The 121,589-nt window shown below is 37.4% G+C and overlaps 5 protein-coding genes across 12 annotated transcripts in view; all 5 read right to left on the bottom strand.

Moving 5' to 3' along the window:
• Nucleotides 1-455: 455 nt before the first annotated feature.
• cadm3 (cell adhesion molecule 3) lies at nt 456-63,233 on the bottom strand. Of its 3 annotated transcripts, XM_084412631.1 has the most exons (12): nt 63,017-63,220; nt 61,593-61,783; nt 20,697-20,846; nt 17,382-17,534; nt 16,148-16,285; nt 15,837-16,007; nt 15,133-15,223; nt 12,624-12,796; nt 11,974-12,357; nt 10,224-10,244; nt 4,566-4,691; nt 456-1,103 (listed from the first exon to the last, which is right to left on the bottom strand). In XM_084412631.1, exons 2-12 carry the CDS (start codon nt 61,711-61,713, stop codon nt 985-987), a joined length of 1,647 nt encoding a protein of 548 aa, XP_084268757.1. In that variant the 5' UTR covers nt 61,714-61,783; nt 63,017-63,220; the 3' UTR covers nt 456-984. The 3 variants fall into 3 exon arrangements, with proteins under 3 accessions (XP_084268757.1, XP_084268758.1, XP_084268759.1); XM_084412632.1 differs by lacking the exon at nt 11,974-12,357 and having other exon boundaries at nt 63,017-63,221; XM_084412633.1 differs by lacking the exons at nt 10,224-10,244; nt 11,974-12,357 and having other exon boundaries at nt 63,017-63,233.
• Nucleotides 63,234-68,374: 5,141 nt separating this feature from the next.
• Nucleotides 68,375-71,854, bottom strand: sdhc (succinate dehydrogenase complex, subunit C, integral membrane protein). Its single transcript, XM_084410421.1, has 6 exons — nt 71,777-71,854; nt 70,592-70,651; nt 70,405-70,506; nt 70,202-70,263; nt 69,302-69,465; nt 68,375-68,501 (listed from the first exon to the last, which is right to left on the bottom strand). The coding sequence occupies exons 1-6, from the start codon at nt 71,791-71,793 to the stop codon at nt 68,397-68,399; spliced, it is 510 nt and encodes a 169-aa protein (XP_084266547.1). The 5' UTR covers nt 71,794-71,854; the 3' UTR covers nt 68,375-68,396.
• Nucleotides 71,855-72,034: 180 nt separating this feature from the next.
• On the bottom strand, nt 72,035-87,384 carry atp1a2a (ATPase Na+/K+ transporting subunit alpha 2a). Its single transcript, XM_084410959.1, has 24 exons — nt 87,215-87,384; nt 85,231-85,326; nt 84,964-85,023; nt 84,060-84,263; nt 82,937-83,050; nt 82,150-82,284; nt 81,897-82,014; nt 81,348-81,616; nt 80,476-80,674; nt 79,673-79,782; nt 79,393-79,527; nt 79,156-79,235; nt 78,098-78,207; nt 77,212-77,387; nt 76,993-77,129; nt 76,688-76,838; nt 75,699-75,867; nt 75,381-75,535; nt 75,072-75,195; nt 74,321-74,466; nt 73,442-73,572; nt 73,244-73,345; nt 73,049-73,140; nt 72,035-72,690 (listed from the first exon to the last, which is right to left on the bottom strand). The coding sequence occupies exons 1-24, from the start codon at nt 87,224-87,226 to the stop codon at nt 72,662-72,664; spliced, it is 3,054 nt and encodes a 1,017-aa protein (XP_084267085.1). The 5' UTR covers nt 87,227-87,384; the 3' UTR covers nt 72,035-72,661.
• A 6,661-nt stretch (nt 87,385-94,045) lies between these two features.
• On the bottom strand, nt 94,046-107,543 carry mpz (myelin protein zero). Of its 5 annotated transcripts, none has more exons than XM_084410152.1 (9): nt 107,455-107,543; nt 107,010-107,081; nt 105,978-106,053; nt 105,446-105,853; nt 104,502-104,665; nt 103,080-103,293; nt 102,269-102,398; nt 101,776-101,824; nt 94,046-97,601 (listed from the first exon to the last, which is right to left on the bottom strand). In XM_084410152.1, exons 4-9 carry the CDS (start codon nt 105,489-105,491, stop codon nt 97,566-97,568), a joined length of 639 nt encoding a protein of 212 aa, XP_084266278.1. In that variant the 5' UTR covers nt 105,492-105,853; nt 105,978-106,053; nt 107,010-107,081; nt 107,455-107,543; the 3' UTR covers nt 94,046-97,565. The 5 variants fall into 5 exon arrangements, with proteins under 5 accessions (XP_084266278.1, XP_084266277.1, XP_084266280.1 ...); XM_084410151.1 differs by having other exon boundaries at nt 94,046-97,311; nt 107,463-107,518; XM_084410154.1 differs by having other exon boundaries at nt 94,046-95,740; nt 107,455-107,490.
• A 4,387-nt stretch (nt 107,544-111,930) lies between these two features.
• lig1 (ligase I, DNA, ATP-dependent) overlaps nt 111,931-121,589 on the bottom strand; it is a 23,914-nt gene continuing 14,255 nt past the window's right edge. For both annotated transcript variants that reach the window (XM_084412482.1, XM_084412483.1), the window contains exons 19-27: nt 120,763-120,873; nt 120,407-120,478; nt 118,338-118,482; nt 116,920-117,002; nt 114,338-114,490; nt 113,507-113,560; nt 113,281-113,424; nt 113,030-113,122; nt 111,931-112,195 (exon numbers count right to left, since the gene is read on the bottom strand). In XM_084412482.1, the coding sequence (XP_084268608.1) occupies nt 112,121-112,195; nt 113,030-113,122; nt 113,281-113,424; nt 113,507-113,560; nt 114,338-114,490; nt 116,920-117,002; nt 118,338-118,482; nt 120,407-120,478; nt 120,763-120,873 (930 nt within the window). In that variant the 3' untranslated portion in view covers nt 111,931-112,120. The remainder of the gene's footprint in view (nt 112,196-113,029; nt 113,123-113,280; nt 113,425-113,506; nt 113,561-114,337; nt 114,491-116,919; nt 117,003-118,337; nt 118,483-120,406; nt 120,479-120,762; nt 120,874-121,589) is intronic.

Below are 121,589 nucleotides of genomic sequence, written 5' to 3'. Positions count from 1 at the left end.
AATTCATACAAATATTACTGAAGTTTCATAACACCATGTTTTTTTTTTCTATAGTCCAGATATTTTTTTATCAACTCTGCATTTCCACGCATGTAAGAAAACCAGGCAGGCTCAGAGAGTATATACTGCAATATCAGACAGTGGGGTTAGAGAGAGAGAGAGAGAGAGAGAGAGAGAGAGAGAGAGAGAGAGAGAGAGAGAGAGGATATATTTACAGCACACTGAGTAAAAATGATGCTATATAATCATATATATATATGTATTTATAAATTTATATCAGGGGTCCCATACAATGATTGCATGGGCTGCTGTTTTTGCCTGGTTATTCTGCCTGTGTGTGTGTGTGTGTGTGTGTGTGTGCATGATGTAATGTGATATTGGGGTGATGAATATGATTCTGTGTGTGTCTGTCAGTGATATTGCAGTGTTTCTTGGTTTGATTCAATCTTGTCTTTAGTTTATAACCTTTTTGTTTGATGTGTGTTTGCATGCGTGCCTGTTACCAGTCTGTGTCTTTCAATGGTTTTGGGAGCAGACAGTGTGTCCTGAAAGTTCATGCATGCACATGTCACTGTGCAACATATCTGGACCGTTTGAAAGGAATCATGGGAGACGAGGGAAGTGTGGTCACTGTCATATTGCCTTTGATCATCTCTTTTTATTGTTTACGTCTCACTGTGTGTGTTTGCTCATGTGTCATTATGGTAATGAAGAAAGAGTGTGAGCGTGTGTGTGTGTGTGTGCGTGTGTGTGTGTGTGCGTGCGTGCGTGTGTGAAAATGAGCCCACGCGCCAGTGCACAACTCTCACTTTCCTGTCCTGTGTGTCGAAGCTTATTTGAGGTCCTTCAGTTCCAACAGGTCAACACTTTTTGTTTTGTTTTTTTTTCTTCACATATTTCCTCTCTCTTCTGCCATCGCCGTTTTCCCCATCAGGCTGAGTGAACTGAAGCGTGTGAAGGAAGAGGGTACGGAGGGATGGATCTCTAGATGAAGTACTCTTTCTTGTCATCCACCCCAGAGTGGCCCCCCTCAGCGTTAATGATGGCCGTGTCTGCATCGGGAGCATCATCAGAGCCTTTCGCCTCATGAGTCAGGTACGTTCCTGAGACACACAGAGAGAGAGAGACAGAAATCACAACTGTACTGTTTTCTTTGTTTTTGCTATCTGTATATCAACATTAATTGTATATCTTCAATAATTAGTTCATTTTATTTTACTGTTTTTTATTTTTAATTTCATTGTTTCATTATATAAAATTATATATTAAAAAAAATGTGTGTAAATTGATGGTTGAATATGAACATACACTACTGTTGAAAGAAATAAAATACATTTATTCAGCAAGGATGTATTAAATTGCTCAAAAATGACAGTAAAACATGTTTCTGCCTGTTCTCATCTGCATATATGCTCCCAAAATGTAACCATGTAGGCGGTCAAGGCAGAGATGGTGGGTCTCTCAAGCAAGAGAGGACAAATTGTTCTTGTTCCAGCATGCATCTGTTTTTTATGTATGTGTGTGTGTGTGTGTGTGTGTGTGTGTGTGTGTGTGTGTGTGTGTGGTTCTTGGAAACCAGTCCAGATAAGAGATCTGGATTTGTCTGAATCTGCTTCCAAGACATATTCTCATTAGAAGGTTGTTACACCACCTCTTGACAATGTATAAAAGCTGATGTGCAGAAAGTAAAACTGAAGAAGTTTTTGTGAACGGAGACTCTGTCTGTGTTCCTGACTCTTTCCGTGGACCCATGCATTCTTGAGTAAAAGGAGGGACTGAGAATATTTGTGTGGTGGCACAAAGAAATAGAGATTATCTAACAGTAATGTTACAAAAAATTACTTTATTAAACTATTTCAATAAATTCAGCTCTTTTGAACTTTCTATTCATCAGAGTTGATTGTTTTCACACAAATATTTAGCAGCACAACTGTTTAATAGGAAATCAACATATTATAATGATTTCTAAAGGAGCATGTGACAGTGATGCTGAAAATTCATCTTTGCATCATAGGAATAAGACAGTTATTTTATATTGTAATAATATTTCATTATATTGTAGTTTATACTGTATTTTTGTTTAAACAAATGCATCTTTGGTGAGCAGAAGAGAGCTTTTTTCAAAAACATAAAAAAAATCATACCGACCGAACATTTGAATGATAAATTAAATATAACAATGAAACAAAGTAGTATTTCCCAATTGAATAAAGATAATTTTTAACTAAAATTAATATTTTATTTAAAATACTTTAATTTAATTTAATTATTTTATTGTATTATATTAATTATTTTAGTAAACACTTAGAAAGGAAGAAATTTTGAAGATTGAGATTTACATGCTGCATTTACATGTCAAGATCCAATATTTTGATATTTTAGAAGCGGACAAAAGTGATGTCTGGCCTAAGAAAAAAATGACATCTATATGATGCTTTATTCGAATATTATTAGAAAATTATTAAAGATTTTGTAAGCATATTGTGTAGCTGTGCTTTGAGTCAGTTGTTTTATTTGTAACGCAATGAAAATTAGCAAATTGTGCATTGACATAATAGGCCAGGCTGTCATACAAAGAAATTATAAACGCATGCAAAAACAAGAAAGAACCAACAAAATATGAATAACTGATTATGTTGTAGTTAATCTATGCTTATCCTGTGAGCTTTTACTTTTTTCTATGCATGTTTTGTGCATAGTTAAATAAAACCTGTGGCAGCAGTTTGCCTTTTTTGACAAATAATTTAGTCAGATAAAATTATTAAACCAAGTTTAGTGTTTTGTTCTCCCCTAATATTTAATATATTTAAAAAATATAAAATATTTTCCTCATATTTTGATGGTTTAATCGAACTTGTAGGGTCATTAAAAACAAACATCACTTTCAGCCACTATTGTACATACGTGATTTTTTTAGTCTCATCTGTTTACATTCACTTAAGACACAACCAAATGTTCTTACATTAATACCTCACCCAAGTGTACGTATGATCCTTCAATGCGCAGCTGCATTTAATCCTTGTTCAGCATTTTTTTTCCTGGCTCAGAAACCAGGCTGTTTTCCCTAAATGTATAGTTTCTGACAGCTTTTCTAGATATATACTCTGTAAGTCATAGATAGATACAGAGGGAAAGTAGCAGCACAGCTCAAACACTGATCTGTTTACAGTGTCCCTCTGCGTACACACACTCACACAGTCTGTCAGCCTCTGTCAGTTGCTTCTTGCACTCTGCAAAATAGCTGTTTCTAAGAAGACATAAGATAGAACAGAATTTTTCTTGCTATTTTGAAATAAAAGAAACCAAAGTACTATGCAGACATCACTCTTTTAGAACTCCTTCCCCAGTCCACCTTAACCAATAGACTATAAAAATATTGAGTCACAGTTTTGATGTCAGAGCTACCAGAACTAGAGTTAAGCTGCGTTCACACTACCAGTAACACGCAGCGACAAAGCCGCACAATCCCATTCATTTCAAAGCAGAGCTGGCGATTTCCGGAGACAGGATGTAGGCATGTCTGACGCCGTAAAAAAGTTGAGATATGTTTGACTTTACGCAAATGAAGAGCGGCTTTCGTGAGCGACAACCAATAGGAGTAAAGTCAGTGGAGCGCACATGATCCGTTGCTATATATTTAAAATTAAATGAATGCATTCAACTTTGTTGTTACAATGAAAATCAACACCTGTCTTGTTTTTTTTTTGTAGGCTGGGAACAAGAATAAACATAAAAGGTGACATTTTGTCAACAATGTAATATTTTAACATGCAATACTTTTTATTCCTGTGAATGTAATTCCTGCATTGAAAAGTAAGAGTACTCACACAATTTCCAATGCAAAGTACCTACAGTAATGTGTTACCTTTTAAAAGTAACATTCTTCAACACTTTATCAGCACATTAACATACTTCCACCTACACAGACATAATAAAGGTCATTAAAATAAAGCTAAAATACAATTCTAAAGGTCAGAGAGAGGAAAATGTTTAAGTATTTGCTGCAAGAAACCTCAAACCTTGACTATAATAAATAATACTTTAAATGTACACTATGTATTTTTTTTTTGTTCAAAATGTAAATTTAAATAACAAGTCAATACATCATCGAACTTTCTTCCAAAATGTGTTTTTTTCTTACCCTGATTCATTATGGTAAGTCCATTATAATCGTTTATATTTTAGACCTTTGACGAATTTGCGGCATACGTCAAGCTGTTCATTCATTTTCATTTTTCTTTTTTTTTCTAGGTTCACCATTGCGGTGAGACATGTGGTTCATTTACAAGTATAATGTCCCAGTCAACAATGAGATCTTGGGTCAAGTGTCTAGATGCTTAAATTCAAGACAAAATCTATTAAAAAAAAAGAAAAAAAAGCTGCTGATGGGGCAGGATGCTGCAAAGCCCTCCGTCAGGAATTCGACCACAGTTCCTGAAGGTTATAATCCCTTCAGATGTGTGTGTGTGTGCGATCTCTTTGTGTCTGATTAGATCTGTGCATGTGTGTGAAAGGGAGCGAGGGATTTCTTTGTCTGATTAGGGTGGTGTGTGAGTGTGCAGTACCTTTGTGTCTGATGAGGTATCTGCCGAGGACGATGAGGAGACAAAGCATGATGAAGACAATGACAGCAACCACTCCACCAATCACAGCATGGTCTACTCCTGAGGAGGTGGACATCGCTGTGGGGTCTGAGAAACGAACAGAGACAGGTAGATCGTCAAAGCCGTGCAGAGAGGACAATCAGAATGACAACAGATGTCTTAACAATACAGACCAGGCGAAATCAGAGAAGAGTTTGTGAGAGACTCAAAAGACTGAAAAACATACAACACTTATTTGACCCCACCTCATCTTTACATTCACAGCGGAGGTCATGCATGTACAGTAATGCTGGGAATCTTCACTGATTTTGATTCAGGAAGTCACAATGCGATTACAAAATGGTCCCCTAAGCAATGGCATTAAAGCTGCACATATTTTGAAATATAACAAAAAGCCTAGTGATTCACTTAGTCCTTTTTTGAAGTACAGAGGCTGTACAATGGATGGAAATGTGCAATATGAAATTGGAAGGTTATGTTCTTAGAATACTTAAATTTAAATGCAACAAAACGACTTGAATTACTGGTGGAAATTTGTGCTAAAACTATTCAGGTTGATGTCAATTTTCATCTGGTTTTGAGAAAAGTTTGCACACTTGAATGAAAGTGAAGCCAGATTATTCACGACAACCCCACTTACAAAAATACAACCCCTCTGATAATACTGCACATACTTTTTGAAACTATATTACTATATATTTAAAATATTATTTTTTTTCAACTACAGATTCTATCTGAGAAAGAGTCACAATGTGTCTTTAATTTTTTTCAACCAGCTCTAATAACACTTATCTTAGGAAACAATTTCAAGCAATTTTTCCTCTTTAATAGAGCCCTTGACATTTTCAAGCAGTCTGAACTAAAATAGGGTCTGAAATGAAAAGTACAATTTAATAAGCTGTTTTCTATTTTTATTTACTTTAAAACGTAAAATGTATTCCTGTGATGACAAAGTTGCTGATTTGCTGCTCAGTCAATTATTATAATCAATGTTGAAACACTTGAGCTGCTTCATATTTTAGTGGAAACACTGATAATTTTTTTCAGGATTCATTCATGAATAGAAAGTTCAAAAGACCAGAATTTATTTGAAATGTTTTTTTTTTTTAACAATATAAATGTCTTTGATGTTACTTTTGATCAATGTAATGTCCTTGTTGAATAGCATTTCTTTAAAAAAAATTACTGACCCCAAACTTTTAAATGGTAATTTATGAAAAAATGTGCGATAAAATCTGTAGAGTATTTGTAATGGGCTGTCAAGTTACTACAGTGTTATTTTCCATCTACCGTGAAGCCCCACGAGCCACTGACCTCTGTTTGAAAGGAAACACATGAATAATCAAAAGCAAGATTTCAGCAAAGAGTCTATCGTAAGCTTCAGTGACTTTGCCTGGACTCAGAGAGCGCGAACGACATCCATCACTCCCACCCACGGCACGATCTCTGTCTCCTTCTCAAACAATACTCCATCAAAACAAGACAAGTTAACAGTCACCCTGACGCTTCCACGCTTTAGGTAAAGAAAAAAAGGAGGGCGATAGATGAGAGCAGAGAGGATGAAGGAGGACGAACAGAGTGAGTGCTGAGTGACACAACAAGAAGCCCTGAGAGCGACAGAGAGAGAGAGAGAGAGAGAGAGAGAGAGAGAGAGAGAGAGAGAGAGAGAGAAACAGATAGAAACCAAAGAGGTAGAGAGAAAGAAATAATAGGGAAAAAAAACACAGAAAAAGTACAGGAAAAGACAGAAAACACTGAAGATATATTGGGCCCTATCTTGCACCCAGCGCAATTGACTTTGTACACCGACGCATGTATCATCCATATTTTGCACCCGCGCACAGCGGACTTTTCCCTCCACAGACGCACGTCGGTTAACTAAGAAATACACTTGCGCTCCCGGGGCGGTTCAGCGCAAAGAGGAGGCGTGTTCCAGCGCAAACGTTCCCTCATGCTATTTTACAGGTTTAGAAAACAATTCCGCCACTGACCGAAAAAAACTAGTTTAAAGTCAGTGGCGCGTTGCGCATGTTATTATATGCTATTTTAAGGGCGCATGCTTGGCCATAATCAATGTAGCGTGTGCACAACGCGCATACACTTCGATTCTCTCATCTACACAGAAGCAGCAGTTTTAATTTTTGCAAATCATATATTATTACGATAGATAGATAGATAGATAGATAGATAGATAGATAGATAGATAGATAGATAGATAGATAGATTGATAGATAGATAGATATGGATAGACAGACAGTTTATTATAAAAGCATACATCTAGCTTACACATTTACCCAAATTATCATACGCCTGTTTAACCGAAGTTAATTTGGGTGTTTCTCCATCCCCAACGTCACTTCTCTGTGTTTTACGGCCCTGACGAGAACGTCGGTCTCCTCGGCCGTGAACGCTCCTGGCGTGTGCCTGGCAAATCCGCCGTTATAATAGGAATCCACTATAGAACAAGCGCGCCTGTTCTTAAAGGGAATGTGAGATGACGCTCTGATTGGTTTATTTCACGTTACGCCCAAACCACACCTATGAATAATGAAGCTACTTCAGACCAACCCATTTTAGATTTGCATCGGGCGCAAGAGTCATTTTTCCCGCCGGTATAATAGCAACAGCGCCCCAACGAGACCCGCCCACAAAGTTACTTGCGTTTCGCGCTTGATACTTGCGTTTCAGATCGTTAAAATAGGGCCCAATGTCTTTTAAAGGGGTCATCACTGGAGTTAAATAGCTGTGCTTAATATTATAAATTAGGGATGCACTGATAATATGAAAATACCATTAAGATAATTATTGGCTGATATTAATACGTAAAAAGTATCACATTCAAAACTAAAATCAATAATTTTACAATAATTCTGCTACAAGTGAATTTAGGCATCACAACATTATAATGTTCAGTATAAAAAAAGTGGATATTCATTTGGAGATTTGGTCAAGATTACATTTAACAGTGATATTAAATGATTAGCGTTTTTAAAGATGATCTTTAAGTGAGTATTAGATGATTGCAAAGGTAATCTAAATGTAAATATACAGGACACTGATGCAAAGTGATAAAATCATTACAAGGTGGCTTATATTTGTGCATCCAAACACACTGACAAACATAGCAAGTCACGTCTTTTTAAAAGTTTTTCAGGTCTTTATAGCTATTTAAAGGCATTTTCATACTAGAGCTTTTGGTGAGGATCACCATCAAGCTATTTGACATCAGACTTCAGTTCATTTCATTAGTGTTTTTCTGAACTCGAGTCTACGCCAAAGAATCATATTTAAGGCTCTTTGAAAATGGCGGTCCAGATACTGTTCACTGATCTGCTGTTGATGATGATTTGCTTCTAATTTATTACTTATCGCTGTTTTTCTCAGTAAAAAAAAAAAAAACTGACTTCAACGAGCATCTAGCATTCTTTGCATCTTTTGCGAAATACACATTCATTAATTTAGACAGTAAATGTTTATTAAAAATTGGGTAACACTATTTAAAATTGGGTTAACTACATGTCAGCTAACTCTAACCCTAACACCTTACCGTAACCTAGTACCTTACCCTAACCTAAGGGTCTACTACGGTCTACAAATACTCTAATGGGAGTAGTAGTTGCAAAGTTACTTATAGTTAGTAGAGTATCTAAAGTGGACCATCGAAATTAAGTGTAACCAAAAACTGAAAAAACAATGTTTTCAATATGTGGTGCCTCCTCGTCCCAAGTCGTTATCTAGCTATAATGCTGTTGCTGTTATTGCTGTTAACCTCTTATGGCGCTTTTCCACTGCATGGTGCTTGACTCGTTTTTCCACTGCAGTTTAGTACCGCTTCAAAGTGGGTGGGATTATAGACTGATCGTTACAGTTGCGCCGCCTCTACTACCGTGGTATCGTAAACGCGACACAAACAAACGCACAACACAGGAACAATGGAGCATATCGATGGAATGATGTTCTTGATTCTCGGCATCGGCAAGTGGATGTTTTTCACTGCAAGACGAAGAAGTTTTTGTACTTGTATTGTCACATTTTTTGTATTGGTACGGCTCGCTTGGAACCTCAACCGAGGTGGTACTAAACAAAAGTCCCAGGTACTAGGTACCGTACACAGTGGAAAACCCCCAAAAGTGAGCTGTACCGAGCCGTACCATGCAGTGGAAAAGCGTCATTAGTCTGGGGTAAAAAAAAGCCAATTTGGATAATATCCATCTTGCAAGTTAATCATGATGGGGGTCTTTTATGTCGGCAAAATTAAAGGTGCATTGCGCAACATTTCATGTTAAAAATACCCGTTTTTCTAACCCATACATGCTTAAACAATTGCCTGATGGGCTGAATGAGCCCTTCTATGATCACTGCGATTGCCTCTATAATCCTGTACAGTAAAATAAATAAGAGGGATTCGGGTCGGAATCGACTGGGCGTGATGTCATGCGCGTTCACGCTCACCTGGCTATGTCTGGCAGGTTTGTGTATTCGCCGCCATTATCCGCATCAGCAAAGACAACTTAAGCGACTTTTGCAAAAGTAGAAGATGGATTCAACGAGACCGGCTTCTAGTTCATCCCAAACCCCAACGTAACCGCGTGCACAACTCTGGTTGCAGTTTCGCGTGTCGCCAGAAGGGGGCATAGTTCTGCAAAAACTCAGAGACTTGCGCAATGCACCTTTAATATATAATGCTGAAAATGAAACCTCTTATAAAATGCTCATTTTTCATGGCAAACTCCAAATATAGCTTTTTCTAAACTGTTATGGCAAACATGTTGAAGATTAGCAGCAAGGCAATCAATTTATTATGTGATAAACAGTTTGATTCGACACAAAAATAGCTTATTCAGGGCATTAAGGCATCTCCTTTGATATCCATACAAATAGATCAGTCTCTGGCCCCCCCGTTGGGTTCCCACGGTGTTGCACATTTTTGAATAGAGATTGTAGTCCCCCCTGGAGTAGGGTCTCTGCGTGATGCAATGATGTGGATGATGCAAATGTACTACGGTTTAAATTAGCACAAAGTGGGGCAGAATTAAACTTGCGGCATGCAAATTGACATAAATCTGCATTCCTTATCAGTCAGGGTCTGAAAATGTCCAGATTGATGACATGGGAAGATGCACGCAGGTTCAACTGAATCACTGCTTATGCTTTGACTCAAGTTTGGCTTCTTCCACCAGGCTACAGATGGCTGGACCTCCCTGTAGCAAAAACTGAGTTGCATCAGTAATAAATCTCATTCATTTTTCTAAGCGAGATTGTTTTCAAATTGGCTGAAAATGCAATTTTTGGCATCAACCTAATTCAGTATTAAGCTTTCAATGAACCAACAAATTTGCACTGATATTAATAGTTTTCCATGTAATATCAAATGTTTTGCTTTCGTGAACAACGTTCCTGCTCCATTACCTATGTTCATAATGACAGAGCAATTCACCAGAGAGTTGTAGCTAAAAAAAAACACCCAGATCCATCATAAATTGAGACAAACAGGCTGATGAAAGAGAGACAGAGGAGAAAAAAAGGGACAGAGATTCATTCAAAGATCCCCCAAAAAAAAAAGAAAAAAGGAGGAAAAGAAAGAAAAAGACAGAAAGTTAGAGAGAGAGGTGACAATACCTGCAGCGTTTACTCCGGCTTCTTCTCAAGAGGATGAAGGGATGAATGGATGGGTGGATGGATGAGTGGATGGATGGATGGATGGATGGATGAGGACCACATGAGTGGAGGCACGAGATGTGATGCAAGAGAAGGAACAAAGAGAAACGATCAAGAAAAAGTGTGCAAGCGTGCGTGCGTGTGCGTCTGTGTGAACTCACTGAACACTATCAAAAAAATAAGTATCTCGGAAGAGTATTAAAGAGGATTTCACATAGCGAAATAATAAAATAATTGAAGCGAGCGTTTGCTGGAGGGAAGGTATTGTGTCAGATTGTGTTTCTAGATAATCAGAGGCTTTGCCGTGAGATGTGCCTGGTTAAATCCTGCATTACAGTCAAAGCTGACAGCAGATGCTGCTCAACATGCTTCTGTGATACTGCACTGGAGATCTCAATATACATCTCTCTTTTTCACACGCACAAACACAACCTGCTCGATTATATTGTGACACATTCAAGCTGTTCCACCCAGGGAGGGCACTTTGGTCATTTTGTCTACACAGGTACGTGAAAGATGCATGATGGGGTCTACATATCTGTGCTTTATTTTTTTTAGAAAATTGTTAGTCCATAAACATGTACATTACTTTACATGTATTTTTGTAATATACATTGCATTTTTGATGATTAATCAATTTATGACACACTTTTATGCTACTTTCATGGTGTTTTTTTTGTCATTAATGAAGCTTGACAGCCAGAGTTCTCATTCACATGAATTATATTCACTTAAACATTCACCTTTTCTGTTCCATGCATGAAAGAAATACGTCATATGGGTTTGGATCAACATGAGGATGAGTAAATGAAAAGAAAAAAAAAGTTACATTTTTGGTGGACTATCCCTTTCATTAGACACACTCAATCATGTTCCTTAAGTTTCCTTAAGTGATAACCATTTTTTAATACAATGTTGGCAAAAAAAAAAAAAAATTAGTAAGATTATTTAATGTTTTTTTTAAAGAAGTCTCTTATGCTTACAAAGGCTGCATTTATTTGATAAAAAAATCCAGTAAATATAGTAATATTGTGAAATATCAATACAATTTAAAATAACTTTTTTATTTGAATATATTTTAAAATATAATTTAATCCTGTGATGTCAAAGCTGAATTTTCAGCATGATTACTCCAGTCTTCAGTGTCACACGATCCTTCAGAAATCATACTAATACGCTGATTTGCTGCTCAAGAAAAATTTCTTACAGTTGTGCTGCTTAATATTTTTGTGGAAACCGTGATCCATTTTTTTCAGGATTGTTTTGGTGAATAGACAATGAAAAGGTAAAAGTCTTTACTGTCACTTTTGATCAATTTATTGTAGACTTGCTGATTAAAAGTATTTGTTTATTATTTACAGACCCCAAACATTTGACCAGTAAAGTATGCAAAATTTATTTTAATTACATTAAATATTATTATTAATATTATTATATTAGATATATAGGAAAAAAATAATAATAAATCAGCCCCTTTTATCTCACCTGTGTATAGATTTTGACTGGTGTAAAATGTTTTGAAGTTTAAATGTCAAGGCAATTATTGTGTTGTCATGATCGATCATTGCTGTCTCTTCTCAGTGCACTCAGGTAATCATGCCCGCCCCAAACCCCTCCCACACGCACACAGAGAAACCAGTAACTGTGATCAGTGGCACTGCAGTGGAATGTTAAAATGTGGTTAGGTTTGAGTGTGTGTACAATGGATTACCTGTAAAGGTGTGCACTCCATTCAGCCGAGAAACAGATGATGGAGTGGCAGGAGGTGAGGAGGAGGGGGAGGAGGGGGAGGAGGGGGAGGAGGGAGGGGCACGAGCAGACTGAAGAGTGAGATCTGGGAAGAGAGCGTTGGAAAGAGAGGTGGTGGGAACTTCAGGAGACGGAGGGAGAGTGGGAGGAGCAGAAGGAGGGCGAGTCGAGGAGATTGGAAGAGTGGATGTGGGGACGGTAGTGGAAGACGACGAAGAGGAGGGAGGAGGAAGAGTTTCGCCTTCAGTAGAGGGTGAAAGGGAAGTTTGAGGAGGAGGAGATGTGGGAGAAACAGAGGATGAAGGGAGAGTAAAGGTGGGAATAAGGAAGTCTGAATCTCCCTGGTCTTGGAAGATGAAGGAAAAGAAGAAAAATATGACAACAGAAAACAATGGATGGAGAAAGGGATGGTGGATGAGAGGGAAAATGAAAGAGGAAATAAAGAGTGAGTCATGCAAAAAGAGAAACAAAAGAAAGGAAAGTAAATTCAGAAAAAAGAGACGAGAACGTAAACGTAAAACAGCATAATAAATGACGTCAACATAAATGATGACGAAAACACCTCTTCTTTCCATTCCTCCCTTCTCGTCGTTCGTCTCTCTCATTAATTACCTTGTACCAGGAGAGTGTGCGATACATCCCCCATGCCGATCCCGTTATCAGCCTGGCACTCATAAATGCCATTATCCGTTTTGTTGAGTGATTCGAAGCGCAGGAACGCACCATCCACCTTCGCCAGCGGGGGGAGCTCTCCGTCTTTCCTCCGCCACACAAATGCAGTCGGTCTGAGAGAGAGAGAGAGGGAGAGAGAGAGAGATTACATTACAAAACAGACCACATAAACAGCGTTTTGAAATTTCACATCAAAAGAAAAGCAGAAAGAGTCGTTTAATTGAGCAGATTGAAGGGTTTTGCAATTTGGCACACTATCAAACGAGCTGAGGAGCAAAGAGGGATGCACTGGAGAGAGTCCCGAACACAGCGAAGCTGAGTCACATGTCAAGTGAAATGAACCAGTTAATCAGAGGGGAAAGAACACCATGGGTGCTTCTTATTTCTTAAATGTGCATCCTCGTTTCCTTGCCTCACGTCTCAGCTCCACCCCTTTAGGATGCAAGGGAAGGATACTCCTTTGTATCCTCGCTCATCATGACATGCATGGGCTGGAGGACGGAGGAGCGAGGAAATGAGGAAGCACCCCATGTAGCCAAACCACCTGACCTGAAGGGTCATATGACACAAACAGAAAAGTTAACTCCTAGAAACAGCTGCTATCGTTTAACTCAGTCAGGATTAGAATTTAATTTATGGGTGGGCTACTACAAGCGTGGCGGGATTTGGGACAGGGCCAATGTTTGTGTTCAAATAAGTTTCCTGAATACTCTCCCTGTTTTCAATTGGTTTACCAAACAGATAGCCCCGCCCCAAAGTCCCGCCATTGGTTGAGCCAATGTTGCTGTGTTGTGCTGGTCTGGTTGATACTCAAACAAACAGAGAAAAGTTTTGACTGCGACACACAGCCACAGTGTTCACACTTCCTGGGGAAGTCAACCTACTGCTGGGATAAAAGAAAGTATTTTAGCATCAAAAAATTACACGCTTCACCTCTAAAATCCCCTCATATGCTAAACTAACTGTGGCTTTTTTTCTGCGAGTCCAAATCAGCGTGACTGTGTGTGTTACAGGGATTTAGAGAATTATGATGAGGACATAGGCAAATCATTATTTGAGCGCATGAATAAACCAAATAATATCATTTTGATTGATGTTGATAGAATTGTGCTGTAATGACTAAACGAATACATTAGTCTACTCTTTTTCTAGCTCTGGCATGAGATATGTTACTTGCAATACAGTAAGACAACAAAACTAGCAAGGATATGATGTATTAGAGGTAGCGTTTCACACAGAAACTGGATAATATATGATAGTGACACACACAGCTGTTCAAAAGTTTGGGGTCAGTTCTGCTCACCAAGGATTGATTAAAAATGCATTAAAAACAGTAATATTGTGAAATTTCATTACTATTTAAAAGTGAACTGAAGTAAAGGCCAAGTATGGCAACCCATACTCGAAATGTCTTTACTGTATCTTTTGATCAATTTAATAGATCCTTGCTAAACAAAAGCATTCATTTATTTTTAAAACTTCTCACTGGCCCCAAATGTCTGTGTAGCGTCAGTGTGTATACAGTATATATGTATCTGTGTGTGTTTTCCTGGTAAACCCTACATTGTGGGGATGTTTTCTAAAAGTTTTCTGTGATGGGTAGGTTTAGGGTATGGGATAGAATATACAAAACAGTTTGTATAGTATAAAAATAATTTTGTCTATAGAGAGTCCCCATAAAACATGGAAATCCAACGTGTGTGTGTGTGTGTGTGTGTGTGTGTGTGTGTGTGTGTGTGTGTGTGTGTGTGTGTGTGTCTGTGCAGCAAAAAGATCAAAAGATCATTAGGGACCCTGTAAGTGCCACCTCTGATACTACGGTATCTTCTTCAGATACAACCCCCCTATTTGTGCTCCCATTCCAGTAAGGAAGAGATAGAGAGTAAAAGCAAATGGGAAAATGCGACAGAAAAACACTATGGGATGTCTAAATGGGGTTGAATAGCTCTCAGTGTGGGACTAATGGATGTCAGAAGCCATAATGAGTTGTAATGCGATCCTGCACCAGTAGAGGGTGATATTCAATTACATTAACTTCAATTTCCAGGGAGAAATATTTATGTGATATATAACCAAGGCTTAAGTAGCTAAAATGTAATAAATATATCTGAAATAATAATGTTTCATCCGTTAGCTCCCGAAAGGGAGTTGTTGAACTGACTGAGATCATAGAGGATCTGCTTTTAAAACAACCCTATGTAAGGATGTCTCTGATCCCTCTTTCTGTCTTCTATCTGTATCTCATGTAACATCAAGGAAAATATCTCTATAATACTGTCAAACAGAACTCTGTGTTTTTGTGTGTGTAAAAGAGAGAAAGGAGATCAATAGGCTGACCATTTTTAGCTTCATACATAAAACATGAATGTCAAGGATGGAAATGAGAGAGTGCGTGTGTGTGTGTGTGTGTGTGTGTGTGTGTGTGTGTGTGTGTGTGTGTGTGTCTTACTCTGGATTTCCATTCGCCACACACTGCAGGTAAAACTTCTCTCCTTCTCTGGGCAGGTCACTCTCAGGCTGAATTGACACGCTAGGAGAAACTGAGAAAAAGCACAAATGCATTTCTAAATAATAAGCCAGACATCAACACCAAAACAGCTGTTTCAGATTTTCAGTTTTGTGTTATAAATATAATAAAAACAGTGATATATTATAACACGTTTTTCTGAGGCTCAAACAAGTAGATGATGCCAGCAATGTCAAGGTCATGCGGGTTTGATTCACAGGGAATGCATGAACTGATCAAATGTATTACTTTGAATGCAATGTACAAAGAGCCATTAAGGATAGCCAGGAAAAGCTTCTATATAGAAATAAGTAATGGTGAAAAACAGTTGTGATGTGTGAACCCACATCGGTTTAATTTTATTTCAAAGCGGCACATTGTGACATTGTAATTGTGGGTTGTTTACAGCTGGCATGCACAGTATTTACAATGTATGCATCAAATCCTAAATGCTCCCATTAAAATCAAACAGTCTATGCTGAAAGCACCTGTCTGTTATGTTATATCATCTTGTGATATAAACTTTATTGGCAGAACTTCTGCTGATTGACATTTCTAAAATCACACAGTAGAATAGCGTCATACCGTTCAGCTCTACACAACAGCTATGTGAAATAAGCCTTCTGGCTTTTGTATGTGTGTCTTACACAAGACGCTGAGGGGCTGTTCTGTCTTCTTGTCTCCATTGGCAATGGACGGGTGATCCACCGCACAGGCGATCAGAGCATTGTTATCATTCCTTGTAACAGTGAAGATGAGCTCGCTGGTTACTGTGTAGGTTGGTTCTTCAGGGTTGGACTCCACAACATCAGGACGCCCTACACATACACAAACACAAATTAAACACTGTAATTACTGAACAACAACCTTTTGAGTTCAAAGTGGATTTTTGACCTGACTGTGTGTGTGTGTGTGTGTGTGTGTGTGTGTGTGTGTGTGTGTGTGTGTGTGTGTTTACCCGGTTTCTCCTCTTGATTAAGGTACCAGTGTAGTTTAGCAGGAGGTTTGCTGCCTGAACTCGTGCAGGTAAGAGTAACCGTGCTGCCCTCCTGAACAGCATCTTCAAAACCTGTTATCACCGGCTTACCTGGAACACCTGTGAGAGAAAAACAGAGATGTGAAGTAAATACATAACATTTCCAGGTGCAATTTGGCAAAGGGGCTAGATTCTGGCTAGATAAGGATCTAAATTCTGGCTTAAAATGTAAATAAAATGAAAAGAGTTCTGCTCCCTAAGTAGCAGCTCACTATAACAACAACTAGCTACTTGTTATTAGGCCTTCATGGAATTTGCACCAAATTAATTCTGCTCTGTAGATTTCTGCAGAATTCAAATGTCCATCATTCACAAACCCCGCCAATTGCATGTTTTTTGTAAAAACTTTTATAATGTTTTTAGCTGCCAAAAAGAGTACAATACTCTCAACTCCATTTAACACATTTGACCATATTTAAATAAATTATGCAGATTTTCTCCCCAAAACCAGTGCAGAAAATGTGGAGCAGTGTGCAGGTTCCGCGTGGACCTGGTCACATCAAACATGCTTACCATGAGCGCCTGGTGCTTTTCAAAAGAGGTGAAGCACAGATGTCAGTTATCAATGACAACACGTGTATCTGGATATTTAATGATTTTGGTGTGCAACATGGCAGTTGCTAGCAAATATCAAACTTCTACTACTTCGCAGTGTGACCTGTCAATCTGAATTGAATGTGAATTTAAAAAAATGATCAAGCCTGCAACATTATGGCTACAAAACGTTGAGTTGTCTCAAGGGTATACATGGAAAAACAAACATACATCATGACCAGGGCAGACTGACTGGGTTAGATGGATGAAGTTGTCTGTGTTGGATTGAATCACAACGATGTTTTAATTTTCGAATGGTTTCAGTTGCATCACCATTTCAATGATTGGCCATTTGTGGCTAAGATCACTTTGAGAGCTCTTTTAATCATCTAATAGAAAAGCCATGCTTTCAGATGGGACAAAAATACATTAATTGAAAGGCCATTGTCCTTTAAACAAACCAATATTTTCCTCATGCTAAAGTTACCCATGATAGTCTCAGACTTTTAGTGAAATACATGAAGAGCGATGAGGAATATGCTACATATATCAATAATTCTACTGATTCATACCACCCTGACTGAAAATGAACATACACACACACACACACACACACACATACCTAGTACAGTAACTGTGGCTCGTGCGGTCCGTACAGGCATGGTGAAAATGGAACAGGTGTACTCTCCATCATCTGACAGCTGAACCTCTGCGATGGTGATTATCAGCTCTGTAGCCGTGGACTTTACCAACTGGATACGGTTATCTCTCAATGCTGAGAAAGACAGAGCAGATAAGAGAAACACATACACTACATAGGTGCCATATTCTGGAATTTGTAGCATTTTATTTTCCCCCCTGAAGTCCGCTGATAACGTTAGTCAAAACCATTGTGATTTAGCTTTCTACCATCTCTCTAACTCTTCCATGTTCACCTTTATCAAACTCAAACTTGTTACATTTTTTGTAGTTCAAAAAAAAAAACCACAATGTGTACAATCCTGATCTACACTACATTCATATGACTTTGAAATCCATTTACAATAAGATTTTTTTTTTTTAGTATATGTGTTAGAATGTCTTAGAATGAGATGTGTATGTAACATCATACTGAGTGCGCAATATTGTCTGATCTGAATATGCTTACTCTTTCCTCATCTAGCGAACCATGTGACGTTCACTATGTAGTGAACAGTGAACGAGTCAGCAGTTTTGGATACAGTGTACTGTATGCATGAATGCATAAAATGCCTCTGTTCTCTTACAGATCTTGTGAGTTCAGCACCACAGCGAGATGACAGACAAGAGTACAGGCAAAGTTTCCAGTTTTCTGTTCTCTCTTTCCACTGACAGCTACTCTCTGTTGTTGTATGAGAAAGTCTCTTGGCATCATGCTGATGCTGACATTACTACTACAGCAAACCATGAAGATACACTGGATATTGACTACACAGATTTCACCATGCAAAATGACAGTGCAGACTTACAGTCCTCAGATTAGATTTGTGAGCAAGCAAGCTTAGGAAATAAAACAAGCTGTACATTTAGGAATTCTATATGTAAATGACCTGTGTTTTAATTGGCTAGTACTGTTCATCAGAGTAAGCAGAGTGGCTGAATACTGAATATATATATTTATATGTGGACAGGTTGGGCTGTCATAATCATGATTTTGACATTGATCTACACTTGTCTTTCTCTTTTATGCAATGATAAAAAAAAAAATTGAATTAGCTTTTATTTTTATATAGTCAGTTTTTTATTTTAACTTTAGTTTAAGTTTTACTTATTTATGAAATTATTATTAAGCAAAAATACTGATGACTCATCCTGCACTACACAGATTTTTGCCCAATCAAGTGTTCTGTAGAATGAAAAAGTCCCCCCCACTCCCACCACTGGTTGGTCTGATCAAACAGGCTGGCAATGATTGAGAAAACCTGTTTGAGAAGTTATTATTTTTGCTAATGGTGCAGAAATTACACACTTCACCTTTGAACAAAAGGACAACTTGTGTCTAACGTGGATTTACAGTAAATGTGTGTGCGCTTCATGGTTTATCAGTAAGTGAAGGGCACTTAATTTGTCTTCATCAGCTGACGGTCCTCTGTCCTCCATCCTGCTCTTTCATGCACACACTCCTCCTTTGTCATTCCTCCCCTTTATCTCACTTGGCTCATCCACCCATCCATCGTTCCTCCACACTAATCTGTTCATCTCTTCACACTTGTGCGCATGTGTGCATCTCCTGTTCTCCTTTTACAGTGCTCTCTCTCTCTTTTCTACACTGCAAAATGCAAAAAAAATCTGTATTTTTGTCTTGCTTTCCAAATATCTAAACATCCTTTAATTTAGATAAATTCACTGGGGAGCAAAATTGAGATAATGATAATGGTGTTGGGTAACACTTAAGTTTCAATCACTAGGCATATTATAGTGAGAATTCGACCCTAAACTAAAGTGTGACCGAGATTAGTTTTCAGAGAATATCTTGCTTTCGAGTTTATTTCTAACCCTAAATAGTTTTTCTTGTTTAAAGCGTAAACCACACTTAATTTAGTTGGATTTATACTTAATTCAATAGAAAAATAAAGTTAATTGGAATTTGGAAACTCTTATTATCTTGCAGAATTGTGCTAAAATGTATTTATCCTAATTTAAAAAAATCATTTTAAAAGTAAATTTGGTAACACTTTAGGGTCCAATTCTCACTATTAACTCGTTTCTTATTAGCATGCATATTACTAGGATACTGGCTGTTTATTAGTACTTATAAAGCACATATTATTGCTTTATTCTGCAAGACCATATATTCTATACATCCCTTAACCCTACCAATACCTAAACTTAACAACTAACTTACTAACTAACTAATTGATATACAGTAATTAGGAGTTTCCTGAGGCAAAAGTCGTAGTTAATAGTTAGTTAATAGAGAGAATTGGACCCTAATGTAAAGTGTGACCGTAAATGTATATAGTTTTAAATATTTTTTGTGAAAACAAGATGAAATATAACAAGATGTATTCCTCTTCTCCCTTCTTTCAACGCTCCCTCCTTCCTTCTCGTTCAATAGACTGTTTTCTATTTCTGCTTTTTCATGGTGCTCTCTTGTCGCCTTCTTTTGTTTTCCTCTTTAATCAGGTCACTCCTCTATTCTCTCTCAGTCTTTCTCTCTCTATCACCTCGCTTTTCGTTATCACAGAGCCACCTGTTTGTTTTTAGGGTGATATTAATGTTTCAGGAAGGTGTCTCACGCATTCTTTTTGTGTTCGATGTTGGGGGACTAAGAGCTCTGTGGAAATCTCTAAGGAAGGGTAAAAAAAAAAATCAATTTCCTGTTCAGACCAAAATGGCAAGTAATTGCAATCACAGACCACAGTCTTAAAAGCGATCGAGTAAAAGAGAGGTCATGAAATGTCCGTGGTCGGTGTGAATTGCCATTTACAACCAGTTTTATCTGTAATTTGACACCTTTTGTGGGAAATAGGATATTACTTATTAAAAAAATAAATGTAAAAATACTCAACGATTCAAAATTGACAAATTTCATTCATCAGGAATTGATTGAATTATGAAAAAGAGAGTTAATAATGTAGTCAGACAAAACATAATGCAGCCAGACTAAATGAAAGTTTGCTAAAACAATAAAGGGTTTGCTTAAATAAATTAATGTGAATGAGATCTGAACGCTGTGGCAGACGGGAAGATATTCAACAAATAATTTTTAATGAGCCCCTTTTTCACACATCTGCTTCTTAAGACTTGAAATATATTTTTGGCAACTTCAGTCCCCATTCACTTTAATTTGATGTAAAACAGCAGTCAGGACATCGTGCAAAACATCTGCTTTTGTACTCCACAGAAAAAAGAAAGTCATACAGATTTGGAAGACCATGAGCATCACCATTTTGCTTTTAAAATAGGTGGCACTCACCTCTCTTCTCTCCAAAGTACAAGGTCTGCTGGGCCGTGTTAGACCACTGGAGGGAGGAGTTGTCGTTTTCCTTCACACTGCAGGTCAGGGTCACCACCCCGCCGACTGCCACCGTCTCATCTTGGGTAACTGGCTGGAAGGGGTCTTCATCTAGGCAACAGGACAGAGATAAATGAGAAGTTATTAGAGCCAAAAAAGAGAGAAAACCAAGATGGCATCATGAAATAAGATATAGTTAGAGACAGAGAGAGGACAAGACAGTGAGAAAATGAGAGTGAGACTTAGGTGAAAATTAGATGCTTCATCCCCATCATCATGATCTTTGAGTGCAGTGCTGTGTATTTCTTGCTAAAAAAAAAAAGAAAGAAAAGAAATTGGCAGAGAGGAGGTTGCCTGCATCTCACGCTGTGCGGGTCGCCCGAGAAGGAAACTGAAGACTACGATTAGCATGAAAAGAGATAGGAAGGAATTGAAAAGGTATGGTAATAATTAAAATGCTGACTGAGGTCTCCAAGATTCTGAAGAAAAACAACATATCTTAAGAGAAGATATGTGCAATTACTAATTAGCCATGTTTTCTATGGCTCATATATGCATTTAGGTATTTAAAAACAAAACTAAATATTAAATTTCAACATGTAACTTAGCCTGCATCATTTATGATACAGGCATGTGTAACCGGTCCTACTCGACCCGCTCTGAGTGGGCTTCGAACCGGGGTCTCCAGCATGGGAGGCAGGCGTACTAACAAAGACACTAAAGACCACAGCCTCTATAGTATCAGTCGCTAGCGTGCCTCTTGAGGCCAGGGGAGTGAGGTTTACAAGCACAGCTCTTACTTCATCAACCATAACTCCATTCAGGACAGCCAGGAACCTTAGAGTTGTGATTGATGATCAATTGAACTTCACAGACTACATTGCTAGAACTTACCGGTTCTGGAGATCAGGCCCTTCCTATAAGTGCATGCTACTCAACTTCTTGTTCAAGCGCTTGTTCTATCCAGACTGGACTATTGTAATGCTCTCTTGGCAGGCCTTCCAGTATGCACTGTCAAACCTCTGCAACTGATCCAGAATGATGCTGCAAGAGTGATCTTTAACGAGCCGAAGAGAGCGCACGTCACACCTCTTGTACTGATTGCCAATTCCCGCTCGCATCAAATTCAAGGCACTGATGCTTGCCTACAGAACAACCACTGGCTCTGCTCCCTTTTACCTAAACTCATTACTCCAGACTTACGAGCCATCCAGAAGCTTGCGTTCTGCAAGTGAATGGTGTCTTGTGGTTCCATCTCAAAGAGGCACAAAATCACTTTCACGGACCTTCACCAGGACTGGTCCCTGCTGGTGGAATGATCTGCCTAACTCAACCTGAGCTGATGAGTCCGTAGCCATTTTCAAGGAACGGCTGAAGGTGCATCTTTTTTGGCAACACTTGATCCATTAATACTAATACTTTCTTTTCTTTTCTTTTCTCTTCTATTCTATATCTATTTAATAAAAAATAAAAAAATAAATATGTATACTGCATTAGACTAAACTGGGAAGGGTCACAGCACTTGCATATTGTTGTCCTATTGGTAGCTTAATGCTTCTATTGCTCTCCTCATTTGTAGGTTGCTTTGGATAAAAGCGTCTGCTAAATGATTAAATGTAAATGTCCTGAAAAATTGCTTAGTTTTGTGATTTTATATTGGTTGCTTAGTGTTTGTAGGGATTGGGGTTTGAGGCTAACACATGTAAAGCCCTTCAGGCATCTAACAGATGATAACTTTACTCAAATGTGTCTGTGTGAGTGCGAGTATAAAGGCCAGATGTAATGCCAATGTGAGTCTAGCTGTATGATAATTCCGCCCAGGGAGGCCCATGCTCCACTTTACCCAATAATTACCACTTAGGTTATAATCGATGACCTTTTTAATGCTGACCACTGCAGGATCAACTCTGGGCGAAGCGCTGTCTGAATGTTAGGCTAATGGCAGCTTGAATGGAGCAACGCGTTAATGTTTAGTGAATACTGGGCAAATGCTAGCTTGATGCTGGCCAAGCTCTGGACTCAAAGAGATTAAACAAGGGGCAAAACTTGGCTGAATGTTGGGCGTATGCTGGCTAAATGACGGGGCAAATATTGCTAATTGCAAAGCTAATATTGTTTGAATGCTGGCTTAATCTTGGTCCGATTCTGATTTCAAACTGGCCTTATGATACTGCTTTTGTCAGACTCAATCTTGGATTGATTCAGGCTAAACGCTGGCTTAATTCTAGCCTGATGTTTCGCTAGAGCTGGGATTAACCTACTGAATCGCAGGCCAAATGCCGGATTTCCAAGGGCAAATATGTGGGACAAACGCAGGTGCGCTATAGGCGAGTGTGAAGCTGGAACAAACTCAGCCTGATTAGCCTAAAAGGCTTTAACAAGATGCTTTTATAAATAGAGTTAGAACAGAAGGGATGAGAAAAGACAAAGTCTCAGCATCTACATCACAGAACATCTGGCTATGCATTCACGTGCATGTGAAAACCTAATGTGCGCTCGAAACTGACAGTGGTAGAATTAGAGTTTGCTCTCTAAACCCAATGAACCTATGCCAACAGATAATAGGCTAAAATTAGCCTTTAGCTTTAGCGCACACAGTGCGGGCTACTTATCGGCAACCAATTAGAGCAGTGTTAGCAGTTAATAAGCGATTAGTGGGTCACATACACGCTCTCTGTGCAGTGGACAACTGCTGCAGGGGGCACTTACTGAGACTCTCAAAATGGCATCTGATCCATTTAACTGGTTATGTCAGGACACTGACTCGACTCTAATCACTGAGTGGATGGAGTGAAGTGGAAATGGGGAGAGAGAAAATTTGGGTGAATTCACTATGTCCTACTCACTCCAAAGGGTAGAACACTAAAGGGTGCAGGGATTCACTGTCTCATATCTGCATGATTGGAACACACTACACAAATATATGTCACTGACACTTTTTTTAAATCGTAACATTGGCTTGATAACATACGCAGTAAAATTCATGGGAAATTTGTAATTCTGACATTATTTACTCATCCTCATGTCATTTCAAACCTGCCTGGAACACAAAAGAAGACATTTTGAAGAACTGCTTTTGTCCAAACATCAAAGTCATTGGTGTCCAACCAAAACAACACTGGAACCCCACTGACTTTCATAATAAATGGTAAAAAAAAAACACAGATATTTATTGTTCCACAAATACAAGTTTGGAATAACGGATGGACAACAAGAATTTCTTTACAATGTTTATAACAACAACATTTATATTTATGGATTTAGCAGATGCTTTTATCCAAAGCAACTTACAAAAGAGGAACAAAATCAATTAGTCAAAGAGACAAATATTCACAATATACAAAGCCAGGTTTATTAGAAAAGTGCATTAGGAAGCAAGCTAGAGAAGAGGAGAGTAGAGTGCTGAGTAGAGTGTTTTGTGTGTGTTAAAAAAGCTTATAAATCGGCCAAAATATGTCTTTATTTAAATCTAGTGTTTTGCACATGTTTCTGTGATGGGGTAGGTGATAGAAAATATCATTAAAGTCCGCGTGAACCGGAAGTTGCAAACGACTTTTCTCCAGTGCTGTGACGTATTTCCCAGTGAAAAGGAATATTAAACAGAGGGCAGGGTTTTACTCTAGTGCTCCTCCTCTCCATCTCTCGCTCATTACAGACTAACGATTTGAGGGGAGTGGTTAAGCATTTCTCAACCCAAGCCGTCAAGCATACGTCATCAGGGAAGGTCCTCCAAGGCAGAGAGGAGGGGCATTTTCAGATTTTGATTAAAGATTACGAAGCCAAAACATTTTTTTCCGTGTTTTAACTTGCACGGATTAATTGTTCACCACAAGACTAGTAATATGCGCTAACAAAGTAAATAGGTTCCATTTTGATTTCAGTTGGACTTTAACCTGATATAAAATCAATGGAATTCTATGCAATGTTCTCACTATAGTGAAACAAATGTGTGTGTCCTAAATGACATGGTACCTTAAATTTGATTCCGGCCGCAACTGGGAGCCAGCGGAGTTAAATCAGGACGGGTGTGACGTTGGGTGTGAAAACAAAATTATTAAGATTTTTTAAAGAATATTATTTTCACCAAGAAATAAAAATAGACAATTTTTATGATATGTTTATTGTAAATGATTTATGCTTGCACATCACTTTTTTTTTTATTCATGTGCCCTCTATCTTTAATCAAAAACATTAACATGATTTACAGGTTTTACAATTTTGAATTGAATTGATTTGCAAATTGAGAATGATTCATTTTGAGTTTAAATTGATTATATTTCATTAAAGATTAATTTCTCAATTTTAAAATGCATTTTTGCATTTTGGCTCAAACCATGTTTATCCTCAATGCAGATGAACCCACGTTTAATGTAGTCTGGGTCGTGTTTACTTTTACCTCGTTTAATCGTCTACAAAGAGATAGATGAATTTGTGCCAAAATAAAGCAGAGTTTGCTGGACAAACTGCTTTTGATGTCAACAACAAAAGACATGGAAAGTACTTTTTCCTTCCTCTGAGGAGCAGATAAGCCTATTTATTTTTCTATGCATGATCATATATGGTTAGTTAGAATTTATTATTCACATTTCGCATCGTTCCTCCGGCAGTCTTTAGCCCTGCAACCCATTTTTGGGTCACGAGTCACGACCCATCAGATGAAAAGCACTGCCTGAGTATTCACACACAGACACACACACGGTTTATTTAAAAACAAAACCAGACAGTGTCATTTTCCATCCCATCTTGCTCTCTCTCTGCCTTTTTCTAGGTGTCTCTCGCTCACACATGCACAAAAGTGTGAGGGTGTAGAAAGCACACAGCCTATATTTAAAGCAACATCGTTTACACCCTCCTCACATAGACGAGAGAGAGCAGAGAGGACGGCTGCTGAAAGAGACAAAAGCGAAAGATTACAGATAAACAGATGAATACAGCGAAAGACTGACGAAGAAAGCCAAAAGGAGAGACAGAGAGAAATAAACGAGAGAGAGGGACGGAGAAGATGAGTGTTTGTATGTGAGCGATAACACAGGTTGAAGTGTAATAAATACAGTCCAAAAACAGACAGTGAAAAATAACCCCTTCATCTCTCCATTTCCCTCTTCCTTCTTTCTCATCTCTCTCCATCTGTGCTTCACTTCTTCTTTCCTTTTCCTCCTCCTTCCATCTGTCTCTTTCTGTCTCTCCTCCATATTTTCCCTCTGGTATTCTCTCACCTCTACACCCTCTCCTCTATCCCTCTGCCTCTGTTACGGTCTCTGTGTTTCCTCCACTGCATATGTAGATGTCTATTTTTCAGCCTGATTAACGTTTGATGGACATTAAACATCCTTTTGGTTCCTCTCTGATGTCCAACTGTTTGTGTGCGTGTATGTGTGTGCAGTTGGACTAGTCCTTGTTGCCTTATTAATTGGTCAGACTAAGCATATTTATAAGATTTGATTTGATTGATCTAACTGCTGGGACATATTTGCTTAATCATAATCTGGCAATGTGTGTGTGTGTGTATTAGTTTATGAAGCTTAATGGAGATTGCAAGAACCCATTTGGCTCTGACGAAGATCTATGGATATAACATGCCAGCTGATGCCACAACCTCCCCCTACCCGTCCGACAAGAGATCCGTAAGAGGTAATGGGTCAACATGCAGTCACAGGGCCCAGAGTTCTTAGTGACGGCCCTGTTGATAAACAGAATGGACAATAACATTTATTTGTATTTTTTTATAGATCACATTCAATATAAATACATGCCGAAAAATGTATATTTTAGATGCCTTTTACACTACAAAATCATTTTCTTAATCAGCATTTTTTTGCGAAAAGTAATTTGGTTTATTATCTTACAAAGATTTTCTCTCAAGTATATGTATCTATTATGGAGGTAAATTTTTACTGAAAAAAAAATACAAATAAATAAAAAAACCTGAATATTTGCAGCATAAATCACATTTCTGCTTAAATAGTATATATAGCGCTTCACTTTAGATTAATTGCATAGTAGGACATTATTGTTTAAAGGTTTTTGATTCTGCTGAGAATTCAGCTTTGCCATCACAGGAATAAAATTACATTTTCAAATATATTTCATTGTAGTTCTCATACTCAAGTAAACACTTGTGTAAAGCTGTATACAGTGCATTAGTAGGTCATTCGGAAGGTTTTTTTCAACATGACCCTTTCCAACCCCCCACTCAATGCCAGCTGTTGCCCTATAACTGCCCCACCCCAAGCACTCACACACACACACGCTTTTCTGCCCAATAACTGCCCCCCTGGGTGTGTACGCCCTTATCCTTATGTCATTCGCCCTATTTTTCATCCTTCTCTCTTATTTTTCCATTTTCACACAATTTGTGATTCACAAGTTCCATATAAATATGAAATGTAATTTTCATGTCAAAACAAACAGTCCTGACGACCACATTTCAAACAAATAGATTTAACACGAATGATATTGGAACAATATCAGCGTCATCATTTTTTCTATTGAGCACACAAAGATGGTTCCTTGCTTGCTTGAGGATCAAACTGTAATTAAAAGTGCTCATTAAGATACTAGAAATCATCCTAGAAAATAAGATTCAATATAAAATATGTACAAAAACGCACTGTTAAAGAACATACAAAACATTCAAACACCCTGCAGCAGACAAGGTCTTCATTAAATGACTGCAAAACATAATTTTTTAGAAAGATTTATTCTCTTTTCTTTCTCTTTCCCGCTCTTTTTCACAGTTGTTGTTGGTTATGCCTCCCTCCCTCTGCCTGTCAAACATTGTTAGTGCACTGTCTCACCCCCCAGAGAGAGAGACTGAGCAGGGGGCAAGAAGGGACAAAATGACCCAGAGAAAGAGAGAAAGAGAGAGAACGGCTAAGTCTCAAAACCTAGTGAGCTGATTCTATCCTTTCGAATGGTCTATGATGCCCAAAGGTAACACGCTCACTATGTTTTATTCAGTCGTTTGAACTTGCCTATGATGGCCAGAAGTGCTGTCTAGGAAGGCAGCTCAATAGATTTGTTTCAAGCGTTTGAACATGACAATGATATCCAAAAGTGCAAACATGCATGTGATGCCCAAAAATGCTGCCTACACTTAAAAAAATAAAATAATAATCATAAATAGCTAGTAAATTTCACAAATAAACGACAAGTCACATTAATATAGAATTAAACGTGAAATTTTGAAGTAGAAATACTGAAATAGTATGTACTCCATTTACCTGTTTTATAGAAATCTTTGAAAAAAATATTTTTTACTGTTTAGATAGGCAGCTCAATAAGTTTGTTTTGAACATTCAGTTATGCATTCAATGCCCGAAAATGCTGTCTTTGTAGACAGCTCACTAGTAGGTTCCATTAAGTAAAAGGATGTCAGGATTATGCAACAGATGTCTTATCGAGTAGATGTTTTATGTGTTTTTTAGTTGTCACTCAAACCAAAGCATCACTTACATCAGTGAGGGTAAGGCTACTTTTTTTTTTTTACTCACATTTGCCACTTGAGAGTGTTTATTTTGAAGCCCACCTACCCTTAATGAAAGGTTTTTGCATTTTAAAGTAAAACAAACATGATTTATTATTTATTCTCACCTTTGAGGAAATCCCCATAGGGAGGTTCTGTCAGGTTTAGCTAGCTTCTGTGCATAATTTTGTCCCTGAAGTATAGCTAAGTAAACACGCATTCACACACACAGCATACTGTATACTGTATATATATATTGCAATCTCCAACTGATTTTAATTTTGTTGTGCTGTTTTACACTCTTTCTTCAGTTCTTTTTTTTCTTTAAAACCAAGGAAAGCAAAGCAAATAAACGGAAAACGGGTTGTTTTGCGTGCATGTGGGTTGAGGTCGCTTCGTCTTGAGGGTCAAGCTTCAGGTCATAGCGGTTGCCCCTGGTAACCTCCCTGTCTGGTTGCGTAGCAACCTTCCTCCTTTGTTCTAAAATGATTTAATTTATGGTTTATCTTCTTCACCCCCCTTCTTTCTTCTTTCACCTCTCACTGTCACTCTCTCTATCTGTCTCTATATCTCTCTTTCTCCCTCAGGACCCTGTTCTCTCCTCTCTTTGCTTCTATCCATCACAAGACTCTCCGAGGCTCCTGGCGTCTGTCAGTGTATGTGTGTGTATGAGAGATGGACCGATAGTGAGCGAGAAAGTGCTCGAAGTTGAGTCTATACTGCCGTGGTTGTTAGATGTTTATGGTGGCGTTGTGGTGGCTGAGGTCACTGTGTGTCTGTTTGCTTGATAAAGAGATCTCATATCTCCACCTCCTTGTAATTGACCTCTTATTTCTCAAAGTGCTTTATTGGCTGCATTTTGCTCAATACCTGCCAAAGCACTAAGTGCTCTTTTTCATTGGCTGCATCTCAAAATCTAGTGAGCTGCCTAGGCAGCGTTTTTGGGAATCATAGGTTTGTTCAAATTTAGAGCATGTCTGAATGTTTGACATTAACCTAGTGAGCTGCCTACCTAGAACACTTTTGAGCATCATGGTGTGTTTTAAACCGAACCTATATAATATGAAAGCATAGTGAGCTGCCAACCTGGATTCTATTTTTGGGCATTGTACTAGTGTGTAGACAGACAGCTTTTTTTGGCCTTTTTGAATAATTCAAATGGACATTTTAATGGAACCTAGAGGGCATTGTACGTATAATAAAAAATAAAAAAATAAGAAAAGAATTGAGCTGCCTATCTAGGCAGCATTTTTGGGAATCATAATGCATGTTTGAATGCAGACAGCACTTTTGGGCTCATAGGTTGGTTTGAACGTGAGCATTGAACCAACAGTAGTGAGAATTCTGAGCATTATTTGGGCATTATATGCATGTTTGAATATATGCATGTTTTTGGACCTTAATTTTTGGACATTTAAAAAAGTGAATATATTATATTTATATATATAATAATTATTTTATTATTATATATTTGTATTTCTAATTGAAACAATACATTTATATATACTATAGTTTCTATGACAAAGTGGCTCATTCAAACTGTGAGTCTTGAGTCTTTTGTTGTTACATAATACAAAGCAGTTTATGTACTGATGCCAGACTTGAATAATCTGATCTTTTGGGTTGAGCCCATTAAATTACACAAAAAAAGCCCAATATAATAAAATGAGATGAAGTCCCTTTCGTTTTTAAAGCATTTAAGTCACTAGCTTATTAAAAACAGACATTACATTGTTATGTAATATATAAAACTTTTGTAATTGAATTTCCAGCAAAAACAACGAGATTGTGATATATATACTATTACTGTTAAATCACTCATGTGATATTAGATTGCATGCCGCCGACACCAATCAGCATTAAATAAAACAACAGACGTCTATAGTATGTCCTCATTTATCTTGATAATAGTGTTGTGTATATGTGTGTGTGTGTGTGTGTTCCAAAGTTTGCTGATGATAGAAAAGTTGGAAGATGAGAAATAACATCAATACACTCTCTCTCTCTCTCTCTCTCTCTCTCTCTCTCTCTCTTTCTCTCTTTTTTCAGTTAGAATCAGTTATTTTGTTCTCCGAGAACTGAAGTATGATGGGAATTATTTCGGACGGCAGCACAAAGACTCCCTCTGCTCTCAACCGAACACACACATACATACACACACACACACACACACACACACACACACACACACACACACACACACACACACACACACAATAGACCAAAGCAGCATTCACTGCAAGCAGTCCCTCTCATAATTACCACACACACACTCCACAAAAAAGACTCAAATGTAGGATGCACAACAACACACACACGGTCCCATGCCACATAACAGCACACTTGCACAGGCACACACTGCATTTTTGGACAGTATTGTTCCTCGTATTCATTCATAAATCATAGCATTTACACACATACACACACACACACACACACACACACACACACACACACACACACACACACACACAAACACACATACAGAACAGAAACATACACTCAAGCTAGAATGAAATATTAAGTACGCTGCACTGTAAAGTCCACACTTCACTGTGATCAGACTTTAAATGGAGGGATACACTGCTCTCCTCAGCAACACCCTCTCCCTCTCTCTCTCTCTCTCTCTCTCTCTCACCCCCTTCTTTTAAACAGCTCTCCACTGTTTCTCCCCTTCAGTTCTTCACTTTAGTCTTTCATGCACTGTGCATGCAACTCAGCCACTCTTGCTCTCTTTCCCTCAGTTCTGTCACTATACATCCTTTCTTCTCCACGATCTCCCTCCCATTTCTCTACTTCGTTCTTTTGCTCTTTCATTCCCCAGAGTCTGACAGCAGGAGACTATTACACTCACAGACGGAATCTCTCTCCTCCAATTTCTCTCTGTCTGTCTGCCGTCTTCCCTCTTTTTCACTCGTTCTCCCTCCTGTGCATTCGCTGTCCTATTCCCTCCCACTCATTCTGCCCCATCCCTCCTTCTCTTTCGCTCTGTCTTTTCCTGAGTGGATGTAATTGGTATCTATAGGACACTCCCTGAGAGAGAAAGAGAGAGAAAACTGACATACACTGCATAATGAAAAACAGACAGCACAATAGACCAGAGCAAACACACCACGCTACACCGGGGCAGTCAAGACCAACACAACAGATCAGAGCAGAGCCATCAACAACACAAGTTACACAACACAACGGAGTAAACAAACACAGCACAAATGACATCACACTGGAGCAAACAAGTACAAAACAATACATGCAAGCAAACAAACAACACATCAGAGCAAACAAACATAAAAAACTAAAACAAAACAGAGCGAACAAGAACGTCACAACAGATTAGATGTCTCAGCAATATAACAGTGCAAACAAACACCCTGGCCTGTAGTGCGATGTGGTTACTCTTTTTGAAAAAAATATTAATGGGATAAACCTCTTCAAGGGGGTCCCAACATATCACAATCATTACATCACAACAAAAATATACACTGGCAGTCAAAAGTTTTTTTTTTTATGTTTCTGAAAGAAGTCTCTTGTGCACCAAGGCAGTTAATAACAGTTTAATATTTTAAAATGTAATGGCAAAGCTGAATTTTCAGCATCATTACTCCAGTCTTCAGTGTCACGTCAGAAATCATTCTAATATGCTGATTTGTTGCTCAGGAAACATTAAAAACAGTTGTGCTGCTTAATAGTTTAATGAAAGCTGTGATACACTACCATTTAAGTAAGTAAGATCTTTTTAAAAAATAGAAATGAATGTTTTTATCCAACAAGGATCAAATGACAGTAAAGATATTTATAATGTTACAAAAGATTTCTATTCAAAATAAATGCTGTTATTTTGAACTTTCTGTTAACCAAAGAATCATGAAAAAAAAAAATCATAGTTTATTCAAAATATCAAGCAGCAAAAATAGTTTTTAACATTGATAGTAATAATAACCATTATTAATAATTGAGCAGTATTTTAGAATGATTTCTGAAAGATCATGAAGGATTCTGAAGGATCAACATCCATCCGAATTATTATTATATTATTTATTATTATTAACATTTCACAATGTTACTGTTTTTACTGTATTTTTGATCAAATAAATGCAGCCTTGGTGAGCAGAAGAGACAGAAAAAAACCGTAATTATTCCAAACTTTTGACCACCAGTGTATAATTGTCAATACATTAACATACAAACCCCTATTCGCACTGGATTAGTATTATCTGGGGACCTCGTGTGACATTTGAATTTCGTGTGGCGCATTCGCACGGGATAAGCGAAGCCTGTGATTTTACTCGAATGTCCCGGATATGAGGTCAATAGGCTATTGCTTGGAAATGTCTTGTCGTTATAGGTCTAGATGTATGATATATCATAAACAGAATAATGTTCCTTACCACATGCTGCTATACATGTCATTCATCTCCATCTAATCATTCTTTTTGTTTTTGCTCTTCTGATGATTTTCAGCCTTCTCTTTCTGCAAATTGTATAATTGTATGGTGTAGGTATAGCGATATGACCCAGCACCCAAAATACTATCAAAACACTCCAACGCAGCCTCCATTCTTCGCGAAAGATGGATAAAAAGGCGCACAGGAAACAAAAACCTTGAAAAAATGATATACGACCCCGCCAAATTACAGAGATGCCGATACGCACGGGACTAATATTATCACAGGACCTCGGTGTTCGGCGAAATATGGCAGGTCATTTGCAGGGGAATTTTTACTTTACAAATTATAGACAAGGCTGATTCGCACGGGATTGAGATCACAGACAACCTCCGCAATTATTACAAATTAGTAGAGGTCACCAGCCAGGTAATACTAATCTAGTGCGAATAGGGCTAAAGACAACAAAATACCACACAGACATTTATTTAAAAAAATGTACACTAAAAATGCCAATGTGTCAAGAAATAAATAAACTGTTAAATGTTTAATTAATTTAATTTATGTTAAATATAACCTTTCATAGCTCAGCTGAGTTTCCATCCCATGTGTTCAAGAAAACAAAGGCAATGCCATATCCCAAAATACGCATTGAAATTGGTGGATGTCTTGTCAAATTGATATATTAAAGAGGTCTGATGGCGGCAAATAAACATGATGACACAAAGGCAAACAAGCATAAAACAGCATAAAACACAACAAAAGGCAGCACAGCAGTTCAAACCTGCAGCTCAAACCACAGGACATGAGTAACATCTCAGCACAATATGAGATCACTGAGCAACACAACAAAAAGAGAATAACTTGTAAGGCATCGGGAACTTTTCAAACAGAACGGGCCTTGCAAAAACGAGATAAAACGCCAGAAGAAACCTTTTTGAATTAGTCTGCCCAGTGCCCAATACTGCAGTAAAAGCCAAAAGAAATCGATTCATGCAAACCTGGGAGACGTTATTCAATGTCCAAAACAGAACACAGCAATCTAGAGCAGAATACCACTAAAACAGACCTGAACCATCTACTGTGGAGCGCCACAAATTAGACCTGGGAAAAGGGCTGTGGAATAAAGTGAGCAATCTGCTGCAGAGTCAGGCCACGCCAATCTACTGAAGCACACCACAAATTGGGACTTAAGAATATTGGACAGCTATATTATGAAAGAGAGAGAGAGAGAGAGAGAGAGAGAGAGAGAGAGAGAGAACAGTTTAATGGTTTAATGTCAAGAGCTCTGAATAACATACTATTCATATTATTTCTATAGTAAATGCGTTAATGCTGTCACAATACCAAAATTTCAGTACACCAGTCAAATTTCACAGTTCTCAGATACCAATTTCAGTACATACTAAAAACTATTGTAACTGTTTTGATAGTTTTTTAACCATTTCAAAATAAAAACATTAAATAAATTAAATTAGTTCATTATTAATGCTAATAATAGTTAAAACATTAGCATACAGGCTTTAAATACTGTTTAATTAAAGGGGTTATGAATTGAAAAATCACATTTTCTTTGCCTCTACAGAAGAAGAGCAACGCCTACTTCTGCGTCATTAGGGACTTTAAGCAACGGCCTCTGGAATGGCAACGGCATTCTGGCGTTGTATTGCGCACGCGTGACTATAACTGCTACTTCGTGACGTTCTACTGTGACCGTCTACTACGGGAGAACATCTGATTTGCCGTAGTCGCTACAACGTGAGAGATTAGGTAAATAAATGTTATGGTTTATGGCATATGACATTGTAATTTGCATCAGGTTATGATTTTACCAGTCTTTTATATAATCTGTGTTGAAATGTTTTAAACTTAAGATAATTTTAACGATTTTTTCCATTTTTACAAAGATGTGTCTGCTGTAGCAATAACACCTCAGATAGCATTGAGATTAGAGATGATGTGAAGCGAACAATGTAAGTATTGCATAAAAAAATCCTTCTCAAAATCCATGTTAAATGTATTACTATGCTATTAAAATATTTTTCATATTGGGTAAAGTAGATTAACAAATTAGAAATAGATTAATGGATTAGTTATTATTATTAGTTATCTATCAAGACCGTTAATTATACTTACTTTTCAAAAATTAGCTTCTTGTTGATTAGAGCCCCTATGGAGTGGGCAGAGCAACATGATGTACTTCTCTGTAGAGAAATCCTGCTCACAGAACCATACTGGTACAAGAAGGGCAGTGTTGACAACACTGTAAAAAATGTTGCTGCAATTAGTTATAACAACTTAAAATAAGTTGAGATCAATTAAATATCCAACCTAACTAAACTAAACTAAAGTTAACTAAACTTAATATTTTAAGTCAAGCACGAATACGTACTTTTTTAAGTCGAAACCACACATTATTTCTTATTCTAATGTTGAAATTTATTTAAATCATTTTTTGCAGTGAAGGGCAAGGTCTACAATAGCAGACACACTGAATTGCTCTCGAGAATTCGAGAAGAAAGAGCGAGCAGCTGAGGAAAACAAAGGGAGTGATGAGAGTATGAGGAAGTTAGAGGCGGACAGGGCCAAAGCAGAAGAGGCAGGAAGAGGGCCATGGAGAGGCTTAGCGAAGAGGGAGAGGACTGGACAAACAACAAACGTAGGAGAAGGAGTGGGAATGACAACATTGAATTGTTGAGGGAGAGAAGCCAGACTGAGAGGGTTCTGAGGGAAAAGGAATTGGAATTGAAAAAAATACAGGTTGAAGAGCAGCACAACAAACACAAAAGCAGATGAGTGACATGATGCAACTAATGCAACAACAGCAACAGCAAATGCAGGCAATGCAGACTGTGCTACTTCAGCAACAGCAAGGGCAAGCATTAGCCTCATTGAAAGTTTGTCAAAGAAATTATTTTTTTATTCTTTTTAAAATTTAAAAACATTTCTTTGTGATTTAATTCATAAAACATTTCAATGTATAAATCCTTCTATTAATAATAAAATATTAAATCTGCTAACATAAAATAGCATATTTTTAATAACATTTTGTTAGTAGCCTATACTTTATGTACACTCACCTAAAGGATTATTTGGAACACCTGTTCAATTTCTCATTAATGCAATTATCTAATCAACCAATCACATGGCAGTTGCTTCAATGCATTTAGGGGTGTGGTCCTGGTCAAGACAATCTCCTGAACTCCAAACTGAATGTCAGAATGGGAAAGAAAGGTGATTTAACCCTCAGAGAGTCTTCGTTTAGCAGTCACACTCAGTGCCTTCCCGGTCAGAAGTGACCGGACACCTAAAAATGAAACTTCCTCCATCCCAGTAAAAACCAATGCAATTTATTTTTGTTCTATAATATTTATTCTTTTTAATTTAGTATTTTGAGACAATTTGATTGAACTTATTAATATTTATGCAATATTTATAGTCCATTTTTTGCCATTGAAAATAATGTTTTTTTTTTTATTATTATTATTTTTTATTTTATTTTTCTATGCGGTATTTTCGGTTAAAATAGAGACTAGGCTTTCAGAAAAAATAAAAAAAAAAATCAATTTATTAAACATAAAATTAAATAAATCATGTTATTGCATGGGTTTACCACTAGATGCCTGTAATAGCTCTAAATGGAGATGCTTGTGAATTCTAGTTGTTTTTGGACCAAATTACTTACTTTTAAGATGTGGATTGATTGTATTTTTTTAGAAATTGTCAAATAATACTTTTTGCCAAGGTTTATAACATTTTATTAATTATTATTTTAATAATTTTAATAATTATTATATTAATTATATATTTATAAATATTAATTATAATTATTAATTATGTTATGTTTTTCACTCTTGATGTTTTAGAGTTTCACCCCTTCATTGCTGAACACTTTTTTTCTGCATCGTGGCCGATTTGTAGCGAATTTTTGTGTTTTTGTCAATTTTTTTTACGACCACTTAGCATTCTCGGATCATGACTTAAATTTTTTTCTGTGTTCACATACCTAATGCCAGAAAAGTCACCAAGTTTCGTAACATTCCAATGAAGCTGTGATTTTTAAAAATTCAAAACAGATTTTTTGTAATCTGAATTTATTGGTGTGTATGTGTATAAAAGTGTGTTTCTATGTGTGTGTGTGTGTGGGTGGGTGTGAATTTTTTGCACTCTTGATGTTGTAGAGTGTCACCCCTTTACTGCGGTGTACTTTTTTTTAGAATCGTGGCCGATTTGTAGATTGTACAGACAAAAATCAGAGAATTTTTGTGTTTTTGTAAATTTCCCATTCATTTCCTATGGGTCGGTCATTTTTGACCGAAGGCACTGAGTGTGACTATTTTTTTTACGACCACTTAGCATGCTCGGATCATGACCTCAATTTTTTTTTGCATACACATACCTAATGCCATAAAAGTCACCAAGTATCATAACCTTCCGATGAAGCTGTGATTTTTTTAAATTCAAAACAGAAATTTTTTCGGTCAGAAGTGACCGAAGACTCTCTGAGGGTTAAGCAATTTTGAGCGTGGCATGGTTGTTGGTGCCAGACGGGCTGGTCTGAGTATTTTACAATCTGCTCAGTTACTGGGATTTTCACGCACAACCATTTCTAGGGTTTACAAAGAATGGTGTGAAAAGGGAAAAACATCCAGTATGCAGCAGTCCTGTGGGCGAAAATGCCTTGTTGATGCTAGAGGTCAGAGGAGAATGGGCCGACTGATTCAAGCTGATAGAAGAGCAACTTTGACTGAAATAACCACTCGTTACAACCGAGGTATGCAGCAAAGCATTTGTGAAGACACAACACGCACAACCTTGAGGCGGATGGGCTACAACAGCAGAAGACCCCACCGGGTACCACTCATCTCCACTACAAATAGGAAAAAGAGGCTACAATTTGCACGAGCTCATCAAAATTGGACAGTTGAAGACTGGAAAAATGTTGCCTGGTCTGATGAGTCTCGATTTCTGTTGAGACATTCAGATGGTAGAGTCAGAATTTGGCGTAAACAGAATGAGAACATGGATACATCATGCCTTGTTACCACTGTGCAGGCTGGTGGTGGTGGTGTAATGGTGTGGGGGATGTTTTCTTGGCACACTTAAGGCCCCTTAGTGCCAATTGGGCATCGTTTAAATGCCACGGCCTACCTGAGCATTGTTTCTGACCATGTCCATCCCTTTATGACCACCATGTACCCATCCTCTGATGGCTACTTCCAGCAGGATAATGCACCATGTCACAAAGCTCAAATCATTTCAAATTGGTTTCTTGAACATGACAATGAGTTCACTGTACTAAAATGGCCCCCACAGTCACCAGATCTCAACCCAATAGAGCATCTTTGGGATGTGGTGGAACGGGAGCTTCGTGCCCTGGATGTGCATCCCACAAATCTCCATCAACTGCAAGATGCTATCCTATCAATATGGGCCAACATTTCTAAAGAATGCTTTCAGCACCTTGTTGAATCAATGCCACGTAGAATTAAGGCAGTTCTGAAGGCGAAAGGGGGTCAAACACAGTATTAGTATGGTGTTCCTAATAATCCTTTAGGTGAGTGTATATTGTGTGTTTGTGTAAACTAACTAACTAACTATATACAGTATATATATATATATATATATATATATATATATATATATATATATATAGTCTATATTTTTGTTAATAATAACATAAAAATCTGTTATTATAAAATGTCTCATTCTTTTTAAATAGAAATTCTGTTTTTATATTGTGTGTTTGTATACTATGTTATATTTATTTATTTTTATTTATTATTTATTTATTTATAGGCCTACATAGCACAGTGTAGTTGTGCAAACAGTATGTGTTACCTCATGAAAAATAATCACAAATGTGTGGAGGATCCAAGTTAAAAAACGTTGATGTCTGATTACCGTACAGACAAGTTAGTGCATTTCCTAACAAAGCAGACACAACATACAATTTTCCAACACTACTCAAACCAATTTTTCAACTCTTTTTGAAGTCCATGAACTTGAAGTAGTTTGCTATGTCCCCAAACAACCACTCCACAGACACTCTGACTTCACTCATTCTTTTGTTGAATTCCATCATTTGAGGGGTGAGATGAACATGTCGAAATGGGGCTTGCAGATGCACACGCATTGGGTATGCTGGGTCCCCATACACACACATTGGATGACCATCTATAGACACGGCATGATGTTGCAGCAATGCCAACAGCCCAGATTCTGCCAGCATTCCAGAGTCATGCTTCTTTCCCTCTGTTAAAAGATATTTTTAAATTAAAAAAAGTTTATTTTTATTTTTATACATTTTAAAGGGAATGACAATGTTTCCATAGATGGTAAATTATTCAGACTTTGCCTCAGATCATTGCCTCTTTAGCCCCGCCCACGAATGAGCAGATTTCAACATCATGTAGTAGTAAATACGAGAGAGAGGCAAACACAGGATTACTCCAGCAACAAAACCATAGATGCCTTTGAGGATTACAAGACGTTTTGCAGTGCCACGTTGTGAAAAAATTGCCTTTCAATTGCCTTCATTGTGATACTAACATTAAGAAAGTGTGGATAAACTTTTTTACAAAGTTCCAGATCGCATAAGTAAGTAGTCAGTTCAAAGAGACTAAAAATAAAAGATGATGCAGTGCCGATACTGAAGTGTGTTACAATATAATATATACTCACTTGTGAATATCATTTGTGATGAACGATGTATATAAGAATGACAGTGCGACAAACGATGGTACATTTAATTAGTTTACATGAAACACCATAAGTTATCCTAGTTATCATAGCTTGTGATTGCCCACAACGCTCAACGCTGCAAAAACATGTTGTAAATAGATAAATCAGCAGCTATCGAATTAACTTGGTACTCAGTACTACTCAGTACTCAATACTACGTATTATTACGTTTTTAAAAATGTAGGTATCGACTTAATTTGACAACACTAGAATGTACACTGTTCACAGTATTTCAATTTCAGTGTGCATGGAATACATGTGTAAGGCCAAGGAAATTGACATCTTCACCCTTTACTTAAACATTATTTAAAACATTGTTAAATATTTTTGTAATCATGTCACATAGCTGTGTTGGAGTCAATTGTTTTATTTGTGATAACACAATGAAACATGCCAAATTGTGCAGACATACTTTTTGGCCAGGCAACTGTTACATGCATTTTTTGCATAGTAAAATAAAACCTGTAGTTGTCAGATAAATACCTTAACCAAGTTTAGTGTTTCGCTTTAACTTAAAATATTGTAAAAAAATATTAAACATTTTCCTCATATTTTGATCATTTAATCATTAAACATTAAAGAAATACCCCCTCCAGACATCAGGATATCATAATACATTTTCAAGATATCGCCACTCACAGAATTAAACGTGCATAAAGATGGCATGTATTAAAATGCAATGAAGTACTGCGGCAGAAGTAGAAGCAATATTGCACATATTCTTTTAAAAAATATAATAGGCAATACTCAGTGTACACTGCAAAGGCATCTATGATATTCTTAGTAATAGTGTCAGTGTGCTTGGCCATCATGAATATGCATGTGTGCATTTCTGAGGGCATGTGTTACGAGTTCTGGATATGAAATAATCACAATAGCATAAGATGATCAGTGTCTTTACTGCTATTGTTCAATAAACCTCAAGAACAAATGCGGACTGAACTGAAGTGTGGGTGGAGGTCTCTTCAAAACATCTTCCTTAGAGAGTATTGAGTCCAAAAGTATTAAATTAAACCTTGAAACTGTAAAACTTTCCATCTAAATTATACATTGACCATGAAGACAATACACCAAGCTTTTCCTCCATTTCAAGATACACCATTAAAATAAAAATAATGTTATTATCAGGTTTCACATAACAAAAGAAAAGAACACTTCAATCATGACTAGGTTTACATTAATCCAGCAATTCTGTTTAGAATCATTGTTATAATTAATCCCCTGATCGGGTTTAATATAATAAAAATATGAATCCCACGATGATGTTAAGCAGAATATTATAAATTAATCCCCTGATCTGGTTTAGAGTAATGAGAGGTGCACTTGACTGAGCAAAATGAAAAGCAGCAGAGACAAAATGTGTGTGTCATAGTTACTGAGATGGAAACATGCAGAGACCTGAAGAGGAGAGATGTAAGGAATTACATTTACATTGAAATGAGAGACAGAATGAAGACATGTCATGTTCAGTGATCAATTCTACATTTTAATGATTAGTTTTTAAACCATTTCCGTGCAGACAAAGAGAAAAGAAAAAACACAAATCGGAGAGAAGGGCAGGGAGGAGATGGAGATATTCTTTAAACAGCTACAGTTGGAAAACGTTTAGCTTATGCTCTATAGGTAGGAAGGAGCAGTCAGACATCTATTTGTGCATTTGACTCATTTCTCCATCCAACAGCGCTGCTGCGTCTTATCCAACACGGCTTGACTGCTAGCATTGTTCAAGGTGAAGTTTGAAATTAATCCCAGGAAAAGAGTTTACAATTAGACCCTGGTAAAGAGCTTAGCATGTCATGTTATCTTGACGACGCTAATGAGCACAAGTCCCTCCCCATGACAGATTCAAAAAAATGCAGCTAGTTTTACTTCCTGGTTTATTTGGCACACTATACTGCTTATAACATGCATTTAAAAATGCAACATGACATGCTCCAACCACCTTCTAATGAAAATCATTTATTAATCTGTTTTTTTTCACCATAAAAGCTCCATGGTTTAATGACTGAAAGCAAATATATTAAGACGGCCATGAATATTAGTCTTGTAATTTTACTTTTGTAAAATACAATTTATAATTATTATAAGTATTATTATTAAATACCATTTTAATTTGACAGTACAACAGTATTAGGCCTACTACTTAAGTAGTGTATTTCTTACTTTTAATAATTGAATAAAATATTATTTATAGTAATGATAACAAAATAAATTAAATTAAAGGCACAGCAACATTTTTAGAATAAAATATCCAAAAACCACTGTATAATGCTATATATTTTGTTGGCTTGTTACATGATCCCAAATGTTTCCAATAATGTTTAAATCCAGAGATATCCGTTATTTTAACCAGTGTAACAGCCTGTGTCATTGCATCACCTGTCAAATCCGCCTTACCCGCCTTCACTTCCGTAGAAACCATGGAAAAACCAAAAACGCTTTCATATATTATGTGCTTTATTAGACAGGTGAGCAACTGTTTGGTTGGTTCCCTTTATCGACAGAAAACTAATCATTATCAACAACATGGTTAATCTTAATTCTGTAATCTTAAATCTGTAACAAAATTCAAGTTCAGGGAAGAAGGTGGATGTTTAATATAATTTTAATTGTAAAATAAACATAAACAACAAAACGTGAGGGGCCACAGCGTCCGGCATATACGCATAATTAAAACAGCAGCATAAATGTCCCATGCCTCTCTGCCCACCCAGCTTCATAACACAGTAACATTAATTAAACTTGAATACATTAGCTCATCTATGAACACGAATTTTGCCCCATCGGATTGCTTTCCATCGGCTGTGGAGGTGAAGATGACAACTCCCTTGATACCACGCTCATTCACGGCATCATCAAGCTACTCCTTTGTTATTGTTTTGAATATCCAACCTCTAGCGGTGAAACTTAATGTGCCTTTAAAATAATACATTTGGTTTATTGGAAGGTAAGCTATATTGTCACGACTCTGCTTTAATTCTGTCAAAAGCTCTGGGGTTTTTTCATGTCTACTTGTAACATTAATGTGCCACAAAATAACAAAAAAAATTTACTAAAATTTTTGACTGTGCTCCTCCTTAATTATTCAAATTAGGAACACAAATGCTTGAGAAAATTCTAAGTGTAGAGCCCTGTACAGTATTCTGTACTCTGTTGTATATTGGCAAATGTAGTATGTCAGATATTCCATGCAATTTGCATACCGTGCACACATACTGTGCATACATATATATTTTTTGATGTTATTATGATATCCGGAAAATAAGACTGAATGTGACACACTGATCCTATAGTCTGCATGAGATTTGCAACATTCACTGAGCCATGACTTCTAGCGCATCAATCACAAGCAAACAAGCATTTACCATGGTCAATTCACAGATTTCATGCACAAATATACATGTGAAGCATGTGACATGTTAATTGTGTGAGGACAGAGCACCTACTCTGATGTGTTAAAGTTCAAAAAAGACGTGCAGCACGCTATGAAAGACTACAGAAGCATGTGTTAGGTATGTGAAGTAGGGATGCACCGATCCGATACTCAGTATCGGTATCGGCTCCGATACTGCCATTTTTGGCGGATCGGGTATCGGTCAGACAAGGCCGATCCAAATCCGATATTGTGCGTATACTATTCTGTGTTATTGTTAAGCCCCACAAAAGGCACACAAACATTATAAAGCACCATAAGTTTTCGTGCACAATATTATAAGTGTTCTGAAGCCATTATATAGCATAATGTGAGGTATAAATTAATATTTAAGTCGTTAAATTCAAGATCACGTAAACGTTTCCCTCAGCTGCGCTGTCAGTCATTCAGCATTCAAACAGCGCGTCGCGTTCGGTTACAACAGTTAACACAATGAAACTCTCTCCAAGATGATTCAGTGTTACTATTATTATACTTGATCTGTAGATAAAGGTCTATGGTTTCGCATAAAACAACTTTATCTTGCTGAACTTTATTGCTGTACCTTAATCATGTTACTTTCTACGGGCGTCTGTTAGATCACAACACTGGAGTAAAGTCAGAGCACTATTTGTTCTTCACGCGCACAGTAACTGAAATTTAAAACTGTTAAAAGAAAATGCTGAATAGACTATTGCATAGATAGATAGCCTACTGTACAATACACTACGCATCAATATGTATTTTCTTTGTGCTATAAACTTTTCAATGCGGACTCGACGCGCTGCGCGCTGTGACTCATGTTGCTTCAAGCGCATCATTCTGCGCTCGGGATGCGCATAAGCGCTTTGTGCCGCTCTGTATTGGAGCCTTTCATATCATAATACAGTGACGCAATGAAACAATATCAATAGCCGTTCTTGTTCTGTCCTATCTATTATGTTGCTACCTCATTAAACAGCTGTGCTATACATTTAAAAAATGTCTCAATTTTATTGTAGGCTATAAAATAATTTATATTTTTGATTTTTGTTGTTGTTTTTCATGAATGTATTTTACAACAATACAAAGAGCAATGTGCAAAGTTTTACCAGATTTAGTGTTACACTTATTGTCTCTAATTTGTTCCCCACTAAACATTTTTTTTCACAAAATGTTCAAATTTTATACAATTATTGTGCACTCGTAATTTTTCTAGACTAAATTTTACTGCTGAATTATCCACTAATCTAGTTTATAATAGCATTTATGTCAGATTATGATCATATATTTTTTGTTGTTGTTTTTCTTTTTTCAGTTCTTATTATCAGTTCAACATTTATAGAAATTCTACTTGATTAAAAAAAAAAACTGCGCTGGTATCGGTACGGATCGGTATCGGCCGATACTCAGAATTTTTGGTATCGGATCGGATCGGTTCTGAAAAAATGGTATCGTTGCATCCCTAATGTGAAGTACTTCATGACAAGAAACTTACTGGCGGGTTGTACTTCATTCAGAGCTTGCAAATTAATTCTAACGAGTATATAAATAGATCTCTCACCTGCTTGGGCAAGAGAGAGTGAGAAAGAGTTTGTGTGTGTGTGTGTGTGTGTGCGCCTGTGTGTGTATACGCTTCCAGTAATCGCTGGTATGGTGCCCAAATGTTAAAGGAATGTAATGTGAACCATGCAAGCTTATGTCATGTGATTGGTTTAAAGCGATAGAGAGAAGTTTGTGAATGTGTGTGTGTGTGTGTGTGTGTGATTATGCTGCATGATACGATATGACACAGCGTGAAAGCCCTTCATCGCTCTTCTCTATCCTCTCCTTGTCTCTCATTTCCACTTTCTTGGTTTCCATTCATCTTTCTCTCTTTCATCCATCCCTTGTTCGCTCTAGTGCCACCTCTGCTTGCCTTATTTCCTCTCTCTTTCTCTCCAGCCTGTTTATTCTGTACATCTGTGGTCCCTTTTTGTGTATCATTCATTTAGTACTCAGATTAGAAACGCTTATTAACACTCTTTTGTCTCAGCCCACAGAGACGCGGCTGAATCAGATTCACACGCACACGTATATACACAAACACAGACAAACACACATGCAGATTCATTGACAGGTTCTAGTGTTATTTTCTAGCTCGTATCATGCAACAAGTGCAGATTTTATCTCAAGGGGGAAAAAAAGCCACAGTCTGTGTTAATGACTCTACGGTGAATTAAACAACACAGCGCACTTCTCACCGCTGACAAACCTGGTGAATAAAACCACTCTGTAGAGCAGCTGAGACGAGCCACACAGCGAAGCTTTCAGAGGGAAATTGCTGAATAAAACAACACGGGTCTTTCATCCTCAGCCAAACTGATGGGTGACTCCACAATGTGCTGCTTTCATCACAAGCACGTTGAGTGTGGACATCTGAGGAGCACACATATACACACAAACACGTATATGCACACACACAGCTGTTTCTCCACAACACTGATAATTTTAACCTGCAGCCAGACACCTCTCTCTATTTATAAAAACTTTCTCTCTTTCTTTCACGTACACACTTGAAAGAACTCAACATGTTCCATAATTGGATCTGAACAATCTAGCAGAAGTGAGACTGAGAATGAACCAAACTGGGCTAAAGGTTAACAACATTCATCATTATAAAAACGCACGCACGCGTAGCTCTCCCTGGCCGATAGCTGCTGTTCAACAGACTCGCGCTGATCCCGCATGATCTCCCTTCTCCCCACTTATAGACAGTTTAATCAAACACACAGCGCTTCGTAAGAGCTCTGCCGTCCTGTTAGATCACAGGAAGGGCTGTGGAATGTGACTGGCTACAGCTAGGAGATCAGTGGAATCAGAAGCGAGAGTTTCTGGATGTGGTTAATTTGCTGTTGGAATTGTCTGAGAGAGTTTCTGAGAGCAGCTGGTTGGGTATGTTGGAACCGAAAGTTGTTTTTTAATAGAAAACAGAAACAGTTCAGTTCAGTTCTTCATACTATGAAATATTAAACATCATTTTATTTCCTTCTAACCACTTACAATTTGGAAAGAAGGCAGTAAAAAGCTGGAATGCAAAAATGCTGCTTCTGCTCTGAACGAAGCAAAATTAAATGTTTGGATAGGTCTGTGACTGGTGCAATAAATCCTTGATGCCAACATTTGAGTAATTCCCTGCTACAGACCCAGCAAGCAATAGCCGTCATTTCACCGTCTAGGTTAACTATAGACCCAATATAGTCCGGCTATGGGTAACCCATTTGTAGCCAAAATAACCTTGAATTTGGTTATATGTCATTTTTGGCCCCCCAAAAAACTTGGGAGATGTATGATATTCCATCATGTCAGCAAAGTCAACAGTGATTACAATGTGTTTGGTTTAATTTCTTTGACATGTTCTATGCGTTAATAGTATATTCTTGGGCTATGGTTAGACGTCTATTAAATTTTCACTGACAGCCCAAATTTTGCCTTGTTTTAGCCTAGATGTCAGGGCTGTGTTTGGACGGCTATTAGATGTCTTTTAAATGCAAAATTGCTTGCTGGGCGAACATGCAAAAAGCAATATATCAGTTAAGAAAGGGGGGCGGGGGTGTGCGTGTAAATATATATATATATATATATATATATATATATATATATATATGAAGAGTTCAGATGCAAAAGCCTCTAAGTGCCATCTGAAATTTTCTTCTGAGATGATCATTTTTATCAAGCTCATATATTTAAGTTCAGTAATTTCACTTAAATGACAATTAATAGGTAATTTTTATTGCCATTTAAGTGAAATTACTGAACTTAAATATATGAGCTTGATAAAAATGATCATTTTAGAAGAAAATTTCAGATGGCACTTAGAGGCTTTTGCATCTGAACTCTTCATATATATATATATATATATATATATATATATATATATATATACACAGACACACACACACAAGGCTATGTTGAAAATTGTTGTTTTTACAGAGTCTGAAGGTTGGCAGTTATTTGGGGCTTTTTGCTGTGTCCTTGGTCTTAGGTGAAACGTTTCATTGATTTAGACTTGGGATGGCTTGAGAGAAGCTGACGCAATCAGTTAAAGACTGAGCAAAGCTGATACTATCAGAGAGACAGACATACAGAATCTTCAAAACCGATCTCACACTGGCTGCCAATTCTGAGTTCTTCCAGAAGAACTCAGAAGACAGAAAGTACACCTCGAGCAAGAGGTGAAACTGCTTGTGACAGTTTAATCAAGATGATGTTCTGTGCGCTTTTTATTTAACTCCAACTTGCAACTCATTTATATGACATGATGAAAAGATATGTACTTTTTGTTCCATTCAGTATAAATATGTAACAAAAAGTATAAATTAAAGTTCCCAATCATCATTGCATCTAATTTTCTGATTTATTAAGATATTGTACAAAGTAACAATAATAAAACAATATAAAAGTACACATTAAAATGTACTAATATAACATATAATATATACTACTTCTACACATTCAAACGTTTGGGCTTGGTAAAATATACTGTACTTTTAATCAGCAAGGATGCATTAAATTGATCAAAAGTGACAGTAAAGACATTTATAATGTTACAAAGATTTCTATTTAAAATAAATGCTATTCTTCAAACTTTCTGTTCATCAAAGAATCCTGAAAAAACACTTCCACACTTTCCACACTTCATGAATCAAACAGGACGACCATTTTAAACTGATAACAAGTAGAAATGTTTCTTGAGCACCAAATCAGCATATTAGAATGATTTCTGAAGGATCATGTGACACTGAAGACTGGAGTAATGATGCTGAAAATTCAGCTTTGCATCACAGGAATAAATTACACTATGTAAGTTTTTTTGGTTCAAAATGAACCAAACAACGAGTCAATACATCATAAATCCTTCTTCCAAAACGTGTTTTTGTTTTACCCTGATTCACTTTGGTAAGCCTATTACAAGTGTTAATATTTTAGACCTGACAGGATGGTTTTCGCCGGACATTGCATACATATGTCACTCGCCAATGTGTGTCTCATCATTGTTGTAAATAGTTTGTATGTTGTCACAACGAGCAAGAAATGTTGACATGGAGAGCGCTAAATCTCGAACCTCCAGGGAATCACCGTTTTAAAAAGAACAGAACAGGAGAGTGCTGGCGAAAAGAGAACGCGATAGAGCTCGTAATAAAACGAGAGTCAACATCGTCTTGGCTTTTTGGAGGTGGCGAGAACTGAGTGATTTGAAATGTTGTAAAAGCAATACGGAGATGGCATTTTTATTACTTAAAAGGTGAGTGAGGTATTTTATTGAACAGATAAATTGCCATATGTAGCTCTCTAACAGAGTTCATTGTAAAGCATTATCTGTTGTGAAGGGCCATTTCATTGTTGTAGTGCTGGGATTTATTTTCAAGGAAGTATCGTGTCAATGGGTAGCTACTGTAATGTCTTCAGCTAGTCAGCTTGAGATCCTTTCCATCTAAACTGGTTAAATCTTTTAAGTCTATTAGTGAATGTTTTACGAGCAGTAGGATAACCATAATCGTCACTCAGAGCCGAAACACAGCCAAAACAATGTTCTTCCACAAAATGCATGCAGTTTTGTTACATAGTGTACCTTTAAAGGGGTCATATAATGCAATTTTTGTACAAGCTAATATGATTCTTTAGGGTCTAAATTAAAAGTTTGTAATATACTTTAATTAAAAATTCTCATTAGTATTGTAAGAAAACACTCATTTTACCTGGTCAAAAACAGCTCTGTTTTCAGCACGCCGTTTCTTTAAATGATAATGAGCTTTGCTCACCCCGCCCCTCTGTTCTGTGCGTACACCATTTGAAATAATAACACAATAACCATAACGCATTGTTCATTATAAACGTGGGATTATGAATTATATTGAGAACGTCGTACATAGAAAACATGCCGTAATGTACCGAGTGTAAAAATAGCCGCATTCATCGTGAAGCGTGCTAGCGATTTGCAAAGATTAATATAAATATTAATATAAAGGTTAATAAAACGTTACACTCACTTCTTCTTCTGGAGGTGCAGCAGGAACGCGAATAGTTGGTACCGATCCTTTTTTCAGGAGCAGCTTCTTAGCAAAACCAGCTTTATACTGACCCTCGTTTGTAAAGCAGTCTGGTGTGTGAAATGATTCGCGCAAACATGAAAGCATTGACGTTGATCGTGGGGAATATTCCCTTCGAAAACAAACTCAGCCACTGCGTCTTCAGCGGTTCGGATTTAGGAACATCAAAATGACTGCTGTGTTCATTATTACACCCAAGAACAGAACACCACAATCGCTTAGACGCCATTCTGCTCATAGACAGTGCTCCAGCGTATCAACAATGACCGCGCCGGTCCGCGCAGACTATGAGTGACAGTTTGCTCACGAGCGAGGGCGGGTCTGTGTTGAAACGCTGCTGTCAATCAACAATCGTGGGAGGGGCGTCCGACTGTGTGACGTCACTAGGTCGAACGGCTTGATTTGAGAGATTGGAAAACATATAAGGAGATTAAAAAAACAAACACTGGATGGATTTTTATCATTTTATGATGGTTGTGTACAGGCACTGCCAACACACATTTCAGTACAATCAACTTGTAAAAGTGCATGTACCATTATATGACCCCTTTAAAATATAATATAAAATAAATCAGGTATTTGTAATTGTAATAATTAATAACATTTCACAATATTACTGTTTATGGCTGCATTGACTGTAACTGAATGAATTTGTATTATTACATAAATAATAGTAAATAATATATTTCATACTGATATTACCATGCAGCTGAACTTTTAGTAGTAGTTGTAGTAACCTAATGTTAGATAAAATATAAAGCACTGCACTCAAAAAGTACTGGTTGAAACAAAATAACGTTGTTTTTAAGATGTTGTTGTAACACATATCATAAGCAAAGGTTAATCCACTAAGTATATGCTCGGAAATCATCCAAGGAACTTTGAATAGCTTTTCTAATGGGAGATAATTGGAGAGAAACAGAAGTATGGCTTGGTAATGGAGGAGAGGGCCAAACCTCTGTTGTCTAAAGATATTCCTTCCCACACGCACACTGAGGATATACAGCGGAGCCAAGATCCTTACCTATTCTTTGACAAATTTAATTTCACTTTAAAAAGGAGCAGAACGTGAGGTGCTTGTTAAAGTGATGAAAAGTTCATTAAAATAAAATTGAAGCGGCAGAGAATAGGCTGATTGTTACAGCAAACACTCAGTAGATTCCTTTAATGATAACTTCACTAATCATAGTCATCGCAGCAGAACAGTGGGCCGCAGGATCATAGACGGCATAAACAAATTTACCAGCTCATCTGTGGTTTGTCGACAGATCATATTATCAATGATTGTGGATCATTTCCTAGGGGAGAATGACCTCTGCTTAAGAGCCTGTGATGCATCTTACTGTCAGAGAAGCTGGAAAGCACTTCCTGAAAACATGATTCATAAGATAACAGTCTATGGAACTGACAGGGTTCCCTGCTTCTCTCTCTCTCTCTCTCTCTCTCTTCCCAGGCCTTCTACTCCACAGACTTACATTTCAACAGAAAGATGCTGGCAACAAAAAGAGAGAGAGAGAGGAAATGTACTACAAATACCCAGAGGGTGTGTGAGAGAGCGAGAGAAAGAGAGCGCAAGAGCGCGAGAAAGAATCAGCGGCATTAGAAAAGATGCCAGCAACAAATCTGTCCTCTGAGTTAAGTGAGCCACTGGCACTTACACACAGCTCTCCCGCCTCTAAATCTCATCCACATTAATGATTGGCCAGCATTACCGCCCATTGCTTAATCTCTCATCATTATTGGCCACATCTGGAGGAGCCAAGCTGCTCAATCAAGCCACAGCCGCATGTTACGCTGAGGTAAGGAAGCAAACACACCAGCACTTTCAAACAGATCGCATTTCCCAGGGAGCTTTGCAGTGGTAAACACAGCCCCAGGGCACTCCTGAAAGCAGGAAGTGTGATCCAACTGCCAACCGGCTAATTGGAAATGCTTTCCTCCGTTCGAATGGACACAGCTCTCATTCCTGCGGACCCGTGCACGGTCCCGCAGAACCTTTGAAGCCCGCTACGGGGCCCCTTTAGCTTGCTGCACAATTTTGATATGGTGCAGACTGGAGAGAACCAAGTCCATGTTTTTATTCATGAAAAATATATCACGGGCGATGTCGGCTGGATAAAAATACCCACATAAAGTGGGCCAAACTGCTTTGAGTAGAGCATTGTGATGTTTATCTGGGAATGTGTGGCACTGGGCTCTCTTTGATCGGATTGCTCTCTGCCTCTTGATTTGCTTTTAGATATTTTTAGATTATATAAATAATGAAGCTCAGAAAAAAATCTGGAAAAAAGTTATTGTGAATCTCTGTTTCAGTAAATCCATAACAATCATTCCATTCTGTAACAGCAGTACGAACGGAAATGTGATGCAAGTTTATAGAATCCTTGGAATGCTTTTAATTTTTTTCCTCTCCCAGATGTGTGTTTTCTCAAGCAATGAACTGGTGGTTGAGGACAGGCTATTGCATTTTGCAAAACAAGTACGCCACAGGGTGATTCATGGTTTGGCATTACTTTATTCCCAAGAAATCAGCTCTCATCCTACAGCCCTGTAATGCAGATAGCATCTGTTTTAAGAGCTTTTGGGGCTCAGCCTCATGACAGAGTAAACATATTGTATGCTGATGAATCTAGGGCTTCACAGCATCAGCCTACAGTTATTAGAGTTTAGATGGAAGATAACAAATTAGCAATAAGGAATTATCCACCGACTGTGCATGCATATAATGTACTGAGACAATTCAAACCCCTCTGCAGAACACATGTTTACGACTTATACATTGAACTTCAAATCCAGGGCTTCAAATCCAAGGACAATCTTTTCTTACTGAATCAAATGACTTCTTTGATTTTGGCTGCATCCCATATTGCATACTTCCCTACAAAATTGAAGAGGTTGCCTAGCCTTTCAATCCATGGGTTGGAACATGAATTAAACTGGCTACACTCCACAGGAAGGTGAATTGTAAATCTGAATTAGAACGACAGGAAGATGAATTTACTGAGTTGCAATTCAAAGAAATTCCACACAGGTAATGCATTCTGTGAAATGAAGTGTTCTTCTACCCTAGTCCACAAAAGTTAATTTATTAAATATAATGAAATATATAAACTTCATACACAATTATATCTATCAATCAAATCTATCTAAAATATCTATCAAATCATATCAATCCATCCATCCCTTAAAACATTCAGACTTCCAGAGTATTTAAACATTTTTAAGATTAAGATTTGTCATTTCAAATTATAAATGTTGCTTTTCCAGATAAAAATGAGTTAGGTTTTTTTTTTTTATTCACTTTGGTACTATTTTCACAAGCAAGGTATACAAATTTTAAAACTTTTAGTACAAAAATCCAAACTGATCACACTTGTAACACAGCTATTCATTCTTTCAAAACCTGATCTCATGCGTTCATTCAGTTATACACATTTTCAGTCCACATAATCATTGCTTCAAACACAAGATTATTGTAAGATGTAATGAGAACATTTGGTTTAATCACCAAAACACAACAGTATGATCTTTTAACAATCAATTCATTTCATAGCAAACAATGCATGTTTCAAATCACCCTTGTTGCTGAAACAATTACAGTAACACAGGCAACAGATGCCACATTAGAAAATACACTTACCTAACTTACCTAAAATAAAATCCATAATGTTTGTAATAGTATCTATTCAGTGTGTTATCGAAAGGTGTGATGAAGTAATGACACAGCCATGAGGTTCTGTGTTAAATACAATAAATGTTCTCACTGAGCCATATGACTGAATCTATACTGTAGTTGACCTTGATAAGAATGAGTTACAGTAATGTGGCACTCTCTACCATGGTAATCTGTTTACAGTATCACATGGCATACATCCTGTAATGCAAAATGCTGCATTTGATGCCATCTGTCTCCCTTCTTCTGATGCATCTCAACATTGTGGTTATAATCTGAGGTAAATTGCTTATAATGTAAAAAGAATTCATTACATTTGGATATCCGTATCGGAAATTGCAAACAAAGTAGAAACTTCATCTATTGAATCTAATTCTATAGAAAACTATAGATACATCAAAAGATGTATTGACTAACCATTAAGATCAGCTGGATTAAATAATAGACAAATGTATTAAACTGAACGAAAAGAGATGAAAATCAAGATTCAATTCAAAAAGAAAACATTCTTAATACAGTTTTGAACACAACCCTGGCTTTTAGGAGCTAAAATTGCATTGTTTTACGATTCAAAGCAAGGCTATATTTCTAAGCTTGTTGCATCATCTCATGAATATGTATGTCTGAATATTCCTGAAAAACGCTCATGTCCTGATTAATGACGGGAGATCTTTATCGATCCCAGCTTACACAGGAAACATAGAAGACAGAGCGCATTTAATCCAATCAGATAGCCACTCTTCCATCTCTAGATACAACCATTTGGAACTCACAGAAGTCTCAACACTTAACCTTAATCTAATAGGTCAAGTTTCTCTTGCTTGTACACAATCTCTGCTCAAACCCCTTGACACGAGATGACTTTCTAGAGTGCACAAAAAGGTTCATGTATAGCCAGCAAAAAAGAGAGAAAACACACCCTCAGCACCCACTTCAGTCTTCTGGAGTAGACTCTCAATTGTATCACTTTCTAACTTAGATAAAATCTCGTACCAGTGAGGATTTTTTTTTTCAAGCTTTGGGAAACTACATTTCCCAGGAGTCAGTGGAGTGTTTTAGAGATCGTAGACAGGAAATAATGTCCTTTCCCTGACTTTGTGCGTCTCACTCAGGGGTTCCGGCATGCAAACGACGCCAAGACAAGGGTGACTTTCATTTCCCTCTCTCTCCTTCTGTTTCTGTTTGCAGGTGTATTTCACATCCAGAGCCACACACAATCTCGACACACCTACAGATCTCACGCATGTCTATAAAAACCCTGAACAGCCGTATACTGATTACACTGATCTTTATCCAAGACTACATTGAAACAGGACAGCCACTCTGGTGCTGGGCCAGGAGAGCCAATTCACATTCATTACGTACCTCAGAGCAGAGCTGCCGTCTCTAGATTCGTTTTTTTAGGTTTTCGCATGCAACGGCTTTGATTGGGAAGGACTAAAGGGACTCAGTGGTTCTGTTCTGAGAATCTTTGCAAATATTGGACTAGAACAACATTATATCATCTTACTCTCAATTAATTTGACATTACGGTCGTGAAGTCAGCCGCCACATCCGAACATATGAATTTGTTTTCTTCTCCTCATTATCTGTTCATCTTTAACACCAGCCTACTAAACGATCAGCAGGGGGAATGTGGCAAAAACTGCTAATGGCCACATGATTGAAAAACAAGAAAATACTTTTTGTGCATTAGTCTGTTAAAAAACACACTCAAATCAAACACATTTGTATCCCTAATACCACTATATTACATGTGAGTTATTTTCTCCCATAAACATTTACATTTGCATATTTGGTAGACATTTTTATACAAAGCAACACACTGCATTCAAGCAGACATTATTGGTTCATGCATTCCCTGGGATTTAAACCCATGATCTTGCTGGTTCCCAACTTCTTGAGCTATGTGAACTCACATAAAAACTTTTTATATAATGTTTACAAGCAATACAAATATGATATACCGGTAATTTTGACCTTGCAGACATTAATAGATCTAGAGAATCAGAAGTGCTCACTGTAATTGCCTTGGAGCTTTGTTTTTCAATGGAATTAAAAACATGGGCTCCCAGGAATTGCGTAAAGCTAGTCAAATTGGAGCATGATGTATTTAACGTCTTGCCATTTTGGTGTGTAATATGCTGCAGATGGTAGTGAGCAGCTATAGGTATGCAGTCTGTCCATATGTTGAATAACATGGCTTTTCGTTTTTCATGCCAACCTTGACCACATTTTATGACAACACAAATGTGAAAGCTCTTCTACATCTGTGATGCCTCATTGCCCTCTAAGATACCTCATTTTGGCCAAATTCTATAACATAATTCCATGTTTGCTTCTCGGAGAAGAATGCACCTTTTCAGCTGAGACGCTACCTTTAGAGACTTTTAGAAACTGCATGCAAGGTCTTGGAACAGAGCTTAAACAGAAAAAGTACTTTAGTGAACATTTTAAATCAATATATAATCTTTACATTTAATCTAAAAGCATTTTGTTTTAATGCTAGTGTGTTCATTTTAATGGAACATATACAGGGACCATTGCAATAGAAGGATGATGTTTGTCTCACAAAATGAAAACACAAAAGAACAATAACAGGATAAAAAGAACAATCTACCTCTCTTTGAAATTAAACAAGTAAATCAAGTGAGACAAAATTCACTTTTGAGTAATTAAAAAATGTTTTTTCTTTAAACCACTTAAAAAAATCCATAATAATGACTTATAAAATGTCCCATGAGTAGTTTCTCCACATGCAGGTCTTTATGGTATTTTCTTGTGTTGTGAGAGAAGAGCCATCAGGGGTTAAGATGTGCAAAGTGTGCAAATAATTTGTGGCCTGTCGTCTGACTAATCAGTTTTTTAGTGATCCATTACTCTGCATTATTTATGCTAAGTAGCTATTCTGTTCAGGACCATTTATAATGAACATTACTCGAAAGATCTCTTAGAGGCATTCGATTACACAACACACACACACACATAATACCAATTTAATCCTGACATGCTTTCACAAACATGCACATATGTCAGCATCACTGAGGTTTTACACTGTAAGACTGCATAAATCACTCAGCCCAAATGTGCACTAGCAACACAAATAGCCATCAAAATGTCTCAGGTCAGTGGAGAGGGACACAACAACATCCTTCAACACACCGTCAGCAGCCACGCAACAAACAAACAAAAAGGCTAATTTTCCCTTGCAGTGTCTCTTTCGATGAATCTGTGATGCACAGTTGTTAAGCCCAATGAAATGAGCCCCAGAGCTGTGCCGTCCTCTTTAAAATGACCTTTCAGAATTGATCAAGCAGGTTATGGAGGATATCCAGATGCTTCCACCACATGTTGAGCTGCTCGCAAACATGTCACAGAGGATGTAGCACACATATCGGAGGCTACGGGTGATCTGTCCTACAAGTCACACACACACACACACACACATCAGAGACCACATGAGCAACACAAGCACACACACTCACACAGACATCAGAGACCAGAGGTTAAAACTCCACAAACTCATGCACACTGCAGAGACCATGAGCGATGAACTGGATATCCCTCACACACCAGAGGACCAAAGTGAAAAGTTGTCTCTCTCACACACAGCCAAATTCAAATGCATGGCCAACACATCAGACAACATGACTGGACATCTGAACACTCTCTCACACACACTTACAGTCTACTCACGAAACTATGAGTGAATACCTGATAAACTTATATCATGATATACATTAGCCTAACTTATATTATGATACACATGCTAATCGTTTCCTTTTTTAATGCTTTAGTAGAGCTTTCAACTTATAATATAACCTAGTTGAACAAATGTGAAAACATAGCAATGGTTATTAAGAATAATAGCAACAACAAACACCATAGCTCAAAATAAAAAAAGACAAAAACAGTAACTACAGCACCACGTTATTATCGCAGATATAATCTATGCCAAATGGCACCCTAATTACTCGAGGTGATCCTACGAGTCCGCACTTTCGTGACGTAACTGCACTTTGACTGTCGAGAAAAAGAAGCGCGCATCGAGGGCGCATATTGACCGCAAAGGGTGTGCACCCTTCTGAAACCTAAAATTACTAAACAAAATGGGACACCCTACCCATGGACTTAACAGACACACGCACGCGGCAGTCATTGTAAGTCCACGAGACCGAAAGTGCATATGAAGTGTGCCATTTGGAACAGGGCCTATGACGTTGCTACAAAATAAATCATATTTACTGGAGTTGTGAATGTGGGTTTGCAGACTGTATTGAATGAGGTGTAACAGTGTACCGTGAAAAAAAAACTTTTATTGAGTTGTCTTTTACGGGTTACACGCGAAAACAAACACAGCGCGTTAAGTGTAGGCCTTTGCAGATTCACAAACAATGAACTCTTCTGAGCCGGCTCTTTTCAGTGACTGAATCAAAATTAGACAGTGTGACCAGTTTAGGCCCTGTCCCAAATGGCCAACGGCACACTTCATGTGCACATGCAGTCTTGTGGACTAAAGCCACATGCACACTGTACGATTTATAATTGTCCTTTACGACTGTTGCTTGTTAAACTGTATGAACATAATCCTCGCTGTAAGCCATGTCACACTGTAAGATCTCAGTTGTCTTTAATGTCAGACTGTACAGCAGTCAAGGCACATTAAAAATGGATGCATTCAAGAAGACTGGAGTCACACCAAAATGAGATATTTAAACGTTTTTTCCTTGAAACTAAATTCTTCATGCCTTAAAATAGCTTGAATGTAACTCTACACCCTTGCCTCATTTAGTATACGTGGTTCTATGAATATGCAAATTAGCCCCGCCTCCACTCACTCACACCAGCTCAGAGATCCACTCATTGACGATCACACGTTGACCTGATTGGTTACCAGGTAGTTTGTGACGTCAGAAACACCAGTGATTTCAAGCCGTGTTTTTGAGACTGTCTTTGGACAGCAGTGGTAAGGACAAAATACTCAGCAGTCAGCAATGGTGTTGACTTACGAATTTGAACATGGTTTGTCTTAAAGCATATTAAAAACACCGCATAGACATAAACAACATTAAAAGCTTGATTTTTACCACAGGGGGACTTTAATGCTACGCCAACGCAGAATTGAATGTTTGCTGTGATTGAACTTGAAAAAGGACTGATAGACATAGCAGAATCATTGTCATTTAGGAATAAGATCACGTGGGTGTCTGAATTTTCTGTATCATTGTTTCTAATACTAATACTTAAAATTATAATTAGAAAAATATTTCATTTTAAAAACCTTTATACCGGTATTAACTTCCTTTTTATTAATGCAGTACAGATAATGGCAACCATCTGTTGTCTCCCAGTGGTTTACATTATGCAGTTTAGCATTATGTGATTCATTTACAACAAAACAAAACAAAATGCCTTTATCTCCAAAATCTTTTTCTTTTTTTGTCTTGCATTACGTAGTGAAACTGAACAAGCACATCATTTTCTGCTAATTCTTTTTTGTGAATTGGAATATGTGCATTTTGGGTGATTGAAGGATACACGTGATGCATCCTTCAAAACAGGCCAAATGAAGTACATGAAACGAAGGCTGCCTTCAAAGGATCCTTTAAATCAAGATGTCCTTTGACAGAGATTGAAGGCGTGGCAGCCGAGACATGCACCCTAACTAGGACACAGCCTTCCGATTGAGATTATTGAGATCATTATTTCTTAATTAAAATTATCACAGAAGTACTGTGAGAAAAGTGTATAGTTCGGATATAAACACTGATGTCTACAGTAGAAATTAAAATAGAGTAAATCACCTTTTGCAAGTAACATGGCGCTTCAAATAACGAGTGTATCAATGACATCGTTACACCAGTAGGTTGCGACAAGTGACTGTTAAACATGTAGCCTTTTTGTCATTAAATCATTCATTCAAGAGATTTGTTAAAAAATGCTGATTTATTCAGTAATGAAACAAGTGAAATCTTTATGAGTGAGTCATTAAATCATTCATTCATTAAATGTTTTTTTTTAATAGGGTGCAGCAATTAAAAATTTTTTCAGAACATCTAGTGATTTTCAATTTATCCAGAATCGTGCAGATCTACTGATCATCCTATATAACCATCATATATACAATTACAGTTGGAAAGATGAAAGCTTTGTTTACTAAGGCTGAAAGGTATACATTGTCAGTTTAATACACTTTTATTAACCCAGCCTTTGTAATATGTAAACAATATGATTTACACACTAAACTCAGCAGAAACACCAGCACAGTCTGCAAATTTTGAAAAGCTCGAATATGTCAAAAGTCGAGTTTCCAGTTTTTTTTTTTTAAATGTATTTCATTTTAATTCTATTTGTTATTTTATTTTATAAAACGGATAGTTCCAGTCCAAATGTGTTATAATGTTATAGCTTTTGTTGCTAGTGTTTATTTTATGAATAAAATAAATATTAAAATGAATATTTTTATGGAGTAACCGTTTTATAAAAGCAATAAACCCCTTAGAGCCGTGTTTTACAGTGGATTTAGAACAGCTAAGGGGCGTTGTCAGGCACGAGTTTAATTTGTTCTCAATGCACAGTGAACACACACACACCATTCAAAAGTTTGGGGTCTCTACGATTTTTTTCTCTTAATGCTAACCAAGCATTTATTTGATAAAAAATACAGTTAAAGCAGTAATATTGTGAATGTTTTCTTTTTTAATAGTCCTATTTAAAATGTACTTTATTTTTGTGATGGCAAAGCTGAATATTCAGCATCATTACTCTAGTCTTCAGTGTCACATGATCCTTCAGAAATCATTCTAATATGCTGATTTGGTGCTCAAGAAACATTTAATTTACATTTACATATTTTCATTTAGCAGACGCTTTTATCCAAAGCAACTTACAAGTGAGAACAATAGAAGCAGTTAAACTAACAGTAGGACAACAATATGCAAGTGCTGTGACCCTTCTCAGTTTAATCTAACGCAGTACATGTTAAAAAAATTATATATATTTTTTATAAATAGAATAGAAGAGAAAATGTTTGTATTACTGGATCAAGTGCTGCCAAAAAAGATGTGTCTTCAGCCGTTTCTTGAAAATGGCTACGGACTCATCAGCTCGGGTTGAGTTAGGTAGATCATTCCACCAGCAGGGAACAGTCATGGTAAAGGTCAGAGAAAGAGATTTTGTGACTCTTTGAGAAGGCACCACAAGACGACGTTCGCTTGCAGAGCGCAAGTTTCTGGATGGCACGTAAGTCTGAAGTAATGAGTTTAGGTAAAAGGGAGCAGAGCCAGTGGTTATTTCTTATTATTATCAGTGTTGAAAACAGTTGTGCTGCTTACTAGTTCAAAATAAATTAGAAATAGAAGGTGGGTGGGCGACTTTGCACAACACTGATTGGTTATGTAAGCGTAGGAAAGTTTTTCAAAAGCAGGTGGAACAGGCATCACAAGTAATTTAATGTAACTCTTACAGTCATAGACCACAACATACAAAACACACAAACCTGCAGAACATACTGTTTCCCACTTCAGAGCCAACATTCAACATGCTCCTATACATATATGCACCAATCAAACAACCCATACATCCTCTCAAACAATCCGCTCCACTACAGCACATAAACCAAAGTATGAGTTTTTTACATATGCAAAAAGCCTGCACACACTCACACATACGCTCACATCCGCATTAAGGATGCATAGGGTTAGTGGATATGCAAAAGCACAAAAAAAGCACAATAATGAATAATGCAGTGAGCAGCAAAAACAGCTGACAGTTTAAGTGTTTGTCTGTGTGTGAGAAAGAAAGGATAAGATCAGGATCGATAGAAAGAAAGAAAGAAAGAAAGAAAGAAAGAAAGAAAGAAAGAAAGAAAGAAAGAAAGAAAGAAAGAAAGAAAGAAATACAATGACACAATCTCCCTGAATCCAACATCTCAACACAAATCTCCGGTTCACACTTCATAATGAAAAGGAAAACTCTATCACAATCATCATTCATGTATAATCATCCATATTTTCACTCAAAAATGTTGGACATTTGATAGAGATCTGTTCAGAGAGTTCTCTAGAGAGTAACAATACACCTACACAAGCCTGTAGACTGATTCGGTCCAACTCATTGTGATTGTGTAATGAACACTTGTGCAGTAGCAATTATACTTACAACTAAAAATTAAAAGCAGTTATGATCTCCACTCATCAGTCTGCTGAAACTGTGACAATGAACCAGACATTTCAACAGAAGCTGCATTCCTTACTAAACTTTATAATGAAAAAGGATTTTATAATGAAAAGGTTTGATAAAAATGCTGTTTAGTCCTAAACTCCACAGAGGATCAATGTAATAGTCACACACCCACACAAGCCAGAAGACTGATTCAGTCCAACTCAGTAAGTTGTGTAATGTGCTGCACATGTGCTTGAGGATAGATAGATATAGTCCTCTATAATAAAAGCATCAAACATTTCAAGCTGCAATCCTTCCAAGTTCATTAAAACACTTTATAATGAAAATATTTTATAATAAAAAGAAGATCCAACTTCATTTAAATTGCCTGCTAGCATTGTGTAATGTGTATACACTCTTAAAAATAGAGGTTCTTTATTGGCATCTATATTGTTCCATGAAGAACCTTCAACATCCATGGAACCACAAATGGTTCTTTAAAGTGGAAAAGGTTTCTTTAGATTCTTGGTTTAGAAAATGGTTCTAAATCACTGAAAGGTTCTTTGAGGAGACCAAAATGGTTCTCCTATATGGCATCTCTGCAAAAACCCAGTTTTGCAACCTTTATTTTTAAGAGTGTACACAGCCTTCTTGAGAAATGACTGAGATAGATAGATAGATAGATAGATAGATAGATAGATAGATAGATAGATAGATAGATAGATAGATAGATAGATAGATAGATAGATAGATAGATAGATAGATGGTATGTGCGCTATTGTTCCCAAAATAACAGAACACAGCAGAAAATTCCGTTGGAGCTGAGAGGAGGGGGAGGTTCCTCTGTGCCCCACGAGCTTATTAACGGCTCTGTGATTCCCAGAAACAGAAAACACTGAAAACAAGAGGGAGGAGCAGAGTGAGTGCAGAGAGGGGGGGTTTCTTACCAAAAACGTAGTTGCTCCGAACGGAGGTCGCGAGAAGCATCGTCAAGGCCGCGAGAGCCCTAAGAGCGGCTCGCTGGAATGACGGGAATGTCATACTCTGACGCACGCGCATCCCGCTCATCAGTCCAGCACGTTAAACCCAATAGTCCTCTTGAGACCAGGAGAAGTGGAGAAGCTCACCGAAGCGCTGACTGGAAGAAAGGACAACACACATACACACTCATTAACGGACAGAGCGCGCTGATTGGTCGCATAGATGCTGAGCACACACACTTCACTCACGCGCTGCCCCAGTGCTTTCATTAATCGTCTCTTGTCATTCGCTGTGTGTGATGTGACGCAGTGATCGAAAACATTCCCTTCGTTACTCAGTAACCCAGAAAACGACTCTGAATCGACAATTGCTACGTAAAAGTGAGTGCATGCCTGACAAGAATTAAGTATAGAGTGCTGCCCCTGAAATCCTCCCGGTAGCCTTTAACACCGCTCTTATTATTCTCCTACTCTGACTGCTGCTGCGCGCGAGAGGAAGGTGCACCTGTCGCCCGTTGAGAATTCAACGCGAGCGTGGCCACAACCGCGCGCGCGAGCTCACACAATAGTCCAGGTCGTTTGTTTGCCTATTACTCTCCCTGAGTGAGCTTTTGTGAACTGTGCAAGTCATAGCGTTGCCTGCGGATCGGGCGGGCGATCGCGCAGAGATGCTCTGTATTGTTGTGCAACTATAGAGGGAGGCATGGACGGACAGTGGCTGTCAAACTGTGTGTGTGTGTGTTCAGCGCAAGCAGCGAAATCTCGCCTCATCGCTACTGGACGAGGTGATGATACCTGCTGCAATTCTAGGGCACGCGACCCGAAACGGAGCCACCCGCGCCGCCTCCCTCACTCATCGGTTCTTTTCTCGCACTTCTCCTCTTTATTTCTCTCCCTCTCTCTCTCTCTCTCTCTCTCTCTCTCTCCCTCTCTCTCTCTCCCGCTGAGAACCAGTCCCGTTCTCATCCGCGCAACCGGGACGCCCCACCGAACCACGGAAAACAGTAGCAGGTGCACACAGTCCGAGCTGAATGCAGAAGGAGATGCTACTAAAGCTCGCGATTGTGAGGTGAGGGGAGGGGAAACGCGAGGGGGCAAAGCAACCATCGGCGCATTTACAGTAAGCCTAAGCACGCTTTAACGTCAACCCCCTTCCCTTTGCTCATAGTTTAACACCTCCGAGCTCGTTGAATGGTTTTCTGCCCGGTGCGCCCGTCAGAAGAGACGCGCGCGGATGCAGGCGCATTCCAGAGCACGAGCGTTCCCCCTATTTACAAACCTGACAGGTGTCTCCCCCCCTCCCCCCCATCTGTATAAGCGCCAGGACGCCAACGACAATAATACCCCTGCGTGTCTGTGAGCTCAAAAGGAGGGCAGATTACAATACGCACCGATATAAGCGCTCCTCGTGATGCCTGTTGGCTCCGTTGGTTCTGGAGTGTTGGACCCGTCTATGCCTGCTGGCGCTCACGCTAAGGTCCCAATGGATCTGTCTGTCTTGGTTCTCGTTCCGCCCTCCGCTGTCTTCTTGTTTTTCTTGCCTTTTCCTCTCTCCACGGCTACCGTTCACTGCAGCAAAACAGTCTGTCTGAAAGAACGGAGAAAGGGAGGGAGAGAGAAGAAGGGAGGGAGGCGCGGGGTGGTGGAGGGGGAGGGGTGGGTATTTTAATACGATTTGGCCGCTCCATGGATAACAGGGCTAGACCATACTGCCTAAGATAGATTATTATTGTTATTACTGCTGTTGTTTATAACATTATTTATGTCAGAAATAAATAGATTGTTATATTTATTTGTTTTTACTAAACATAGACTAAAACAATAAATAACGATATTGAATACTTCATTAATAATAAAAATAAAAATAATAAAAATAATTGTTGGTTGAACTTAAAAAAGTAAGTAGGCCTATGGTTGTATTACAATTTTGAGTTCACTGAAGTTAAATTTTTGAGTTGATACAACGAAGGAGATTCGTTTAATCAACAGAAACTCAAAATATTATGTTATCTGAACCACATTGATTATCCCAGTTGATTTGACAAAAGAAATAAAGTTGTGATAAATCATGAAAAAATGTTTTCTTTTTTTTATCACAAACAAATTTCCATACAGGATAGGCTGCAAATTAGTTTGTGATCAAAATTAGTTTATCTAAATAGTCACAAATGTATTTTTACATTTAGTGTCTTTAGTATAAAATGTGAAATGTAAAAATATGATAAATTATTTGTAAATATGCAAACAATACATTAAAAAAGTAGCTTTACCTGTAAAAAACAGAACATTTTGAACGAACATCAAAATAACAGTGTTGTTGGCTGCTAATCCTCAGAAAGCACAATAAATTGTGCAATTTATTAAAGAACCTATAACCAAAATGAACGAACGAACGAGTTCATGAATGAATGAATGAATGAATAGCTGTCCCAAATAGTTAACTCCATTATCAGAAGAAAGTATCTGATTTATTGGCTACTGATTACTAAAATAACTGTAACAAGTACAACTACAGTTGTTTTGAAAATAATGTCACAATAAATATTGTGTGCGTGTTTGTGTGTGTGTGTGTGTGTTTGTTTGTTTTTTATTTCGGGGTGAAATGTTTAAGTGAGGTCCCCCTAATATAGTCTGGTGGCGGCGCGAGGTGTGGTCTTGTGAATAGAGTCCTCGCGCGCGCGAGCCGGGCTCTGGAGACCCCGCCGGCTGCTCGGGAGGCCCGCGCGAGAGGAGAGGATGGGAGGAGGAGGGGAGGGCGTTGCGACTCGCGAGAGGATTTAAGGATTAGTTCTGCACGCGGATTACTCGCTGTGCGGTGTGGGGGACGCACGGGGTTAAACATGGACGACTGCACGAGAGGCAGATACCCCGAGAGAGCAACGACTCGGTCACCGTGGCGGTGGCTCGAGCAGCCAACCAGAGCCTCGGGGCGGGACACTTCCGGCCCAAATAACTACACTTCTTGTGTTTAATGTCATCACCAGCCCAAAGTCTGTCGGCCTTTATTCATTTCACGGAGTGAATAAAGCATGACGCAGATTAGACAGTGGAAAAGTAATCTCTTTATGCGGTAAATAAAAGATAGGCTACAGTATGTTTGTAGTGTTATCATCATCCCAGCTTGTGCACGGACGTCAACACTGTCTTCATCACCGATACGGATGAGACAGTAGTTAGCCTACATCTACTGGTCAGGAGACTGTACTGCGAGCATTTCGGCACAACGCCGGTATTCCCAGAAAGCGCCCGGTTACATCATCCACAATGAAATAGTTCAGCCTATCGGATCGAAAAGATAACGATATTTCAGTCTGTGAAGTGCCGGACGGCGTACCTTCAGTTTCCAGTGTTTGGAAACAGAGCCCATGCCCATTTCATCATTTTATAGAGACGCTGACGTCATTCTCCGCAGAGCTGTGACAGTCCACGCGGTCGAGCGCGCTCGCCCGTGACCTGCGCAATCCTTTTTCTTCGACGTGCGACTGTCCAGAAGCACAGAAACCAACACCCTAGTTTCCGACCGGCCCGGGAGTGCGAGGAAGACAGTCAGGAAGACAGGGATAATATGAGCAGAGCGTCTCAATTATCAGTTTAATGACTTGCTGAACATCTAAAATCAAATACTGCATTAAAATGAGCCCTCGTCGCTCCCTCTCCCTCTCAGTTTCTGAGATGCTAAAATTGCCTGTGGAGAGAGGAAAGAAAAAAAAGGTAGATGTACAAGGCCAAAATCACATATGAATTGCAAAATTGCAGGAAGAGTTTCAGCGCGGGGTAATGCTGGTGAAATTGAATCACATGAGAGGATGAAAATGAGCTCAAAGTGGATAAATGAAAGACTGAGAAACTAGTGGACATTCACAGCTTCCATTAAAATAAATGCATGACAGAGTGAAGGAGGGTTTCCTGAAAGAGGGTTTCCTGTAGTGTTTGATCAGACAGTGCAGAAGTGAGATACCTCTCTATTTCTATCCCATAATGACCAGGAAGAGCCAATCACACAGTTCGCTGGAAAATCAATAGGACACTGATGTCTCTCTCCATCTCTCTGGCAGGCTTTCATTCTCTCTCCACCTTTCTCTCTTTCTCTTCCCAGTGCAATTCAGGATAATTCTCTTCACGTTAGAGAGACTTTTATTGCCAAGACCAAATACAAGTATATTACAGCTGAACTGATTTGAGAGGGCAAAAGGGACAGGAATGCATTAAAAATGAAAAATTGAATGTTTTACTGTATTAGAGATGTAGGATAAAGCTGACTGTAGTTACCAAACCATCTATTGCATCTCTCTCCTTCATAAAACTGTTTATATATATATATATATATATATATATATATATATATATATATATATATATGGAACATATAAGAAATAAAGGCTTTTAAAATTGTAACTGTGAATGTTTATCATAACAAAAAAAAATGCTATTGCTACGCATATAAAAGAGTAGCTTCATTCACACATTTTTTTACATGCATTGCATCCTCTGCGATGAAGAGACGGATGAGCATCACAATACCTATTTATGCATCTAAAAAAAAGCCATCATCCACTGATGGCGTCATCTCTGCCGGGACTCGAACCCGGAGCCTCTGGATTAGAAGTCCAGCGCGCTATTCCATTGCGCCACAGAGACTGAGCCACATGATGCAGCGTAAAGTGAGGTCATATTCTGCATCAGTACCGTATCCTGCAGCATCAGGACCAGTGATATGCTCGTTCTGTAATTGCGTCATGTCCCGCTAGGGGGCGCGCGCTCCTCTCTCGTCTTGACGTCGTGCGTCTATAGCGGACATCCGCCCTCAGCGCACTAAACCAAAATAATCATGGTTTATTTTTTATCAGTTCTTACAAAAACAACGATCAAGAAAAATCGATATGGCCACTATGTTTTTCAGAATACTATCGCAGCTGAAACACACTATTTTTTCTCGAGCTTTACTTAATTCTCTGTGTGTGTTATTCTGGAACAACAGAATAAACGGAATTCATAAGCGAAATTAATTACATAAGCATACATGAAAAGCGTCGTTTTGTGTCTATATTTATGTATCATTATGTTTAAATAGCAGGCTAATTATTTGTTTGTTGCAAAATTAGCCAAATTAAATCGCGTGCGCATCATATCAGGGGTTTTCAAGCTTTGTTTCGTCAATGACCTAAAAATATGATCCACTGCTAGAAGAATATATCGTTTTATATAAGAAACAATATATAAGACGATATTATGAAGAATAATCGGGTTGTATAGGTTACTGTAGTAAAAGGAAAACACTTTGTTTTGAATTAAAAATGTCGTCTCTCCACCAATAGAGTAGTTGAATGTATGAACATTCTCTTGAAGAGAAACATTTTCAATTCAATTTGTGTAGCACTTCTCAAAGTAAATATTGTTCCAAAGGCACTTTGCAGAGAACAGTGCTATCCAACCCCCAGGAGATAAAGGCAACAGTGTAAAGGAAAAGATCTGTAAGATGCAATGATTATTGGCCATAGCCTATAAAATTAGTATAGTATATTAGTATAATTTGTAAGGTAAGAGAAATGAGCAATTACAGTTTTTCCACGCAAAAAAAAAAAAAAATAGAGTGAGAGAGCAAGGATGCATATTTCTTTATTTCTATTGTTAAAACCTATTGCAATAATAATAAAAAAAAGTCACAATCAATATCATGATTTCTTACCAGTTTTTATAAATCAAATTTAAGAATATGAAATTTGGTAAATGTGTTAAAATTCCTGTTAAACATTTAGCTAATATTTTAAGGTAACATGATAACTGACAGTCCTAAAAATACATTTTGTAAAATTGGCTTACATTTTCAGACGACCCCCCCAAATAAACCAACCTGATGCAATGCTGAAACTGAACACAACTTGTCTACTCTTGGCCACGAGTTAAAGGACATGCCTTCTAGTTTCAGACACATATAAATAACTCTCCAGATTTAGTGTTTTAGTGAAGAGGATGCTGGGGACTCCAGGATGGAGTTTTTCAACAAACATTCAGTGTAGTGATTGCGTGTAGTCTGTAATCCAAACCAATCCTTTTTACGACATTACCATTTAAATGAGAAAGCCCACAGCCATCCTTGACATTATCATTCAGGTGAACAAGATTCGAGGAGAATAATTTAACCTGTGCAGCCAGTTTTTATTAACAAAATTCTAATCACGCTCTCTTATGATTGGTTACCATGAAACATTATAATTACCATCATCAAGACACAAGAAGGCAGCGCATATAAATGTTTAATATGCATTATCTTAAAACATAGTATCATTATAGATGCAAATGCTAGAGGAGAGAAACTTCACATAAATGCATGAGAATCTGGTACTGCTAGGAGCTTCTATTGTCTAGAGTCTAGAGGTTTAATTTGTTAAGGGCCTTTGCTACCCAAAGTGGTTTCATTTATCCCAAAACTGAAGTGAAATCAAACCCAGGTCAACATTTGGAAATACTGCAGTGACACAGTAAAACAAGGCAAATGGTTTAGGAAATGCTAAGACCGTTCCTGAATATTTCCATACGATTGCTGTAAAGTTCATTGCAAATGCCAAGTTCCAATCGCCATGCCTTCAGCGCCAAGGGATTTAACAAGAAAAGAAAAAAAACACTGAGGATATTTTTTGTGTAGATATATATATTTTTATTTTTTATATTAATGAATTTGGTCCTTGCAGACCACTTTTAGGACAGATAAACAAAACAACACCCCTTTCTCTACTTCCACGTCTTCTTCATTTGTGTCTCATGTCGACGGATTTACATGGCAGCAATACCAATAGATGCGAGAACAGTCAGAGCAATGACAATGTATCCAGAACGATAGACTTCAGGAATCTTAAAACCCTTCCCAACATCCCAGATCTGAAAGAAATGGACAAAAAAAGAGATATGAATCAAAGTATGATCGATATATTAGGACTTATGAAAAAGTAATGAATTGCATGATTTACTGAAAAATATATGTAATTAATATTGGCTGAGTGAGAACAGTCAAGTTATTATTCTGGTAATGAGTAAAGCATTGAATAGACATTAAAACATTTGAAAAAAGTCTCTTATGCTCACCAAGGCTGCATTTACGTGATCAAAAATACAGTAAAAACAGTAATACTGTGAAACATTATTACAATTTAAAATAACTTTTCTTTTTGAATATATTTTAAAATGTAATTTATTCCTGTGATGACAAAGAATTTTCAGCATCACTACTCCAGTCTTCAGTGTCACATGATCCTTCAGAAATCATTCAAATATGCTGATTTAGTGCTCAAAAAAAGATTTATTCTAATTATCAATGTAGAAACAGCTGTGCTGCTTATTTTTACAGAAACCGTGACACATTTTTTGCAGGATTTTTTGATGAATAGAAAATTTAACTCAACAGTATTTATTTGCAAAAGCAAAATCACTTGTAAGATTAAAAATGTCTTTACTGTCACTTTTGATCAATTCAGTGCATCCTTGCTGAATAAAAGTATTAATTTCTTTCAAAAAAAATTCTTACTGACCCCAAACTTAAAGTCTTAATTTCACACTTGATCACATATTTGGTCACATACAACTGGTTACACTGTCGTGAGTCATTATCAGAGCCAGAGAGAGTCTGTATACTTCATTCATTCATTTAGTGGCTTTCACACAGTGTGTGTGTGTGTGTGTACCAGATGACGGACGCCGTTGAAGGTGTGGAAAGCCACTGGGAAAGCCAGAGCAAATTTGGTGAAAGCAAGGAACTGGGGCCCAAAGGACATGGAGTGAATCAGATCAAGGTAATATGGGTAACTCTCTGGTAAAACCAACGCGGCAAGTGCAAACGCAGAGATTCCTGAGACAAAAAGATCCAACAACATTATTTGATATTAATATGCAATCATTTAGTCATGAACACAAAAGGATTCTTTAAAAGTCAGCAAGAACGATAATTATATTTGCGTCAATGGCAGTGCATGATACGTTCTGTCTATTATAAGTGCACGCTGCAGTTTTGTCGTCTGCTGCTTGAGATGCTCGAGCTCTTTAATGTTGGGTGGATTCTGATTGGCTGTCATGTTGCTATCGTTCACTAGCTTCGGAATGGGATTCCAACTATTTAGTTCCTCTGTATCATTATAGCTGTGATGTGGACCTAGAATTAAAGGTCGTTCGCACCAAAGATGATAACTATAATGATAACATTTTATTACTATACGTCAGAGGAACATGATATGGTCGAAATCACTTTTAGAAGGATTTTTTTCCCAGCTTGATTAAAATATTAACAGCCAATCAAAATCCACCCAACCTTAAAGAGCTCACGCATTTAAAACATCAAAGGACATAATGACATAATGTTATCGCTTATACAGTTGTGTGAAAGGAAGTGAAAGTGACATGTGAAGGCCAAATATGGTAACCCATAGGAAACCGTGGATATTTTCTATTGAGAATCAAACCCGCAACCTTCGGGTTACCAGTCTGACTCTCTAACCATTAAACCACGCCTGCCCCTATTATAGTTATTGTTCTTGGTGTGAACGGGCCCTTAGAGGCATCATCAAAAGCCAAGAATATATTCTAGCTACCTGAACTTAGTCCCACGCCTGTTCCTCTGTGTGAGATTGACAACAACATGGGGACAGACCACCTGTAAACACCAAAGCCATTAAATGATCATCTTTTTATGGACAGTTCATTTCATTCATAACTCATCACCACATTCTTTAAAACCAAATCCAGTGAATTGTATGATCCACACACTCCAAGAAGCAGATGTGGTAACACTCACTGGTAGATGCTTATATGTGGTGAGACAGGTCGGTTGAGTCGTGTGTTTTTTGTCCAAAACTTGTTCATTTCCTCTTTAGCTGTGGTTCCCATTGGAACAGCACTGGAACACAGAGTAGAAAGGAGCTTTACTGCTTAATATGAATTCTAAATTTGAAACTTTATTAGGAAAACACAAAAATACTCACTGTCTGTAGAGAATGCCAAACTGCGACCGTGACGAACACAGACCCTGCCGGGCCACCGTCCTTAAAAATAGAAAAACCCCATAAATTTCAGGCACAAGCATAAAACTAACAATTTTAAGTACAAACACACATTTGCATAGTTAAAGCAGCTGGGTATTCTGTAGATTATAAACCAGGGGCTGCAATCAAAAACATCCTAATTAATGTTGGTAACTGTAAACCATGCTGTAAACACAACAACAGCACAGACCTGGCACATGGACATTTGCTTCGGTTTTATAATCAGACGTTCAGTTTGGTTATACAAATCACCTAACAGGGCATAGCCTACTTATTAACATCTAATATGGTTAATCTGATCAAACTCAGTAATCTACTAATGAAAATCATGTCACAATGTCTGATCCAATGCACAATGATGGGACGTAAGTAGAACTGGAGATGAGCTCAGACATATGAACATGACAAATAATGTGGCACACAACATACTACTCAAAGTTAAAAGGATAGTTCATCCAAAAATGAAAATTCTGTCATCATTTACTCAGCCTCAAGTTGTTCCAAACATGTATTAGATTACATTTTACAAGAATTTATTGAAGAATATGGGTAACCAATAATTGGACCCCATTGACTTTCATAGCATGTTTAGTTACCTACATTCTTCAAAATATCTTCTTTTGTGTTCAGCAGAAGAAAGATATTAATACATGTTTGGAACAACTTGAGGGTGAGTAAATGATGACAGAATTTTTATTTTTGGGTGAACTGTCCCTTTAATGTTTAGTTATCATAATTGATTTGATGTACACAGAAGATTCTGGTGGCAAGGACCTTGCAGACAGTATGAACATAAACAACGGAATAAACGATTGCTTTTGTTGTTATTATTAAAGTAACTTGGGGCTGAATGAAAAGTGCACGGACTGAGAATAAAATAAAGAAAGAAAAACACAAAACTGTAGCATATAACGTTACATGCTATAAAGATTAAATCAGAGCAAAGGACAGTACCCAGTATTGTTACATGTAAGATACGTAAACATCAGCAAACCCTCAATATCCCGACTGTCAAACTGCCAGCTGATATGACAGCAAAAAGACCGTCACAACAATTAATTTAATCTTAAACAAAAGATAAAGCAAAACTGTCATATTTTTTAAAAATAACATGTTCGTACTGACCTTAGAAGCAACGCCATGTTTTTGAGCTTGAGTGTTGGGACTCGGACGTGACGCAGACGGATGTAGCAAACGAGATCACAATCCACCGCCATTTTGGTAAGGTCAATACAAACCGAATGCAAGGTCAATGCAATAACATTGTACAGTCAGTCGGTTAGCCTATGTAAACTTGTATTCTCGTTTATATTTACAGTCGGTTTTAATAATAATAGTCGAGAGGAAAGTTATATTCAACCAATTTTTTATTTCATCTTCATGTTCACGTTGCACAGTGAATTAAGTTTAGAAAACAAAAGTCAAACATCAGAGATCCACACAACCTTTTGTTGAATTTTATTTTTAGGCTATATTTCTTACAAGTATTTAAATAGAAGCATAGAATTATAATTATAGTAATATTACAATACAATTGTAATACATTTGCATTAAATTGGCACCAATGAGCTTTTTCATAAATTTAGTAGCCTACATTAAAATCTGAAATATTTGCATCATGTATGTACTATATTTCACAGTTTCTTCGAGTGAAAACTTAAAGAAAATTAACTAAAAGAAAGCTTATAACCAGCCTAAAAGTTATAAATTCACAGCAAAAAAACAATTCAGTAGAAATGTAATGATCTTGAACCCTAGCTGGCTATTAAATCATCAAATTGTTGAGGTTAATGATACAGTATTCAGGATACATCATGTAAACAGATTATGCGAGTGCATGTACACACACACACATATGCACATACAGACACACGCACATTCAGTCTTACATGATAAATGTCACATGATTGTCTGATTCTTCATTTGTCTCATTACCTTTCTTCATATCTTTTACACGGACAGATACACAGAGAGAGAGAGACAGTCATGCACAAATATAGCATATTCCTGTTAATAGTAGGTCTCTTTTTCCACCCAGCCTGCAAATGAAAGACAGAGAGAGCAAAAGTAATTAAATGAATTAAAAAAAAGCAAAGTAAAGCTCTTTCACATGGTTTCAATTACTAGGCTCAACAGACTCTTTGTTATACTGCTGTATTGTTTCTTGAACCTTGAATTTAAAATGTAATATTGGCAAACATTATCTGTGCCATATTTAATATGCATCAGTTTAAGTACTAAGGTTTTCTTCATAAATAGAGGTTTTATATTTGCCTAGTATACCTACAGAATGCATCATTTAAACAGGGAGACGACAAAGTAGAAATGGTTCATTCACTTGAGAAAAAATTATTATGAAAGTTCTCAGAAATGTTCTTTGTAAACATCTGTGCTCACCTCCTGGATTCCTGCGCAAGATTAATTTACGGATCTCATCATACACAAAGATTAGCAGACTGTACGGTAAAGCACAGAACCACCACATAATCCTGCAAAAGAAATAGGAAAAAGAGAAAAGAAAAGGTGAGCAAAGGAGGAGCAAAAAAACAAGCTGTTCTATGGAGCAGAAGAGTGTGTGTGTTTGTCCCTTACTTGAGTGGGTACATCCTCAGGGCAATGTCCATACCGGGGCAGTAGGACAGGAAGGCTGCCAGAGCCGTCTCAGCAAACATTCCAAAAATGAGAATCCTATTGCTATAAGAGCACAGGTCGGAGAATAGCATTTAACAGAGATGTATGCAAATATCACACTCCTCAATGCACTCACTCACAAACACACACAATACTGACTTCATGCCCTGTTGGAAGACGGAGTTCCTGCGTGTCTTGCAGATGACGAGGTCGGCCCACTGCACCACGACTATGCTGACGAAGAACGAGGTGTGACAGGTGAACTCGATAACCTTACGCTGCTCGTAAGTCTGAAACATACAATTTTAAATAGACACATAATGAAATACACATATTTGAAAACATTTGTAAACATTCTGCGCATATCATATACTGTATGATTGATCATGTTCTGTAATTGTAATAAATTATATATATATTAAAACTATGGCTTACAAATTAAACATTTTAGTGGTACAATATGCCATTAAACTTTCATGTGTAAATCTATTTTATACAAATGTATCAAAATTAATTACATGATTAATTGAATCACATAAACCTGTGTGATTAATTGATTTAATTGTTTTAAATGTATATATGTTAATTCAACAAGGGTGCGTTAAATTGATCAAGTGACTGATAGTCTTTTACATTGTTACAAAGATAAATACTGTTCTTTTTAACATTCTACATTTAATATTCCTGAAAAACATGGTTTCCACAAAACTGTTAAGTGGTACAAATGTTTTTAAAATGAAAAATAATAAGAAATGTTTCTTGAGCATTAAATCAGCATATTAGAATGATTTAGGATCGTGTGACACTGAAGACTGGAGTAATGATGCTGAAAATTCAGCTTTGCATCACAGGAATAAATTACATTTAATATATATATAAAAATAGAAAACAGTTATTTGAAAGTGTAACAATATTTCAAAATATTACTGGTTTTACTGAATTTTCCAGTAAATAAATGAAGCCTTGGTGAGCATATGATTAAAACTTTTTAAAAATTATTATTATTATTATTATTTTAATCTGTGTGTGTAAATTTACCCATTGCTGTCCATAGGTGTCCTCCAGGTCATTAACTACACGATCATCCCAATCCAGTCGGATTCCCAGCAGTGTATGCGGCAGAAAACCATTCTCAGCCAGGATCACAAAATAGGTGAAGAATCCTCCCAGCGCCTGGATCATACCTAAACACACACAAAAGATAAACGAGTACACAAACATGTGTAATTACTTTTATCCCAGCAGAGCATGAAAATGTATTTTATTCACAATATTAATCAGCATGAGGCCTATTCACCCCCCTCAGATTTCCAAAGTGGTTTTTTAATGACACTTAGGATGCGAAAAACTATTTTGTCCAGTTTCACAAACAAACAACTTGCACTGACATATCTTAAAATGTTTTTAAAAGCTACTTAAATGCCCTAATTGAACTAAGGCCTAATCCTGGCTTAATCTAAGCCCTGTCTGTGAAACCGGGCCTTTATTTCTTTAAAAATAAATTGATTATTGAGGGTAAAAATGTTTTGCACTTACTGCAGAAAAAACGACACTAGCCCATATTACACACATCAAATGAAGTACTAAGTAATGTTTGCTTTGGTCATCTCTTGCCTAGGGCGCCAACTGAGTCCACTGGCCCATCAAAAAATAGGTGCATGATGCCTCTAATGTTCATTTGTTTGCACAAATAAATTCTTCACGGACTACAAAGTTGACAAGAATTAAGTTATAAAGGCCATGTGTGTGCGTTCGCTGATATCTGTGTGCAAGGGCACTTGAGGCTAACCGATTTGTCCGTAAGCCATGCTGATGAGCCTCTCATTCACCAGCTTGTCAGTTTTGGGGTTTCGGGGCTGACGCTTCATAATGTCACTCTCTGCCGACTCATACGCTAGAGAGATTGCAGGGACCTAAGAGAGGGAGGGAGAGATAGAGAGAGAAAATGATGACGGTGATGACAAAGATGCTCATATGTTTGTGTGTGTGTGTGTGTGTTTGAGATGGTCTGGTGCCCGAGGTTAGTATTACACTTGACAGGAATTGGAAGTAAGACTGAATGAATGCACACAAGTGTGAGTGAGTGTGCACATCTCACCATGTCAGTGCCAAGGTCAATGCAGAGGATGGTGACGGTGCCCAGGGGCAGTGGCACACTGGCGATGATGAAAAGCAGGAAGGGTGTGATCTCTGGGATGTTACTGGTCAGCGTGTACGCAATTGACTTCTTCAGGTTATCAAAGATCAGACGACCTAAAACGCAGGTTTTAATTAAATTTAATTAAATTAATATTATTTTATTTTATTTTTGTATTGATGATTGTGTAAAACAGTCAGGCCAATATAGGACTTCTGAAATTTGTTATCTCTAAAACATTCAGAGATACTTATTCTTAATATTCCTTCTCTCTCTTACCCTCTTCCACTCCTGTAACAATTGAGGCAAAGTTGTCGTCCAGCAGGATCATGTCAGCAGCTTGCTTGGAAACGTCTGAGCCAGAGATTCCCATGGCAACACCAATGTCAGCCTTCTTCAGAGCAGGAGAGTCATTCACCCCATCACCTGTCACTGCCACTATAGCACCCTGCAGCCAGAGTCAGCCAATCAGAATCAGAGAAAAAGATCAGTCAGCCAATCAGAAACAAAGAAAGAGCTTTCAGCCATTCAAAATCAAAGACCAGTCAGACAATCAGAGTTGGAGTCAAAAAGTCTGTCAGCCAGTCTGAAGATATTAAGTGTACACTAATGTCAATAGGTTGGTATGATTTTTAAAAAAAAGATGCAAAGAAAGTATCTTGTGCTCACCAAGGCTGCATTTATTTGATCTGTTTTCTATTTTAATGTATTTTAAATGTAATTTATTCCTGTGATGGAGTAATGATGAATTTTCAGCATCATTACTCCAGTCTTCAGTCACATGATCCTTCGGAAATAATTCTTATATGCTGATTTGGTGCTCAAGAAACATTTCTTATTATTATCAATGACACTTGTGCTGCTTAATATTTTTGTACATTTCTGAAATGCATAACTTGGTCACCTCTGATAACAGATTACTCTAAATTGTAATGTAGACGCATGCATTTTCTGTAAAGCTGCTTCGAAATGTTATGTATTGTGCTATACAAATAACTGTGAATTGAATTAAATTGAATTAAAAGTGCTCTCATTTTTCCACATTAAAAAGTTTCACATAAAGAAATAAATAGTGTGATTGAAAATATTTTGAAAGTTTGAAATGACAGTCGCATCAGTTCGTTCTTCTATTTCGCTTGAAGTATATCAGGGCCATTAATGAAAACAGAAACTTTCAAAGATCTGATATTTCAAAACAGCTTGCATTTGGTGAGATTTGTCGTGTAAGACCTCTAGTGTGTGATATTTTAACATTCACACACACACACCTGTCTCTGGCAGCCCTCCACGATGATGAGTTTTTGTTGAGGTGAAGTGCGAGCAAACACAATCTCTGTGTGGTACCTCAGAATATCATCCAGATACTCAGAGCTCATGTCCTTCAAGTCTGAACCATGAATCACACAGGCCTTAGCGTCTCTGAAACGCACACACACACAGAAAAGTGCCCATTTTCGTTATCTGTGGAGAAGCAATAAAAGCGGATAAAACACATTCAACTAGATTTAGTTTACACGCATGCACCCAGACTCTCAAACAAACACTCAACAGAGACAGATTCACACACACAGACCGTGGATTGACTTGGCTCAGTGGTATATTAAGTCTCTCAGCGATATCCTCCACAGTCTCGTTGCCCTCAGAGATGATGCCGACACCTTTAGCAATGGCTTTGGCGGTTATAGGATGGTCACCTGTTACCATGATAACCTGTAAAAATGGATTTCGGTCACCTTTGACCTTGGACACAAAAAACACTGTCAATCAATGGATGGAACCTATAAATGGATACCTTAATGCCAGCTGAGCGGCATTTGCCCACAGCATCTGGAACTGCGGCTCGGGGCGGATCGATCATGGAGATTAAGCCGAGGAAACAGAGCTGGTTGACCGGGAAATTCACCTCGTCACAATCGAATGCAAATCCCCTCGGAAACTCTGAGGGAGAGAGGAACCGGTGGCAGAATCCTAAAGGAGAGAGAGAGTAGAGAATTTAAATATGAAGGAAGGAAAGAGGAAATGAAGGAAGGAAGGAAGGAAGGAAGGAAGGACAGAAAGAGAAATGGAGGAAGGAAGGAAGGAAGGACAGAAAGGGAAATGGAGGAAGGAAAGAAGGAAGGACAGAAAGGGAAATGGAGGAAGGAAGGAAGGAAGGACAGAAAGAGGAAATAAAGGGAGGAAGGAGAAAATGAAGGAAGGAAAGAGAAAATGAAGGAAGGAAAGAGAAAATGAAGGAAGGAAGGAAGGAAGGAAGGAAGGAAGGAAGGAAGGAAGGAAGGAAAGAAAGAGAAATTAAGGAAGGAAGGAAGGAAGGAAGGAAGGAAGGAAGGAAGGAAGGAGAAAATGAAGGAAGGAAAGAGAAAATGAAGGAAGGAAGGAAGGAAGGAAGGAAGGAAGGAAGGAAGGAAGGAAGGAAGGAAGGAAGGAAGGAAGGAAGGAAGGAAGGAAGGAAGGAAGGAAGGAAGGAAGGAAGGAAGGAAGGAAGGAAGGAAGGAAGGGAAATGGAGGAAGGAAGGAAGGACAGAAAGAGGAAATAAAGGGAGGAAGGAGAAAATGAAGGAAGGAAAGAGAAAATGAAGGAAGGAAGGAAGGAAGGAAGGAAGGAAGGAAGGAAGGAAGGAAGGAAGGAAGGAAGGAAGGAAGGAAGGAAGGAAGGAAGGAAGGAAGGAAGGACTTACCCAGAACCCTCTCACCCAGTCCGCCCAGCTCCATGTACGCTCCCTGAAACGCATCCTTCCAGTCATCATCCATTGGGTATTCCTCTCCATTGATCATTATGGAACTGCACCTGTATGAACAATCACCCAACAATCAGTTATTGATTAAAGATAAGAATTACTGTCAATAATAACAGATATTAATCACAGCTATGGAATTTTGATGGATTACAGCTAGTAATCAGAAATATGTTTTATGATATATCATCATCAATAATTAAAGTTATTGATTAATGTTTGTTGCAATTATCCAGTGCTATTTTAGGATAATTGATATATTATTATTATTATTATAGTATTTATTAATATTTTGTTCATTTATATATATATATATATATATATATATATATATATATATATATATATATGTACATTTTGTTATGTGCTTTTGTCTTTTTTTATTAGTTTTTGTATTTTTGCTTTATTTTTATTTCAAATTTAGTTTGTGTCATTTTAATAATTTTTAACTTAAACTTAGTTTATTTCAGTTAGTTTCCAAGGTAACATTTCTCATTTTTATATATTTTTAATAAAAGTTTTTTTGCGCACACACACACACACCCACACACACACACACACACACACACACACACACACACATATATATATAGAAAATATATAGAAAATGTTTCTACCTTCATGCTCTGTCTGAAACTATAAGGACTGTCGGAAAACGGCCACTGCTGCTTCATTTTTTAACAAAAAGTTTCTTTGTGAACTCTCCATTACACTGAGATCCTTGCATCTGTTATAGGCAAGCCGTTATATATGTCAGCCGTTAAGCCACTGAGTGGCATTATGGTGCGATAATGTATAACTATTTATTGACATCTTGCTCTGGATGAAGTCAAATGCAAATATCTTTTGCCAGTGTGACAACACAAACCCCACAATATCCAAACGAGACATTTTTGGAGCTAGGTTAAATAAATGATTTGTTTATAATGAGGAAGATGTTGATTCTTCTTATTTATGTTTTTATATATGGATTCACTGTATTGAGGTCTGGTATTAATTACCTGTCCAGAATCCTCTCTGGAGCTCCTTTCATCACCAGCAGGTGTCCAGTGGGACTCTCTTCTATCTCGTGAATAGACAGCTGAGAGAGAGAGAGAGAGAGAGAGAGAGAGAGAGAGAGAGAGAGAGAGAGAGAGATGGGGATTATTTATTACTCGAATCAATATCTGTATGACATCAACATGATTTGTTTCTATAAGATCTTTACAGCTTTGGGTGTGTGTTTCCTGTAGGTGAACCTGGTATTTGTTAGTTGAGTTGAATGGGATTTCTGCCATTTTAGGGTTGTTCTCTCTGAGAATCTGAACACACCCGGACGAGAGCTCAACACACTTTAACAGAGCGGACTCTGACGCGTCACCTGCTGTGGTCCTCTGCAAACACACAGAAACTCACTGTGTCACAAATCAAACAACAATAGAACACAATCCCTTATCTTATATAAGTGTTGCACACAAATGTAGTCGATGCGCACTACTTTTCAAAGTCGGTAATGGTTGTGTATGTGGTGTGTGTTACCTTGCGCACAGGAATTTCCTCTTGTCCCGGTATGAAGACAGCACGGTTACAAATCCCTGCCACTCGAGACAGAGAGAACCAAGTGGGAGAGCTTTTATCAAAGCAAGAACCTACACACACACACACACAGGAGAAAGAAAAGATTTGGTAAAGTGTGCTCAAACTGATATATGAACACATCAAGAGGAGAATTCTCCCTCTAAATGTTCAAAAGGTATCAAAAGCACTGCTATTTAGCAGTCCTTTTCATCTAAAGTGACCTAACGTATGCTAATGACAGGGACATTGTCCCTAAAGTATTATGAATATTTATATTGTGTCCTACGCTCAGGCAAGTTTTCATGAAAAACGTCCACAATGAAAGTGAATATGTTGTGTATACTGTAGATCCTGACACAACCAGTCAAATCATATTTGCAATAGATCTATGTGAAGAACAGAAAATGCATTGATAATCCTCTCTGATCACCACTGCTACTGGACTGATTTGAGGAGTTGAACTCCAGAACCGAATTCAGTCCAAAATTCATGAACGAATCATTCACACTGGTTTTATGAACTAAATTAACTGATTCACGGACAAGATCCAACTCAAAAGAATGATTCGTTCACAAATTGGACATCACTACACTCATTAAAAACGCTAATAAAAGCTAGGGCAGAAGTTTTTCAGTGAACAATGACTTAAATTAAACTTGGACTACTTTTATGGTGTTTTTTTGTCGTTTTGGAGCATTATTTTAGACACAATGTGACCTAAAAACGTTCACATGTTTGGTCTGTGGACCTCAAAGCATTCTAACCTGATTGGTCCTCGGTGGTGTCGGCCTCGTGGATCTGATTGTCAAACCACATGTGAGCTACAGTCATCCGGTTCTGAGTGAGGGTTCCAGTTTTATCCGAGCAGATGGTGGAGGTGGAGCCCAGAGTCTCCACGGCTTCTAGATTCTTCACCAGACAGTTTTTGCGAGCCATACGCTTAGCAGTCAGAGTCAAACATACCTGAGAGAGATTGGATGGAGTTAAAAGAGAAGGTCTAAAAGACGACAATGGTCTTTATACCTTTTAAAAAGTGTTTTTAAGGGTTTATTAAAATAATGGTGAAAGGAGTCATACAAAGAGAGAAGGATAAAAGACTCAAGAGAATGAAAGAATTATACAAAAAAACTTCAGTATGTAAGTGTATAGACTACCATTCAAAAGTTTGGGCTTGGTAAGATAAGTCTCTTCTATTTGATCAATCAACACAGTAAAACAGTAATATTGTGAAGTTTATAATAACTGTTTTCTATTTAAATGTATTTTCAAATGTAATTTATTCCTGTGTTGGCAATGCTGAATTTTCAGCATCATTACTCCAGTCTTCAGTGTCACATGATCCTTCAGAAATCATCCTAAAATGCTGATTTGATGCTCAAGAAACATTTCTTTTTATTATCAATGTTGAAAAAAGTGTTGTGCGACTTAATATTTTTGTGGAAACTGTGATGCATTTTTTCCAGGATTCTCTGGTGAATAAAGATCGAAAGAACAGCACCAATGGTGTGAGGATCCTAATGGAATTGCTCCGTTTATTTAGAGATAAAATCTTTTGTAACTTTTAATTTCTTAACCCCAAACCTTTGAACGGATGTCCATATGAATATCATAATACGTGTTTATATGCGTGTCTCACCGTGACAGTGGCCAGCAGTCCCTCAGGGACGTTGGCAACAATGATGCCGATGAGGAAGATGACGGCCTCCAACCAGGAGTAGCCCAGAATGAGGGACAGGATGAAGAACGACACGCCCAGAAAGATGGCCACGCCCGTGATGATTTGAATGAAGTGCTCGATCTCCCTGTTGATGGGCGTCTGACCCACCTCCAGACCGGACGCCAAAGTCGCAATGCGGCCCATCACTGTACGATCACCTGTATTGATCACTATGCCGTGGGCTGTGCCTGCACATACACACAAATGAACCAAAATGTGTGAAAGTAAGAAAAAGCAGTGTTGAATGAATGAATGAATAAATGAATGAATGAATCAAAGATGGAATGGAATGATCAAAAATTGAATGCGTGAGTGAGGAATAAACAAATGAATGAACAAGTGATTAAATCAAATAATGAATGCCTGAGTGAGTGAATGAACGCAGAAAGGAACAAACAAATGAACAAACGAACACAATAATGACAATTTTTAATGAAAGAATGAATACATAATGAATGAAGATCTGACCTTCCACACAGTTGGTGGAGAAGAAGCTGATGTTTCTGGTCTCCAGGGGGTTTTCATGAGTGAACTCTGGAGAACGTGTCTGAGGTTCTGACTCTCCAGTTAGAGACGAGTTATCCACCTAAGAAAGACAGAAAAGATGTTCTCATTCTGATCTCAGGCTTCTTACTAAGACTACAGGCTGATACACAAAAGCTGATCCCAGATCTGAGATCTTTCCCTTAATATCCGTCAACATCACTTGCCCTCTCTCTACCTTGCAGCCACTGGAAGAGACGATCCGAAGGTCTGCTGGGATTCTGTCTCCACCCTTGATCTCCACCAAGTCTCCCTGAACCACTTCCTCTGCATTAATCTGAAACGTCTCCCCTTCACGGATCACCAGAGCTTGCTGAAAGAAAAAGTCAATTGTAAAGTTCCACAAACATGATAATGCAGAAAAACTATTTATTTAGGGAGAGGCCTATAGCAGCGAGTATATCAGAACAGAGTTTGACGTTCATGCATTTGTGTGTGTGTGTGTGTGCATGTATTTATATACTTTACATCACTTTTGGGGTCACCTATGTGTGGTTTTCTACCATATTGACTTTTTAAATAAAATAAAAAACAATAAAAAACTTTTGTGAAAGTAAGAAATAAATAAGATTTTTTTTCCCATCTTTGCCTTTATCATGTCCCTATCTTATATATTATATAAGATATACTATATTTCTTTACTTCACCATATTTATTTTCTGTAGTTCATTTCTGTACTGTATAAACGGTGTCAATATTGTAACCAATATGCCAACAAAGCTAAATCTGAAAGAGGGGGTGGTGGCATTGGCACGTGGTTCCTTTCATAAGTTAAGAAGGATTTACATTCATTTATATAAATCATACATTGGGCTTTAAAATGTTGAAAGGGATTTACATGGATTTATGTAAATCATATGAAATATTGCTCATAATGGTTTCCGTTTGGGATTTGGTATCATTTACATGCATTCATTTTGCAGACCCTTTTATCCAAAGCAATCTGCTACTGTTATCACACTGACCTGAGGCACCATGTTTCTGAAAGACTCCATGATCCGGGAACTTTTGGCTTCTTGATAATATGAGAAGCAGCCGGTTATGATGACCACAGCAGCTAAAACCACACCCAGATACAGCTGCAGTAAAGCGGAGAGAGGGAAACACAAGTCAAGGGTCAGGGGGTTCAAAACTACTACCCATAAGGTTTAAGCCAAGACTCTGTCACTACTTTTCCATCTGTAAATATGCTATAGTTAAAAAAAAACACACAACTGGTGTACAAGCAAACAGTCTTATGAAGAGCTATTGACATTTTGCAGTTTGTTTCATTTATGCAATTTCTGGGGTCTTTATCCTGAAATGCACTTGGCAACTTTAGTGACCAGTGTATGAAAAGTGTTACCATCTCACACTTTGCAAATGTTTCCCAGGGAGTTTCATTATAGAGATATATGCCCACCAGTCACAAAAGTTACCATATTTTAACCATCTTTAAATGAACAATAGACTTAGATTGCAAGAGAACAGCACAGTCAGACCATTTTAAACACATACACACCTTGTCATAACCCTTAAACAAAACAGTTTAGAATGGGAAACGTGCAGAAATCATGGTGTAAAAGAGCAAACAAAGTTAAATGATCCTTAACTTCACATTTTCATTTATCACTGACCCTAAACTGTCCCACAAGCAGCTGGGAGCTCAGTCTACAAACTTGGACCTCATTCATCATTACTGTATATGGGACACCAGAGCTAAAAGCAATGTATCCACCTCAGTCGCCAAAAATGTAAACTGCAGGTTTTAATTCCCCTCTAGTGGAGTGAGGCCAATTTAACTAATTTTTGAGATTCAATGTTTTAATCGGCTTAAATACGGATTTTAGAAAACTTAGAGATTTGTAAAAAGTAACTTGCTCAGGAATTAGAGATAAACATGGGTACTTTCATTATTTATTGTGAATTATATTATTTAGAAAATTGTATTAAGTGTTACCACCATCTCCTCATAATCATAATAAAAATAACTGGAAGCGGATGACACCGGATGCCAGACACGTTATATTTACAAATGGCCGTGCCTGCTCTTACATTTAAAATAAGGTGGACAAGCCCTCTCATTGGCTGAATGGTAAGTGCACTCACATTGTCGTTGACAGGCTCATCCTCAGTGGCCGCCTGAATACTGTAGGCAAGAAAGCAGAGGATGGCACCGATCCAGAGGAGGATGGAGAATCCTCCGAACAGCTGCTTACAGAACTTCACCCATTCTGGTGTGGTGGGCGGCGGGGTCAGTGCATTTGGACCGTCGCGCGCCAGAATTTCTATCGCTCTCTTATGGGTCAGACCCTGGTGGGATGGAGACAAAGTTACTCAAGATTCCCTGCAGCAACTCACTGCTAAACAATACAGCTTAAACCAGTAAATTGGTTTATTGAGCTTAGGTGGCCACCAGCATGGTGGTTTTAGAAGGGGTTTGGGCACATGTCAGCAGGTCAAGCTTAGAGACCAAGGCAGCTTTTCGCAAAAGCATTGTACGTCCAAGTCAATAGTAAAGAGTTGGTTTCTATGATCTACTTGGGCTTACAACGCTTTCGGGAATTGCAGTCTGGGTTATAATATAATATAATATAATATAACACTTTATTTTACAGTACGTGTCGTGTACTTACACAAGAAAGTGCTGGTAATATGAGGTAACTACATGGGTTAGGTTAGGTTTAGGCATAGGTTCAGGGTCAGTACCTAGTTATAACCCAGTTATTGTAATTGCTTGTTTGTATTTTTTTAACAGGGGATCAAGCTCCAGATATAGCATAAATGCTGTATCAAAAATATCAGAAAATGGTTTCAAATTTATATTTATTTAACTAAAGCTGTTTTCCCAATTGATATCACTGAATAATATCTCGCTATATCTTTCAAAGCCTTGTTTAGTTGGTCGTGGGTGTGCTGACTTGAATGTGCGGGTGAGTAAAATGTCATCGTGATCTGAAAAATATCCGATTCCTTATTGTAAATGTCGAAGGTGGAAGTTAAGATGACTCACTCTGGCAAGGTCAACTCCATAACGAGTGCTGAGCTCATCTAGAGACAGCTTATGATCATCCTGCAGAAACACACACAAGAGCATCAGACATAATACATTTCATGTTTGCCAATTAGCCGAACTGTCAAGACGTTTCACATTCTTTTACAGACGATTACGTTGTTTGATTTGTAATTATGATCTCTTACACTCTCTCACCTGCTTGCTCACACACTCTGTCTTTTTTAATGTACACACATCCCCGAACATGAAATAATAACTTCTTACCAGTGACACCTCTTTCTTCAGCTCATCTAAAGCTTGATCTTTCATCTTTCTCTTTCCTCCCGTTGGAGCAACCTCAGGGCTCCTTTCATGTCCGTACTGAGACAGAGACGGGGAGAGAGGAAAGAGAATAATACCCAGAGAATAAAATTATATTACTCAGAGATTGCGTTTTCTCAGATTATTAGATTTCTCAGTTGTTTCATTCATGTATCATACAAGTAAAAACAGAACAACAGATCATGTAATGATGTAGTGAGTAATGATGCTGAATATTCAGCTTTATCATCACAGGAATAAAATAAAATTTTAAATATATTAAAATAGGTCATTTAAATTGTAATTTACTGTATTTTTGATCAAATAAATACAGCCTTGTTAAGCATTAGACTTTTTTCAAAACCTTACAAATCCCAAACATTTGAATGGTATATATGCACACACATTTGGTGAAGAAATAGTGATTAAGAAATAATTTATACATATTCCTATCTAGTGGAAACAAGAGCACCATTAATAAGTGATTTCATTTGAGATTTTTCTTTCCTAAGGGTAATCGCATCACACTGGCACATATTTGTTAATTAGTCAGCTGAATATTCATAAATTAATCATCATTTTTTACCCTGAACTGTTGCTTTGTGCTTTACTGTATTAACTACATACGACAAACTATATGAAACTATGACAGGCCTTTGACAGTGTTATCACACACGTGAGTGTGCTTGATCATGGCGGACCATCGAATTTGCTCGTCTTTGGCAGGAAATGTGTGCTGTGTGCTGACACATAGGAACAGGGTGTCATGGAAATCACCTGGTCCTGTCACTCTCACTCAGCTGTGACTGTATGTGTGTGTGTGCTTGGCACGTGTACAGACAGATCAGCATGTGGAACAGACAAGATCATTCATTACACCTTTAATCTGACCTCTTCTCCGAATTAATTCATATTAATACCAATCAAATGTGAGCCAGCATAATCCATCACATCTCCCACCCTCATTATGAGCAAAAACAGCTTACAGAGAGCATCAGTAAAATCACTTTCAGATAATCACACACGTCAGACCGACAACAACTTGTTATTTCACAAACATTTTAAATTAGATGCAGCTTCCTCAGTGAATCTCATGAGATCTGTCAAGAAATGTACATATTTTTCACTCCAAAATTAAAAGAAAAAGAAATTATAATAGGAAACAAACCTATTTTTAGGACCATTAACAATTGTGCATTTTGACTCATTCTCCTTCCTCAATTCACAGTAGCTTTCAACCTTTTTTACAGCAATGTGAAAAACATTATTCTTATGCTACTTTGATATTATATCATTATTTATTAAATTGTAAATTAAATTTGTAATTTAATGCAAATATTCATTATTAATATTTGTAATTTTTTGGGGGGAGGTTTAAAAAAAAATAGATCTATTTTTCCATTATTATAAAAAGTACATTTGAAGAACATAATGGTAGCAATTGTTTTATGGAATTTGGAATTTCAGATTGTAACTTTTTTTTTAAATCTCTTCTTTTTTGTCTAGTACTACAGTAAAAATGTGTCTTTTTTTGTATTACAGTAATACGAATTTGGGGAGGAAATTATAGTCATGATAATAATGTCATATAATATATGCCCTTAGTCATGACAATAATGTCATAATGCGAATAATCCTAATGGTTTTAAAACAGGATTTATTTTCTTAATGCAAATTATAATTTTATTTTTTTCTTTCGATTTTGTTGTGACATATCACCCCAACATTTCTTTGTGAGATTAACCCTACATCTCCTTTTCTAAGTCATACAGAAACATATTCCCGCATAATCCTGATGTATCCACAATGAAATGCATGTGATACTAAACCAATACATTATTTAAGTGTGCATGACACTTACAACAATCTGTGAAAAAAAAAAAAAAAAACAGCGAGAGAAAAGGACAGACAGAATAATTGATGAAGCACCACAGAAAGACACACTCACCCCTTTTCCCATGTTCGCTGATAATGAACTGATGCCCAGATTTCTCCCACTCTCCCCTCACACGTGTGGAAGACACTGGTGGCTTTTTTTAGAGGTAACATACCCTCCTTCTCAACCTGATAACACACACACACACACAACTTGTTCTCTCCCCCCCATTTGTGCCTCAGGGTAACCCGAAGCTCACTCCCCACCCCCTTATAAATACACACACACTCACACGACACAGCCTTCATGCCCGTGGCTGTATACCTGCACCTGCTACCAATTTCCTCTTCTTTCTGTCTGACACACTTATATTATCACTATTTATTTTATGCTTGTTAGCAGGGCAGAAGAAGCAAGACAGGTTGAATTCTCCATTATCATGATCTGTTGGTTTTGATGTGGCTTGAGGATTTTTTTTTTTTCCAACTAAATCAAGCCTTGAGACTGTGGGAACTACAACTGCCGTCAATGTCTCTGCCAGATCCATTAAGAACAGGACTGGAGAGAGCAGCTGCTCTCCTGACCCTGCTGTGCCCGAGAGCGATACTCGGCTGACGTAAAAATCTGTGATAAATCACATGAACTTCACGTGCTGCACTATTTATTGTCTCTGTGGAGGACATATTTTACTTTTTTTCTCAGGCTGACGGTATATGGTTTAAAATGTGTCCTGTGCTCTGGTTATAGTGTTACATATTATTATGTAGTTGATGATGTAGTTTACTGTATTTCTTCTCTTGAACACTTGACATAGAGATGGATGTTAAAGGTACAATATGTAAGAATTTTGTATTAAAATATCCCAAAACCACTTGCACAGTGTTATATTTCTTTCAATTGTGTACTTAAATTATCCTAAATGTTTCCAAGAATTTGTCAATTCAGAGAAATTCACAATTTTAAATAGTGCCCGTCCCTTGTCACTTGTCGCCTGTCAATGATGTAATATCCATGTTATCCCTGGTTTTCGCTTGTACTGCCATAGAAATCACGGCGACAGATGTGGACAACTGCGTAATGCTTAGCGGCACGCTGTTGTTGTTGTTTCGTTCAAACATTATGGATCATGGCAAGCAGACTTAGGGACAAAAGGAGAACTAAAACGAGGATCAATATCGGCGTGGCGTTTTCAAGATGCTGAGAGCTTCGCGGGAAACTTCGACTTGACAGAGCTTCACGACTTGACAGGGACGCCGCTCTTGCATGTACTTTAGACAGGTGAGCAAATGTAAATAAAACAAATCAATGTTATATAGCTCAACATGATGAATGTTAGAATATGATCAGTATGTTATTCAAATGTTGATCTAGCTTACTGCTAGTCTCATAGTATAGCCAACAAACTAACACATAGAATAACATTATAACTTTCAACATACTCAAATGCTGTTTAGTATGATAGTGTAACGTCAGACCAAGTGAAACAACGCTGCGTTACCTCACAAGTTTAATTCGTCAAATAAACTGACCTGTGTGAGTAGTAATTCAGCACTTGCGGGTAGTTCAGTAGAATATGTCCTCATTCTTTTATATCCATAGGATATGTGGCGCTGATATCTGTCTCTCATTAGCAACACTGTTAGAAAAATCTGTAGAAATTACAGTATTACTGGCAGCTACTTGCCAGTAACTTACTGTAGATTTAAATTGATGTTATTTACTGGCAACAATTTGTTCAAAATTAAATGAACATTAAACATTAACAAGTCTTTATCTTTACAGAATAAAACTAAAATAACAGCCTCATGCAAAGCATTCTGGGAACCAAAATCTGAAGGAAAAAAAAACAGAAAAAGGTTGATGAAGATTTCTGGTTCCCAGAATGCTTTGCATTAGATTGTTATTTTATCATTTTATTCTGTAAAGACAAAGACTTGTTAATGTTTAATGTTCATTTAACTTTGAACAAACTGTTGCCAGAAAATAACATCAATTTAAATCTACAGTAAGTTACTGGCAAACAGCTGCATAACTACAGCAAATTTTTTACAGTGAATCGCAACCTGCTTCATACCACAGTCATGTTAAAAAACATGAATGTTTTCACTCATCCATAAACATTATTAGATCCATCAGCATGACAGCAAGTTCCATGATTCCGCTTACTCACTGTGTCATCAATCTACGCCTTTGTTGTTGTAAGAGGTTAGCGACCCCTATAGCGACGAGAAAAAAGGACATATTGTAGCTTTAACACCACTGTGGCCGACAAGACTAGTCTTAAAAGTTAATCATCTAACTTTTTTAAGTCAGTTACATAAAAAGGTAGAGGGAAAAGTAATCTGAAGAGTATCAGAATTGTAAGAATCGAAAAAGTAAGACTGATTACCTCTTGGATCTGATTGCTAGTTGGCCAAACTAGTACTTAAAGTGATATTCACCCAAAAATGAAAAAAATGTCATTAATTACTCACCCTCATGTCGTTACAAACCCGTAAGACTTTCGTTCATCTGATGTTTTCCGCGATAATCTTTCTAAACTCAGGGCTGCAGAGAGGAAGTGGTGCAAATCGAAAGACAACACTCACCTTGGTTTGAATCAATCCCTCCTCTGCTAATGTCTCTACAGCTAAAATTACTTACTACCACAACAAAATAAACAATTCTGCTGACTCTCGCATGCTTTTCAAAACCTTCTCTCTTCTTAACCCTCCTCCTCCTTCATCAACCCTAATAGCTGACAACTTTGCCACATTCTTCATTAATAAAACAACCACCATCAGCGGCCAATTTTCCACACCACAATTTGACACAGACATCTTAACAGCTAACACACACATCCTTCTCTCAGCTCTCGGAGGGAGAAGTCTCCAAACCCATCCTTTCCAATCACCCTTCTACCTGTCCACTTGATCCTATCCCCACTCATCTCCTTCAAACCATTTCTTCCTCAGTTGTACCCAAATACATTCACATCATTAACACCACTCTTCATACTGGTACCTTTCCCACAACATTTAAGCAGGCTCGGGTAACCCCACTGCTTAAGAAACCCACTCTAAATCCGGCACATCTAGAAAATTACAGACCGGTATCCCTTTTTCCATTCATTGCTAAAACACTTGAACGAGTCATTTTCAACCAAGTCTCTACCTTTCTTGCACAGAACAACCTCCTGGACAACAACCAGTCTGGTTTCAAATGTGGCCACTCTACTGAGACTGCCCTGCTCCCGGTTATTGAAGCTCCGAGACTGGCAAGAGCAGCTTCCAAATCCTCAGTACTCATCCTGCTGGGTCTGCTGCTGTTAACACTGTTAACCACCAGATCCTTCTTTCAACCCTCAAGACAAAGGGCATCTCAGGAACCGCACTCCAATGGTCCAAGTCTTACCTCTCAGGTAGGTTCTTCAGGGTGTTGTGGAGAGGTTAGGTGTCTAAGTTGCAACATCTAGCTACTGGTGTGCCTCAGGGCTCAGTGCTTGGACCACTTCTCTTCTCCATCTACATGTCACCACTAGGATCTGTCATTCAGAAACATGTTTTTTCGTATCACTGCAATGCTGATGACACACAACTCTACCTCTCATTCCATCCATCTCAGAATCCGCAGGTAGCAGCTCGCATCTCAGCATGCCTGACAGACATTTCTTGCTGGATGAAGGACAGACTTCAACTAAACCTTGCGAAGACAGAGCTGCTTGTGGTCCCTGCCAACCCAACACTACACCACAACTTCTCCATTCAGCTAGGTTCATCAACCGTTACTCCATCCATGACTGGATTGCCAATTGCACTGGTTGCCAATTGCTGCTCGCATAAAATTCAAGGCTCGACACCCCTATGCCTAAACTCATTACTCAAGACCTATGTGCCATCCAGAAGCTTGCATTCTGCAAGTGAACAGTGCCTTGTGGTTCCATCTCAAAGAGGCACAAAATCACTTTTACGGACTCTCACCTGTTCCCTGCTGGTAGAATGACTGCCTAAAGTCTTTAGCCATTTTCAAGAAACGCATCTTTTCAGCAACACTTGACCCATTAATACTAAAACTTACTATTCTATATCCATTTTAAAAACAAAAAACAAAAACAACAACCTTGCTACATGTACTGTGCTGGACTAACTGGGGGATGGTCACGGCACTTGCATATTGTTGTCCTATTTTTAGTTTGATTGCTTTCTCTCCTCATTTGTAAGTCACATTGAATAAAAGCATCTGCTAAATGATTAAATGTAAATCTTCAGAACACAAATGAAGATCTTTTTGATGAAATCTGAGATGGGGCTGTGAAATGATTATTCGCAATTAATCGCATCCAAAATAAAAGTTTGTGTTTACATATATGTGTGTGTACTGGGTATAATTATTTTGTATATATATATATATATAATTACACACATGCATGCATATATTTATGAACAATTTGTTATTTATATATAAAATATTTATATCTATAATATAAATTATATATAAACATATATACAGTATATACATGCCAATATTTCTTAAATATATACATGCATGTGTGTGTGTAAGTATTTATATATACAAATTAATTATACACCGTACACAAACATATATTATGTAAAAACACAAACTTTTATTTTGGATGCGATTAATCCCGATTAATGTCCCTCCACTGACAGCTACACAACTATCACTTTGACACTTCAAAAAGTTCATAAAGAGATAATAAAGCCAATTCATATGAATTGAGCGGTTTAGTCCCAATGAATTTCATTCTCGTTTTACACAGCACGTTTGAGCTTCTGCAAGAGGTTTGTTCTCGCGCATCAAGCAGGTTCGGTTAAGCTTCTGTTTAGTGAATAAAAGCCTAAATTAAATCTGTTCATCATATAAAATGATCATGGCTGGGTTTCCCGAAACCTTCTTAACGCTATGTTCTTAAGTTACACCTTAAGCTGTACCTTATCATTAATACGTGTTTCCCGAATTGTTCTTAGTTAAGTATACCTTCTGTAAGTCATATGTTCGGAAGGTTGGTCTGGACCATTCTTAGCTTTAGCTTATCACTGTTGCAGGTCTATACGAATATAATTCTGAAGTTTTAATACACCCAGACAGTGTTCAATTAGGCAAATGTTTTCATGCAAAGAATAAAATGGTCATTACACTGATTGTTGTTAGATTTTTTATTATATTATCCAAAGGTACATCAGCTGGCAAACCATTAAAGGCTTAATAGTCTATTTAAAGGGAATGATTGTGGTGGGGAGTTTGCTCAAACTATGGCAGCGACACAGCGAATAGTTGTTCTTAAAAAAGGCGCAGCTCTGCGGAGCGCTTTCAAAGGCCAGTGAGAGCATAGCCTACTGTTAGTTAAAGCCTAATCAGACGCTAATTGTTTCTCATGGGCTCGTACGGTATTTTAAACATTTACGGGGTAAGTCGGTGATTTTATTGCTGTCCGAATCCATAATGCCAGTGTTTTTTTCTCACCCAACCCGTGTAAAAATCCCTGGCCAAATTACCTACTGTTTTTTGACAAACAGGTCGTGTGGTAATTTAATTGTCCTCTGAATCCACATCTCTGCGTTTACAAGAAGAGATTCGAAATTCACTGTTTAAATCCTTTTTGATCACAGTACGTAAGATGTAGCTACACTTTTATGACTGAAATGCTGGAAAATATTTACAAGAACAATATTTCATCGCAGCTCCACCTCAGCGAACAAAAAAATGGGAAAGAGAAGAAAGCACGTAAAAATGTTAAATGATTATTGTGGCAGCAATATATGATGCAATTTTAAAATATGTAGTATAAGCTATTATAGTTTGGATTATCTTTTAGAATATCCCATGAGTCCTAATAAGTGCAATTTCAACTATTTCTGAAGTGCTGCTTTTATAAAGAACACCGCTTTCTCACATAATGGAGTGAAGCAGCCCCTGCACTAGAATATGATTCCCGAGCCATCGATATCAACCAATTCAGCACCATCACCACGGACAGCACCCGGTAACGTCGCACGTAAGAAGGTATATCGTAATCAGCTTCCTACAGTATGGTTCGGGGAACATGCCTAGAAATGGTTTTCCTTTAGTTAAGTTAGACCTTAAGAATCTTCGTAGCGCGTTAAGAAACAACGTTATCGTTACGCAGCCCATGTCTTTTCAGATTTTTTTTGACTAAATCGCTCCATTCATTTTAATTAGTTTTACGATATCTTCATGAACTTTTTGAAGCATTCAATTAGTAGTTGCTTAGCTGTAAATGGAGGGACAGAAAGCTCTCAGATTTCATCAAAAAAGATCTTCATTAAGTCTCACAGCTTTGGAACGACATGAGGGTGAGTAATTAAAGACACAAGTCTTAACATTGGCTAAGTTTATGCAACTGGCCCCAGGCTACTACAGGTAAACAGGGCTGGTTCTGGAGATATCAAACCTCAACCACATATGAACACAGTACGACCTTCCCAATAGACTTTAAGCACCCGCAAAGGATGTTAAAAAAAGATGAGGTTATCTTAAATTCATATGCAATTGATTGTAATGTATATTCTGTATCAAGAAAATCATGTGGCAACAGGGTTGCACATTAATATAATGTTTTGATAATTCAAATTATAGAATTAGATTATATAGCTTCTATAAGATATTGGTGTGCAACCTTGTTGCCACATGCTTTTCTCGTTACAAAAAATAAATAAAGAAATTCAGGAATCCATTCATGGAACATCCAGGAACATGTTGTAACGGTTACTGGGTGAAATTACAATACACATAATACTGTCGTTATTTATCGGTTTGTGACATTTACTGTATATATCTCCAAAATTACATTTCTCTTTTCTAAACAATCCTTAATCGAGTTATTCACTCATCTGCGTCCCACTGATGGTTATTTAGACCATTCTATCAAATCACACACACAAGGGATCTGATTTTTTTTATTGATGTTTTTCTGAAATTATTTGAATTTGACATTTTTCTTTTTACAAGACATTTTACAGAAAATCAAAGTTAGCTTGGTTAAAGTCAAAATAAAAGTAAAAAATAATTAGACGTTTTAAATGGAGTTTGGAGAGAGAACGGTTAAATAGACCTGTACCAATACATACAACATGGGAATTCCCCGATATTTAAACAGTTTAATGGCAGGTACCATGTGGCTGCTCGACATTTACTCTGAGATGCATAAAAAGCATCTGTCTGTAGGTTAACAAACATTTCCCAAAAGCCTTCGCAATTCTACAACTTTTCCCAGCATTCCCGATGAGAGCCCCTATCTGGCTCGAGGCTGACATGCACGAAGACTTGAAGAGAAAAACACATCCTGTGAGATTGAGATGTTTATTGGACTTTGGCTTGACTTTTTACCTGAATATGAATTCAGTCCAAGTCCTCATCTCAGTATTTAATCATTTATATCACTCTCAAAAACCTTTCTGTCCTTAATGCATCATTTCCTGTGACCTTAGCATGCCAACACTATGATGGTAAACATTTTTATGAAGAAACAACCACATGAATTCTGCCATGTCAGTCAAATGAAAGTGCAGAAATATTATTAAACATCATTAAACTATTACATTTCTGCTTCCAACACACAAACAGTCCCAGGGTGCTGCTGCACAGCTTGTCATTACTGACGATGACATGACAAATATTGCTACAATGTTGGTTTTATGTTCCCCTAACATGTTGACAGGTTACAGACATGTCATCAGACTACAAACATACACACATCTATCATGGTCAGCAGAGAGCTAGCTAAAGTAACTTTTTTTTTTTTTTTTTGCATTGAAGTCTTTGCAATGATATGGCCGAATGATAAATGAATGTTCTCATGTGGGCAGCAGGGGGCAGGAGAGAGTGCTGGGGTTTTCTTACCAGCAGAAACAGGGAATGAGAAGTGGAGGTGGTGGATGAGTGTTTGGGATAGTTATAGGAGGATGAGAGAGAGGTGAAGTAAATCCAGGACTTGGGATGGGTGATGACTGGTAAGTGCCACCATAAGAGCCGGCCCTCATCGGGCAGTCGTTTAAAAAAGGGACAGAAGGGATACAGAGATAGTTCTCCAGTTACAAGTGAGTGTTAAAATAAATCAGCTGTATGTCAGACAACAGCTTATGCAGACAGACGTGAGAATCTGGCTTAGAGTATCAATAAGTCTCACAGTGTGTGTTTTGAGTGTCTCTGCCAACAGTATCGACGTCATTTTGGGTATTTCAGTCACTGCGGTCGGAGTAAAAACACAGTACAACTCTAAGTCAAATTCGAATTGCTGTAAACTACGTCAAAAACTTTTTGGGAAGGCACTTAAAATTGTACGATGGGATACATGAGATGACGCCATGAGTGTTAACGTGCGTTTCAGAAAGTATGGACAAATTTTATTTGACTGAAATGAAATTTTAATTGTGAGAAAGTGCATGTGTGTGATTCTATGACTAAAAAATAAATAAAAGTGCTATATTTAGCTCTCAGTAAATGAAGGGCGGGGAGGGAGGCTACTTTAGGGGGCCGGCCTACAGGAAGTGATGTAATAGCACCAGTATATCAGATGATGAGAGAGGTGAATTTATAGATGGAAAAGTAAAAAAAAACAAAAAAAAAGTGTCAGAAATGCTATACGGAAGAGAGATTAGAGGATAGAAAGACCAAAGACAGACAAAAACAGAGCGACAGGCAGTAAAACAGAGAAAAACAGAAAGAGAGGGAGGGAACAAGAGAAAATACAGTTAAAATTAAAGTTTCCAAAATAACTGTTCAGCAAGAATACAAAGTGTGAGGCGAGGATTGTGATTGTGCTCTTGTATAAGACTGCATGTGTGTAGAGAGAGAGAGAGAGAGAGAGAGAGAGAAAGAGAGATGGCTGAGCGGTCTGTCACTTAACAAGTGGAAATCTTCACCATTCTGCCACCATTACAGCTCTCAAAAACACATCCGTCAGTGTGTGTGTGCAAAGGGCGGCTCTCAGCTCTGGGTTTTTGTTGTGAATGTGTGATGTTGTTGAAGTGATGTTATTTTTAAGACTGTGTCCTAACCAGGTGCAATGCAACAACTTTTGGGCGGCAAGTAATTTGTCTGTACTCCCTGGAAACACAAACGGAGCACATTTTCATTGAACAGATTTAAAAGATCAAGAGTGGGGTTCAAAAGTCCACACTGAAAATCTAGGACTCAAAATCTAATTTATTTCTAGTTTACCGAGTAAGAAATATCAAGATGCTCTTTGGATCATCTCAAATAATGCTGGAGAACATCAGGTTTTGCATAAACTTGTGAGTTACTAAATACTAAAACATTTTCACTTATTGTTATACTGACCATAACCTCACTGCATGCATAGTGTGATTTTGGACCAACGAGATAATAATAATAATAATGTGAACCGAATAATCCAGATTAATGTAACAGAATCCCAGCAACCTAAATTATATCTAAATTATAATATATAATAATTACATATTACAATTTTTAAATATCTTGTCACAGCTGCGCAAGACATTTTTTGTCCAAACAAAGCAAATACTTAGAGAATCTGAAATTGACTTTTTAATCACCTCTTCACTCTTAAGTTATGCCGATAATATAATCATTTAGTAAAGTAGAAAAACTAGAAGCTTTTCAGATTTTTGAACCTCACTGCATGCGAAGCCTGATTTTTGACCAATTCGATTTTAATGTTGGTTTTCTCCAACAAAACTGTGTTTAACTTGTCACTTGATTGTGTTGCACCTAGATTGGACACAGATTTTGTTTTGTTTTTTAAATGTGTTTTTTGTTTGGGATTATAATGAGAAAAACTTCACCCCTCTCCTGTCCTCCTGTTTTTAAGGATTCATCTTTCACTCCTCACCTCCAAAACTCTCCACCACCCCCTCTTTTCACACCCGTCTCTCTTACTTGAGAGCGATTTTGTGAGCGAGTTGAGAAAAGAGCGCTGCGGGACTTGTTTTAGTTTGCCCTTTCTCTCTCTCCTGTTTAGTGAGCTCTAGCTCAATGGTCATAAGAACCCTGTCCTGCCTGCCCAACTCTGCTGCCTCTCCCTGGGCTTGAGTCTGGGTCGAGGCAGCCCCACTCAGGGGCTCTAGCTCTCTGCTCCACAATCCCTATTTCTTCTCCCTTCGAGACTCCTGTTTCTTCTTCTCTGATGCTGCTGCCTTCAGCTTGGCCGGATCCATCACAGCTGAAGCCTGGAAAAGAGAGGGAGTGTGGAGAGGGGAGGAGTGAGTCTCTACGGGAGGAAAGAGAGAGAGAAAGAGAGAGAGAAATAGAGGTATAGAAAGAAAGCAAAAAGCAAAGAGAGAAAGGAAAAAGAAGGGCTTGTGGGTTAGGTGGGAATGGTCAGATGAGTTTATCGGATATGAGGAACCAGAATAAGGGAGGTAGTTTCATTACAGAAGAGAAGTAGAAGAAGAAAAGAGAGAGTGAAATGCTAAACAAGTGGTTAGAAGGAGATGAACACCAGGGGAACTTTCGGTTTCTGGAAATGGAGGACAAAACAGGAAGTGGCCAGTTAGGGAGTGACAGCGTGACATCACAGCACCTAAATAAAAGAACTCATACAGCTGACCTTTGACCCCTTCACCCTCGGGATGCTGAAACATGTTTGATTATCTTTAGTCTTTCCACAAAGAAGATTCACTGTATGTCTGTCAGAAACTAGAAATGATGCTGCACATGTAACTCAATTAAAAGGTGAAGTGAATCATTTTTCCCCCAAGTAAAAAGTTGTACAGTAAGTGGACTTCCTGAATAGAGCAACACTACGCTCTGAGTCCTGTTTGTCAAAACAATGAAAGGGTGATAGTGGCTTTTGGAAAGACAATGTTATAATTTTTTTCTAGTTCCGTTTGATGCTACTAGTAGTGCAGAAATTATACACTCCACCTTTAAAATTAATGTTCCAGAATATAAACAAGTTAAGCTCTAATTTAAATCACAGAATTTATCAAAAATATTCCTTTAAAGTTCTTTGTGATGTCAAATCTATAAATACATTTGAACTTGCTGCTTTTATAATACAAATTCTCTTTAAACATATACAACTATCCAGCAAGTTTTTCCACAATGGAATTTTAAAGTCCTGAGATCTTAGTTCTAGTCTGCAGCATTTTATCAACCTGCATTCAGTTGAATAGATATTGGAGGGTGGACTGGGTTTACACTGACAGAACCAAGAAAATAAAGAAATGAAAGAGAAAGAGAGAAGCTGACAGGAGACTCATACAGAGGAGTACAAACAGAGGAATGTATACTGACGGAAAGAAAGAAGAAAGGCAATAAAAAGAGAAAGAACATGAACAATACAAGACTGGAAATCTGCTAGTTTGATCCTGTAAGAGATGAGATGTGTGCAAGGAAAGAAGTGTCTTGATTGTACGTGATGGTGTTTGTCATGATGTAATACATGATTAAAGCGCATACATGATTCAGTCTGACAGCATTTTACTGTTCACCTGCGGAGAGAACGGATGCCAGCGGAAAACAGAGGGGGCGAGACTGCTAGAGGAGAAAAATATGATTCTGTGATATGAAGGATAATGGCGTGGAAAAGTGCATAGAAGAAAATAAACCCAGAGAGAGACAGAAAAGTAAGGTGGTATGTAAATGAATGGCATGTTAGCACAGTAAAAGATGTATGAGCTCCATTTGACTGCCAGCTCAATGACACTGTGGTGGCCTCGAAGTCCACATGATTATAGAGAAGAGCCGAAAGTATTCTTAAATCTGGCCCACAAATTATACTGTTATAGCGTAGCCTAATATATAATTCTCCACGTGGCTTATTACAGGCCTTGAACGCGCAACTGCAGTCTACAGTACGTGATGGCAACAAACAAGCCTGTGTGCCTGTATCCTTCAAAACATGTAGTTCTGACACCATTGCTATATCCCAAATGTCCCCTGCTTCTATTTTTGATGAGGAACAGCCACTCTAGTCTAGGCATGTACTGTATTACAAATATGTTTACATGCATTGCGAATGAGGCTTCATAAGCTGGCATGCAGACAGGAGCACAAACACTGAGGTAGATGTGGCTTTACCTGACCTTTCTCTATAGTGCTTCTTTTTATTATTACATTTATTAATAATAAGAATCATTATTTAATTATTTGCCTTCGTTAAGCCTATATATACACACACACATACAGTACATTACTGGTCAAACCTTTATTTTATATTTTATTTACATTATTTATATTTTTGAAACAAGTCTCTTACGCTCAACCAAGGCTGCATTTATTTGATCAAAAATATAGTAAAACAGTAATATTGTGAAATATGATCACAATTGAATTGTGTGACACTGAAGACTGGAATATTGGCTGTTAAAAATTCAGCTTTGCCATCACAGGAATAAATAAAAAATATATAGTTCTTTAAATTATTGATGGGGAAACTCAGTTGTAGAGGTGTTTAGCTCCAACCCTAATCTGACCACCTGAACCAGCTAAATCAGTCGCTGCATCCGAAATCGCATCCTGTCAGAGTAGGTACTACATTTGAATTTGAAATTACTTAACGACTGTTAAAAACAATATGCTCTATGAATATGGGTAGCATGAATGAAATTCGGATGTACTACATCCGCCATGCTGTTTATGTCACATGACCTACCAGCGTCAGTTGCGTCACATCACTGCCACTCATAAATCCTCTCCCGTGGCCTCATGGGATAGTAAAGTGTCCATTGTACGCACACCATAAAATCTGTGCGGAAGCACTGGGTCACCCGGGTACTTTTCGCCTACTGTTTTTCGAATACTATGTGTTCGGACATCCTACACGGTTGGTTTTTTGCACACTATATAGTAAGGAAGCATTTGATTTCGGATGCAGCGAATGTCTTCAGGATTACTAAAAGGCTACTTGCAGTGCTGGGTAGATTTGTTAGTTGTAGTTAGTAAAAAAAAATTTACATTACACATTTATGGTAACAAAATCGGACTACTTATTGATTACTTTTAGATTACCTTTGACCTGACTCGTTTATCACATTGATTTGAATAGGATAATCTTGTTAAAACTGATAAAAAAAAAATACAAAGAGATAAATATATATTCCATTCTTTGTTATCAACAACATAAAGTGCATTAAATATTACATTACTTCAGGGTTTCCCAGACTGGGGTTCATGAGTTTAATTAAAAGCCATTAATTAAATCATAAAAATGTAAAATTAGAACAAATCACTTTATAATAAAAACCATCAAAATAAAACACTTAATTAAAAAAAAATATATTTTTTTTATTTGTTCATCTGCTTGTAGTAGGGAGAATTAATGAATTATGAATAATTTACTGCCATTGTGAGAATAAAATGTAATAATGTATCCAATAAAAAAAAATGTAATATAATCTTATTACAAGTACTTCATTTTTGGAATCTGATTACGTAATCCAGATTACATGTAATCAGTTCCTATCCAGCACTGGCTGCAGGCAGGTGAGTTTTATCAGGGTTGGAGATAAACTCTGCAGGACAGAATTTGCCCATCGCTGTTTTAAATTGTAATAATATTTCACAATATTACAGTATTATATTTGACTATTTTTGATTAAAGACCCCTGTGGTGAAAAAGTTTTGAATATTGTTTATATGTCTATGTGGTGTTTTTAATATGCTTTGAGACAAACCATGTGCAAAGTCAACACCATTGCTGAGTATTTTCTGCAGTGAACCAAAGACAGTCTCAAAAACGCGGTTTGAAATTGCTGTTGTTTCTTACATCACAAACTACCTTGTAACCAATCAGGTCAATGTGCGGGCGGGCTTTAGCATATCATTAACTATGAGCGCTCTGAAGCAGGGGAGTCTCAAGAGAAACCAGGTTATCCCGGAATATTTTTCTGTTGATATGAAAAATCGGGTACATTTAGCAATATAGCGGGTGAATTATATTACGATGTTATGATGAACTATATGCCTTTCTCCACTGACGTTCTGAGTTGTTCAAAGCGTTTCTAAGGACACTGATTTTTAGAAGGCAGCTGTCTGACTCTGAGATGGCGTACGGGAACATGGTTTATGTAACATTAGCAACACATTATTAGCTGTTTGATAACGTAGTCAAGCAAAAGGCTAATCATATTAATTACCGTTATGAGTCCGACGTTTTAAAGAGCGATAGAGTTGTGCAGTGTTTACTACAGTAAAGTTGACAGAGTGAATCACTGAGCAAATGAGTGGAGGTGGGCTCATTTGCATATTCATGGCTCCGCATATACACTAAATGAAGCAAGGGTGTAGGTACATTCAAGCTATTTCAAGGCATGAAGGTTTTTTTGTTTTTCCACAGGAAAAAATGTTTATATTTGTCATTTTGGTGATCAAAGGTGAGTTTTAAGGGATACAATTATAGGGACTTTAAATAAATGCAGCCTTGGTGAGCATAAGAGACTGCTTTCAAAAACATAAAAGAAGCAATTATTCTCAAGTTTTGACATATGCTTATATAGCTGCTAACTAAAAATCGCCTGACTTGTTTTAAAAAGTACTTTAAATACAATTAACCACAGACAAAAAAGGGGGGAGAGCATTGGAGGACAGGAGGTCTTTAACAAAGCACAAGTGAAAGAAACTAGCAAGCATGCGTGTATGTGCATGTGTGTTTGTGTGCGTTTTTAGGGTGGAAGCATGTGAACACTTGCCTGTTTTTGCTGTGATCCTTCTTTTCCTTTGCCTTTCTTGCCATGTTTGCTAAGGGTAACAAAAATACAAAAATTGCATAAACAATGTGGCCATCTGGTGGATGGAGAACTCAAATGAACTGCATGTTTGCTACAGTAGTTGTCCTAAAGTCTCATCCTCAAGTATGCCTACAGACCTCCCACAATCTATTTCATAAAAAAGATAAATGGCACATAAAAACAAAACAAACTGTGGTTGGGCATGTCATTCTTTCTGCCTAAATGTGTGGTTCTGCATTGTGCATATGGCTATGCAAGACTAGTTGGCTTACTACTCCCTAGTTTGGTTGGGGGTTCCATCGATGTGTCGCTTATGACGTGTGTGTTTTTGTGTGTGACTAGTGGGGATCTGGGCTGTGTCTTGGTAAGAATGTGCGTGTGAATAGGAGCGTGTGTGTCAAGGCCGGGCAGAGGGTCGGGTTTGGCTTGAGGGAGCAGATGCTCCCAGACTGACCTCATGCTCAAGCTGAACACTCGTCTGGCGACCAGGAAACGCATCAAATAGTAAATTGCCACAATAAGGATCAGCAGTCCCAACACTACGCCAATAATAGCCCCTGTTATCACACCAGCCTGGACTGGAACTAAGAAAAAAAGAGAGAATATAAAGTGAGTTTAGGTATGCAGATTAAAGGCCTTTTACAGTACTGATTTATTAGTTGCACTGTCCTTCCCTTAATGCACCCGTTTAGTTTTTACAGACACAACTATATTACTGAAAAATAACAGCAAACAACATCAATCAATGTCCACCTGGAAAGGTGCTCATATTCTCTTTCCAAACAAGCCGGCTTAACCCACAAATATCGCGCTCATAAGTTAAACCTATTGTTTAAAAGGGGAACAAGGGGGGAAATCAAAAGCACCTGTGCAAAAAAAAAGCAGTTATTTGATGAATTAGGCTCTGTGTGAGGCATTTGGATCAAACAATGGCTATTTTTCACAGAAATTGCACTCTCTGAAAAAACTAAAAATGCCCAACTACACAAGGAAGCCACTCAGGTCTCTGCTTTACTGTTTTGTTCTTCCATTAGCAGTAAACTTTCCTCTCCTGCCATAAGATCTCAGATTTTGTATGCCACCCTGGAATAAGATGAGCCTGAAGGCAAAAATCAGTCTTAGCAACTGCAGCATGAGGGGAAAGCAAATTAGGAATCCAAATGGTTTTCTTGTATAGCGTGTTTCTCTGCAAAGCTGGCATTTCTTTAAATCGCCTTTTTTTTTTTTAGTGAATGCATACAAAAATGTTCATAGTGATCGGTTACCAGTCTCAAACACCATCAGTCGAACGCTGGAGGGGTGGCCTGCAATGTCAGGTGGGTTCTTGGCGTCACAGGTGAAGGTTCCATTGTCTCCTAAGTCGACATTCTTGATCAGGATAGAACCGTCACGGCGACTGGGGTTCCCCACAAACTCAATGCGGTCCCGGAACGGGCCTTTGGTGTCCAGGTAGGGAGCTCCGCCTGCATAGTGGAAAATCTAAACAAGGAAAGAAAGCTTATTTTATCATCACATATCTCATCCTAAAATTTAATATTATATCAGACATGATTATATCAACTTAAAACGGAAGCAGTGAGTCTTAACAGCAAAACAGCCTATACAGTGTAAAATGTAAACTAATTTACAAATCAAATTAAGTCATGCTATTCAAACCACTGTGTTGCATTGCATAGTGAATAAAATTAAACCAGTATGAAAAAGCATCCACAAATGAATGAAGCTGGTCGGCCAACTCAAAGAATTGCACAGCGCAGTGCAATGTGGAAAGCAGAACTACACCCACAAGGGCCTAATATTTCTATTTGCATGGTAATTATCTCTACAAACCACACGGACACATGGATATTATTCCCAAGGGGTGAGCATGTTTTCATACAGATTTGTGTTACATTACCAGTACACACACCTTTTAACAGGTTTAGTGACATGCAGTCACACTATGTTAATAATAATTGGCTTCATGCTGAAATTGCATATTAAATTAATTATTAAAAACTTGTAAAACTAAAGTAGCTGCTCTCAAGCATGGATTGCCTTTTAATTTTCTTTTTAGTTTTTCTTCAGATATTTTGGAATATAGACCAACATTAAGGTATCCAGTTACATAATTTTATGTGAAAACGTCCTTTATTTGTTGTGGTTAAAATGTTTTGGTTGCCTTGTCTGCTGAAGAATGCCTGACTATTAAGAAATAATTGCAACGTTTAACAAATAAATGAACTAAAATTAAAATGAAATCAGTGCAATTCCTAAGCCATTAAAAGGTACCAAATACGTCTTTGTGTGAATATATTTATTTGAACATGTTTTGTAAATTAGTTTTGTGTGTTTCTCTGTGCAGAGACACCATCTTAAATGGTATAGTTCACCCAAAAACGAACAAGTTTATTCTCACTCATGTTCTTTCAAACCTAAATGATTTTCTCTCTAGCAAGGTACACAAAAAGAGATGTTCAGCAGAATGCCCAAGCTTCTCTTTTACATAAAATCAAAGTGAAAAAGTCTCCTTATGTGTTCCATGCTACAATATGCTATAATCTGGAGTTAATGTAATGAATGTCATTTTTAGGTGATCTATCCATTTAATTCCACAAATACACATAATTCTAGAATAAAAAAAAAAATGTAGGAGTGTGTTAAAATAGTGAGTTTCTGCGTGCGTGTGTGTGCATGTTTCTACGCACTGAGATGCCCTCTTTAGCCCCATCTGCACGGTAGTGCCATGAGAAGGTCACGTCTGGAGAAGTCCACTGCCAGGAGAAGAAAGAGCAGGAGAGTCTGACATCTGTGCCCACCAAAGCATGTTTCTCCCAGCTTGTGTACACAACGATAGCCGTGGTCTGAGAGGCTGGAACATACAAACACAGAGCGAGGAATATTAGCCTACATGGGGACACAAATCTTTTAAAAAAAAGAATAAAACTGCAATGGTAGAAATGTCAAATTCAAATGTGAAAATACGAAATAAGACACAAAATAAAATCTGAAGACCATCTGTGAAGTTTGAAAAGTCAGCAATGTTGCACTAAAGAATTATTTTAAATGATGGGCACATACATTAATTTTCAAATGAATATTATTATTCATCAAGCTATATCTAATTATATAAATAACTAGAAATCTTGATTTCCTAGATGCAAAAAAAGTCACAAAAATATTTAAATATAGAATACACACACACACAGTTTTTTACATCTATTTTTAAAGATTGAGGGAAAATAAATACACATATGATAATATAAAAACGTAATATTTGTATTTTTAAGATATTCTAGTAAGAAGCTTTGTGAGTATTTCAGGTAGGCTACACATTAGAAAGTATTAAAAAGTTAAAATTCATCAAATTGAGAGCTAACAAAAAAGAAAAGGAAAGATTCTCTCTATTCTGACTGTGATTGGTTGACTAAGGTCCTTTCTGATCTACCTCATCTCTCAAACCTGGCCATTCTTGAACAGGTAGGCATCAGGTGCACAAAACACAGGTGAGTCTGAACACACAATAACACTGTCATGTTGTACAGAAGCTAAAGTGAAGGACTTCTAGATGTTTTCTGGTTAGTTTGGTTCAAAGTTTGTTTGCTTTGTTGTTACAAAGTAATGAAATGCAAGATGGATGAAATGTATTTACCTATGCCCAAGAGCACCACGGACGTCAGTGCCAGTACAGACAGCATGATCTCCCTCCGATCTCCCCGCAGGTCAATATGTAAAGGGGTTCCGAGAGAGCGAGGGATGGAGAAAGGAGAAGAGATGGAGGGAAGAAGGGAATGAGACCAGAGGGCATCAAGATGAGACTATTCAGTCCTGGACTTTAAACCCAACCACACCCCAAACTTAAGCCCCGCCCTCACCGCCTCATTATCTCTTGCCTTCTCTTTGGCCCCGTCCCTGATAGGACAGTCTCTCTCGCTCTCTCTCTTTGTCTCCTTCTAAAAGACTGTCTGTGAACACGATATAGAAAAGGCGAGTGATACAATAACCTGAGAATGAATCCTCTCTCTCGTTCCCCGGCCAGTTAATCAAAGCATCACAGCATCTGTTTAACAAGGAAAGATCAAATTTGAAGGACAAAGACACTACAGCAATAAAGAAGAGTCAGATTATATTTGGAGTTCAGTGTATGTGTGTGTGTGTGTATCTGTGGCTTAATAGTCTGATACCTCCTTTCTCCTTATCCTGTCACGGTTGAGTGCTGTTTGTCTGTAATCCTTTCTCTCTTATGCAGATGATTCGGCTCTATAAACAAAACATACCCAGAGAAGCTGTCGGTCTGAAAACACAATGAGCTGCAGGTCTTTTCCATCTCACCTGTCCTGACCTGGTCGCCATCTGCCTGCCACTCATGTTCACATTACAGAAAAGAAGATGGACTTAAAAGGTGAAGGGTGTAATTTATGTGCCGCAAGCATCACCAAAATGGAAAAGGAGGGATAATATTTTCATCCAGACCATTCCCCTGTCCGCCATTATTCGGACAAGCCGTCTTTCACGCCCCAAATTCAAGCCAAATGGTTAAAGCCAATGTTTACAAAGCAAAGTTTTGATAGCGCCATTGTGTTTAGACTTCCGGGAGAATCAACCTACCTTAATTTGCATATTAAATTGGACCAACACTTCATCTTTAACCCTATAAACCCTACATATAGATATATGCATGTCTATATAACATGATCGAAACTGAAAAACCGGTTTACACAATCTACAATGCTTTCTGCCCTATGATTGACAATTACTTTTTTAATCAGTAAAAGGCCACTTTTAGATTATTATACTCGTCTTTTTGCTGTGGGAAATTTAATGATTTATGAAGTAAATGTAAAAAGAACTTGTTAGTTTGTTAGTAATATTTCAAGGTGACCTCTTACTGGACTGAAGCAACTTGATTATTCACACATGCAAGTATCAAATATGACAGACATTTGAGGATTGTTTATCTGTACATCTCTTTAATAATTATATTGAATAAAAAAAAAAATTTCCTCGAGTGTGAGCTCCTCTATATATTAGCCATAAAAGCCTGATGTATCAAATATGATACAAAATGCAAACTTTTTTTAAAGATTTTTTTAAATATATCTAAAATCTAAACTGTTCCATAAAAAAAAAAAAAAAAAAAAGACTTTACAGGGTTAAAGGGATCGTTCACCCAAAAATGCAAATTCTGTTAACATTTTCACAGCTTCGTTTCGTACCTTTATAGCTTGCTTTCTTCTGCAGAAGATAAAAGAAGACATTGATGGATGCTGGTAACATTCACTTCCATTCTATGGACAAAAAACACAGAGACATTTCTCAAAATATCTTTTGTTTTCCAAATAAAAAAAGAAAGTCATAAGTTTGGTACGACATGACAGAGTAAATGACAGAATTGTAATTATTTTTTGCGTTTACATTTGGCAGATGTTTATCCAAACATACATTGTATTCAAAGCATCCATCTTTTCGGTTCATGCATTCCCTGGTAACTGAACCCATGACCGTGGCTCGACTAGTTGAGCTACAAGAACGAACCCTTTTACAACTACATCTTTAACAACAAACAAGTTAAATGAATGCATGATCATTACAATATGACATCATCAAGTAGAAAAGCAAGCTGGGGGCAAGAGAGAAAGACAGGGAGAAAGAGAAAGTCACCTCCTGACCCTGTTTCTCCTCTCGCTGCCCTTTCACCAGGACAAGTTTAAGAGATGAGACAAAGACATCTCTTTCTCCATCTCTCTTTTTCCATGTCTCCCTCTCTCCAGATTCCTCTCCTCTGCTGACGTCTTCCAGACACAACAATACAGAAAGAGAGACAGACAGAAAGACATGGGGTGAGCGGGCGGGTCTAATTTAGAGCTGCTTTCTCTTCCACCATCGTTTTGTCTGTAGACAAAGGTTTGCATTCTTTCCTCCTCCAGTCTCCCACCCACTCCTCTTATTCCAGTAAGACGGCAGTAAAACAGACAGAACATATTAGAAACGGAAGATATAAACACATGGGGTTGATATGAGGACACTGGCATAACAAAATGACTGGCAAACTGGATAAAGGAAAATAGGGCACTGTTCTCAAATGTATTTTGGTCCCCTATAAGATGCTTTACCAAACTGGTGTGATAATGATATCAAAACTCTTGACAATTCTATTTTTTTTTATGAAATATTGCAGTATTTGTAAGAAATGATTTATCTGTGCACATCTTTCTTTTTTTAATTCACGGGCCCTCATAATCCTTAATAAGGGCGGGACAACCTGTCACTCACATGACATCACAATAGCAAACCAAAACCATCCAAACAATTCCCGATGGATAAAATCAAGTCCGTCCTACATTTGTTTTCTTGTTCGAGAAGCCATTTCACTGGGATATACGTCACAATTTAGGGAAGAAAAGACAATCACAACTTCTGTCATTAACTGGTGAAAAAACAAAATAACAATGTACAGTAATGCCATCTGATGCCATCAATGGCACAGTACATTTTGTAATAGTTTATAGTGGAAATACTAGGTTTTACCATTTACTGCTAAGCAAGCTAGTTAAAAATGCAACTAAACTGACAGTTTACTCAAATTGTAAAATGTAATGATACACAATAGTCAGTAAGTCAGCTAACAAAAGCAGAGGAATATGACATTTCCCCTGGTTTCCAAGGTTACAGGTCCCTTCTCCCTTCTTTTTTAAGTTCAGATCTACAGGGATTGTGAACCTTATTAGACATGTCTGCAAATATGCCAGTTTAGTCATTTTTGGCCAATTTACTGTAATCTCAGAGGGTATACAACTAAAAACAAAGGGACAAAGAAGAATAAACAACTCGAAGAAGAATAAACAACTCGAAGATGAGAATGCATTAAAACAAGGCGATGCAATCGAAGTAACGCTAATGCGAGTATATTAGACAATGCTTGTTTGTTGCATACGGATGGAAATCAAAGAGCATGACCACAGTGTTGACATTGGGTTTGACTTTGACAGCAGGACCAATCAAAATGCACCATCAGCTGAATCCCAAATGAGAGCTATTGGAACACACGGTCTTGACTGACAGCTGTAGAATGAACGAATGGAAAGAAAGACAGGCTGGAGGAAAACCTGCAAAAGAGAGAAAATTGAGAGTAGATAAGAGACCACTGTGTATGTGTGTGACGCACAGACGCAAAAAAAAACAGAATACATGAGAAAAACCGCTGAAGTGTAGACTAATGTGAAATGGAATTGAAATGATTGCATATCTGCTTTATATACTGCTGAAGGAACCTTTACAAATAACTGTAAAAATATGCAAAACCACCGCAAAGATTTGCCTGGGAGCTTTGAAGGGAAGGTCATTTTATGTCAACCATACTGAAACATTATCACTGTTTTATATACATGTAGGTGTTTCACTGGTATTCATATACACACACTGCGCTAATCATGTCTGTGGCTTAACACAAGATTTCAAACCACCAGGGGTTTTTGTAGGCGATGCAATAGAAGAGCCATTTTGGGTTTCCTAAAGAATCTGACTTTGAATAGTTCTTAAAAGAACCATTTTTTCTTTCTTTAGTGTGAAGAACATTTTAATAATCTAAATAATCTTTTTCCTCTATAAAGAACCTTCAATCCAATGGAACAACCAAAGCCAATAAAGAACCTTTATTTTAAGAGTGTGGGCACAAAAAATAAATAATAATAATCAAATTAATCTAGATCTTTCACATAAGTATTTTAACTATTATATTTTATTTTTGCAATGGCTTTCTAGTCCCAATGTGGTTTTTGATCATGTTCCACTAACATTTCACAACATAAAAATGTTGCAATACTTTTAAAAGTTTTATAATTTTAAACCAAACAAACTATTAATTCAACTATTATATAATGCACATGCTTATCTATTTAAACTGTCCAAATACTTTTTGAGGCCATGCAGTGTACATTATATCTGATGACATTAAGCCTATATGTCACCAAACAGAATACACACACACACTCTTTTAGCCTTAAAACTGTCTGACATCATCAAGCTAAATCCATGGACTGGTGCAGAAACACACACACGCACGCCTAATGGCAACAGAGCTGACATTCAGCTGGGTCACGTCGGGACAAAGCAGCGATCTGTCTTTTCTTCCTCCCTCCATTCTACCCTCGGCTCTTGTTCTCACATGGCAGGGATGTCACAGGGAGCACCAAAACAAGGGATGCAGGGAGAGAGAGATGAAGGGATGCAGAGGAGGGGCACAAAATGGAGAACAAAAGCATTGTTTGGACTCAAAGATGAGTTATTGTGTTGCGGAACCGTGTGTTGGAGTAGGAGTGAAGAATTGGACGGAGAGGGAGAAATTTGGGGCCATTGTGGTGTTACACTTTCTCTCTGCCCCCTGTCAATGGAGGAGGACAGAGAACGGGTCTCGTTTGACACATTCCACCGATTTTCTTGACCTAAAACCCTCTCAGGGAGTGTTTGAAACTGTTTGCTGATAAGTTAGTATGACACACGCGGTCCTCTGGGTGGTGAGCGGTTTATTTACCCTGAGGAAACAGACTCTGGCAGTCGAGACATTTGAGTTCTTTCACACATTTTCTATTCCATACTCAAAGAATACAAGCTTAGTTCAGTAAAGAATGAAAATTGTCATCATTTACTCACCCTCATGTCATTCCAAAGTCGTATATCCCTATTTGGATCATAAAAGGAAAAATTATGGACATTACGTTAGTCGCTCTCCTCCATACAAAACAGGTACCGAAGCTTTCATGTTTCAAGAAGAACACTCAAAATAATCATAAAAGTGGTCCATATGACTCGTATGCTATATTCCTTTTAGAAGTCAAAATACACAATTTAAGGCTATGCTTAGAATGGAATATTAGCATATTAGCAATTTTTAAAAAGTAGTATGTGAAAGTACCCAATAATAAGCAATAACATTTTAACATGTGCATTACATTGTCATGTTTTTGTGTAAAACATGTCCTTACTGTTGGCAGTTCAAGCAGAAATAGGAAATTAGAAATAGGAGATCAAGTCAAGCACATTGGATTATGGGATACACTTCCACACAAAATGCAGCAGGTCATCCCAGGCACTCTGCAAAAATAAAATACACATATTACTCTCCAGTGTTGGGTAAACTCTTCTTGTAAAATAATGCTGAAATAAACTAAATATAAATATTAGATGGGAAAAACTGCCAACTAAGTGAAATAAAATGGGTTTAAGTTTAACTAAAATGACTAAATCTATAATATAAATTAGAGCAAATGTTTTTACAAAAAGCACAAAACAATTCCTAAAAGAAACTAAAAGCAAATCCAATAATACTAATACTATAATTATAAATAAATCTCAGTAAACATGCTGCATAGTAAAGGGAGTATGCCCAGCCTGTAGCATGACTGAATCAGTTGTTAAGATTCCAGTTAATAAAAAATCATGTGGTTACAACACGGCCCCTTACTAATAAACAGCAAAGTCATTTAGCCGAATGCTTCAGGGCTCTTAAAATCAATGTTCTTATCTGCAATCCAAACCAAGCAAGCACATTCACCTCATGGGCTATTTTAATGAGCACTAACGGTTGAATTATTAATACTGTATTAATTTCACATTAATTAAACTTGTATTAATTCATTGTAATTCCTCTCTAAAAGACTTAAACAGATGGATGAAGTCTCTCCCATGCACACTCACTATTACAAAAGTGTCGAAGCAACATTTAAAAAATTCTCTTTACAGTCTTAACTCTCACAGTGTCAAAAACCTGCCAGGCTCATTTCAGAAAGGGTGAGCAAATAGTTTGGAAAAGAAAGGGAATTATTTGAAGGAAGCGATGGAGAGTACAAAAGCGAGTGATGGAACGAAAGAGCTGGATAATTTAATTTTCCATCTTTGGTCACTGACAATAGAACTATTGACCAATTCACTGGAAGCCCACTATGCTAAAGACACTCCAACAATAAAGCACTCACATGATCGTCTGTGTTTAGACACACTTAAAACAGCACATTAAAAACAGGCGTCCGTAAGCTTATGAATGCGTGAAACTAGACCACGAACAGAATAAAACACACGAGATCGCATGTAAAGAACACGAAACAGACAAAAACAGTGGTGACAAATACCCAAGGCAAACAATTAGTGAAAAGCAAGTGTTTATTTTCGCTCTGTATAATTGAAAGACTATTTACATGTTCATTTCCATTTTTCATTAAGTCTCACAATATCACAGCATTAAAATTCAGCATGTTAATATGCAACAAAATATTGAGAAAAATCCTCCATCGACCAATTGGAACAAGAGTAGCTGACAATCAGACTGCGGAGATCAATAGTAGTCCTCCAGATCTGGTTTGTCACCCTGATTTTGAATCTGCTGCTGTTTCTTGTAGAGATCAGCAATCTAAGAGAGAGAAAGAGAGAGAGAGAGAGAGTGATGCAGGAGATCAGAACAGTTCATTTTGAGAGGGTGTGTTTGTGCGCGCCTGTGTGTTTCCAACTGTCGGGAGACAGGAATAAAAGAAAACTGAAATAAATGAACTGTGAAAATGAGGGGGGAAAGAAAAGAAAGACAGTGTGGCACGTAAAAAGATGGATTTCCTTTAACGGATCCACTTCACTTGCTGCACTTAATCACAATGTCATGACGCTCCGAACTATGCCAATGTCATCACGTTTGACTTTCATGAGGAAAAACTACTTTAAAATCTCTCACTTCCCCTCATATTTGCCATGGAACTACAACACACACATGTATGGTGTCATATCCTGAGGTTTCCATGCATTATGCATTTATGACATTTACCCTGGAAAGAAATGTCTCATGTGGGGTAATTAATGTTGACTCCTACATTTGTGAATTACAGACTGATTACATAAGTGAAACTGCTATTGTGCTTTTTCTACTTTAATACATATTTTAAATTACAAATATAGATAGATAGATAGATAGATAGATAGATAGATAGATAGATAGATAGATAGATAGATAGATAGATAGATAGATAGATAGATAGATAGATAGATTAGTTAATTATATATTTATAAACTAATACAATTTATTTATAAACTATTCTTATTTTAAAGTTATCTTTGTTTTACATTTTTTAAGATTTTGGACCCCAATGTCTTCCATGTGCCTTAATCTGTGCTTCCGAGTATTATGTGAATTAACTGAATGTGTAAAGTTTCCACTTATGTGCCTTGCTCCCAAGTTTTTCTACATTTCGACTGTTACCTGTGACCCTGTGGTGGCATCCTCTGTTTTTTTGTCATCTCTAATCCTCAGGAATCTTGGGAAACGGAGTGAAATACCTTTGTCTGGGTCCACCTGATGGCCAAGGAGAGAATCACACCATAAAGACCCAAACTTAAGCACAATAAACTCAAAATCTGGCACCAAGATCTGAACAATGAAAACAGTAGTCACAAAAAAATAAACAAATCACTGATTCAGCATCATGATTCACATGTGCGTGGCGTACTGACCAATCCTATCGCTGCCTTGTAGATTGGAGACAGTGAAAGATCAGCACATTTCACCTCCCACACTTGCACTGCCTCTAGCCAGACATCCGGCTCTGCTGATTGGTCCACGCGGTAATACGGCCGTGGTTTAGGTAAAATGTGCTCCTGAGGTGGAATGCATGTAAAAAGATTTTATGCAGCAAAGTACTCACAAATACATGGAAACAAAGTGTAAACACTGATGTACCTTTAAGAAATTGTATTGCTGCTCCAGATCTTCATCTTTGAAGCCTGTTCCAATCTGACAAAAGCAAAACACAGATAAATATTTATTTGTAATGTCTACTTAATGGTGTCTAACTAACTCATTTATTTTGAGCTAGTGTTCATAAGTTTGAGGCCCGTATAATTTTTTTTAAATAATTTTTGTATATTTGTAAGTAGCAAGGACACACCAAATTGATCAAAACAGATGGTAAAGATATATTTTAAATGTTACAAAAGATACACATTTTAAATAAATGCAATTCACTTTTCTATTTTAAGAATCATGGTTTCCACAAAAACAATATTTTTAACATCGATAATAATAATTTTCTTAAGCACCATCAGCATATTAGAATGATTTCTGAAGGATCATGTGACTGAAAATTCCACAGGAAAATAACATTTTAAAATATATAGATTCTTTTTTTTAATTGTTATATTTTACAATACTGTTTATACAATTATTATACAATTAAAAAAAATTGTGTGTATATATATCTGAAGAGTTCAGATGCAAAAGCCTCTAAGTGCCGTCTGACATTTTCTTCTAGAATGATTTTTATCAAGCTCGTATATTTAAATTCAGTAATTTCACTTAAATGGCAATGAAAATTACCTATTAATTGTCATTTAAGTGAAATTACTGAACTTAAATATACAAGCTTGATAAAAATGATCATTCTAGAAGAAAATTTCAGATGGCACTTAGAGGCTTTTGCATCTGAACTCTTCATATATATATATATATATATATATATATATATATATATGTTTTTCATGGTCTCTCTCAGACTAATGCACACACACACACCTTGCAGACAGACTGGAACTCCTCATTCTCCTCATCGTAACAGGCTAGTAGAAATCCTCCATAGCTGCCTGCTCTCTTCCCTTTCCCCAGATAAGCACCAATCACACACAGATCCAATGTGTCTCCAACACCCTCCAGATAGTCCTTCTTCAGCTGCATAAACAGACCATTAGAAACAATATAACAGACAAGCAAATGACAGTTCTGACAGTAGTATAAATATGAATAAATTGCATAACTACACTGCAAGAAAACTTTTTTTTTTTTATCCGTATCTTTGTCTTGTACTGGAGTACAAACACTAAACAAAATCATTAAAACACGGTAAATGTACCCAAGAGGCAAAACGGCTCAAAATGATCATCACTCTTCCTAATGTCATTGCAAACCTTTACGATTTTCATTCCTCTATGGAACTTGAAAGGAGATGTTTGGCAGAATGACAGCTTCAGTCACCATTCACTTTCACCACATTGTTTTTGACAATAAAAGTGAATGGTGACTTAGGATGTCATTCTGCCGAACATTTCGTGTTCTACTGAAGAAAGTAAGCCACACAAGTTTGAAACATAAGGGCTGTGTCAAACCTCCCCTCATGCTAGAGACCCTGAATTTAGAGTTTTAAGAAACTAAAACAAAAACATGCGTAAATAAATTCCTGTGAGAATTGGAGGTGTTAGAGCAGAAGGTTCATTATTCATTAAGGATGAATTAAGTACTCTGGATTTGAATTAATGCTGTTCTTTTGAACTTTATATTCATCAAAGAATCATGAAAAAATGTCTGCTGATAATTCAGCTTTGCATTACATTACATTTTAAAATACAATACATAAAATAAAGTTATTTTAAATTGTAAAATATTTCACAATACTACTGTTTTTCAGCCTTGGTGAGCATAAGCAAAAGTAATTTATAATTTTATATAGTGGCACTTCATATTCTTTGTAGGAAATTCAAGCTACAAATGTTTTATTTTACGTAACCATGAAGTAGTACCTTTTGATAATCCAATGAATGAAATGCTTTACAAATTAAACGGTACTTCATCTCATTTGATTATTTTCTTTTTCATTTGGATTTTGATGGATGCAGACCAAAAGTCTGGCATCAGTACAAGACAACTGCTTCACATTAGATACAACACACTCAAACCAGTAATACATTATGCATTTAATTGGATAAGACACACTTGTAGTTAAATAGCCAATATACAGCACAAACATCTGAGCGGACATTAGCTGAATTCTATATTAATGAGTCAAATTGCTTGGCAACTACAAACAACCTATTGTTACAACAACAACAACAAAAACAAAACAAAACAAAAAATCACTCCCATTATAATCCACAAAACAAATTTAAACTGAACACAGTTGCTGATGTAGTAGACCACAAATTTCTGCTTTTTTGAATCTTTAAACCTCAACACAGATATATCACATTATATAAGGTATAGCAGAATCTCTACCGGTCGTCTCGTTTCTACTGTCAGAGTATATATTCCATCATACCACTCAGCCTTAATGTCAGGATACGGACACAGAACAAGAGAAAAGCTTAATGGGGTGGAAATTACACTTTAATGACTTGCACCTTCCTTCTGACTTTGAATACTTGTCTGGGTTTTTTTTTTTTTAAACAAGTCTTGATGTGTGTGTGTGTCTGAGAGAAAGAACCTTTTTATTCCCGCAATCTGACTTTATAAAGTAAACTTTTCCGAAATTCTACTTGCAACTACATAGCATTCTAATGTTTAAGTGGACCTATTATGCTTTTTACAGTTTTAACTTTCTTTAGAGTGTAATGTTGCTGTTTGAGCATGAAAAAGTTGTTTCTGAACTCTCTGAAATGCCTCGATTGTAGTCTTAAGTTTTCTTCAGAGAATGTGCTTGACACAATAACCCTAGTTTAGATAATTCCAGCTCAAGAAATACCCCCAAAAAAAGGTTGATTTGCATTAGTAGTGTGTTGAAGCTCGCGGTTATGGTAAGAGGCGTGACATTTCTGAAACGCATTCGAAGCAAATTACATATCCAACACACTGGTCCAGCCAATCAGAGCACATTGCACTTTTCGGAAGGAGGGCTTCATAGAGACCGGAACTAAAAGCATTACTGACAGACTGGGAGGAGAGGTGCTGCAACAATATGAAATATGTGAAAAATCATGAAAAAAAAATAATAATAATAATAATAATAATCATGTAAAAAAAAAAAAAAAAAAAAAAAAAAAAACATGAAAACCTATTCTAGTAGACCTTAAAACAAAATCAAGACTTTGTAAAAGTGCATAATATGGCCTCTTTAAAACATGAATATGATAAAAGTAAAAAAAAAAATATATATATATATATATATATATATATATATATATATATATATATATATATATATATATATATATATAACTACATAAATAAATATATATATATATATATATATATATATATATATATATATATATATATAAATAACTACATAAATAAATAAATAAATATATATATATATAAAATAATTTCACTATGAAATGTATTTTCACTATGAAATTTTAAGAACATTGAGAAACTGTGGTGTGCAATACCTTGAGCCAGTTGCGGGAGCGTTTGGCAATTTCATAAGTTGCATGTTTTTCCAATGTTTTCACCATTAGACCCTCACAAGAATCTGCAAAACATTTAAACCATTTAAAATACTCTTTAAATAGAGATTAATTAGCCAATTCTAAATGTAATATTACTATTATTGATTATTAAATGATTAACACCTCACAGAGAGCAATTCGAGCTTCGGGACCCACATTTCAAATTGGCAACCCAAAACAATCACAAAATAATATAATAAATGTAATAATATCTAAACATTAAAATTAGAGATGCACCGATTACAATTTTCTAGGCCGATTCCGATTTCCGATTTTTCACTGAGTTTGACCTGCCGATACCGATTTTAGCCGATTCCGATTTTTTTTTTTTTAACCACTTTACAGCACACACAGATATTTATTTTCCATCTTTTCTTTAACCCTTTCACGCGTAAGTTTAAAATATTCTAACTGACACCCCCACCCCCAGAGTGAGTTTTTTCGCGAACGTTCCCTTTAATGTTTCCATGGCGACTCGTCACGCGATACACCGCAGCCACAATAAAACTGTATGACAGATGTGTCGCTTTTATTTCGCTTTTCCTTTTTTATTCAAAATATTCACAAACTTGCTTACCATGTCATCAACAACCTATCTGATATTCCGATTCTCAAATACGTGTAAGTGAGTGGTCGTTTAAAAACCTTTAATCTTGATCTATAATGAGATGGGCGCCGCAATGTTGTCCTGTCAGTCGGATTTACAGCACGTGAATTCATCAGTTTCTCCGAAATAAATGCAAGAAAGTGGCCGGTGAACTGAGAAGAATAGAGTAAACTTTATAGTTACTTCCACTATGTTTGTCTGATATGAATAACACATGTCGGCAAATTATATTTGAATAGATTGTTATTGCTGCTTCCACAGACATCAGTGTGTGTTTTACAAACTCCAAATGTATTGTTTTAATCGTGCTTATGTGTATTTAAATATCTGAAACCTAAAATAAACATTATGAGGTTGAAAACACTGCTTAGTTGTGCCATAACAGCGCTGAACGCGTCCGACTCTGGCTCAGCGCCAGCCAACGCGCGAAAGCACAGTTTGAATCTGGCAGTTATGCGACGTCACTGAACATCTAAATGTGGCACCGCACCGTACTCTCAGGGGCACAGACATACAAATCTCATATATGAGACCGTACCGCTCAAAAGGTTAATCATGCGGCGCGCCCCGAGTGCATTTGACCGGCATAAAATCGGCATATGTCAGACTGACCGGCCGGTCGCCGGTCATGGCCGATCACGTGAAAATCGGCCAATTCCGGTCACCAGCCGATCAATCGGTGCATCTCTAATTAAAATGTATCAATATTATCATGAACCGCACAGGTTCAACAACAGGCGAGTTCACACACCTCGTACAGACTGCTCCAAGAACTCAGCGATGGTTTCCGTGTTGTCAGCATCCAGGGATCGAGCAAAAACAAACTCTCCTTCTTTCTCCTCAAAACTCTCCCGTAACAGAGCCCTGCGTTTGCTTAGAGGCTCTCGCACCAGAGACTGCAAGACAGACACATTATTCACAAAAACAACACACAATACATGTAAAAAGTGAAAATTCAGAGACATGCAAAACTATTCAAATTAGAGATGCACCGATGTATCGGCCAACAAATGGTATTGGCCGATAAAAGCTACTATTTTCACTATTGGTTATTTTAAAAACAGCCGATGAGCAGTGCCGATTATATCCTGTCAATCAAAAGGGTGCGGTAAAACATGACCGACTGCAACTCACACTGGGTGAAGAAAATCTCTCGTGTAGAGTAAGTTAGGGCAAGTTAATGTGACAAAAACACATTAACAGCTAAAAACAGCTACATAAAAGCAGGCTGTATTTGACCCTATGAATCACCCGTAGTTCAAGCCAGGGTTGTCAGATCCACAGTTTTCTTTTCCCCTATACTAAACATTATGTGTAGCGCACCTCTTATCCAATAATCACAAATAGCTCTGTGCTTTTTAACTTAAAAAAAAAGAAACAAAATGGACAGAATTTGAAATATGACACTTTATCACGAAATTCAAACAATAAATGGCGTTTTGACGCTCCTAAATGTGACGTGACAGATCGCTCACATTTCAAGCGGCAGCGTGGAGCACGAGTCATCTCTTCCACTTTAATACAAATTATATCTAGAAAAACATCCATGAATATCAGAAGTTGAAAGATTCAGTACAACTTACTGAAATCCGTATCATGTCTCATGTAATCACTCAATCAGTGTTTCAACCGTGGAAAGAGGTCAATAAAACAGCTTGTGAACAATATCACTTAATGTTGCATTTACCTCAGGGAAGTCATTTGTTAATTAGATAAAAAAATTAAATAAAAAAAATTAAATAAAAAAATTAAAAACTAGAGAAGAGCTTTTTTACTATTAATTATGGGTCAATGACGTGACGGGTCATTTTTTTGTCCAAAGGCCTTAATAATAATAAAAAAAAACCAAATATATAACATCCAAAGTATGTAAGGTAGTACAACTTGATCTCTTTTTAATTATATTTTATTACATATAAAGGTATTTTAAAGATTTTGAAGTGTCAAAAGGTCATTCGGTAAAACCGATATAGTAAATATTTAAATGGAATAATATTGTTTTTAATAACTAAAGGAACTACAATAATACAAATATAAAGCAGATAAGGCTCTTTTTTTTTACATTTCCCCTTTTCTCCTTTCCCTGTGCAATGTTTTACTTGAATATGTAGGAGTGTTTAGAGTAGTCCAATAAATGATTACATTTATGAGATCATCAGTGATCATTTTATTTAATATTTCTTCTGTGGTACACACACTATATACTATCTCAACATCAATGTCAAATCAGTTTTTAACTTTCAAATCAGTGGTTAAACCGAATGACTTTTTTGGTGACAAATTTTTTCCATCTTGTAAAAAAAAATGACAAAAAACAGTGTTAATTGATTGTACAAACCACTAAATCTTATTGTTAACACCTAGGTAAACTATATAGTTATATCTCCATTCTTTTTTTTTACACTTTTAAAAAACTTTTTCGTCAATGACCCTTATATATATGTATGTTTGAATAAATTTGCCATGAAGACAAGTGATTATGAAAACTACCTTATATGTGTAACTGAGTTGTATACTAACATTTCAGCTTTTATTTGACTGTAAATATTTTATCTGGAAATAAATAGCAGTTGAATATAATAGCTTTGTTGTTAATTTTAACCTCTAATATTATAGTGTACCAAATGAGAGGGTTCTCTTTATAGTTTGCGGCATTGTTTGGTAGTGATTTTTTTTCCCATAAGAAAAAACAAACTATCGGTATCGGCAACGGCCGATATCATTCTGAATAATTGACTATCGGTATCGGCTGAGAAATTTCATATCGGTGCATCTCTAATTCAAATGTCACTGGCTATTAGCTGTTATAAAAGGACTTACCTCTCCGTTGAGGTACAGCAGGTCAAAGGCGTAGACACACACTTGAACCTTGATCTCAGATGCATCCACATCCTGAAATACAAATAAAAAGTTTTTAACGTTTGGCTGACTTAATCAATCATCAAGATTTCCATATAAGGTCATGAATGCATAATAATCATAACACAATTAGCAAAATGCTATTTAAAATGCAACATACAATGCATCTCACACTGCAGGGCATGTCAACTTACCAAAAGCTACCAGAATTTGTCTGTCCATATACATTTGTTCACAATCAGTCTTCCCTTATTTAAACATTCAGTTATGCATCTTTCTTCAATATTCAGCTGTTTCTGTTTTTTCAAATCTCTCACCTTCCTCTTCCTCGTGGTGAGGACCTGAAACGGCTGAATCTGTTTCTTTTCTCTGTCCCAGGCCACCGCCTCTGAATCCAAAACACAGGACCGTACGTTCTCTTTTTTCACCTGAGAGAGAGGTGATGAGGACATATATTAAATCTACTATCAATACATGAATAAACTGGATCATAAACGCAGAGCAAAGCCCCTTCACAGCCATAACATCTTAAAATTACTTGTTTATAAGGTCACCTGAGCTTTAAACACCACCACTTCACAAATGAATAACATATCGAACCCCCAGGCTGTGTGACATTTACAATTCAATAGATGTTACAAGTGCATATTGAGTTTGTGAGAGCTGTAGCAGAATGCATAGGGTGGTTTTGTAAATGTTTGTAATCCTCTCACACAATTTACTGCATTCACACAGTCAGTGTTTGGGACAATCTAAATTTAACAGGTGTGACTGTGCATACAACAGCAGCTTGAATACAGTCTGCATGAATGAAGCCAGCTTTCTATTCTCATGACAGCCATGATTAGAACATATAACCATAATTTGAACATATAACCATAATTTAATTTTGTGGTAATCAACATTTTACAACAAATGCTTAACTTGTTTAACTGATTAAGCTCAACTTGTACTGAAATCTGAATATTCTTTCTTTAATTACCTTAATTTAAGTTTAATTATTCAACTTTATTATAATTGCTTGTTCAATCAAGCGCTAGTTTGTACATATAAAATGTGTTTGTCATAACCAAGAACTTAACCATATGTCTAAAACATGTCTGACAACTGTATTCTGCTGCTGAGTGAACGCATTAATTCCCCA

This window comes from Rutilus rutilus (genome assembly GCF_951802725.1).
Source record: "Rutilus rutilus genome assembly, chromosome: 6".
Taxonomy (NCBI): domain Eukaryota; kingdom Metazoa; phylum Chordata; class Actinopteri; order Cypriniformes; family Leuciscidae; genus Rutilus; species Rutilus rutilus.
This window is presented reverse-complemented; position numbering and strand designations above follow the sequence as displayed.

Excerpts from the sequence above, each read along its gene's own strand:
- sdhc (XM_084410421.1), bottom strand. Across the intron at positions 70,264-70,404 it reads CCACATATAAGCATCTACCA|GTGGTCTGTCCCCATGTTGT; the intron begins GTGAGTGTTACC and ends TGGTGTTTACAG. Across the intron at positions 69,466-70,201 it reads AGGCGTGGGACTAAGTTCAG|GAATCTCTGCGTTTGCACTT; the intron begins GTAGCTAGAATA and ends TTTTTGTCTCAG.
- mpz (XM_084410151.1), bottom strand. The coding sequence starts at position 105,491 with ATGCTGTCTGTACTGGCACTGACGTCCGTGGTGCTCTTGGGCATAG. Across the intron at positions 101,825-102,268 it reads GTGTTCAGCTTGAGCATGAG|CAAACATGGCAAGAAAGGCA; the intron begins GTCAGTCTGGGA and ends TGTTACCCTTAG. Across the intron at positions 97,312-101,775 it reads AAGGATCACAGCAAAAACAG|GCTTCAGCTGTGATGGATCC; the intron begins GCAAGTGTTCAC and ends TCTCTTTTCCAG.
- atp1a2a (XM_084410959.1), bottom strand. Across the intron at positions 84,264-84,963 it reads ATGGAGTTGACCTTGCCAGA|GGTCTGACCCATAAGAGAGC; the intron begins GTGAGTCATCTT and ends CCATCCCACCAG. Across the intron at positions 76,839-76,992 it reads CTGAGCCAAGTCAATCCACG|AGACGCTAAGGCCTGTGTGA; the intron begins GTCTGTGTGTGT and ends TGTGCGTTTCAG.
- cadm3 (XM_084412631.1), bottom strand. The coding sequence starts at position 61,713 with ATGAGCGGGATGCGCGTGCGTCAGAGTATGACATTCCCGTCATTCCAG. Across the intron at positions 10,245-11,973 it reads TGGAGTGCACACCTTTACAG|AAGCCGGAGTAAACGCTGCA; the intron begins GTAATCCATTGT and ends CCTCTTGAGAAG. Across the intron at positions 1,104-4,565 it reads ATACCTCATCAGACACAAAG|GAACGTACCTGACTCATGAG; the intron begins GTACTGCACACT and ends TGTGTGTCTCAG.